This window comes from Numenius arquata, chromosome Z (assembly GCF_964106895.1).
Source record: "Numenius arquata chromosome Z, bNumArq3.hap1.1, whole genome shotgun sequence".
In the NCBI taxonomy this organism is placed as follows: domain Eukaryota; kingdom Metazoa; phylum Chordata; class Aves; order Charadriiformes; family Scolopacidae; genus Numenius; species Numenius arquata.
Genome location: NC_133616.1, coordinates 15,559,588 through 15,701,742, shown reverse-complemented (window position 1 = coordinate 15,701,742; position 142,155 = coordinate 15,559,588). Strand labels below are relative to the sequence as shown.

General features: G+C 42.1%; 3 protein-coding genes across 4 annotated transcripts; 2 read left to right on the top strand and 1 right to left on the bottom strand.

The window, feature by feature from the left end:
• Positions 1-21,764: 21,764 nt before the first annotated feature.
• Positions 21,765-46,605, top strand: PRKAA1 (protein kinase AMP-activated catalytic subunit alpha 1). 2 transcript variants are annotated; one of them, XM_074166935.1, is made up of 9 exons: positions 21,765-22,002; positions 28,014-28,155; positions 31,184-31,277; positions 32,980-33,124; positions 34,968-35,055; positions 35,943-36,167; positions 40,003-40,489; positions 40,903-41,029; positions 43,415-46,605. In XM_074166935.1, exons 1-9 carry the CDS (start codon positions 21,873-21,875, stop codon positions 43,657-43,659), a joined length of 1,683 nt encoding a protein of 560 aa, XP_074023036.1. In that variant the 5' UTR covers positions 21,765-21,872; the 3' UTR covers positions 43,660-46,605. The 2 variants fall into 2 exon arrangements, with proteins under 2 accessions (XP_074023036.1, XP_074023035.1); XM_074166934.1 differs by having other exon boundaries at positions 21,873-22,002; positions 31,184-31,319; positions 43,415-46,589.
• A 1,169-nt stretch (positions 46,606-47,774) lies between these two features.
• TTC33 (tetratricopeptide repeat domain 33) lies at positions 47,775-95,216 on the top strand. The gene is made up of 5 exons (XM_074166933.1): positions 47,775-47,815; positions 48,212-48,440; positions 73,746-73,827; positions 84,069-84,200; positions 92,440-95,216. Exons 2-5 carry the CDS (start codon positions 48,220-48,222, stop codon positions 92,788-92,790), a joined length of 786 nt encoding a protein of 261 aa, XP_074023034.1. The 5' UTR covers positions 47,775-47,815; positions 48,212-48,219; the 3' UTR covers positions 92,791-95,216.
• A 5,593-nt stretch (positions 95,217-100,809) lies between these two features.
• PTGER4 (prostaglandin E receptor 4) lies at positions 100,810-109,693 on the bottom strand. The gene is made up of 2 exons (XM_074166731.1): positions 108,863-109,693; positions 100,810-101,403 (listed from the first exon to the last, which is right to left on the bottom strand). Exons 1-2 carry the CDS (start codon positions 109,691-109,693, stop codon positions 100,810-100,812), a joined length of 1,425 nt encoding a protein of 474 aa, XP_074022832.1.
• Between the last annotated feature and the right edge of the window lie 32,462 nt (positions 109,694-142,155).

Genomic DNA, 142,155 nt, shown 5'->3' with positions numbered 1-142,155 from the left:
AGGAACCACCAGCAGAGAGGCTTGTGCCTCTGCTCCTGCGTGGACCTGAGCCTCGCCCCATCTCCTGCCCCTGTTCCTCTCACCCGCAGAGTGACAGGACCCACAGTGGGTGCACCCCGTCCCTTGAGTCCCTTGGTGGATGAGAAGCTCAACCTGAGCTGTCTGATGTGCGCTGCCAGCCCTAGAAATCCAACCGCATCCCGGGCTGCATCAAAAGAAGCGTGGCCAGCAGGTTGAGGGAGGTGATTGTACCCCTCTACTGCGCTCTGGGTGGGACCCCACGTGGAGCACTGCGTCCAGCTCTGGAGTCCTCAGCACGGGAAGGACACGGACCTGTTGGAAGGGGACCAGCGGAGGGCCACGAAGCTAATGAGAGGGCTGGAAGCACCTCTCCTATGAGGACAGGCTGAGAGAGTTGGGGTTGTTGAGCCTGGAGAAGAGAAGGCTCCAGGGAGAACTTGTAGCATCCTTCCAGTACCTGAACCGGGCCTGCAGGAGAGATGGGGAGGGACTCTTTATTTGGGTGAGCGTAGCGCTAGGACGATGGGTAAGGGTTTGAAACGGAAAGAGGGTAGATTTAGATTAGAGATGAGGGAGGAATTCCTTACTGGGAGGGTGGTGAGACACTTGAAGAGGTTGCCCAGGGAAGCTGTGGAAGCCCCATCCGTGGAAGCGTTCCAGGCCAGGCTGGATGGGCCTTTGAGCAACCTGGTCTAGCGGAAGGTGCACGCGCCGTTGGCAGGAGGCTTGGGACTCGATGATCTTTTTGTTTATGTTTTTGGTTGTTTTTTTATTTTTTGATTCTAATTAGATCTAGGGGCCGGGATCTCTTTGGGAACCGGCCTGAGTCCCAGCTGCTGGCCTGGCTGTGGTTCGGCCGGCCCCTGGGGCACGCTCCCAGTGTCACCGATGGCGGGGTGGCTTCTTGTGGGGCTGGGAGGTGTCCTCAGGCCTGTCGGCCCTCCTCTTTGGGGCTCGCCGGGGTCTCCCGGGTGAGCGTTGGGTGCCCCGGCTGCGAGTGGAGGGCCCGGGCGCAGCCTCCTCTGGGTCCTCCTGCAGCTCTTCTCGCTCCTCGTGGGTGGGAACGGAGGCGCTGGGGGTGTTACCAGGACCCCCTTGAAGGTCTGGTCTCGGGGCAGGAGAGCCCTCTTGGGAGGCAGCAGGGCTGGGAGCATCCTCGGGGCTGCCCTCCTGCCTCCTGGGCAGCACGGGCGTCCTGCAGGCCCATGCGATGTCGCGCCTCCCCACTGCACCGGCGCACGATGGTCTCGACAAGCTGGTGGACAAAGCTCCTCGTGCGCCTTGCCCAGGGAGGTCCGCAGCAGCGGGATGAGAGCCTCCTCCTCCAGCCCAAAGTAGCGCAGGCTGGAGACGACGAGCCTCTGCGCTGCTGCTGCTTCTGGGCATCCTCCAAGAGCTGCCCCAGCTCCTGCTGCAGCCAGGGCAGCAGGGGCTGGAGGACAGTGGGGTAGAGGCGGAAGATGGATGCCCAGACGGAGGCGTGGAAGCCGCCCACCGGAGCCGTGGGCAGGGACCTCGCCAGCTGGCGGCTGTGGTGCTGCACGCTGATGGAGGCTCTGCACCGCGGCCTGGTGTCCAGGAGCTCTTCCTCTCAGCCGGACGACGACTGGTGGGGCTGCAGGTGGTGGGATGACGTGCTCCTCAAAGCTGTCGTCCCGCCCGCACCGAGTGCAAGATGGAAGTCACCCTCCTCTTGCAGAGGGGGCACTCGGGCTTGCTCTCGGGGCCCACCGCACGATGCACCGGTAGCAGAACCGGTGGAGGCATGGCAGGACGTAGCTGGCCTCCTGCCAGCTGTCCAGGCATATTGGACAGCGGTCCTCCAGCTCGGTGGCCATGCTCTCCAGGTGCTGCGGTGGGCTGGGGGGAGCTGGGGATGCTGAGCCGCTCCCTCTCCCAGGTGCTGCAGCAGCGGCTGTCCCGCTAGAGAAGGAAGAGAGGCCAGAGTCATGCGCACGCCCGGGGAGGGATGCAAGAAATGTCCAGGTCCCTCCAGAAGGAAGGGCGCCAGCCGCCCAGGGTGAGGTTGCCCTGCCCAGCTCACCTCTGCTGCTGCGAGCGTGCCTCCTGGCTGCCCCGGCTGCCTGAACCTGGCAGGGCCGGGGAAAATCCTCCAATGGCTCTGGGGTCGCGCACGGAGAGTCGCAGTGAAGAACTCCCCGAGCACGACCTCAGCACCAGCAACAGCCTCGCTCAAGACTCCAACCTCGCCTACTCGCTCGGCTGGCTGTCCGCGCACGAGACGGCTGGCTGAGACTGGGCGCCCGGACACAAGCAGCGAGGGACGCCTGGTCACAATCCATCGCTGGGAGACGTCACAGTCCACCGCTTGGAGACGTCGCAGTCCAGCCCTCGGTGACATCAGACCCAAGGCTCGCTGATGTCGCCGTCGGTTGCTCGGGGACATCGCAACGGGCCATGCTTGCTCGCCGTCCGTGCACATAGTTCCAGCATCGCTACAAGCCTCCGTTGCTCCATCTCTTCTCTTGTGTTCGGCATCTGGTGTTTCACAGCAGCCACCGAGGCCTCGGCCATGTCTTCCTGGGGCCCCATCGGGTCTCTCTGGCCCTGCCTGACATCTCCAGCCACATGTGGCAAGAGGGTGCGTTCCATAACAACCTTGTACTGCGCTTGGAGGCTGCAGGACAAAGTCCCACGGGCTCTCCCCACAGCCCGGCATGGCTGGCCAGCCCTCTGGGCTGCCCTGCTTCCTCCCACGGCGGTCACGGCAGCACTTGTCTTCCTCCCGGGCACCTTGTCCTACCCGGAGGCGAATCCAAGCGTACAGCCGCCTCCAACGCCAAGCCTGGGTTGTCCATTTTCCCAAGGGGCACGCACCACAACCGCCCCATGGAGTCAGCACAGGAGGGGGTTCCTTTCCACAAGGGCTTTTGTGTTCAGTTCCTGACTGCCCTTTGGCCCGGCTGCTCCTGGTCTAAGTGAAGCATCAGATACTTTGGTGTCCCACATCTCTTTCCTCGGTGCCGCTCTCCACCCTCTCTTCCCCCAGTTTGTACCCATAACCAGGATTACCCTGTCCCAGGTGCAGAATCCTGCCCTTGGGCTGGTTGAATTCCATACAGCTGGTGACTGCCCAGCTCTCTAGTCTATCCCGATAGAATCACAGAATGACAGAACCATTTAGGTTGGAAAAGACCATACTCAGCCTCCATTTTCAGCACAGGAACCACAGCAGAGAGGCTTGTGCCTCTGCTCCTGCGTGGACCTGAGCCTCGCCCCATCTCCTGCCCCTGTTCCTCTCCCCGCAGAGTGACAGGACCCACAGTGGGTGCACCCCGTCCCTTGAGTCCCTTGGTGGATGAGAAGCTCAACCTGAGCTGTCGATGTGCGCTGCCAGCCCAGAAATCCAACCGCATCCCGGGCTGCATCAAAAGAAGCGTGGCCAGCAGGTTGAGGGAGGTGATTGTACCCCTCTACTGCGCTCTGGTGGGACCCCACGTGGAGCACTGCGTCCAGCTCTGGAGTCCTCAGCACGGGAAGGACACGGACCTGTTGGAAGGGGACCAGCGGAGGGCCACGAAGCTAATGAGAGGGCTGGAGCACCTCTCCTATGAGGACAGGCTGAGAGAGTTGGGGTTGTTGAGCCTGGAGAAGAGAAGGCTCCAGGGAGAACTTGTAGCATCCTTCCAGTACCTGAACCGGGCCTGCAGGAGAGATGGGGAGGGACTCTTTATTTGGGGAGCGTAGCGCTAGGACGATGGGTAAGGGTTTGAAACGGAAAGAGGGTAGATTTAGATTAGAGATGAGGGAGGAATTCCTTACTGGGAGGGTGGTGAGACACTTGAAGAGGTTGCCCAGGGAAGCTGTGGAAGCCCCATCCGTGGAAGGGTTCCAGGCCAGGCTGGATGGGCCTTTGAGCAACCTGGTCTAGCGGAAGGTGCACGCGCCCGTGGCAGGAGGCTTGGGACTCGATGATCTTTTTGTTTATGTTTTTGGTTGTTTTTTTTATTTTTTGATTCTAATTAGATCTAGGGGGCCGGGATCTCTTTGGGAACCGGCCTGAGTCCCAGCTGCTGGCCTGGCTGTGGTTCGGCCGGCCCCTGGGGCACGCTCCCAGTGTCACCGATGGCGGGGTGGCTTCTTGTGGGGCTGGGAGGTGTCCTCAGGCCTGTCGGCCCTCCTCTTTGGGGCTCGCCGGGGTCTCCCGGGTGAGCGTTGGGTGCCCCGGCTGCGAGTGGAGGGCCCGGGCGCAGCCTCCTCTGGGTCCTCCTGCAGCTCTTCTCGCTCCTCGTGGGTGGGAACGGAGGCGCTGGGGGTGTTACCAGGACCCCCTTGAAGGGCTGGTCTCGGGGCAGGAGAGCCCTCTTGGGAGGCAGCAGGGCTGGGAGCATCCTCGGGGCTGCCCTCCTGCTCCTGGGCAGCACGGGCGTCCTGCAGGCCCATGCGATGTCGCGCCTCCCCACTGCACCGGCGCACGATGGTCTCGACAAGCTGGTGGACAAAGCTCCTCGTGCGCCTGCCCAGGGAGGTCCGCAGCAGCGGGATGAGAGCCTCCTCCTCCAGCCCAAAGTAGCGCAGGCTGGAGACGACGAGCCTCTGCGCTGCTGCTGCTTCCTGGGCATCCTCCAAGAGCTGCCCCAGCTCCTGCTGCAGCCAGGGCAGCAGGGGCTGGAGGACAGTGGGGTAGAGGCGGAAGATGGATGCCCAGACGGAGGCGTGGAAGCCGCCCACCGGAGCCGTGGGCAGGGACCTCGCAGCTGGCGGCTGTGGTGCTGCACGCTGATGGAGGCTCTGCACCGCGGCCTGGTGTCCAGGAGCTCTTCCTCTCAGCCGGACGACGACTGGTGGGGCTGCAGGTGGTGGGATGACGTGCTCCTCAAAGCTGTCGTCCGCCCGCACCGAGTGCAAGATGGAAGTCACCCTCCTCTTGCAGAGGGGGCACTCGGGCTTGCTCTCGGCCCACCGCACGATGCACCGGTAGCAGAACCGGTGGAGGCATGGCAGGACGTAGCTGGCCTCCTGCCAGCTGTCCAGGCATATTGGACAGCGGTCCTCCAGCTCGGTGGCCATGCTCTCCAGGTGCTGCGGTGGGCTGGGGGGAGCTGGGGATGCTGAGCCGCTCCCTCTCCCAGGTGCTGCAGCAGCGGCTGTCCCGCTAGAGAAGGAAGAGAGGCCAGAGTCATGCGCACGCCCGGGGAGGGATGCAAGAAATGTCCAGGTCCCTCCAGAAGGAAGGGCGCCAGCCGCCCAGGGTGAGGTTGCCCTGCCCAGCTCACCTCTGCTGCTGCGAGCGTGCCTCCTGGCTGCCCCGGCTGCCTGAACCTGGCAGGGCCGGGGAAAATCCTCCAATGGCTCTGGGGTCGCGCACGGAGAGTCGCAGTGAAGAACTCCCCGAGCACGACCTCAGCACCAGCAACAGCCTCGCTCAAGACTCCAACCTCGCCTACTCGCTCGGCTGGCGTCCGCGCACGAGACGGCTGGCTGAGACTGGGCGCCCGGACACAAGCAGCGAGGGACGCCTGGTCACAATCCATCGCTGGGAGACGTCACAGTCCACCGCTTGGAGACGTCGCAGTCCAGCCCTCGGTGACATCAGAACCCAAGGCTCGCTGATGTCGCCGTCGGTTGCTCGGGGACATCGCAACGGGCCATGCTTGCTCGCCGTCCGTGCACATAGTTCCAGCATCGCTACAAGCCTCCGTTGCTCCATCTCTTCTCTTGTGTTCGGCATCGGTGTTTCACAGCAGCCACCGAGGCCTCGGCCATGTCTTCCTGGGGCCCCATCGGGTCTCTCTGGCCCTGCCTGACATCTCCAGCCACATGTGGCAAGAGGGTGCGTTCCATAACACCTTGTACTGCGCTTGGAGGCTGCAGGACAAAGTCCCACGGGCTCTCCCCACAGCCCGGCATGGCTGGCCAGCCCTCTGGGCTGCCCTGCTTCCTCCCACGGCGGGTCACGGGCAGCACTTGTCTTCCTCCCGGGCACCTTGTCCTACCCGGAGGCGAATCCAAGCGTACAGCCGCCTCCAACGCCAAGCCTGGGTTGTCCATTTTCCCAAGGGGCACGCACCACAACCGCCCCATGGAGTCAGCACAGGAGGGGGTTCCTTTCCACAAGGGCTTTTGTGTTCAGTTCCTGACTGCCCTTTGGCCCGGCTGCTCCTGGTCTAAGTGAAGCATCAGATACTTTGGTGTCCCACATCTCTTTCCTCGGTGCCGCTCTCCACCCTCTCTTCCCCCAGTTTGTACCCATAACCAGGATTACCCTGTCCCAGGTGCAGAATCCTGCCCTTGGGCTGGTTGAATTCCATACAGCTGGTGACTGCCCAGCTCTCTAGTCTATCCCGATAGAATCACAGAATGACAGAACCATTTAGGTTGGAAAAGACCATACTCAGCCTCCATTTTCAGCACAGGAACCACAGCAGAGAGGCTTGTGCCTCTGCTCCTGCGTGGACCTGAGCCTCGCCCCATCTCCTGCCCCTGTTCCTCTCCCCGCAGAGTGACAGGACCCACAGTGGGTGCACCCCGTCCCTTGAGTCCCTTGGTGGATGAGAAGCTCAACCTGAGCTGTCGATGTGCGCTGCCAGCCCAGAAATCCAACCGCATCCCGGGCTGCATCAAAAGAAGCGTGGCCAGCAGGTTGAGGGAGGTGATTGTACCCCTCTACTGCGCTCTGGTGGGACCCCACGTGGAGCACTGCGTCCAGCTCTGGAGTCCTCAGCACGGGAAGGACACGGACCTGTTGGAAGGGGACCAGCGGAGGGCCACGAAGCTAATGAGAGGGCTGGAGCACCTCTCCTATGAGGACAGGCTGAGAGAGTTGGGGTTGTTGAGCCTGGAGAAGAGAAGGCTCCAGGGAGAACTTGTAGCATCCTTCCAGTACCTGAACCGGGCCTGCAGGAGAGATGGGGAGGGACTCTTTATTTGGGGAGCGTAGCGCTAGGACGATGGGTAAGGGTTTGAAACGGAAAGAGGGTAGATTTAGATTAGAGATGAGGGAGGAATTCCTTACTGGGAGGGTGGTGAGACACTTGAAGAGGTTGCCCAGGGAAGCTGTGGAAGCCCCATCCGTGGAAGGGTTCCAGGCCAGGCTGGATGGGCCTTTGAGCAACCTGGTCTAGCGGAAGGTGCACGCGCCCGTGGCAGGAGGCTTGGGACTCGATGATCTTTTTGTTTATGTTTTTGGTTGTTTTTTTTATTTTTTGATTCTAATTAGATCTAGGGGGCCGGGATCTCTTTGGGAACCGGCCTGAGTCCCAGCTGCTGGCCTGGCTGTGGTTCGGCCGGCCCCTGGGGCACGCTCCCAGTGTCACCGATGGCGGGGTGGCTTCTTGTGGGGCTGGGAGGTGTCCTCAGGCCTGTCGGCCCTCCTCTTTGGGGCTCGCCGGGGTCTCCCGGGTGAGCGTTGGGTGCCCCGGCTGCGAGTGGAGGGCCCGGGCGCAGCCTCCTCTGGGTCCTCCTGCAGCTCTTCTCGCTCCTCGTGGGTGGGAACGGAGGCGCTGGGGGTGTTACCAGGACCCCCTTGAAGGGCTGGTCTCGGGGCAGGAGAGCCCTCTTGGGAGGCAGCAGGGCTGGGAGCATCCTCGGGGCTGCCCTCCTGCTCCTGGGCAGCACGGGCGTCCTGCAGGCCCATGCGATGTCGCGCCTCCCCACTGCACCGGCGCACGATGGTCTCGACAAGCTGGTGGACAAAGCTCCTCGTGCGCCTGCCCAGGGAGGTCCGCAGCAGCGGGATGAGAGCCTCCTCCTCCAGCCCAAAGTAGCGCAGGCTGGAGACGACGAGCCTCTGCGCTGCTGCTGCTTCCTGGGCATCCTCCAAGAGCTGCCCCAGCTCCTGCTGCAGCCAGGGCAGCAGGGGCTGGAGGACAGTGGGGTAGAGGCGGAAGATGGATGCCCAGACGGAGGCGTGGAAGCCGCCCACCGGAGCCGTGGGCAGGGACCTCGCAGCTGGCGGCTGTGGTGCTGCACGCTGATGGAGGCTCTGCACCGCGGCCTGGTGTCCAGGAGCTCTTCCTCTCAGCCGGACGACGACTGGTGGGGCTGCAGGTGGTGGGATGACGTGCTCCTCAAAGCTGTCGTCCGCCCGCACCGAGTGCAAGATGGAAGTCACCCTCCTCTTGCAGAGGGGGCACTCGGGCTTGCTCTCGGCCCACCGCACGATGCACCGGTAGCAGAACCGGTGGAGGCATGGCAGGACGTAGCTGGCCTCCTGCCAGCTGTCCAGGCATATTGGACAGCGGTCCTCCAGCTCGGTGGCCATGCTCTCCAGGTGCTGCGGTGGGCTGGGGGGAGCTGGGGATGCTGAGCCGCTCCCTCTCCCAGGTGCTGCAGCAGCGGCTGTCCCGCTAGAGAAGGAAGAGAGGCCAGAGTCATGCGCACGCCCGGGGAGGGATGCAAGAAATGTCCAGGTCCCTCCAGAAGGAAGGGCGCCAGCCGCCCAGGGTGAGGTTGCCCTGCCCAGCTCACCTCTGCTGCTGCGAGCGTGCCTCCTGGCTGCCCCGGCTGCCTGAACCTGGCAGGGCCGGGGAAAATCCTCCAATGGCTCTGGGGTCGCGCACGGAGAGTCGCAGTGAAGAACTCCCCGAGCACGACCTCAGCACCAGCAACAGCCTCGCTCAAGACTCCAACCTCGCCTACTCGCTCGGCTGGCGTCCGCGCACGAGACGGCTGGCTGAGACTGGGCGCCCGGACACAAGCAGCGAGGGACGCCTGGTCACAATCCATCGCTGGGAGACGTCACAGTCCACCGCTTGGAGACGTCGCAGTCCAGCCCTCGGTGACATCAGAACCCAAGGCTCGCTGATGTCGCCGTCGGTTGCTCGGGGACATCGCAACGGGCCATGCTTGCTCGCCGTCCGTGCACATAGTTCCAGCATCGCTACAAGCCTCCGTTGCTCCATCTCTTCTCTTGTGTTCGGCATCGGTGTTTCACAGCAGCCACCGAGGCCTCGGCCATGTCTTCCTGGGGCCCCATCGGGTCTCTCTGGCCCTGCCTGACATCTCCAGCCACATGTGGCAAGAGGGTGCGTTCCATAACACCTTGTACTGCGCTTGGAGGCTGCAGGACAAAGTCCCACGGGCTCTCCCCACAGCCCGGCATGGCTGGCCAGCCCTCTGGGCTGCCCTGCTTCCTCCCACGGCGGGTCACGGGCAGCACTTGTCTTCCTCCCGGGCACCTTGTCCTACCCGGAGGCGAATCCAAGCGTACAGCCGCCTCCAACGCCAAGCCTGGGTTGTCCATTTTCCCAAGGGGCACGCACCACAACCGCCCCATGGAGTCAGCACAGGAGGGGGTTCCTTTCCACAAGGGCTTTTGTGTTCAGTTCCTGACTGCCCTTTGGCCCGGCTGCTCCTGGTCTAAGTGAAGCATCAGATACTTTGGTGTCCCACATCTCTTTCCTCGGTGCCGCTCTCCACCCTCTCTTCCCCCAGTTTGTACCCATAACCAGGATTACCCTGTCCCAGGTGCAGAATCCTGCCCTTGGGCTGGTTGAATTCCATACAGCTGGTGACTGCCCAGCTCTCTAGTCTATCCCGATAGAATCACAGAATGACAGAACCATTTAGGTTGGAAAAGACCATACTCAGCCTCCATTTTCAGCACAGGAACCACAGCAGAGAGGCTTGTGCCTCTGCTCCTGCGTGGACCTGAGCCTCGCCCCATCTCCTGCCCCTGTTCCTCTCCCCGCAGAGTGACAGGACCCACAGTGGGTGCACCCCGTCCCTTGAGTCCCTTGGTGGATGAGAAGCTCAACCTGAGCTGTCGATGTGCGCTGCCAGCCCAGAAATCCAACCGCATCCCGGGCTGCATCAAAAGAAGCGTGGCCAGCAGGTTGAGGGAGGTGATTGTACCCCTCTACTGCGCTCTGGTGGGACCCCACGTGGAGCACTGCGTCCAGCTCTGGAGTCCTCAGCACGGGAAGGACACGGACCTGTTGGAAGGGGACCAGCGGAGGGCCACGAAGCTAATGAGAGGGCTGGAGCACCTCTCCTATGAGGACAGGCTGAGAGAGTTGGGGTTGTTGAGCCTGGAGAAGAGAAGGCTCCAGGGAGAACTTGTAGCATCCTTCCAGTACCTGAACCGGGCCTGCAGGAGAGATGGGGAGGGACTCTTTATTTGGGGAGCGTAGCGCTAGGACGATGGGTAAGGGTTTGAAACGGAAAGAGGGTAGATTTAGATTAGAGATGAGGGAGGAATTCCTTACTGGGAGGGTGGTGAGACACTTGAAGAGGTTGCCCAGGGAAGCTGTGGAAGCCCCATCCGTGGAAGCGTTCCAGGCCAGGCTGGATGGGCCTTTGAGCAACCTGGTCTAGCGGAAGGTGCACGCGCCCGTGGCAGGAGGCTTGGGACTCGATGATCTTTTTGTTTATGTTTTTGGTTGTTTTTTTTATTTTTTGATTCTAATTAGATCTAGGGGGCCGGGATCTCTTTGGGAACCGGCCTGAGTCCCAGCTGCTGGCCTGGCTGTGGTTCGGCCGGCCCCTGGGGCACGCTCCCAGTGTCACCGATGGCGGGGTGGCTTCTTGTGGGGCTGGGAGGTGTCCTCAGGCCTGTCGGCCCTCCTCTTTGGGGCTCGCCGGGGTCTCCCGGGTGAGCGTTGGGTGCCCCGGCTGCGAGTGGAGGGCCCGGGCGCAGCCTCCTCTGGGTCCTCCTGCAGCTCTTCTCGCTCCTCGTGGGTGGGAACGGAGGCGCTGGGGGTGTTACCAGGACCCCCTTGAAGGGCTGGTCTCGGGGCAGGAGAGCCCTCTTGGGAGGCAGCAGGGCTGGGAGCATCCTCGGGGCTGCCCTCCTGCTCCTGGGCAGCACGGGCGTCCTGCAGGCCCATGCGATGTCGCGCCTCCCCACTGCACCGGCGCACGATGGTCTCGACAAGCTGGTGGACAAAGCTCCTCGTGCGCCTGCCCAGGGAGGTCCGCAGCAGCGGGATGAGAGCCTCCTCCTCCAGCCCAAAGTAGCGCAGGCTGGAGACGACGAGCCTCTGCGCTGCTGCTGCTTCCTGGGCATCCTCCAAGAGCTGCCCCAGCTCCTGCTGCAGCCAGGGCAGCAGGGGCTGGAGGACAGTGGGGTAGAGGCGGAAGATGGATGCCCAGACGGAGGCGTGGAAGCCGCCCACCGGAGCCGTGGGCAGGGACCTCGCAGCTGGCGGCTGTGGTGCTGCACGCTGATGGAGGCTCTGCACCGCGGCCTGGTGTCCAGGAGCTCTTCCTCTCAGCCGGACGACGACTGGTGGGGCTGCAGGTGGTGGGATGACGTGCTCCTCAAAGCTGTCGTCCGCCCGCACCGAGTGCAAGATGGAAGTCACCCTCCTCTTGCAGAGGGGGCACTCGGGCTTGCTCTCGGCCCACCGCACGATGCACCGGTAGCAGAACCGGTGGAGGCATGGCAGGACGTAGCTGGCCTCCTGCCAGCTGTCCAGGCATATTGGACAGCGGTCCTCCAGCTCGGTGGCCATGCTCTCCAGGTGCTGCGGTGGGCTGGGGGGAGCTGGGGATGCTGAGCCGCTCCCTCTCCCAGGTGCTGCAGCAGCGGCTGTCCCGCTAGAGAAGGAAGAGAGGCCAGAGTCATGCGCACGCCCGGGGAGGGATGCAAGAAATGTCCAGGTCCCTCCAGAAGGAAGGGCGCCAGCCGCCCAGGGTGAGGTTGCCCTGCCCAGCTCACCTCTGCTGCTGCGAGCGTGCCTCCTGGCTGCCCCGGCTGCCTGAACCTGGCAGGGCCGGGGAAAATCCTCCAATGGCTCTGGGGTCGCGCACGGAGAGTCGCAGTGAAGAACTCCCCGAGCACGACCTCAGCACCAGCAACAGCCTCGCTCAAGACTCCAACCTCGCCTACTCGCTCGGCTGGCGTCCGCGCACGAGACGGCTGGCTGAGACTGGGCGCCCGGACACAAGCAGCGAGGGACGCCTGGTCACAATCCATCGCTGGGAGACGTCACAGTCCACCGCTTGGAGATGTCGCAGTCCAGCCCTCGGTGACATCAGAACCCAAGGCTCGCTGATGTCGCCGTCGGTTGCTCGGGGACATCGCAACGGGCCATGCTTGCTCGCCGTCCGTGCACATAGTTCCAGCATCGCTACAAGCCTCCGTTGCTCCATCTCTTCTCTTGTGTTCGGCATCGGTGTTTCACAGCAGCCACCGAGGCCTCGGCCATGTCTTCCTGGGGCCCCATCGGGTCTCTCTGGCCCTGCCTGACATCTCCAGCCACATGTGGCAAGAGGGTCCGTTCCATAACACCTTGTACTGCGCTTGGAGGCTGCAGGACAAAGTCCCACAGGCTCTCCCCACAGCCCGGCATGGCTGGCCAGCCCTCTGGGCTGCCCTGCTTCCTCCCACGGCGGGTCACGGGCAGCACTTGTCTTCCTCCCGGGCACCTTGTCCTACCCGGAGGCGAATCCAAGCGTACGGCCGCCTCCAACGCCAAGCCTGGGTTGTCCATTTTCCCAAGGGGCACGCACCACAACCGCCCCGTGGAGTCAGCACAGGAGGGGGTTCCTTTCCACAAGGGCTTTTGTGTTCAGTTCCTGACTGCCCTTTGGCCCGGCTGCTCCTGGTCTAAGTGAAGCATCAGACACTTTGGTGTCCCAGATCTCTTTCCTCGGTGCCGCTCTCCACCCTCTCTTCCCCCAATTTGTACCCATAACCAGGATTACCCTGTCCCAGGTGCAGAATCCTGCCCTTGGGCTGGTTGAATTCCATACAGCTGGTGACTGCCCAGCTCTCTAGTCTATCCCGATAGAATCACAGAATGACAGAACCATTTAGGTTGGAAAAGACCATACTCAGCCTCCATTTTCAGCACAGGAACCACAGCAGAGAGGCTTGTGCCTCTGCTCCTGCGTGGACCTGAGCCTCGCCCCATCTCCTGCCCCTGTTCCTCTCCCCGCAGAGCGACAGGACCCACAGTGGGTGCACCCCGTCCCTTGAGTCCCTTGGTGGATGAGAAGCTCAACCTGAGCTGTCGATGTGCGCTGCCAGCCCAGAAATCCAACCGCATCCCGGGCTGCATCAAAAGAAGCGTGGCCAGCAGGTTGAGGGAGGTGATTGTACCCCTCTACTGCGCTCTGGTGGGACCCCACGTGGAGCACTGCGTCCAGCTCTGGAGTCCTCAGCACGGGAAGGACACGGACCTGTTGGAAGGGGACCAGCGGAGGGCCACGAAGCTAATGAGAGGGCTGGAGCACCTCTCCTATGAGGACAGGCTGAGAGAGTTGGGGTTGTTGAGCCTGGAGAAGAGAAGGCTCCAGGGAGAACTTGTAGCATCCTTCCAGTACCTGAACCGGGCCTGCAGGAGAGATGGGGAGGGACTCTTTATTTGGGGAGCGTAGCGCTAGGACGATGGGTAAGGGTTTGAAACGGAAAGAGGGTAGATTTAGATTAGAGATGAGGGAGGAATTCCTTACTGGGAGGGTGGTGAGACACTTGAAGAGGTTGCCCAGGGAAGCTGTGGAAGCCCCATCCGTGGAAGGGTTCCAGGCCAGGCTGGATGGGCCTTTGAGCAACCTGGTCTAGCGGAAGGTGCACGCGCCCGTGGCAGGAGGCTTGGGACTCGATGATCTTTTTGTTTATGTTTTTGGTTGTTTTTTTTATTTTTTGATTCTAATTAGATCTAGGGGGCCGGGATCTCTTTGGGAACCGGCCTGAGTCCCAGCTGCTGGCCTGGCTGTGGTTCGGCCGGCCCCTGGGGCACGCTCCCAGTGTCACCGATGGCGGGGTGGCTTCTTGTGGGGCTGGGAGGTGTCCTCAGGCCTGTCGGCCCTCCTCTTTGGGGCTCGCCGGGGTCTCCCGGGTGAGCGTTGGGTGCCCCGGCTGCGAGTGGAGGGCCCGGGCGCAGCCTCCTCTGGGTCCTCCTGCAGCTCTTCTCGCTCCTCGTGGGTGGGAACGGAGGCGCTGGGGGTGTTACCAGGACCCCCTTGAAGGGCTGGTCTCGGGGCAGGAGAGCCCTCTTGGGAGGCAGCAGGGCTGGGAGCATCCTCGGGGCTGCCCTCCTGCTCCTGGGCAGCACGGGCGTCCTGCAGGCCCATGCGATGTCGCGCCTCCCCACTGCACCGGCGCACGATGGTCTCGACAAGCTGGTGGACAAAGCTCCTCGTGCGCCTGCCCAGGGAGGTCCACAGCAGCGGGATGAGAGCCTCCTCCTCCAGCCCAAAGTAGCGCAGGCTGGAGACGATGAGCCTCTGCGCTGCTGCTGCTTCCTGGGCATCCTCCAAGAGCTGCCCCAGCTCCTGCTGCAGCCAGGGCAGCAGGGGCTGGAGGACAGTGGGGTAGAGGCGGAAGATGGATGCCCAGACGGAGGCGTGGAAGCCGCCCACCGGAGCCGTGGGCAGGGACCTCGCAGCTGGCGGCTGTGGTGCTGCACGCTGATGGAGGCTCTGCACCGCGGCCTGGTGTCCAGGAGCTCTTCCTCTCAGCCGGACGACGACTGGTGGGGCTGCAGGTGGTGGGATGACGTGCTCCTCAAAGCTGTCGTCCGCCCGCACCGAGTGCAAGATGGAAGTCACCCTCCTCTTGCAGAGGGGGCACTCGGGCTTGCTCTCGGCCCACCGCACGATGCACCGGTAGCAGAACCGGTGGAGGCATGGCAGGACGTAGCTGGCCTCCTGCCAGCTGTCCAGGCATATTGGACAGCGGTCCTCCAGCTCGGTGGCCATGCTCTCCAGGTGCTGCGGTGGGCTGGGGGGAGCTGGGGATGCTGAGCCGCTCCCTCTCCCAGGTGCTGCAGCAGCGGCTGTCCCGCTAGAGAAGGAAGAGAGGCCAGAGTCATGCGCACGCCCGGGGAGGGATGCAAGAAATGTCCAGGTCCCTCCAGAAGGAAGGGCGCCAGCCGCCCAGGGTGAGGTTGCCCTGCCCAGCTCACCTCTGCTGCTGCGAGCGTGCCTCCTGGCTGCCCCGGCTGCCTGAACCTGGCAGGGCCGGGGAAAATCCTCCAATGGCTCTGGGGTCGCGCACGGAGAGTCGCAGTGAAGAACTCCCCGAGCACGACCTCAGCACCAGCGACAGCCTCGCTCAAGACTCCAACCTCGCCTACTCGCTCGGCTGGCGTCCGCGCACGAGACGGCTGGCTGAGACTGGGCACCCGGACACAAGCAGCGAGGGACGCCTGGTCACAATCCATCGCTGGGAGACGTCACAGTCCACCGCTTGGAGACGTCGCAGTCCAGCCCTCGGTGACATCAGAACCCAAGGCTCGCTGATGTCGCCGTCGGTTGCTCGGGGACATCGCAACGGGCCATGCTTGCTCGCCGTCCGTGCACATAGTTCCAGCATCGCTACAAGCCTCCATTGCTCCATCTCTTCTCTTGTGTTCGGCATCGGTGTTTCACAGCAGCCACCGAGGCCTCGGCCATGTCTTTCTGGGGCCCCATCGGGTCTCTCTGGCCCTGCCTGACATCTCCAGCCACATGTGGCAAGAGGGTCCGTTCCATAACACCTTGTGCTGCGCTTGGAGGCTGCAGGACAAAGTCCCACAGGCTCTCCCCACAGCCCGGCATGGCTGGCCAGCCCTCTGGGCTGCCCTGCTTCCTCCCACGGCGGGTCACGGGCAGCACTTGTCTTCCTCCCGGGCACCTTGTCCTACCCGGAGGCGAATCCAAGCGTACAGCCGCCTCCAACGCCAAGCCTGGGTTGTCCATTTTCCCAAGGGGCACACACCACAGCCGCCCCATGGAGTCAGCACAGGAGGGGGTTCCTTTCCACAAGGGCTTTTGTGTTCAGTTCCTGACTGCCCTTTGGCCCGGCTGCTCCTGGTCTAAGTGAAGCATCAGATACTTTGGTGTCCCAGATCTCTTTCCTCGGTGCCGCTCTCCACACTCTCTTTGCTCTGGACAACCTTCTTGGGGAAGGCCTGGCCAGCCTCTGGAAGCTGGATCCACAGGTAGGGAGGATGGACGGTGCTGGCAGGGATGACTCTGCCCACCAGCCTGGGGGCTGCACACCTGCGGGCTGGCAAGGGACCTGGGCCAGGCAGCCATCTTCTGTCCTGGCCTGAAGGGCACTGCAACACTTCCCGACCGGGAGACTCCTGACCCAGCTGATGCTTGGGAGGGAAAAGTCTCCACCTTCTTGCCAAAGCCTGCTCTGATGGCCCACGGCAGGTAGAGACACTGGGGCTCTTTGGCGCTGTGTCCCCCCATCGCCCTGCAGACTCCCACAGGGGGAGGCTGGGCCCCATCCAGCCCCAGCCCAGCCCAAGGGGTGTCAGGAACTGTAGACAAAAACCCCTCTGGAAAGATGACCCCCTCCTTTGCTGGCTCCACAGTGGAGGTGTGGTGCGGCCACCTCTGAAAAAGGGATTACCCAAGCTTGAACACAAATTCTATCAGCAAAAGCTGAGTGTGACGTATTAAAGAGAATGTTTTAAGAATATTGATATATCAAGAACAATGTGTCAAGAGCCTCCTCGGTGTCTCAAACTGATGACTTGGGACAAATATCCCGTATATTCTTCCTAGCTTTTGCAGCTGTTATTAGACCTAGGCTAGGTAATATCTCTTCAGGTATCAGTCATGTGTTTGATAGAAAGTTATTGAGGTTCATGGCACTATTTTCTGACTGTAGAAAACTCTTTCCTTGTAGGAGAGTATGATTTTGGGAAACAATATTGGTTAAAATTGTATACGGAAGACCTCAGAGATACAGGAGAATGGGCTTGGAGACGTGCTAATCTTTTCACCAGTGTATTGCATAGTATACCTTTAGCACACAGTAGACTTGAGTAGGTTCAAGATCTGTTCTTCCTCCCAAATATAGGAATAAATTAATGAAAACAGAGAAATAATTTGCATTTAAAGGAACTTAATAATACAAGGGGAAATTAACAGAAATGTTCTGTCTCAAAATATGATTCTGAAGAAAATTTACAAAAACCATTTAGGCAACAGTCAGCTCATTTTTTTTTTTTTTCAATTCTGTCTGTTAAAAACAGAGGCATGCTTAGTGCGAATAAACAAAGAGAAAGAGTGGTTTTAAAGTAGTCTATGATCTTTCACTAAAGAATGTGATGAGGAGGTTGTCAGAAAGTAAGCCAGCTTAAAAGACACAGGGAGTAATTCCTCGTCTGCCTTGTTCTTGTAGCTATGTTGAGAGGCACAAGAGCTGTCCTTTATGTCAGCGATAGATTTTTTGTGGTATAAAGGAAAGTCTCGGGTTGTAAAATTTTCAGTTTCCAGGTCTGTGGCAGTCACGCTGTTTCTTCCTCTGCACTCTTCATCCAGTGAACAACTTTGGGCTGATCACAGCATGTGAACACACATGTTACATTACTCTGAGTTGCACTGTGGGCCAAAAGAGCTCAGTCTTTGAACATGATTCTTGCAAGCAAAAGATGAGGACAGAAGCACTGCTGCTGATTAGTATTGTAAAGCTTCTACCATTCGCTCTTACAGGGAGGAGAAGTTCAAGGAGCTGTGGTAGGCTCATATGTATTGTACATACGCATCAGGTATCAACACATTGTTATCTTACTCAAAGGCTGAACAAAGTCTTGGCCTAGGTTATGCTTGATTTGAGTCAGCATGGAAGACTTTACATATTGTAAGTTTTATGCTTTTTTTTGTTTTTTAAATTAAAAAAATCAACTTAATGCTCAAGGTATTACACAGAACTTTGAGTAAAACTGAATTCAGTGGGATAAGCAGAGAAGTCCACACACAAATGAACGAACCATTCTGGTAATACTCGCCCTTGTGTAATTTTACAGTTGTTAGCACCCACTAACACAGGTGTTGTGATTTGTCTGATTTACCCAGAAGTGCTCCATATGAATTGAGATATTTCATTAAAGTGCTCGTTTAGCGACTCAAACAGGAAAACCTCAGTCAAACAATAAATTATATTAAAGGCAACGCGACAAACTATTTCTTGTTGTTTTCTTGTACTTGGCAACAGATCTGGCCTGGTTTGTGTAAAGCAGTGCAACAGCGAACTACTCTGTTCCAGTACTTCTCAAGGGAATAGCTGTCAGACATTTAGCTCCTTCTTTAAAGTACAAATTCCTTGTTGTTAACAGCTGTTTATTGGTTACAATCACAAATGCAATGTTATTTGGGATTTCTGAAACAGGGGGAGCAATGCGCAACGTTCAGTTAAAGCAGCGGAAATATGTGTCCAAGAACATACAATCAGAAATCCAAGAATAGCAATCAGAAATACAATGCAACTGATAAAAACTGAGAAAGAGACAAGTATTTGAAGTCATAAAAAAAATCAGTGGAAGTCACGATATCAGGTAAAAAAAAATATTCTTTCCAACTTTATTTCTTCTGGTAGAAGTTTATTTGGATATTCTTTATTTTTACAAGTGTTTGGAGAGATAAAATAGAAAAACGTGGTAGCTTTTTATGGTGATAAGGACAGATGTTATTTCAAACTTTGGCTTTCCATTACTATATGATAGTCTGTAGGTACCTCTATGCTTCCTTATTTTCCACAGTGATCAAAGCAGTGAAGCCAATGTAAAACTGTGCATGTCCATTTCAACACATTATTATGAACATTGTCATCTGAATCCATGCAGTTAAAGATCAGCAAGACGTGCAAGGCATAGCATGCACAGCAAGCAGCAATCCGCGTGTTGTTTCGCTCTCACACTGCTTTAATTAGTGCTTGGCAATCTGGGTATCAAACAGTGTGTCTGTGCAGACTGCATACCGCTCAGGAAGTGATTCACTGAGTTCTGGTAGACATTCGCACTACTACTTGCAGAAATGACCCTGCATACACTGCCTTTCCTGCGTTGTTACACATTAACCTTTCCACAAAGCCATAGATAGGATCTTATACAAAATTTAGGCTTTTAGACATTTCAGAGTAGTGCTGAAATTCTTAAGGCATTAGTCACAGCCCCTGGTTTGGAGTGTTAGTGCCTCCTGCTAAGTACTCGTACAGACATACTTCAGCTTTACCCTTCTTCTGCACTAGACTTAACCCTGCCAGTATACAATAGTCCAAGGAAAGCAGGAGCACCCACTCTCCAGTTGGTGGGGCCAGATGTGCCTGAATATTACATCACCTTGTGTTGTAAATATAAGTATTTTACAGAAAGATGAAGGGAGAAAAAGAAATGAGGGGAGAGGGTGGAAGCAAAACTCAAACCTGAGTTCCCACCTGAATGCAATAACGTACTTTCCCAAAAGATCAATAACTGAAGAAAAAAGTGTTAGTGGTCTCAGCTTGTATGTTGTTTTTACTAACAATAAGTGCTAACGTGGGATAAAGCCCATGCAGCCTTTTGTGTGCCTTGCCACATCTGTGACACAGACTAGGGCCTATAAGATTCCAACCTCTCTTTAGAGTTTGAAATGTAATTGATCACTGGAGTCCTGCTCAGGTACACGAACAAGAACTATTTTCAGATATTTTATTGCACAGGGGCATTCTTACTGTATATTCCCCATATATCCTAGAAATACCGGTAGAGTATTTGAGGCTTTTTGCTGGCTCAAGTAGCTGCAGATGGTCCCAGGTATCGTTTGGTTCAAACGCATCCTACTGAGCAGCGTTGAACTCCTAGAACTGAACTTTTGTTTTTATTTACATGTTTGGCTTTGTATTTCTGTGGCTTCTGCCAGCTGGTTTTGGTTCTCTCTTTTGTGGTTCGTTCTGTGGCACCACTGAAGGCTTCTCAGATGCGAACCGACCTTCTACAGAAAACATTTTCAATAAAGCAATGTCTGGCCCTGATGCTGGTTATTCTGCTGTGACAGGGATATGGGAGGCAGAGTGCTGGTGGATACAATGCACTACAAAGTGAAAAGTTGGTGAGTTTATGTTAGTCAATGTCAAATGTTTTTTTACTGTTAGCATTTTTAAATTTTATTTTAGAACTGAAATTCAGGGCATTTAAAAGCCTGGCGCTTTTACACAATAATGCAGGCTTACTGAGGAACACTAGTACTTACTTTTCCCGCATTACATACCATCTTTTAACGTCATTACATTTATATTAAAGCTTTATACTGGTCAATTAGTGCAGGTTGAAATCTCCTCACATTTTTGAGTCAAAGATGATCCTTGTGAAAATGTTTGAAATTAACATTCTAAATTACTCAAATAGTAATTATGTATTATTTTTACTTTCCTTGACTATTTTACCATTTAAAATGTTTTTTATTTCATGTCATTCAAATTTTAACAGGGTAAATATTATAAGTATTCCCTACATTGTTTACCAGCCTATGTTTTGACACTGGCTGAACAAATTACTTGATTTTATCAAAATTTTGAAAAGAAATCTTTATATTTCCTATGAAATATTCCGGAATCTTTCTTCCATAGTAATGAATAGATGAGTTTTAATGTTTTAGCCCATTAAGGCAGGGGAATGTTTTAAAATAAAAAGATTTTCCATGGACCAGAATTTCTGCTTTCCAACTTGCTGTTAAATTAGTGACTGTACCATAAGTAATACTGAATGCTTTCTGAATCAGACTTAGGACTGTTACTAGAAAAAATTGTTTAACTTCCTGATGTCTGCAGATTGAAATATCTTTATATTGTTTCTGTAATGTATTTATCAATTTGCAAACATGTTCAGGAGCTGTGCTTAGGGTAGGCAAGAGAAAACATTTTATTTGGTATTATTCACTTAGTGTGGAGAAATGGGGAAAGGTGGTGAAGGGATGGGAGTTGCCCGTAACCTTCCTCTTGAGTCAATGATCTCTCCATGCAAGAATGCCCATCCAGTTGCCACTCCTCCAGGTTTATCTGTTTCTTTGGAGGTAGGGTTGGAAAGTGAATAAAAAATAATCCAGTTATAGTCAACAATAAATGAATGTGGTCTTTGGTATGTACAAAATACACAATGCACAAATGGAAGGAAAGCATTCCATGCAATGTGAATGAATGAGCTGTGGGACGACAAGCTGGAGGACAGGTTATCTGGTCAAGGCTGTAGGAGCTAGGAGGGTCCTACTTCTCTTTGTATTCCCATAACAGGCTGTGGATTTGGACCAGGGAAGAGGAAGAGAGAAGGAGGGGGGAAAACCAACAGACTTAATTTACAAGGTTGATTGGAAATACTTCAGGGGTATACTTTTTTGAGGGCATCTGGTTTCTGCCATAGGGCCCCAACACTCATTTTTTAGTAGACTGGATCTCCTGGCAGCTTATGCTCCTGAATCACTATAATGAAGGGCTGGTGTTTGCTTATGCCAGAGCCAGGGAAGGAAGCAGACACACGGTGACACCAGCTCGCTTCATCTTGAACCGTCACGGACCCCTCTCCGCTGCTGAGCTGGGCCGGTTCGGAAGCACAGTATGGTCCCGGCGCCAACCGGGTTTGCTGGCCACCAGCCCCCGATGCAGACCCCCCGGCCACCTCTGCGCAAGACCGCCATTCCTTCATTTTACAGTGCGTGTACTTTCCTGGTCTCCTCGCTCTGGCGCCAGAAGGGACAGGCCCCGCCGCGGCGGCGCTGCCAGTCGGCAAGGCGGGAAAGCTTCGGCTTCCAGCCGAGGCCCCTCCAGCACCACCGGCCGCGCCGGGCCGGGCCCAACCCAGCTCGCCCCGCCTCTCACCCCGCCGGGCCCAGCCCGGCCCCTCGCACGACGCCGGCGCTGGGGGAAAGCGCCACCGCCGCTAAGGACTGAGGCCTGCGGCCGCCTTCTCCCCCGGTGCCCACTGTACCCCCTCTGCTCCTCGCGCGGGCGTGTGTAAAAGCCCTCCCTCCCCCTCACGCCGCTCCACAGCCTTCGGGAGTCTATTTCATCCTCCCGCGCCGCCGCTGGGCCGGCCCTGCTCTTCCCCCACTTCCCGCACTGCAATGGTTCGTCCCGGGGAGGGCGGGAAGGCGGTACAGCGCGGCGTTCGCTTCCGGGTTTTGGTGCGGGCGGGCGCTGTGTGGTTGCTCCTCCCCTGCCGTCGCAGCGGCCCGGCCCGGCGCGGGCGGGCGCTATGCGCAGGCTCGGCCCTTGGCTCAAGATGGCGGCGGCGGATAAACAGAAGCACGAGCACGGGCGGGTGAAGATCGGGCACTACATCCTGGGCGACACGCTGGGGGTCGGCACCTTCGGCAAAGTCAAGGGTGAGCGGCGGGGAACGGGACTGGGGACTGGGGAGCGGGGCGGCACGGCCCAGCAAGGCGGGCGGAGGAGCGGGGTCCCTGCTGCCGCCGGCGGTGGTCACCTCAGGGCGGCTGGGACTGGGCAGCGGCCGAGGCCTGGCCGGAGGGGAGCGTGTGGGGTCCACGGGGTCGGCCCCGCTCCGCCTCCCTCCCTGGGGGCTGCGGCGGGACGAGCTTCGCCGGGGGGCGGCGGTGGGGAATCGGACGGCGGGGTGGGGGCCGAGGGCCGTGCGGTGGGCGGCTGGGACCTGTGGGGACGGGGGTTGTGCGGGGCAAGCTGGCGGGGGTGGGACCGGCGGCCCGGCAGCGGGGAGAAGCGGCTTCCTCTTCTGTATTTACGGAAGTAGTTGCCGGAGACAAATGATGCTGCGTTTATTTAAAACAGCGCTGGATGTGTAAGGAATGGAGGCAGGCTTAGTTCTTGGGCTGCCTGTACATTGCATTTTGCTGCACAAATACTAGCTCTTGATGGCCTTATAAGGCAGGCAAGATTTCTCCTTCTGCAAAGGGAGAAATAAGCATAAAAATACGAGTAGGGGATTATTGGATTAGCTGACAGCACAGCTGACACGCAGGCATGGAAAGGCTGCGCTAGATCTAGTTGACCAGAGGTTATCAAAGTGTTGTTTTTTTTTTCAGCTCAGACTTTAAAAACTTTTCCCAGTAGGGGTGCAGATGACATGCTGCAAATTGGAAGCCTAGAAGATATAAAAAAGAAATTAAGGGCCCTTTTGATGCAGCCCAGCACAGGTGGCAAAGAACTGTGCGTTAGCCTACACTGTTCCTGCTGCAGTGTTCGTGAGAATTGCTCGAATGTTGGGGGTATGCGAATTGAAAACATTGTTTCACAAATGAGTTACTTGTACTCAGCTTGTATTCTTAATAAAGTGGTTTTTTATGGCTAACCTAATGGGTTGCGCATAATTATAACCAGTAAAAAACACAGCTTATCCTGTTGTATCTAATGTGCTAACTGGCTTTTAACATGATACCTTTTTTCAGTGTAGATGTTCCTATTGCGTCTTCTCTGCACACACTCTTTCAGCTGTTGGCATGTTCTGAGGAAATTACTGATGTATAGAAAGTAGGAGTATACTTGTGTCTAGAAATATCTAGGAAAGCAGCAGAAAATATTTTAACAGTAGAGCCCTTTGAATCTCCTTTTTTCAAGGCAGGCTTATGAAGTGAACCCCCCAGACACTTAGAGCAATGACTGGCAGCTGGAATACCATTCCTTTCCTTGGGAGCTTAGCACCTCCTTAAATAGGGAGGAAATGTTTTTTGTTGTTTGTTTTTGCCCAGTGCACTGCACAAAGCTAAGGTTGCCATACGCATAAATGTTCTAGTATGCTCTTAAATTTCAGAGAGTGCTGTTGCACTACTGCTGCAGTTCTTACCTGTATTGGCAAATTGTGTCTGAAATTAAAACCTTGAAAGATGGTCAATTTGTGGAGATACTGTTATAATTTTAATATGTTATTGAACATCACTCCTACTAATATTTCATGAAGTACAGTTAGCTTGAAACACTTGATTGGAAAAAATACTTGCCAGTTTACTGTTAGAAAATAATTACATTGTTTGATTGATGTTAGGTGTTCTTTTAGGTTGCTTCGTGACTATTGATTACATGAAGAGTATACACATGCATCTGTGAACATATTTTGTGTTAAGGATGGGGGAGAAATCACCTTGTGGTGAAATGCAGCATCATTCTGCATGATGAATACCTTCCTTAAGAGGTTTGGGAATTTATTTAAGATCTGGAAGCCAGTGTTAGTGTTCATCTTCCCATATACAAATTGTTTTAAGGTCTGTTTTTTTTTTTTTTTTTTTTTTTTGTCCCTAGGTGATGTACTGTGTTAGTTTTGTGTTGTTTTAGTTGTACTTAATAAAGGACATATTTTATCTACAATGCACTGGTTTTCCTTCTGAGCACACTTTTTTAATACCAGGTCTGTGATTGTTTTCCTGTAATCCTCATAATTTTCCTTCTCTGGTGACTCTGATATGGTTTCATCAATTGACAATAAAGGGATAAAACTGCAATAAATGTGTTCCATTTTTTAAATTCAGCTAGGGTTTTCCTTATGTTCATGTGATATAGGGGGTCTTGAAAGTGCATCTTTAATTTTAACAGTGGTGGAAGCCCGAAAAGATTTAACTGGGAAACCGTTGCTTTACTTAGATACCTTAACAGGACACCTTTAACAATCACTATCAGATGAATTCACCCTGGTGCTGTTACTGGTGTCATGTTTTTTCAGTTTAACTGTTTGTCTGGCTGTACTAGCCTGGGTTAACTACTGACTGACTCAATTCACTTGACTGTGCCTCAGATGGAGAGTCACAGAGGAGATGGATGTTTCTAGCCAGTATCTAGGCAAAGCTAAAATGCCACAGAAGCCCAATGCTGTGGGGTAGAAGAGAGTACTGAACCTAAATCAGTTACGTCAGACACTTTCTTATTTAAACTTTACCAGCATCTATGCCTATTTTTTTGTCAATTTTTTAAATGTGAAAAATCAAAAACCACAAAAAGTAAAACAAAACACTGCCGACATTTCCTGTTGAAACCAAATGCAAACTTTTATTTCCAGGTATTTTTGAAAATAAAGTTAGTTATAAATAAAACGAAGATTAGTCAGGCTTGCAGTGATTTGTACTGACAAAATGAAGGATACTTCTTAGGTTGTAGATATACAATAATTGTTCCAGTCTATAGAACTGGGTTAAAAACCCTCATCTATATAGACTGAAAAATTGATGTAAATAGGTCTTCTTGATCATGGCAATGATGAGAGACCTGGAAATGGACAGTGAAGAACAGTTTGCTAGCTAAGTTGTTTAGCAGTGTGCCTTTGTGCAGCATGAACTCATGGGCGTTTTTTTTTTTTTTGTTAGTGAAAACATTTGTTTAGCTCATACTTTTGAAGGCCGCTTTCCTCTAAGCCTCGGGTTGGCTTTTTGGCCTGTTGCAGAAATGTTTCATTAAACACAACATACGCTTGTTCAGCTTTTTTCTACAAACTTCATGACTGGTGTCTGTATTTCATAAGAATGTTGTGGTTACTCTGGATTGCCTTGTAACCAGTTTTCCAATTTGAAGACGTGCTGAACTTGAGTTTAGAGACTTTTGATCCTGCACTTCAACAATTGAAAGAAGTCACTGCTGCTTTGAGACTCTGTGTCACTATCTTGCAAGTCTTGGTGCTATGCATAGCCATAGTGAAGCTTGAAGGCAATTGGTATTATTGGAGAATAAAGAAGTATTGGGAAGAATTAAATCTGTAAAGCAAACTTCTTTTAGCAGTGATTCTTTTGAAGGACTGGTATCTGAGGATTATCGCGATAACATAAATTTTGATTACTTCTAATTTGTGAACTTTCCCTTTTATAAGTAAACCTTCTATCAAGAGGTAATACAAAGTAGCTTTTGGAAAGGTAATGTTTGCTACTTACTTTTCTACATTATCTTACCATCTGAAGTCTTGCTTTCAGTTCTGTCTTGATGCCAAATTCAAAAGTAGTCAGCAGTCTGTTACCAGTTAGTGTCTGCTCTTTTACTGATAACAGATACCTTGAACCATGTCCAAGAAAAGTTTTATTTGATGAAGTAGATAGTTATTGGAAACTCGTATCTTAAAAAACCTAGGCTTGTTATAATCTTAAATTGAATTTAAAAAGGGAGGCAAAAATTACTGAAGAAAATAGCAATTCAATTTTAAATGTTTTAAGTGAACAGCCTTTTGGGGATCTTTTTGCATCCTCACAAAACCACAGTATGTTTTCATTACAATAATTTATTCAAAGTTGGCAAACAGAGTTGAAGAAGCAGAAAATCTTGTTTTCTCCCAGTCAATGAATAAAATCAAGGCTTGAGGCACACAATCCTGAAGGCTGTGACAGCTAGAATTGGTTTCAGTCAACTGCAAATGTTACTGTTTAATTACTTTGAATGAAAAGTGTGTTTTGAAATACTCTCCTATGTGCCTTGCATATGGAACAGAGATTGTTGTAGCTAATAAATTACTTTCTAATGTTTTTTTCCACATTCTAATGAAATTCCAGTTTTCGTCTAAGCTAGACTGACAAATGAAATGAAACAAATTCACTGATAAATGAGACTTTATAACAAAATGCATGTCAGAACTGAATTTCTACACTAAGGTGTAGAATTGCTCAAATATATATGTTACTTACTAAATGAACCACCTTAAGTGTACTTTGTAAAGCAAAGGAAGATGTAAATTCATATGTCTACCGGATTTTTTGGTTAGTTTCCAAGAAGCTGTTTCTTACTAACAAAAATTCGTGTTAAATTTTAACTTACTGAAAAAAGATTTTTACAAATACTTCTGGCTTACGTCGGTTCACGTTATTGATACGCAAAGACATCGTAATTCAAAAGGAATAGTTGCTTTTCTGATGTTTTATGTTAATGATTCATTACCCCTGAGGGTTTGAGCATAGGTGATACAATTTATTGGGTTCTTTTAAAACTTCAGTCACATTTGAACTGAAGAAAACAAAGGGGATGTGATTGCTTTAATTGTAGATCTGGTTGAAAGCAAATAATTATCATAGTTCAGATGATGTTACAGTTCTAGGCGATTTCCTAGGAATGTTTTGTGGATTGTCTAAGAACTTGTGATGGATGTGGGCTTTGTCCTGTGTTCCTCAGCAGTGCAGGTGTGTCTGTCCAGTGTTTTGGTTATTGTGGCCATTTTCAGGTCATGGCTCCTCTTAATGAGGGGAATATGTTTCTTCACTTTGCAGTGGGTACAAAAGGCATCTCACCACTGCATTGTGGTGGTTCAGGGTCTTGGGTAATCCACTACTTAGTTACTTCCCTACAGGAGTTTAGAGAAATTGCTTTTTTATAAAACTTGAAACCTGGAGCTTAGTTAAATTCTCAAGTGATTTGAGGCACCCAGATGAGTGAGTAATGCATTGAGCACAGGGCAGTGTCCGTTCAAGCGGACAAGGGTGAACCATGTAGGTTACCTTCAAAAGGTAGAAATCAGGGTGGCAAATGAAAGTGATGTAGTTATGATCAGTGCATGCAGAAACCAATGCAGATAGCGAAGCGGTGTAGTGGGAGAGATAGTTACCTTCTGTGGTTTATCTGTGATCCAAGTTTAAGAAAAACATCCTTAGCAACTTTGTTGTGCCTACTTCCAATAGCACCTGCAAAATTAAGGACTTGAAGAGGGGTAACTGTCTAGAGAATATTTTACACTTTTTGAGTTCCCCTGACGGAAGAAAAATGAAACTCTCCTAGAAGTAGGAAAGAAAGTGAGGAATGCATGAGGTTGCATTTCTCATAGTTACTACTGGATTTTTTCTGGGCATTTCCTGTAGCTTTTGCAGCTTATTTTATATAATAAAGCTGGTGTTTACTGCACAGACTGTGGAGCTTATTTAGGGTAATGATTATTTTCTAATATAATTACTATTTTTCAAGTAAACTGATCAGGTACTCTTAGTGGTAATTCAGAGTAATTGCTGAAACAAGCTTCGTGAGGGAAGGATAGCAGTGATTTCTTTAGTAAGAGCGATCCTTGCAGATAAAGTAGAATTGCTGCAGGAGAACACATTTGAGTGGGTTACGAAGTGAGCCAAAAGCTTGGAGGGTCTCACACAGGGAGAGAAAATGGTCTCCCAAATTAGCAATGGTGACAGTGCTTCAGATATGCTTTGTTTGTTTGCAATAGTGCAAAAACTTAGTCATCGTGCAAGACTTCTGAGGGTTAGGTTTAAGGTTTTTCTTACGTAGCTCATTCATCTTCTAATGACAGAATTGTGGGAGGGCAGAAAAAATAATGTGCCACCTGTTTTTCAGCATCCCCAAAAATAATGGGATTATATGGAATCTTAACTTGTATTTCTTGGCTACAGTCAAAATGGGCAAATTAATGTCTTTATGGAGCATTGAAAACACTGACTAAATACTTCCTTGTTCCTTGCAGTTGGCAAACATGAGTTAACTGGACATAAAGTTGCAGTGAAGATCCTGAATCGACAGAAGATTCGCAGCCTTGATGTTGTAGGAAAGATCCGCAGGGAGATTCAGAACCTCAAACTCTTCAGGCATCCTCATATAATTAAGCTGTAAGTTTTGCTTGCTATAATCAAACATATTTAAGTAGTCTCTTTTTGCTCTCTTTGATCTGAAACATGTTTAAAGGGCAATACTGCTAGCAGTATCTTGTCAGGAAAGTAACCAAGCGTGGAACCATTTTCAGTGTCCTCTGTAATGGATTTTCACAAAACTGATCATCTCTGCAGGCCAGAGAGCTACCATTAGCTCTTTACTTACAAATTCTTTGGACGTAAAAGATAATGGCACGATAAGATATTTGTAGGAGCATCCATCTCTGTGTTTAGCTGCTGTTTCAGTTTTCTTTTTCTGGTTATATTTGATGGGTATTTTCTGCTTAGAAAATGAGTTACTAAGAACAAGATTGTAAAGGGCATTTATGTCGTAAGTTTATGGTGTTTTCTTATTCAACATAAGGCTTTAGTGATTTGCTGGTCAGTGGTCTACGGTTTTCCAATGCAGATGGCACTCGGAAAGATTTTTCTGAATTAAGCATGTGCAGTTTGTTAAATAACATAAATAAAAGAATTCTTAAATGTAGCTGCTTGTATAAATGTGGTATTTTCAGTGTGACTGTTTACCTCTGTTAGCTGATCAATAGTTCATCAGTGGAGTACAGAGTACAATTAAATATGTCCCAGAGTATCTTCCTCATCTGTGGTCTGAGGAAATAAATTATAAATGCCATTGATTTTTTTTTTTAACTTTCAATTCCTGTAAAATTAACCTGCACCTCTGCAGCATGGGTGACTTTCACTGTCTTAATCATAGTGTTGGTGTTAGGACAAGACTGCCAATGAAAAAAAACTAAGATCCTGCTGCCACTGACAGATGCCATCCTTATACACTCCCTTTAATTTGGCAACAGCTGTTACACTGAAGCTGAATTGGATTGTGTAAGGTCAACTCACTAACTTCTTCAGTGGGTTAGCTTTCAGGAGACTATTGAGCTGATTTGGCTGCAAAATTGCTAGTGCTGCCAGTTAGAGTTCATAAATGAGTCCAAAGGACATACGTGTAGCCAAAACAAAATAGGAAGTGTCAGTGTACCAAGTGAGAAATGGGGGTGGAACAGAAGTGTGTACTTGTTGTGTTGCTAAATTGTGAAGTCAGCTTAACAAGTTTCTGCTAACACTTTTTTTCTTGGGGAGTTCTGGGGGGAGTTGTTTTCTTTTTTTCTCCTGTATGTGGAGAGAAGGGACAAGATTTAGGAGATGATAGAAAAAATGATGATCCCCAGCTTTTAATTTGGTAAGCCTGCATTTCTAAAGCAGAAGGGTTATTAGCCAATGTGTGAATAGGATTTGAGATATAATTGATAATGTTGTGCAGGTAGACTTGCTGGTACCTTAGGATTATGCTGCTCGTACTGTTAGGAAATGGACTGGGGAACTGCTAGGTAGTAGCTTAAGTTATTTGGGATAAAGGTATACAGATTTCTTCAGTTTAATATTACAAATTAGACAATGTCTAATTTCGAACGTTGCTGTGCTTTATGAAAAATTTCATACATGGCTTTAGTAGCATATACAATGTTAAGCCTGTTGCAATAAGACTGACTTTCTATACCATGCTTTAAATAAAAACCTTTTGGAGCATCTCCTCTTTTAGTTTTTGACGATTAGCAATAGAATGCATCTTGTTTCCTACATAAAATTGCCTATTTTTCCATTCTGGTCATTTATGCTGTGTGGTTTGATAACCTTATTTATATTAGAGGTATGTCACTATTCCATAACCTCCTTTTCCATAAGAAAAATGTGCTGACTATAGAGAAGCATGGCTGTAACTTTTGGATTAAAAGGATTAAAATACTATTTCTGCAGTAACGTCTTAGCTATGGCTTTAGAATGTTGTTGTTAAAATACATGAGGTACTTTCTACCAAGGTATTGGAGAAAAAATTGGTAAAGGTGAAGCATCTTGGACTATAAGATTTTATATAACTAGCTTTGAAGATCTCATGTTGGTAATTGCCTCAGAAGGGTTTTGAGGTTATTGAAACGTTACAGTGTAATACTAAGCTGTTAAAATAGGTACTCAGACATATGTGCACACACATTCAGCTGGATAGTCTGAACTCATTGCTGTCTATGTAGTTTAATAATGGTAACTTTCCTCAGTAAGCTGTAGAACATGTGTTTTCCCCTTTGTCTTCGAATTATTATTTGAAGAACATAGCAGTTCTGAAGTGTATATATGAATTCATTTATTTCTTACAATTTGGATATTTGCATGCTTAAGTGTAGTACCTTGAGACATTTATTTCACCCAATTGCTACCTCTTGTCCTCTCAATATAACATCTGAATTTTGGCTGCAGTGTTACTAGTTTTCATTTCTTCTTCCATTAAAAGTCGATCACTTCTGAGTGCTGTAAGGGGAAACAATTTTAGGTAAGGATATGTAGAACAAAATCATAATCTCGTAAGCGGGAAGTTTGTCCATAAACTACTTACTTTGAAACTTCAAAGGTTTGTGGTTTTTTTTGAAACTCAATTGAAGTAGAATGATAAAAATATAATAACCAGAGTGCCAGTATTCTTAAATACTGATGACGAATTTAGGTCTCTTTGTAAAAGACGATATTAATGATTATTAACAACATTTTTTTTTCTAGTCTTGAAGTATACTTTATGGTAAGTCAGGTTTTCTGCATGTTATGGTTGAAAAGCGTGTATTTTTGAGACAATAGCAAAGTCCTTTTCCACAATAGCAAAGTCCATTCTCACTGCACCAAGCTGTCTGCAAGGCAGCACTGTGAATAGTTCAAATTATTTCTATGAAATTAAGCTTAGTCCTCTGAAATTACAAAAACTGATATTGCTGGTGGGGAAAACAGATTTCCTCCTAGTATTAGCAGTGATGGCATTACATAGTGAAAGGAGACGAAATAGCTTCTGAAACAGACTGTCATTGCAGAAGCTATAAACTGGCTGGTAAATATTTTAAAGTATACTTCTATCTGATTTTTGTTTTAACTAAATATAACTAGCATCTTTTACTGAATGTGTAGACTAACAGATACCTTCCCTTATCAGGTACCAGGTCATCAGTACACCAACTGACATCTTCATGGTGATGGAATATGTTTCAGGAGGAGAACTGTTTGATTATATCTGTAAAAATGGAAGGGTAAGAAGTAGTCCAACTCTACAAATCAATGACTTGCATTCTGTTATTACTTTTGCAATGTTCCCGTGACACCTGACACTGTGGGGACAGACAGGTTCTTTTTGGGGATCCTTGGCAGAATGAGGTAATTAAAGCTTTTATTTTCTTAACAGGATATTATGATTAGTGTAGCACAGAGCTTACGATTCGAGTGGTACAGGATTTCTGCAAGCAGAATCAATGTAGTACAACTGATAAGTAGTGTGAAACAGAATTTATTATACAATTTATGATTTCTATTCACCTAGACCCTCAGCAGATTAGGTCAAATGTTACATGGTTTCCTCTGTCAATATAACATTCACAATCGAGACTCGAAAATTGTATGAAAGAACACGAGTTGCTCACTCTGTCCTGGGAGGAAGCAGAGGACAGTGGAAGCATCCCTGGCCATGGAGGGTTACAGGTCTCGCTGTCCAGTCATGGTTCTGGTCCAGGTTCCCACTTAGGACTTGTAATTGCTTGGTTTCACAGACAGTGCTCTGGGTGCTGTTACGCTTCCCTGTTCTGTGAGGGGTCATCAACACCACCTGGCTGGCTGGGTGGCTGGGACCTTCAAGGCTGGTAAGGGAAGGGGTGATCAGCCTGGCACCCAGGAACCTGGAGGCCAGTAGGGAGGGGAAGAATAAATCTTTGTCTACTTGGTTCACAGGACCTTCAGAGCTGATAATGAGGGAAAGGGAACAAATACCTGACTCTTTCAGTCACAGAATGGCTGCTTTCCTCATAAAATGGTGTTAGCTATGCTACGGGCTGGGGCCAGGGGGTACTGGTCGCACCCTGTTAAATGAAGGTTTGTTTTTATGCATTCAGCATTAATTTTGCTGTTTGTACTTAAAATATACTGTGACTACATCTTGTTCTGAAAGTAAAAATGGTTATATGTTAACAGGTTTCAGATCTTCACGTATGACTTTGTCATAGCATTTTTCTTCTCCACTGATAGCTTAACTTACAATTAACTGGAACAACATCAATGGATATGTACGCAGCTGGAGTAGCTGAAAATTACTTCTTCAGTGTAACCCATTATTGGAAAGCTACTGTTGTGCCCTTATTACCCTCTTCTACTAGTAGAACGGTTTCTGTGAAAGCTCTGAAGTCGCTTTTGACAAACCATCTAGATAGCCAGTATACTTTAAGTTAGTTAGAACAAACTTTGGCATGGATTAGGACATGTTAGTAGGAAATCCCAACTAAGCCTTCTGTTTAGGGCTGGCTGCTAGTAGCATAAATAGCATCTAGAATTTATCGCTTCTGTGCTGTGTGTCAGCAGCTTTTGTCAACTTAAGTCTTATGCTGTGCTTAACTGTCAAGGTTCATTGATATTTCAGTTATGCAAAGTTAATGTTTGGGTGCTAATGTTTCTGCTTACTGAGTGTGTAACATCTGTCTAACCAATTTCAAAAGAGTGCTTGAGAAATTTCAGTGACTTTCTTAGTTGCTGGGTATGTCTTGTTTTATTCATTTTAGAGTTTACATCATTTTGTTTCTACTAGAGCTATGAAGCTTTCTGCTACAAGTTCTGATAATCTGTTGTATAGAGTATCAAAACTGTAAGTGATAACTTTAAGTCATGCGAAAATCGGCTTTAATTCATATAAATGAAAAACAAGTTATCTTCCTCTGCCTCATAATTGTTTAAAACCTTTGTCTGTCTTAGCTTGATGAGAAGGAAAGCAGACGTCTGTTCCAGCAAATCCTTTCTGGCGTGGACTACTGTCACAGGCATATGGTAGTACATAGAGATCTGAAGCCTGAGAATGTGCTGCTTGATGCACATATGAATGCCAAGATAGCTGACTTTGGTAAGCATTGCTATTTCATATCTGATTGCATTTCTGGTATTATTTAGATCCTGTTAATTACTATGGGAAATATTTAATAAAATGTGTATACTTGAATATCCTGGTGATGGAACAGAATACAAGAACATCAAGAGTATGAACGTAAAGCAAAATTATGTTCTTCCACATATATAAAACTTGTTTTCCTCTCGGTCTTTCAAGTATTTTCTGTGACTTGGTGAAATTGTGAACTGATTTGTTTGGTTTTGCTTAAGGATATTTTCTTTGAAATGCTGAACAGACTTAGTTCCTGACCTTTCTGCTTCAAAATTCATTCCTATTGCCTGCTTCACCATCTGTAAAATGTAAATGCTTAGCTCTCTTGGAAATACAATGCCAGGGCAGTTCATCATGTTGAAGACCCACATTGCTATAGTAAAATACACTAGTCCTCTTATTAAACTACTCTAGTTCACTTTAAGAACTGCAAAGATGTGACTGAAGAAAAATATAATTAAAGCATAAAAAAAGTAAAATAAGAACAGTTAATCTTGCAAGCTCCTGTGCTTCTGCTATATACCTGCCTGACTAATCAGAAAGCTTAATTGTTTATACTAGGTGTTTGTGACACAGCTGCTGAGAAGACTGGCAGCTAGTTCTTGGAACTATCTAAATCAGAAAATCAGGAATCACTAAATAAGCATAGTAAGGTATCCCTGCTGCTGTATCGTCATGATGTATCTCTTGTAGATGTAGTGGGTAATCCCTACCCTTGTAAAGGACTTTGAGGTCTCTGAAAGGTGCTAAGTAACGCTGAGTACTCTAAGGATATTTTAAAAGTATGGTGTTCAAGTGTGTGGGCACTGGGAATTGTATTGATTTCTTGTGTTTAATTTATTGAGTGTAGAAAATGTTTTGGGTGAAATGGCTTATGCGGTGAAGAAATGAAATACAGTAACTTACAAAAATATCTTCCTGTAACTTAAAAATCAGCAAAGCTGTAGCTGTTGATCTTGACTAGTGTATTAAACAAAAGCTTAATAAAAGCTTTTGTGTATTAGAATATGAAAGCTAGCCAAGCTGTACTCTTTCATCTTCTCCTTCCCCCTATAAAAGAGCATAATTCATTTTCTGAGACTGAGTTCTCTGGCTAATGGTAGTCTTGGTCATGCAGCCTCCACTGAGGGAAGTAGAAGGTATTTTCCACAGCTTTTCTAGAAGTGGTAGTTCTTTAGTGATAGTAGACTGTACTGAGGATTGGTGAATGAAGATGGCCTAGTTCTAAAGTACACTTTAATTACTGACAGAATATCTAAAATCAAACTGCTGAACTGCGGTGATTCAGGGACCAGCTGAGCAATGTAAGTGTCTAAATTGTGAAGTCACGTGTACTTGTCAGTTCCCTTACTCTGTATAACCTCTTACAGAGTTTTAGACAATTCTGTGGTAGAATCTTCCACTTTGGCATTTAGAAGCAAATGTGGTTTTTCAGACTTTCTTGTTAATGACCAAAATCCTATCTTGTTATGCTGCTGTATCTCCCTTAAAGCAACTTTGTTCTCTTATCATTAATATATCATCTAAATTGGACTGAATTTTGTCTTGCAATGGATATGTTCTCAAACATTTCTAGGTTGTATGCAATAGTGGATCAATGTTACTCAAATTTCCAGTAAACTAAATGGAGGATTATGTGGAATGCTTATATAAAAAAATTAGTAATTTGAAACAATGTTATTTATTTACTAAGGTAAACTTGTTAATTTTCTAATTCGAATTATTAGTGATTTGTTCTAGGTGGTATATGCAGTGTGAAATAATTTTGCTCCCTGAATTTTTAGTAGTTACTCTTATACACTTTCAGGTCTGTCAAATATGATGTCAGATGGAGAATTTTTGAGAACAAGCTGTGGTTCCCCTAACTATGCTGCACCAGAAGTAATTTCAGGAAGGTAGTTTCTTTTATATTGGATACATGTGTGCGTGTACTTCAGTCATTTTGCTGCTTGCTTCTAAAGGCTGCAAAACCAGTGCACTGGGCAAGCTTTATGCTGAGAAACTGTGGGCTGAACTTTTATTTGTCTTGATAATTTTTCATGAGTGTTTAAGGCTTCTACGAACTAGCTTTGAATAGTTCCTGTAAGGTAGAGGTGATGTATAATGCCCCAAATCCGGTGTGTACAGAGTGCCTGAATTGGTTTTAAGATCTCACTTACAGCTCAGATCTTGGAAGTAGAGGTACAGATAGAAATACAGGTGAAGTCTGCTGTGAAGTTGAGTAGCAGTGAAATATCTATTGCAGAGTAGATACTTGATATGAAGGTAAATTCCCCTTTTTTTTGGACTCAGTGATTGTCAAACCTGCTGCTTTCAGCTACCTACCCTAATGTTACCTCTTGCTCATTGGAGGCCAAATGTATTCTTTGCTACTGCCTGAATAAAACATACAACAACTCCATATAATCTTTGCAGCCTCACAGATTTAGGGGATAGATGACTTCGCACAAATTCTGCTAAACCAGTGGTAACAATGTATAACATGGACTTTCTTAGTGGTAGGTGCGAGTTTCTTTGAGTGTGCCTTTGTCTTAAATTGCGTTTGTTGATTATTGTTATACAATAGAGAGGAAAACTACATAGTTGTGGCCTATTATATATTTGAAGGGGAAGGACAGTAAAGTTTAAGGGAGGCATGGAATAGAACTGAAATGTTATAGTAGTTGCAGATTAGTTGTCCCAAGTTCATACGACTTTATTGTGATACAATGTCAGAAAGTAGTGGGAAAAAGTGTTTTAAAATGTATTAAACACAGATCACTAATACTTAACTTTTTCCCAGATTATATGCAGGTCCAGAGGTAGATATTTGGAGCAGTGGGGTTATTCTCTATGCGTTGTTGTGTGGAACGCTTCCATTTGATGATGATCACGTGCCAACACTTTTTAAGAAGATATGTGATGGTATCTTTTATACCCCTCAGTACCTGAATCCGTCTGTAATTAGTCTTTTGAAGCACATGCTGCAAGTGGATCCAATGAAGAGAGCAACAATCAGAGACATAAGGTAAAACTAACTGATGTCTGATCACAGGGTGATGGAATGATAATCTCAGTGCACAGAACAAAGAAACCATCCATACAGCTTGTCCATATTCACAGAATCACAGAATATTTTTGGTTGGATGGGACCTTTGAGATCGAGTCCAACCAACAAAAAAAAAAAAACAAAAAACCACCAAAACCAACCAAACAAAAACCTACCAAAAAATCCCAGAACACCAAACACCAAAATGCCCACAACCACACACCACCCCACCCACAAACAGACACAAATGTCTGTAGACACTAGTCTACAGACACAATGTTCTATAGACTGAGATGAAAAATTCAACTTCTGATGGTTTTGCTTTAGCCCTGATGGTTCTGATCGCTGGTGGCTGTAGAAGTATCTACTGGAGGTCATGGAAAACCAATTATATAGTACATATAGAAATTCTGAGAAACTCTAGGTTTACAACTGCTATAGCAAAGATGTTTACCTGCAGAATGGTTTTCATATTTCTCAGAGTCTGAAACAACGTTTGTTAAGACCATGAATATTCCACAGGCAAGATAGCACTTCGTAGCTTCAAAACCCTGGCATGAATTTGTGTATGGGTGATAAGTGATGAGTGATATGAGAAGGTGACTGTTTTGACAAATGTGCAGGGGGTTGAGTAAAAAAGAAAAAAATTGTTAGCTAATAGAGCTGTACTTCATGCAGCAGCTTAGGTTTTCCTGGTTCCTTTGTAAGAAACTCTAAGGAGAGATCTTTGATATACTACCTTAGTGAAAATGCTGCTTCTTTTAGTGTTGGAAATTAGGAAGGTGGCAATGTTCATGTTCTTTCAGTAGAACAAAAAACATGCTGCACTTATCCGTTGCTACTTTATTACAATGGGAAGTACTTCCTTGCAGAGATCAAAGCACTGTGAGAACTAAGCATTGTAAAACTTGAATGGGTAGGAACTTAACTTATCTCAGCTATGTTAAATAAGTCTGGAAGAAAAGTGGTGTGAAAAAGATGTAGAAAAATATTGGTTACAGAGCATGGATGGATTTTGAGTCCTCTGCAATTCTGTCCAGTTAGCCATAGCACAGGTCATGCCACAATTTAAAGGACAAACTGAGTTTAATTGAATACCTTAATTCTTTGGGGTGGGGGTGGTGGTACATGCAAGGGGAGAGGCCCACCACAATGAATAGTAACATTCTTAGAATATTCTCTTAGAATATTCTTCTAGGATCAATCATCCAGCTAGGTCTGTGCTTTGTAGTGTTATAGGAGGAGCTTCTTTTTTACTTCCAAATTAACTGGTTGCTTCTGATGAAAATTTATTTTGCTCAACATGTTTGTGCAGAGGCACGTTCTTAGGTTCACACTGACTAGACCTTGGTCCACGCTGCTGGTTTTGGTTGGGATAGAGTTAAATACCTTCACAGTAGTTTGTAATGGATTTGTACTGGAAATGGTGTTGATAACACATGGATGTCTTAGTTACTGTTGAGCAGTGCTTACACGGTGTCAAGGCCTTTTCTGCTCCTCACACAGCCCTGCCAGTTAGGTAGGTTGGAGGCACACAAGAAGTTGGGAGGAAACAGCTGGGACAACTGCCCCCAGCTGACCAAAGGATATTCCATCCATATGATGCCATGCTCAGCAATAAAACTGGGAGGGTGGTTGGTGGGTTTGGGCTGCTGCTCGGGGACTGTCTAGGCATCAGTTAGTTGGTGGTGAGCAATTGTTTTCATTTGCGTAGTTTGTCTGTCTTAGGTTTTATTTTCCTCTCTTTGTGTGTGTTTGTTTTTTTACCCCTTACAATTTTTTTTAAAAAAAGATTCTTTCTAATTATTAAACCCAGGCCCCATGGTAATGTGGTTGTGGGTGGCAAGGCATGTAGGAGAATATGGACAGGTATCTAGAAGGTTTGTCACCTCAAATGGTGTGAGACTTCAATCCTGAATGAGTGTGGGATCCTGATGAAGTGATAGGATGTTTGGAAAAAAAAAAAATAAATGCCCTGGCTATTCCAGAGAGGCACAACTTGTCACACTGTGCTGGGGCCTGACCTGCACCTACTGAAAACTGCTCAATACTATCCAGCACCCTCCAAGGAGAAGAGAGGGTCTCTGGATCTGAAAGCAGACACTGTGGCTAAGTCAAAGACCCAGCCTTCAACTGTATCGGTTGCCCCTATAATTAAAAAGAAACAAAGCAGAAGTCAACTCATTTAATAAGGGATGAAGAAGCTTCTCCTAAGAGGGAGCAGGAGAGAGAATCAGAAGAGGCAGCCTGTTCTGCAGCACAGCAGTCACCAGAAGAGGAGGAGGAAGGGACTGAAATCATAAATGAAACAGAAACCACTTGATCCGTATCCCGAAGTAAGCTATGCATACCTATGTAAGGTATGCAGAAAGATTTCAGCTGTCAGCCAGGTGAGCAAATTCTCAGCTGGTTACTCTGGTACTGTGATATTGGGGCAAATAGTCAGGAGATAGAGGATAAGGAAGCCTGGCAGCTGGGATCCCTTACTAGGGGTATGGCCATTGACAAAGGGGTTGTAAAAGGGGCAGGAGTCCTCAAGTCTTTGGAGGTGGCTTCTGTTGAGTGTGATGGGCAGGTGTCCCTTCAAGGAAGATCTTGCAAATTCGCTAAGCAAATAGACCACCATGGAGGGAGGTATCCAGTATCTGAGGGAATTAGCTGTGGTGGAGGTGATCTACAGCAATCTGGATGACAACCAGGTCCAAAGACCTGGATGAAATCTGGTACACTTGGTCCATGTGGCGAAACTTTGTATGAAGTGCACTGATAGCATATACCAACATCCTGGAGATAACGAGCTGGATGTATGTGGAGGCACCGGCTGTGGATGGATTGGCCATCCAACTCTGAGAATTCAAAGAGAATCTCTCTTCCTATGAGCCTGCTTCTCAGCTGTGGAAAAAAAGTCACAAATTAGTCTCTCCCTTTCACCCTTCTGATTCTCCCAGCCATCCCACCAGGAGGAGTGAGTCAGAGGCTCTGTGGTGCTTAGTTGCCGGCTGGGCTTAAACAATGACATCCATAGAACTGCTCTTAAACCTGTAGCAAGTCTTCATGCTATAGGTGAGAATACTTTCAAAATTAATATCATGCCATACCTTTTGGCTATTTAAGGAGCTTATTCTAGGCACAGAAGACAACTATTTTTTTTTTTTTTTGCATGATTGGGCAATGTAAGTATTTGGTTCCTTCTATATCTTTCCTTTTCCCTCTTATACCAGCCCATGGATACAGTAGTAAAGAGATATGGACTGATGCTTTAAGTCTTGAAGAGACTGGGGGTGTTCTGAACCAAAAAATGATAGGCAGCTTGTTTGGGATGGAGTGCATGTGAATTTAGTGTTCAAAAATCTGTGTCTAAACATCTACCAGAAAGTTATTCAGCATCAACATTTCTTAATTTTATTATGTGGTGTTATATGTTTATTTTGGCAGGGACAACTCAAGTGGATAGTATAAGAATTTCAGTTTAAAAACATCTCAAAACTAGGATAGTGGCAGTAAAAATATACCATTTATACAAAAGAAGGTGATTGAGTTATACAGAGAAATTTTTGGAGCTCAGGTAGTCGAAAAACTTACAGGAAAGAGGATTTTTTTTCACTCTCCTGAAAAAGGTCTAGCAAAATCTTGTGAAGGTGGTGATTACTTTCCTTTAGGTATTATTTTATTGCCTATGCTGCACAGAAGGGGACTTGGACTGACAACTGTGATTCTTTTTGTACAGACTAAAAATAATTTTATTTTTAAAAAATTAAAAAAGGTTTGCTTTACATATGTATACTTAGAGACTTTTTTTCATTTTTGAATCTAGGGAGCATGAATGGTTTAAGCAGGACCTTCCGAAATACTTGTTTCCTGAAGACCCATCATATAGCTCTACCATGATTGATGATGAAGCCTTAAAAGAAGTGTGTGAGAAGTTTGAATGCACTGAAGAGGAAGTGCTAAGCTGTCTATACAGCCGAAATCATCAGGACCCTTTAGCGGTTGCTTATCACCTCATTATAGATAATAGAAGAATAATGAATGAGGCCAAAGACTTCTACTTGGCTACAAGCCCACCGGATTCGTTTCTTGATGATCACCATCTGTCTCGCCCTCATCCTGAAAGAGTGCCATTTTTAGTAGCTGAAGCGCCACGTCCTCGCCATACTCTTGATGAGCTGAATCCACAGAAGTCAAAACACCAAGGTGTAAGAAGAGCCAAGTGGCACTTGGGAATACGGAGTCAGAGCCGACCAAATGATATCATGGCTGAAGTTTGTCGAGCAATTAAACAACTGGATTATGAATGGAAGGTAAAAGAATAAAGGGTCTTTACAGCAGACAACAATAATTTTTTGTTTCACCTGTGTTCTGCATAGCCCGGAAGTCTGAAACCGTGTTGTCCTGTGCTAGAAAATAATCTCATGTGCCTGTGCTGACTGCTTGTGCTTGCTATGGAGGAGGTGTTTTGGGGTAGGCTATTCATGCTGACAGGAAAAAAACTCCTGCTGACATATCTAACTTTTCTGTTGGGACTGTAGGAATGTTTTTCTGTCGGGGTGGGGGTCTAACCACGCAAGAAAAACAAAGCCCCCGCAAAACAAACCCTAAAACTCCTAACAGTTAAGCCTGAAATCACTTAATACCAGAGAGCTGAAATGATAAAAGCAATATGCACTGCTTCTCAAGCAGTTCTGGTAACTAACTCAAATCTCTTTTGTACTAGGTTGTAAATCCATACTATCTGCGTGTTCGAAGGAAGAATCCAGTGACAAGTGCATATTCCAAAATGAGTCTACAGCTGTATCAGGTGGACAGCAGGACATACTTACTGGACTTCCGTAGCATTGATGGTATGTGAAGACTTGCATAAGTTAATGGAGTTATACAGCAAATTAATTCTAAAAGCAAACGTCTTAGTTTACTTGTTTAGAAGTGAAGTAAGTGTTGCCTTGTATTAGCTTAAGCCAATCTAGATCTCTATTAGTGTGTGTTTATTCCTTCATGGTCTGGCATTTCTATGATCAGATGTTTAGCTGCTTCATCCTTTTAATTAATAGCTTTTTAGCTGTATCCACTGCTCCATTTTGTGTCTGCACCAGCACTAATATCACTAGCAAAAGGGAACAGGGCTGTGAGAGGTAAGGTTTGGATTAACCTAAACTGCCTTTGGACTCTCACCCCCAAATTTAAACATCAGTTTAGATCTGAAGTAAGCATGTGAATAACATTCCCTAGTGAAGATAAAGCTTGGTATGTAGGCATTTAAATTTGACTTGGACTGTACATTGCTGTACTGTGTTTGGATGAGATGGAGTTAATTTTCTTCACAGCAGCCTATAAGGTGCTGTGTTTTGGATCTTTGACAGAAATAGCGTTGATAACACACCAGTGTTCTGGCTGTTGGTGAGCAATACTTGCATAGTATCTAGTTGTTCTTTTTCCCCGCTCCGTCATACGCAATGAGCAGGCTGGGGATGAACAAGAAGTTGGGAGAGGATGTAACCTGCAGAGCTGAGCCAGATTGATCAAAGGGTATACCATGCCATATAATGTTATGCTTAGCAAAGAAACTGAGGGGATGGAGGCTTGGGAGGGTAGTCTTTAGTCTGGCTGGGCATCAGTCTGCTTTGGAGAGGTGGTCAGTGGTTGCCTTTGCATCACTTTTTTTTCTTTTTTTCTTCCTCCTTCTTATTAAACTGTGTTTATTTCTATCCATGAGTTTTTGCACTTTTGCCCTTCCAGTTTTCTTCCCCACTGTGCTGAGGTATTAGCTGCCAGGCAGAGCCAACCCACTAATTCTGGCAGTGGACAATATTTGAGACAGGAGTTGTATGCTTGCAGTAACTGAACTGCAGTAACATTGTTCTAAGCTGTAGAAAGATGTATTTATAGTGACAGTAACACAGGATACAAATCCCGGCTGCTGGCCTTCCTGAAAATGAATGGAGGAGCCAATAGAGACTGGCCACAAAGCTTGCTCATTGGCATAGCAGGCTAAAGCAGAACTGCCTGCAGCCAATGGTGTAGATGATATGCCTAGGGGAAAACATGTGGCATGGATGGTAAAAGGATTTATTGGAGTGTGGCTGGATTACAGTATAGGGTGACTAAGGCTGTATGTGTCCCATGACAGTTTTAATTTGATCTGACTTGGCAGTGCAGTTCTTGCCTGGTTCCTTCCGACGATACAGGTCCTTGCTAGGATCTGGTGGTACTTGATACAGGGGACTAATCACGTTCCTGTACTGACCTGCTGCAATACAGGACAAATGCCATCCCTGTGGGACAGGAGATGGCTGCTTAGAGCCAGGCAGCTGGGGAAGGGCAGACTGCTGTGCTTCTGGTTTCAACTGTTGAGGATTGGCATGGATTTGCCATCACTTCCAACAGCACAGCTGATTTGACTTTACTTTTTCTTCACCACGGTTAACTGTTCCCTGTTCCTCTTACCAAACTGTAATTTAAAGTAGCTTTGATGTGAAAAGGCAGTCTCTCCTGTGTTCACTTATTTCTCCTGGAAATAGACTTTCTGCTGCCAGATGAGAGTCAAACTAATGTTCAGTACTTAAAGTAAGAACAGAGATACTTCCGCAGAACATTACTTCTAAGATGAAAGTATTTCCTCCTCATACAGAAAGTAAACTTAACCTACTGCAGCCCAAATGTACAACATACTACAGGGAGAAACTTCCAAAAGCAAAGGACACATTAATGTAGAAGGTAGCAATTCACGTATTAATGAATTATAGTAAAACCACAAATAATAAAGTATAAATAACCAGATATAAAGAAAACAAAAATAGAATACAACTGAAGTAGACGCTAGCAGAAAGCATCTACAAAGTGTTTGAACTCTTACTGGACTTAACCTTAGGATGCTATTCTGTTTGTGTTTTAAATAACCTAAATTGAACTATTAGCTGCTGAAATTTTATTAATGAAAAATATGGTGAGTGCTGATGTAAATCAGATCTAAACATTTCTGGAGCACTGTTCACAGTATAGGAATAATTTGCAAAAGGACACTGGCTTCTGTGTTACTGTATGTATAAGCTTTTATTTTCTATCAAATATATACAGTTTGCAAAAGCTGTTTATGTATTGGTCAAGATTTTTTAAAAAAAAAAAAAAAAACGAGATTTAGAAGTGTGAGAAGGGGAAGATGTTTGCTGTTCTGTAACTAACAGATTTGATACTGATACCTAATTGTCCTCCTTTCTCCCCTTGCCTCCCAGATGAAATTACTGAAGCAAAGTCTGGGACTGCGACTCCACAGAGATCAGGTTCTGTGAGCAACTATAGATCCTGTCAGAAAGATTCAGATGCTGATGCGCAAGGAAAATCTGCAGATACATCCCTTACCTCATCAGTGAGCTCTTCGCTTGAGTCTTCTACGGCTGACCTAACTCCAAGGCCAGGGAGTCATACAATAGAATTTTTTGAGATGTGTGCAAATCTTATTAAAATACTTGCACAATAATTTTGAAGATGGGCTTATTTCTTTTATAGCAATAAGCATGCCTAAATCATAGTCAGATGCTTCCAATTATAATCAAGTTAAATTAACTAAGGCACTGAAAAAGCTAGCCACAGAATGAAATTTGCACAGGGATTGAAATGATTATGGGCAGTTAAAGTATATTATTTTGAAGCTGGAGTGAATTCTGATTGTCTGCTGTCCAATAGCGTAATACAGGTACAGGAAATTGCATGCCCATGGGGCAGTGTTCATCACACTTTACATTGAGTGCACATTAGGCTGCATGTAACATTTAAATTAGATGGACCTTCATGGTTGGTTTGTTGTGTGTTTTTTTTTTTTTTTTACTGGTAATACATCTGATGCACTGTAAGTAAATGTATATTTACTACTTCAGTGACCTAAGTGTGACCAGCTGGTCACCTTCTACAGCTGTGCATCAGTTGGTCAGAAGGATCAACCTCATCTAACAGTAATGTGTTAAAACTGTTAGATTTTAACTGTTCTTTCCCCTTATTTGATACAAAATAGTTCAATGTGTTACAATCTACTCCTTTTAACAACTGATAAATTTGATTAAATGCATGCAAATCCAACCAGCTGGAAATGTGTGTGGGTGCTCTGTAATGCACTAGGGTGGAATTCTGTGGGCCAAGTAGAACAACTGAGTCCACAACAACGGTGAGAGGCTTAATGCTGGGGAAACTTGGCACCCCGTGGGCTGAAACAAAGCGTAGTTCTCTGAAGCAGAACTGTCAGCAAGCTCCTGATCTGTGCATTTACCTTAGCATGGTTCAGCACAGCAGCTTCCCACTGCTACTGCAGGCTGAGAACTCTTCTCCTTGGGAACATCAGTGTGTAGTTAAGAGCAGAGCCAATAAGGGCTGTTGCATGCTATTCCAGAATCTAAAATTGACAGCTTTTTAATGTATATATTAATTCTTTGATGCAGCTGTTTATCACATTGTAATTTAGCATATACTATATAGAATTCAATTTGCAGTTGAAACTACATATTGTGAAATTAAATAGTCCAACATTTCAGTTGAACATTGAAAACTGATCATGGCAACTTGAGTGCTAATAATCCAAAAGTTTTCAACAGTAAATTGCAATTACCAATAACATAAATCCTCCTGCATTTTTGGTTTTTGCAATGTTTCAGGAAGAAAATTGAACCTTAGATGTTAAAATCACAGCTTGTACTTGCACAAAAACACTTAGTCTCTTGTAAATTGGATATCATTAGCCACAGTTTCATTTTCATCTAGCTCTAATAGACATGAACAGTAAACTGTGTCATGAAATGTTTAATTTTGCAATCAAGAATTAATGTTCTCTTCAAAATAAACTTCATTGCCTACTCAGTTTCAAAAGTTACTCTCCCGGGGAGACACTGGAAATCAAGTCATTGCTATGAACAGTGAAACCCGGGCTCTTAAAATGGATGGGGATTCTTGCCAGTGACTGAGATTTCATCCACGGAAAACTGCTAGCTACAGATATAAGAACAGTTCAATCCAGGACAACTGGCTTCAGTCCAGAAATTCATCTGTTACAAACATGCACAGAATCTGGAGAAACATAAAGCTGCTTTAAGCCCCGGAACTGTTGTACCTGCCTTCTGAACTGGGCAGTGGTGTGGTCTGTCTGGTGTGTGGGTACAAGTTACAACTTCAGTTCTTTATCCTCGAGTGTCACACACGGTCCCTGTAATGCAAGGTTGTATTACTGCATCTGAAAGTGGAAAGTTTTCCTTAAATAAATCTTTGGGTTTAAATGCCTGAGACTGAGATGTCAACATGAGGGACCAGCTGCAAATCCTACTTTTAAGTCCTGTTTTTAGTCTTGTAAGAATTGGTTCTGATGTTACTGAATAAATCGGTGTGTTCATTTTTGTTACCATTTACTTTGAAATTGTTAAATATTGCACTTGTACAAATAACAAACGCACAGATTTTTTTAATTTTAGTAATTCCTCATCTGGAATTGGTTTGGGATCACTCTTGCATATGTTAAACTAAATATTTATAAATGGTATCTGCTCCTTGTAATGCTGACCACAAATGCAAGGTGTCAAGGCGCAACTAGCTTTTAGTTTCTATATACTTTTTTGGCCCTCTTATGCATCAAAAGAACCATGATTTTTCCTTTGTCTTGCTATTGGGAGGTTAAAGTAGGTTTCTGGCAGAAGTACTACTACACTTGTACTTTTAAATAAAGTAAATTTTATTGGTATGATAAATCAGTTTTGATGGCCAGAAGTTTTCTGATTTGAACTGAGGTATTTATAGGGGGTGGGGGAAGGAGAGAGGGGGACACTGACAACCTAGTTGCACCCGGAGCAGTTGTCTGTCGCGTGACTTTCCTATGCTTTGTAGATCTTGCTGTTGAAACTGCTCTCTTCACGTGTTCCTGCTGCTCTCGCAGGCCTGTTTCTAGTCTCGCAGGAGACTAGCCAGTGGGCTGTGAAATAACTTCCCTGAAGAGGGCTGCCAGGGTTTTAAGGAGGCAGCTTATGCAAATACACAAATTGGTCAAGTCTGTTATTCTCTGTTCCCAAGCTTACTCCTGTTGGAGTATGTTGAATTACCTGGCCTTTGTATTGTAACTTTTTCAAAAAACATGGACGAACCCAATTGTCCATGTAGAATATAACGCACTAGGTAATTGATAAAAATTCGTCTTGGTGGTGCAATACTAAAAAAAAAAGCAATGTTTGTCTTGATATGAGTGTTTAATACGAACTTGGAAATAAATTTTATTTTACCAGTTGATTACCATTGTAAGATAACAAAGTCCTGTTCCTTAACAAAGATGTGCCTACTTTCTCTGTTTATTTCTTCTGACAAAGCTGAATGATGAAAACGCTTGTTTGTAACTGTATTAACTTTTTAAACATTCAAAACTTAAAACTAAGTAAACATGAAATACTGAACCATCTTGTTTGAATCTCTGTGTGCGCTGTCTTCTAGCGTTGTGTATGTTAAAAATTAACCGAGGGTTAAGTTAATGGCCGTTAACACTTGTTTTTAAAACAGTGGCAATTACTATTTTAGAATAAGGAGCAATGTGACAACAGCTTCCCACAGAATTCCCGGCTGGGCTGCTGGCGGTGCCCAGCTGTCACTGGCTGTTTTCCTTGAGATCCTGTGAACCCTTTTGCTGTAAAAAAAAAAAAAAAAAACCCCAACAAAAAAACAACCTGGAATTTGAGATGGAAGGAACGCTGGATACTTGGTGTCGAGGTCCCTACCCTGCCCTGCGGTGACTCGCCTTCTCTCTCTTCCCCTGCACCGCCGTGGATGTGTCTCGGTGTCTGAGTTGGGAGCAGTTTTAAACCCCGTAGCCTGTCTTTTCCTTCCCTTTAGGAGATAAACCCCTTCTTTCCAGCCTGGCTGTTTTTCCTGGCAGTGTTTCCTGTCCCCACAGTGGGGCGGTTGGAGCTGTGGGTGGCACAGAGGTGCCAGTCCCGCCTTCCATCGCTGTTGTCCCCGAAGTCGTGGCATCGCTTACCCGCTGTGCGAGCCAGTAAGTAACACACGGAGTCGGGGTGTTCGCTATTTGTTAGCAGTTCTGTGCAGAAATGGGTGCTATCTCTGCAAAGCTAGCACGCACAGCACTCATAGAGTCATCCATTTATACGTTGTAAATTAGCATAGTTAACATATTGGCTGTCTATCAACTTTTTACTGGTGCTTATCGTGTTCCTCATCTTGAAGCCGATGGGTGTGAAATGCCCTCGTCTCTGATTGAAAGTCCAGTGTCTGATTTGGATGCGCAGTGGGTGAGGGCCCTCAAGCGCAGGCGGCGTCCGCGCTTCTAGAGGGTGCTTTTCAGCCCGTAATTAGCCAAGCGCAGCTAAAGGGCACATTTTTAGCTGATTCGTGCGGTATAGCCAAGTTCCTTGGGCCATTAGCCCGCTGAAGTTCCTGTTTTTAGGTCTGTTTGTTCCTTTTAATCCAATGGTTTTGCCAAGACCCGCTCACCCCGGTGATTTACAGCGCTACCTTCCTCCCACCCCGCCTCCGCCCCTCGGCTCCCACAAGCGGTACTACCGGCCGCCGCTTCCGCTTCCCCTTCCCTGCCGCCCCGCCCTTCCGCTTCCTGCCGGCGGGAGTTCGAGGGGGCGGCGCGGCCTGCAGGACCGCCGCAGGTACCGCTCCCCGGCCCGGGGCTCCCACCGCGGGGGGCGGCGGTGGGGCCTCTCCCTGCCGCCTCCCCGCCGGTGGCGCTGGGCCGAGCCCCGGCCCCGGGGACGACACCCGGCTCCGCCGCCAGCGGCCGGGCCGAAGGCGTTTGGGCCCGCGGGGCCGGCGGGGCTCGCAGCGCTGTGGGGCAGTGGCCAGGCCCGAGGGGCCTCTCTCGCCGTGGACCCAGTCGCCTGACAGATATCCCTGGTGGAGCCCGTGGGCAGAGTCTGTGCGGGGGAGGGGCACTGGGTTACATAGTGTTGGTCTGGAATCAGGATGAGAAGAGGTGCATTTTTTTTTTCCCGCTGTGTACTTAAAAGCTAAATTTCCTAACAGTTTTTTTTTTTTTTTCTCTCCAGTTCTCCAAATGGCTTCTTTTGGGTGGAAGAGAAAGATCGGCGAGAAAGTTTCAAAAGCTACTTCCCAGCAATTTGAAGCAGAAGCGGCGGATGACAAGGACCTGGCTGATGATGATGATGCAAACTGGGTGCATGCAACTAAGCGAAGAAAGGAAATTCTCTTAGAAGACTGTGTAAAGAAGAGTAAGGAGCTGAAGGACGAAGGTGCAAGCTTGGCTGAAAATAGAAGGTACTAATGTTATCTTCTTCATTGAGTGAATAAGTGCTAAGTGATATTTTAATGCCTTCTCTAACCACTAGGTAACTTGTTAGCGTTCACGTGCGTTCACATTTTTCCTATTTGAAAAACTGATCACTCCTTTCATTCTACCTTTACTATCTGGTATTAAATGTGTTTTTTCCTTTGGTGGTGTTGGCAGCTGTGAAATGAGGTCTGTATTACATCTTATTTTTGTGTGTTGACATAACAAAAAAGTGGTGGAAGGAGAGAGATAGAAACTGATTGGATCTAAAAGTTGAAAGGGTGGATAAGATACAGTGAGATAAGCCGCACTGTAAGCAATGCTTTAGCTACTCTGGTAGCTTTCTAGTCTCTTCTAAATGTGTCTGTTCTCTTATTAGGTGTAAGCTTATTTCCACTTGTACGGTGCCTAGGCAAATACTGCAGAGCAGCTAACACGCTGTTAATAAGTCTAATGCTTTTGGAAGGTCAGGTTCAGGTGGCTGCTCTGAAAATGTTCTGGTACCCATACTGAGTCTTGAGAGTTCAGCAATTTTGGAATGATACTGCAAAGATGGCTCCGTTGTCCTATTATATTTCAAGCAGAAAGTACCCTTGGAGTTAAGGGAGGGCTAGAAGAGGGAAAGAGGGACTATAAATTACATACTGACTGTGTAATTTGGGTGGATCATCTTTGGAGGGGGGAAAAAATAGTTCCAAGAATAGTACCCTTAAAATTTTCAGGATGCTTAACATCTAAATCTGTATCCTGACTTTACTTGAATGAGCATCTCAGCTTTATTCATTGCCCCAGATCAGAGATAACATTATTGTCCTGGTAGAAACAATTCGGTAATAAGTCAGTATGTGCTCCTGTGCTGCTAAATTTTTTGTGTTAAGAAATTTCATCCTAAAAAAGGGTTCCCTGGGCAATATGGAGGAGAGAAAAACTTGAAAGTTTAAAGTAGGCAAGCTTATATATGATAATAAACAAATTATGTGTGTGGTCTGGTTTAATTTAAAAAATTATAAATAAAAAATGTCTTTGAGAAAAGGGCTTCTGTTCAAATATTTAAATACAGTTTCCTTTCTTTACTGTTCACTCGAATGGTGACACTGTTCAGGGGGGCAGTGATTCACTTATGTACATCGTTTTGTGTTGCTGAGTTCTGTAATTCCTGAATAAAATTCTGAAGCCTTTTAAAATTGATTTTAATTTAAACCAAATTAAGTTAAATCAGTTTTAAGCATGCTGTCGTTGTATTAATCAATACCTTTAATGCAGTAGCTGATAAGTCAGATACATTAATATTAATACTTGAAAACACATAATACACAAATTAACAGTCTTATTAACATCTTTGGTTTTAACGCTGGAAATAAATCATACAGTGGTCTATGGAAAGGCAAGGCTATCCTTTTCAAGATATAGAGACTGTGTTTTTAAGTTTGAGAAAACGAGTATTTCTAAATGTTTTCATTCTACATATGGTAATTACTAATATCTACTGTACTTACATATATTAAACAGAGATTGATTTTTATTTCTGTCTTTCTGTTCTACCTTTGTCTTTCTTGTATTTTGCATTAGTTGTTATATATCTTTTCTCTGGATTTTGGTGTTCTTTTTTGATTATTTGTTTTTGTGTAAAGTGTGATAAATCTCTTGAACAGCAGCAAATAATCTGTTGTATACCTGGTTTAGGGCAGGGAGATACAGACTGCTGCCTACTTATTTTGAGCCGCAGGTAATTTTTTGGTGCCTGTAATATCTTAAGTTGGTCATAGAGATTGAGCTTTCCTTTATCTGTCAGTTAGAAAACAATACAAAGGCTTCACCCTTCACCAAAGGCACCCCGGTAAGTATCAACAGAAGTGGTTTTTGTGAATTTAATGAGAGTTATATCTCATCAGAAGCGCTTATAAGAGCTACCGAGAAACACTGAATGGCTTATAACAGGTATGAGAAATAAGTAACAAGAAATTAAAGTGCAGCTTTTGGGAGGCTTATCACACTCCTTCATGTTAACGTTTATATCTGAGGCCTGACAGAAGCTCTAGCTTGGAACTGTAGTTTCTGTCGGTTACTCCAGCATACTCTGTAGAGTTAGGGCAGTGATGGTAGTACGGTGCTGTCAGGATACATCACTTTCAGGCAGATCTTTCTCTTAAAAAAATCCCACAACACATTTCACATATATTAGAGGCTAAACTCACAGTGGGGGGGCTTTTATTACTTTAACAGGTGGAATAGTTGACATCCCATTAAAGGCACCTTGAGGGTGCAGACTGAAAAGGAATGTTTATTCTCTCTGGTGGAAATTGGTTGCTGTAATTGTGTTTCAGATTTACATGGTTTGTTTCTGGAGTATACGTTTGTACAGCATAAGCAGACTCACATAAATAATTACTTAATGTAGATTGTTTCCTGAAACATCGAAGCATAATAATTAAAGTTTTGAGTTGGATTGTGTAGCATTTATGTAATAGGATGGTTATCTCCTCCATTGAAGAATCTCAGAAGAAAAGCAAATACTGAGCACTAGAGGGTAACTAAGGTGGTATCTGAGCTGGTGTTACTTGTGGAGTGGAGAAAAGAAAGGGATGCTGAAAGAAAACAGATTTGGGAAGAAGCAAGAGGCTAAATAAAGGGAAGAATGGCAAGTAGAAAGTTAACCTTCACTTTTTATGGAAAAGAGGCTCCAAGGTAACGTGCATGGCAAAATCAACATCCTGATTCAGTTCATCAGTCAGTGGTGAAAGGTGAGTTTTGTAAGCTGATCCACTATTGCTTAGCTAGAATAGCGATTACCCCCTTTATGCCTTGCTAGTCCGTTATCTTATTTTTTTGGTAAGGGAAGACAGTGACGGTGTTACACTCTCACTGTGGGTTTGTTCGTCTCTGGGTATGCAGGAAGTCCCTCTCTGTGGGAGAGTGAGGTGGGATTGACTTGTGGTTGTAAAGCGAGTCTCAGTGCTTCTTGGAGGGATTCAGTAGTGGGCTTCCTGGGGGTCAGGATTTGCACGGACTGCTTTCTTTGCCCTCTGGCAAACTCGGCAGTGGCATGGGTGAACTGGTTTGGAGGCAGCAGCCCTGCATGGGTTTTCAGCTTTTGTGGGAGCTGCTTGAGGAGTATTTGTACCTGCTGTACTGCGTGTGCGTGAACCCATTAAGCCGAGACTGAGGCAAAGAAGAAAAATGGTGCTAAAGATAACTGTTTCTGATCCACGTTTTAGTCTTTTTGTGGGATGGGAAGAAAGATGAGGAGACTACCAGAAACATGTGTTGAATTAGGTTAATTATCCCAGTGGGTCTGTTCGTGGCTTAGGAAATTCTGACCTAGAAACTTGATCAATAGGCAGTTGTGCAGGTGACTTGTGAGTCAGTGAGCTCACTGTGGGAATAGAAACAAAAGGAAGGTATGTGGAAGAAGTGGCATATTTGTGTAGTCTTTTCATGTGTGGGAAGGAGCAATTAAACAAACATGAAAACTTACACGTGGTCTTTTGGGAAAAGGAATATTGTCTGTTGGTGGAATGAATGGAGAATATTCCAGAGCAGAAATTGGTTTTGCTTATATGAAACTTATAATGCTGGTGTTTTATCTGTCTTGAGACACCAGTATGGATGTGGCCATATACACTGGAATTAAAACAAACAAAAACCCCAAAAAACCCACCAGCTCTTCCCCTGACAAAAACCCCCAACCATAATCCAGGCTAGATTTTTTGTGTTGGTAGTCTGATACTGTTTTAAATGCAGCACAGTCCAAAAGGATAAAAGTTCTTGTGCTCAGCCTCAGTGTTTTGAACACAACAGTTTGCAATTACAGTGTATTTTGACTGGTAGGTAGGTAGTCTTTGGCTGTGGACACAACCTTAAGAACAGATTTAGGCAAGATAAAACAATGAAGTTAATGTCCTCAAACATATAGCATGTAGAGACCTAACAGTAAGGAGAAGAAGAACGTCCATCAAGCTAGTATCTTCAGTGTAATTGAGTTGCTTATTTATATAGATGGCTCTGCAATCCAATTCCTTGTGCTGTTTTCAAGCTACAAGTATTTTTGTAGCTGGTCCAGTAGGTGGAGGCAGAGTTCTTCTCAACATACCCCGAATATGTGCAAAAAATGCTCATCTAAATACTTCATTTTCTTTTGCAAGGAGAAACTGCTGGGTTTAAATTCTTCTTGATTTGCATTTATTTTTTCAATTTTGCTACGTAAAAGTTAATACTACTTTACCTTCTGATGGTGTTTATTTACTATTCCATATTGCACTAAAAAAAATCTCCATCTGTGAAGGTGGTACTGATTGGGAAGATCATGTTTTTGATTGGAGCACTCTTAAGTTTTGACTGAGTATAGAGATTCATCTGTGTAAAATAAATAGTTGATAGTTGTCACTTGATGTGTAAATTTGACTGATAATAAGGTTTTACTCTTTCTTTCCTTCAGTTTTTGCAGCAGCAAGTTAAATAAGGAAAAGTCAACGTGCTATGAGCAGACTGGATAATAAGTCAATTTTCATGGAACTCTTCTAGAGGAATTAATTTTTGATAACAATTTAATTTTCTAAACTCAAAAAAAAAAAATTATCTTCTGTGAAGTGCTATTTATTCCACTTTTTAGTAGTTGAGACTTTTTTCCCCTCATGCTAATATGCCAACAGCAATTCAACATGTGTAGTTTATGATTCCTTAACTATATAAGCTGTAATTGAGTTTTGTCTTTCTCACTAGACACTGTTAGATGTCAGTGGCAGATGGTGAGAGGCACATTCCTTTAAATAAAAAGTCTGTTTAGCGTAGTGGTAAGTTAAGTGTTTTCAAAAAAATAATATATTTAACATATGAGCAGAAGGGTAATCCTTTTTCTAAATAAAGTTGGAAAGCCTTTCTGTCTTCTTCTTACAACATTTGTATTTGTTCAATTTACTCACGTCTTTCAGGTTTAGAGGATGATAAACTCTTGCTTGCTAATGAGTTAGGAAAGTGCTAAAGTAATAACATTGCTTTCAGATTATCTTGATAATTCATTTTGATGCAACTAACATGGTAAATGGCAAAGATCATTGTGTCAGAATTGCCTTTCAGTCCCTAATACTGATGTTACTTACATAATACAGGGTTAATAAAAAGGTTTCTTAGAAGATCCAAGAGCTATCTTTTGCAGAAACATTTCAGCAGTTTAATAGGCAGAGTTACCTGATGGAGTAGCCTGGGAGAAGTGGGGTATGTTAGAGAGAAGAGGGCTTCAGGAGAGCTGGTTGCGTTCTTTTCAAGTTATCTCCTCCAAGCTCAAGGGTGGCTCATCCTGATGAGGAGGAAATTGGGAAAAGTCAGGGACCTCCTGACAAAATCCAAGCATAAAATGGAAAAATACAAGAGGTGAGAGCAGGGTCACGTGACCCAGGATGACTATAGAGACCCTGTCTGATTATGCAGGGAGGGTGTTAGGAACGATAAAGCCCATCTGGAGTTGAATCTGCTGAGGGATGGGAAGGACAACGAGAGGAGCTTCTATAGGCATATCAGCAGCAAAAGGAAGACTGGGAAAAGTATGGGTCCTCTGCTGAATTGGGTAGAGAATCTAGTGACAAAGGATGGAGAACAGGCTGATGTACTCAATGTTGTCTTTGCCTTTGTCTTTACTGATAAGGCTTGTCTTCAGGAACCCCAGGCCCATGAGACCAGAGGCAAAGTCTGAAGCAAGGAAGACTTACCCTTGGTGGAGAGGAGGATTAGACTAGGAAATTTAGATAAACCTGACATATACAAGTTCGTGGGACCTGATGGGATGCATCCATGAGTGCTGGTGTCATGACAACTGGGGGTGGTTCCTGAAGGCTGCTAGAAAGTAAACTGCTTAACTTCATGAAGGGTAGGAAGGAGAATTTAGTGACTTACAGGCCTGTCAACCTCAAATCTGCCCCCGGGAAGGTGATGGAGCAAATAATTCTGGAAACCATTTGGAAACACAGGAATTACAGGAAGGTTATTGAGAGTAGGTGGCATCGATTGGCAAAGGGGAAATCGTGCTTGGCCAGCCTGGTAGATGACAGATTGACCAGAGGATGGTGTGGGCTTGCCATCTGTGTTGATACTCAGAATCCGGCTGGACAATAACCTGAACAACCTGCTTTAGCTGACCCTGCTTTGAGCATGGTGTTTGGACTAGGTGATCTCCAGAGGTCCGTTCTAATCTTGGCCATTCTTTAATTATATCCCGTTAAAAATACAGATGCACCCGTGGTGGGCGGTCTTTGCTCCAGCTTCTTCCCATCTCTGTCTGTTAACTGACCTCATTTGAAGCAAAGATGTGTTTTAGAAGTTAAAAATTTAAAAGGATTGACTCAGCAGATAATCTGGGAATCTACAAATTTATCTTTGATTTCTCGCTCCTAGAATAGGAGCTGTTTGGCTACTGATATATTGCATCAGGAATGTTGACTTCCATAAGAGTGATCTGAAAGCCTAACAAAGTTGGTTTTTGTAATTAAGTGTAGGGAAAATCTGGAAAATGCTTACGATGAAACTAGGAGAATGTAGTAAGTAGTCGCTCCTACTGTTCCTTGTAGGCTGAAAATAACTGGTATCTGTCTTGGACATAATTTGCATACCAGGAAAAATTAGCCATTCCATGTAGTGTTTACCTCATTTCAGAGTGAATGACCAATACCAGTCAAATAAATATGGAAATTTTTAACCTCAGTAATTGTTAGCTCTGATTAGGTTGAGTGTTTTCTGAGGTCAAAATGGAAAAATACGGAGAAAATAGGTAGGTTTATCACTCTAAGTGAAACTGTATAGTACAAATAGGGGCTTGATTAAAATGGTCATGACTTCTCATCAAAATACCTGATCACTTTTTAACGTTTTTCAATGTTTAGCATTACTGCCTATTGTGTGTATACATAATAAACTTACTGGCTGTTAGCTTCCTTGAGAATGCCTTACACGTGATACGCTCACTAAAATAAGGCTAAGGGTGTGTAAACTGTGACTCTTGAGTGCAGAACACATGAGCTGAAACAGAAAACATGCTCTGAACAAGCATGGACTTACCTCCGTTTTTGGGGAAAAGCACATGTTGCAGCTTCTCTCTTACTAGTCAGAACATATGGTTTGTTTTGCAGGCCTCAGCCTTCCTACAGAATAATAATTAAAAAAAAGTACAGAGAGTGTTTCAGAGCGTTTAACACCCTCCTGTAAACTGCCATGTGAAGTAACATGGTAATTTTCTCTTTAAGTTAGTTTTTATTGCTAGCTTTATTGTTTTTCCTCACTTACTGTTAGAGTTGTTTCCTGGTGATGTCTTCTCTCATTGAGGAGGAAGTTTCTTGTAGAATGTTAGATTTAAGAAGTTCTTTTTGTATAAATTGCCATTTATCTTTTATTTAGCTATTTTCCTTTTGTTCTGGCAAACATTATTTTCCAGCAACTGGTTATTATTTGGCAAAGCAGGAGTTCAGTTTTGAAACCGTTACTAATTTAGTGCAGATTTTTCTGAGCGTGTACAAGAATTGTAGATTATTTAAACTGTACGCAGAGTTTGAATAATATCAAACTTTATATAATATCTTTTTGTTAGAATTATTGTTACTTGAGGATATTGAATTGTTACATTGTGGTATCCATCTGCATTTGAATGTGTGCATATTTATGTAGTTATGCATTTGTAAATAGAAACAGAAGGAATATTCATGGAACAACTCTAGACTGTGGAACCATTTACACATACGCATACATATTTATATTGTCCTTAAGTAGAAAATGTAATTTAATTGAAGCCTGTATATCATCCTCTATAACTTTAGGCCAAAAATAGAATAGTTTGGGATGGAACAGACATTTGAAGGTTACCTAGTCCAAGCCCCCTGCAATGAGTAGGGGCATCTACAACTAGATCAGGTTTCTCAGAGCCCTGTCCAACCTGACTCTGAATGTTTCCAGGGATGGGGCATCTACCACCTCTCTGGGCAACCTGTGCCAGTGTTTCACCACCCTCATTATAGAAACATTCTTCCTTGTATCTATTCTGAATCTACCTTCTTTTACTTTAAAACCATTACCCCTTGTCCTATTGCAACAGCCCCTGCTAAAAAAATCTGTCCCTATCTTTCTTAAAAGTTCCCTTTAAGTACTGAAATGCTACAGTAAGGTCTCCCGGAGCCTTCTCTTTTCCAGGCTGAACAACCCCACCTCTCTCTGCCTGTCTTCATAGGAGAGATGCTCCAGTGCTCCATTTTTGTGGCCCTCTGCTGGACCTGTTCCAACATGTCCATGTCTCTCCTGTGCTGAGGACTCCAGAGCTGGATGCAGTACTCCAGGTGGGGTCTCGCTGAAGCGGAGTAGAGGCGGAGAATCACCTCCCTTGACTTGCTGGCCACGCTTCTTTTGATGCAGCCCAGGATGCGGTTGGTTTTCTGGGCTGCCAGAGCACATTGCCAGCTCATGTCCACCTTTTCATCCACTTTTTGATCCACCTTTTCATCCACTAGCAGCCCCAAATCCTTCTCAATAGGGCAGCTCTCAATCCCTTCATCCTGCAGCCTGTATCAATACTGGGGGTTGCCCCAACCCAAGTGGACAAAATTGCACTTGGTCTTGTTGAACTTCATGAGGTTCACTTCTCAAGCTCTTCCGGGTCCCTCTGGATGGCATCCGGTGCCTCAGCTGTGTCAATTGCCCTACTCATTTTGGTGTTGTCTGCAAACTTGCTGAGGGTGCACTCAATCCCAGTATGTCATGATGAAGGTATCAAACAGTACCGCTCCAAATATGGACCCCTGAGGGACGCCACTTGTCACCAATCTCCATCTGGATATTAAGCCATTGACCACCACTCTCTGTGTGCAAGCATCCAACTATTCCTCATCCACCGAACAGTCCACCCGTCAAATCCATATCTCTCCAATTTAGAGAGAAGGATGTTTTGTGGGACTGAGTTAAAGGCCTTAGAGAAGTGCAGCTAGATGACATCCATAGCTGTTCCCTTGTCCACTGATGGTGTCACTCCATCAGGGAAGGCCGATAGGTTGATTAGGCAGGATTTGCCCTTGGTGAGGGCATGCTGGCTGTCAAGATGTGAATCTGTTTGTTCAAGGTCTCTTCACAATGAAAGAAGAAGGAGATATTAGCATAATTCAGCTCATTTAAGAGCTTAAATTGCAATTGGCAGGCTCCTGTTGTTCACTGATAACTCTCTAGATAGGTTATGCAGGTACTGGGACCTTGCTGAACGGGGTGGCTGAGGACAAGCCGTGAGAGTGCTGGCTGGCCACAGCCCTGGCAGGGGCTGCTCTGTAAGACATAGAGTAACGCTGCCCAGGAACGTTGCCTGACTCTGTGACTCTGCTGCTGCTGTCGCAGCCCACGAGAGGCTACAGGGTGACAAGAGTCTTTGTGTAGATGCTTGAGGCCACGTACCTGAACTGAGGTGGGATGGATACCCGTTTGGAGAACAGGGATGGCTTGTGTGTTATCTGTCTTTGGGTTTAAGTTTAGAGGGTCAGCTCCTTCTATGCATGAAGTATAATTTGCAGAACTTCCTGAGTAAAAAGCTATTGTATTCACTGGACATGTGCTATGTAGTGTTTTTTTCAAATGAATGCTTTGAAAAATGCGTCTGTTTACTTAAAAATACTCTAATATTTAAATATCTAGGTTATGTTACTGGAATTGAAGGTGTGTGAAAGAAAATGGGTTCTTAGGTAAAGATTTCATCAGTATATATAAATTTTTATTTATATTTTAATATCTCTATGTAGAGGAGTCATGCCTGACATTTACTTTCTTCTTCTAATGCATGTGAAGTTACTGGAAAATAATGTATACTTGCCTCTGATTTTTATATTTAATTTAAAAAAAAATCGGATTTTCTTCTTAGTAATTAGTAGGGCAGGAATCGGTAGTTTCTGAATTTTTACATTGCTAGCTGCTTCTGTTTAATTCTTAGCACTTTTCCCAGGCAGCTTTTGTTTATGACCAACAGAATATTTGCATCTAATCCCAGAAAAAATGCATAGTACTACTTAAGAACCTGTAAGGAACTGCATAACATAATGGTCTGTAAATAAATAATATAAAAATATAAATATTGTTGTTTTATTACTTTTATTTTTGTTACTTATGACAATGTTTTACATTTAAGTTTTATCACTCATCATAGCTGTGCTTTTACAATTAATTAAAAATGTGAAAGCATATGTGCTGGCATATTTCTAGCCTTGTAAATTATACACATGTGCACAGCAGAGTGCACCTGGTGCATTTTCATTTCCTCTAAGTGTTGTGTTGAGATTAAGTGCTCCACTGCGAGTTTCTCTCGCAATTGGCTTGTTTGTTTTCAGAGCTGATCCCTGAAACTGTCTTCATTCCTCTTCTCTTGCTGCCTGTTACTGTTATAAACTGCCTGGGACAGGGACCAGCTTTTAACGTAGTAGACATGGTGGCAGCTAAACCAGCACTATTGCCATCCTGCAGAAACCGGTTTCTGCTGGCAGGTCTGTACTGGTAGATGGTGGCTAGAGGTAGATGGAAATACTTTAATGCAAAAGTTAAACTGTCTACAAGTTAAAGAACATTTTTCTGACTTGAGATCAGGGAAGCTGCAGGGAAAAAAATAAAGTGGTTCCCTAATTTAATACCTTTGTCCAGTTGCTCCTAAACAAAGCCTAGTTATTGTTGCTGATGAAGATAATATTTCCCTCCACACCCTTTGTTTTAACCGTCTTTATGATTCATGGAATTTAATTTTGAAACAGTAATTCGGTATTCCTTGCATGATCTTCATTGAACATGATGTGCACCTGTTGTCCATATCTTCTAAAATTAAAATGTACTGAAGTTAAGGGGTGATCATAATTGCTCATCAGCATTTGTTTCAGGAGTTTTCTAAGGAAGTAGGATATAGCAATGTGTTTTGTTACAAAGATCTTGGTTTATATACATATATCAATTTGTTTTCTTGTTCCCTAAATGGCGTTCGTCCACATTTTATGACATATCATGAAAGTACACTTAAAATGGAAAGAATGCTTGGCAGTAAAGGCTCAGAATAAAAACCCTTTAGGAACAATGTCTTGATCAGTCAGGTCTTTTGAAGGGTTAGTTTAAATAGTGAGTGAGGGAAATAAAGAGCAGTACATTCTCCTTTTTCTTCGTGGAAATATTTGATGTTATAGGACTGCTAATTGTTTAAAAGTTGATTTCACAACATAATGTACTACCATAAGAAATAGTACTTGTAGGGTCTTGTGGACTACCATGTGGTCATCAAATTAATAAAAATTTAATTTATTGTGGATCTTAACTTTCTCTACTGCTTTTTGTTATGTTCATTTATTTATGTGGGAGTTAACTATTTAGTCATTTTGTAGAAAATTGCGAAATTATGTCAGGGCTGAGTTAATTGAAAGTATGGTATGCATGCTACCTACCTAGCTTTGGCTGTCAAGTCAAAGGCTGCAGTTCCATCACTGGTTAAGCCGATTTCAGTCGGGGTCAATGTGACCCAACTCTCCTGGCGTTTCATTTCCACCCCTTTGCAGTGGTCCCATTTGTTTGCTTTACCCTGGAGGGAGACAGCTTGGAGTACCAGTTCATCACAGGATTGGAGAAGAAGCCAGCTGAAAAACAGCCTCTTTCTGGTTGCTGGTTCTGATCTGGTTCACAAATGCTTTTGCCAAAATAGGCAGGAAAATGGGCATTTGAATAAGTGGCCAAACAGCAAGGGAAGTGGAGACAAGTTCTTTTATTTATGTGGTATTGTCATCTAGTTGTTGCCTGTGTGTTATTGTTACTGTATTGCACCGATAATTTGAAATGGATGTCTGTGAATGTGTTTCCATATGCAGGCCAGACATTTCAGTTTTTACACTTTGAAAATGCTCATCTCCTTGAGAATGAGTCTAATTCTTCTCTCGCTTTATCACTGGACCTTGAACAAATTACTCTTACTCAGCTCATAAGGGACTGTGCTGTGTTACATGCAGAGCAGTGGCTTTCTCTAGTTTTAGCAGTACATAACTGAAATGCACTTTTTTTTTTTTTATGGGCGGTAGGTGCCAAGAGAGTCATTACACAACAAAATTGTTAATATATCACCAAATACTTCTGGTAAGCCGTGTGACATGTATGAAACAGGGCGGACTTTGTACGTTTTTCTTACTGCGATCATTTGTGTGACAAGTGCAGTGCTTTCATTCCAATCTCAACAGAAGAATCACAGTATTTTTAATATCCTGTTCAATTTTGTAATACAGTGTTTAATTGCCATAAGTCAAAGGTTTTAGACAAAGAACCATACTTTTCTACCTCTGGATGGTGCCTGTTACACTAATACCACATAGCAACAGAGATAATGCATCCCTTCCCTCTTCCGTGCTTTCTGAAAAACAATCATAGAAATTTTGTTTCCGTGAAGAACTGAAATTTGCTATTTTGAAGCCAGTTTGAACTGATAATTTTTACAGGCTGCCATTCTTAGCGTGTATTGGACATGTTTTCTTGCCAGTGTCTGGAGTTTTACTGGCTCTAGCAACCAAATGGCAAATCTTAAAAAACATTGTTTTGCGTTTGACCTGTCAGCTGGTAATAGAAATCTACTATAATAGACTGTGACTTAAGCTTTTTGTCTTCTGCAAAAATTAAGAAATGGAAGTTAGGACAAAATACAGTTCATAGCTGTAGATTTTTCTTTTTTTTTTTAAAATAGGTTCTTTGGATGAGAGATGTTGGCAATGAATAATGGGTTGTATTCAGCTGGCTCCACAATCCTATTTTATTGTTAAAAATGGAAGATGCCTGTTAAATATGTTAGATGGCATAGACTTACTGAAAGGAGTTCTGCAGCCTAGACTTCTCTGTAGGAAGTTGTATTTGCCTGGAAGCTTTAATACAAGCTTTTCTCTTCCTGGCAATTGGCTCTTGTGAGGATGATAAATTCACCCTCAGCGGATTTGGATGTTGACATAGATGTTTTTAATTGTCTTTAATCTAGTCTGTCAGTGAAACTCTTCTGTTTGTCAGAAGGTTAACCCTTCCTGAGAAGGTTGTACTCACGCACAACTTATTTTCCTGGACATGTTATTTGAAGTATTGCATGCTCTAAAATAGAATTGTAGTTTAGTGAAGTATTTCAGCTTTCAGTCTTCAAAGAGCATTTCTGATTTGAATTTGATTAATATCTATTAAGACTTCAAAAAGGACTTATATAAGGACTTATTAAAGAAAACGTTTGTAAAAAGCATTCTGAGGAGTAGGATCACATGTTAAGATCGAAACAAAAATTTTCCAATATAGAAAATAAGTTTTGTTTTAGTTAGCCCTTGCTAGACGATCTTTCTCTCACTGTCAAATTGAAAAATCTGTTTGTAGGGCTTTCTCTATGAAGGTGGTAGGAAGCTATTTGCTAAAGATTCCATTTTTTTAATAATGTATTGTTTCGTGACTATCGCAATGTTTGTCTTGTGTACTAAAGTAAGGACTGTGAAGTTCTGCCACATCCAAACATATGCTCGAGATGTTAAAGTTTAGCTATCATGTGAAACCATTACAATAGAGCAGTATCATTGTGGCCTCAATAAAGCTGTCCTCTTGGTGTTCCTGTGACCAAAAGTAGAATTACTGGGGAGCTGCTTGGTGTTTTAAAACAGAGTAAGTCATAACCTGAATTAGACTGTTGACTTGATTTAAGAAGCAAAGCTTTTATACTGGTGCAAAGCAGGGGCAATAAAGTACATCTGAGGTGAGGAGAGTGCAGAGCGACTTTTGAAAATTCACTTGGAATGACTCTACAACTTTATATTAAGACATTTGTATTTGCCTTTCAAAAATGTGGCAGAATTCCAATACTTCTGTATTGTGGGTGGAATTTAATGAATGAGGTTTCAGAAATTACTTATTTTAGTAGCCGATTTCTTTTGTGGGATTCAAAGTGAGAAAGGAATTCCAAGCAATACTGGAAAAAAATTTAGAAGTGTTTGTTGATATACAGAATGAGAAAAAAGAATACTAAAATTAGAATAATAAATATTAAAATGTCCTAATTAATTTACAGAATAAATTGCTGTCATAAAGCCTCAGGAAATTTTATGTAAATTACTAGTATAAACAACTATTATAGGGAGCATTGCATAAGTATGGGAGAAATCTTTAACCTGGCTTTTTTTTTTTCTGGGCAATTTATAGTTTTTGAATGTATTATAACTGATTATGAGGGTGCCGAAGTTACTTAGTTTTTGTCATCACATTCTGATATTAAATTGAGATGGAGAGAGAGAGAAGTTTTAAATATTGAGTAAAGCTGAAAAAAAACCCGCCAAGGTGAGTATGTTTCATTGACACCCTTAGAGTTTGTAGATGGTAGCTTTTGTTAAATCCTGGAAGAGGATTTGTAGAGAGTTAATAAGGCTTTTGCAAGTCAGACTTAATTATGTTTAGCTAACCAGTGGGATCAACCTGATGTTTAAAGAAAGAAGATAGTAAGGCATATACATTAAAGGGCTTATTTTTACAGTTAATTGAGATGTGGATCCTGTCTCCAGATGTTACATTGAAGCTATCAAATTCTGATTGCTTCCCTTTTCTTTTTCTTTTAATTTTCTCCAGAACAAGGGATCTTCCAGTTCACAGATGCATTACAGCTGTGTGCATTATTGCAACAAACTAGTGTCTGTTGTCCTATTTCCTTGCCTGAAATTGTGTTGTAAATCTATGGGTACTTTAATGGAAAGGGAGTCCTTCCAGAACTCAAAATATTCTTTGTAGGTGTTCCCTGCTAGGTAAAGTGTAGGATTAGAGTCATAAAAGAAGAGGAAGAATTGATTTTAGAAGTTAGGATTCAGAAGCATAGGATGCTGTGGACTGAATAGCTTAAGTATTCCTGTGCATCAGTTAATGTACATTAAAAAATCTGAAATATTAATCATCTGGTGAATCTTCATTGTTTTATTTTGCATCTCATGCTGTGCTATGGGAGAAATTGGAGGAGATAGTTCAAACAGTTCTTGCTGTCACTGTCTTTCGATAGGCACTATTAGGTGTATGGCAGCAAAATCACCCTGCCAACACAGATCATCAGTCTGAGTCTACTGGGATCTTGCAAGGTTGGTTATCAGTAGGAACACAGCAGTGTTGTCAGTGACTGACTAGCTCTGTCATGGAAACAGGAGCACAGACATGCCTCATCAGTCCCTTTACAGAACATTTTTGCCTAGTGTCACTGAGACTTGCCGCTCCTTGTCTCCGCAGAGCTGGTAGTGAGAGTTCCCGCTCTTCTTGCCACTTTTATGTGTATGATTTGCATGGGATTTACAAGTGTCTGATACATTCCTTTAGTCCTCGATGGTGATACCTGGTCTCTGTACAATCTCTGTATGTGTGTATTATGCCCTTGTAGGTCGATGGTACTGTTTATTACACATCTGTGTTTTCCTTGTTTCAGAAGACTTGGTGGTTTTTGCTGACTAGTATTTGCATTGGTACTTTATAGTCATTTTACATCAATACTTTGTAATTGTTTCAGCTATGTGGGGAGGTTTGTAGGGTAACTGCCTACTTATTGTTACTTTAATGAAAAATGAATTAAAATTGCCCTTTAAGTCTCAAAATGCCAAAAAGAATTACGTGTTTCCTCTGTCTTTCTGGGGTTTTTTTGTATAATTTCTGTCATTATTACTCTGTGATGTTGCTATCAGTAAATATTATAAAGAGACCAGAAGTAGTATAGGGAAAGAAAATGAAGGGGAATTACATTATTCAGAACAGATTACAAGAGCTTGTCAACTAGATGGAATGGAACTGCTCAGAATAGAAAGTGAGCAGACTATTGTTTTTTGTGTATCACCTCTCCAGAAATGTTTTGACCTTTGAGCCCTACCCTACCTTTGAGCATCATATTTTGGCAATAAGCCATTTTGGGAAAGATAGAGAAATACTGGTATCTAAATCCCAGAAACTTTTTGGTGCTTTTTTGGATGCAGCTGACAGCTTTTGACTTCTGGCCCTATTTCTATGACTGATTTCTGGGAACCAGTAGGATCATAACATGAAGTAAGAGAGACAGAGCTGTCAGCCATCTGTGGACAAGTAATTAAAAAGTTAAAAGGATTAAATGCCCACTCAACTAGGAAGAAAACAGATGGTACTAGCTCTACTATTATGTTTCTAAAGACTAGCTGAACAAATAATTCTCAAGACTGGAATCTGACCTCAAAATTGCTTCAAATAAGGCATAACTTCTACATTTTTACTTCCTGCTGTGTTGAGAGGAACTACTGTTGAAACTGTTTTGAGGAGATGAGGCTTTGTCTTTAAAACTTAATTTCAACAATAAAAATACATTACTTCACTGTGAATACTTAAAATATTACAACTATTGCAATATCTGATACTTGATTTATATTAATTTGCAGCTTTTGTTTACGATACTAAAATAGTGAATGGATTTTACTGAAACTATACAGTTACTTCTCTTTTTAAACTTTTAAGCGTATGATGGTCTGTTCTTATTACTTAAATAATGAAATGGCAGGTTCAGAAGTAATAAAACTTGTATTCCTGTTCTTGATTTGAATTTCTATGTGGAAACCTCAGTTCTGCTCCTATTTGTCAGTGTTCATTTTGTCTTCCTACAGAGCTCTCGCCCGTAAAATGACAGTTAATACCCGATTTTAATTACGTTGCATTAAATTGCAAGACTGAGATTTAACAAAGTACTCCACGTGTTTATAGATGGTTGCAAAGCAGCTTCTAGACCCAGTTGTCATCTTACCTGACACTAATATTGACCATGAAAGCATTTGAAAATGTAGTATTTTTTTTATAGTTACGTGTATATAATATATACTTATTCTTTTTAATAATAAAGAATTTATTCCCTTTCCCTTAAATGAATACAATAGTTGTACTAAATGCTCTCTTCTGTGAGAACATTTCTCAGTGGTGTGGAAGGTCTTCGCAATTTCTGTTCTTAAGCAGTCTAATACGAGTTACAGGATATATATATTTAGCCATTACTTCCTCTGTGTATTAACACTGCCTTTCTAAATAGAAAATGGTTGTTCTATGTTTTTAAGACAAACAGGTATGTTATATGTTTTGCAACTACAGATACTGGAGAAACACAGGTAGAAGGCTTGTCTATCTGTAAAGAAGTTCTCAAATATTGTGCACTGTCTGGTGAATTCAGGTCTTTCATGTTGCATTTTTACACACCTCTCTATGTTTTAGTTTGTAATTACTTGACAGTTACATGTTAATAGAGTGCAGGAAGTAGCTTATTTCTTTTGACTCCTCCTTAAAGTCAAACATTTATCTGTGCTTTAGTTTTTAACCTTTACATGGTAAAAATATAAATATTTCTCCCTGTAGTCTATCTTTTAGTATTTCTGTAGTTAATCAGGTATGCAGTTGGAGACAGTAGGTTCTTGTGGTTTTCATGGCAAAACTAAACCAGCAAAAGCACCACTTAATTAAAGGAAACATAATAAATTCTTCCAATTCTGTTCCTCCACTCTGAATAATATCCTGGTGTCTAAGTGAACAGCTTGTAGAGAAAACTTCTGTTAACCATTCTCACTTAAAAATTAACACTACAAAGTTCTCAATATGACGAGAAATAATTAAAATTAGCCTGAAGTTTTCAGACAACATTACAGTTATTTTGACTCTTTTGAGCATTTTTGTAGGATCATTTGCAAAGTTAAGGAAATCTCTGTTATTAGCAGTGTATTTTTTTTGAGCTTCTGACGGTCTTCATGATGTAATCTAATTGCACGTAAGTAGATTCCTCTGTGTTATATAAGTTGTATATCAGATCCATGTTTTCAGGGAAAAAATATGAAGTAGCAGTGCCAGGTCTAGGGAGATTCTACAGCAAGGCTAGAAACAAAACTGTAGAGCTCCCAGTTTCTAGAATTTTGCGTGTGATTGGTGTGTTTAACTAAGGTTTCATTTGGTAGTAAGGAACCTGTTTGGATTTTTCCTGAATATAAAGATTATTTTTTTTTTAAGAAAAATATGTGCTTGGGTCTTTCTTCAACCAGAGTTTCTCAATCAACTGTACAATTCTGTATGAGTCATAGCTGAAGTAATTATTTCATGTTTGAAGAATAAACACAACCGTATGCACATACACGCTTTCCAAAGCTCTCCTGGAGGACAAAGCCCTGAAGTCACGCCCACTGGTAGCACCAGTGTACAAGGCACAGGAACGAAAGTGATCTTCAATTAGCAGCAAGAGGATTGATTGGTACACAAATGTGTTGCATTAGTCTTGAATATTTTCTTGTCTCCTTTCAGATAAGTGCAGTATCTGAGTGCAGTGGACCATGAATTAGTGGTTCACCAGATTGTAAAGAAAGGTGTAAAATAAGTCAAAGGCAGCAGGGCCCTCAGCTTACAATCCAATATAAAATGTGTTTGTGAAAGACATCTTATGGCAGACTGTCACGTGTAGGCACTGTTCACTCCCTATTGTTATCTAGTACTTTGTTGCATTAACTCCTCTGTCATTTGTCATTAAAATTTACTGCAGTATATTCCATTCCTGGGTCTCAATAAAATAATAGTGAAGTAGTGGTGAGTGATTATATGTGAGGAAATTAAACGTTATTCCCATGTGAGAGAGGTTGTCTCTGTCAGAGACCGTACCAGAATTCTGTTTTTGTGGCTTCCACTTCTGGGTATTAATAACAAGATCATCTTTCTCCAGTATTGGATTTCATACCCTTTTTTTGGCAAAGGCAGTTTCAAAACTGTATTTGCCCAATGGATGCAATGATAAAAAGTGTCCATATTTGTATATGTGACTGAAATAAAAATTGGGGAAATGGTGAGTGGAGCTTACGTTAAAAGCTTGATCTTGTAGTTTAGTGTCATGATAGGTGGTAGTTGCTTTTGGTGTGTGATTAAATGGTATTTCCCATCTGTTCTTCTGTGGAAGTTTTTCAGTGAGATAAGTCTCTGAAATATTTGTGTAGCTATTTATTTTTGTGGCATATTCAACTGACTGACTTGTAACAGCACTTTGTATTTGCTGGAAATAGGAAAAGATTCAGCTGTATAAATCAGTCTTATTTTCACTATATGCACTGCTAGTGTCCGGGTGTCAACAGCCTGATATTGAGGGGTCTGATACGTGCAAGAATAATAGCACAGATGACTGTTTATGCTTTGAAGTGATCTGCTTTAGCTATATGCGTGCTGTTTTACCCCATGGTCAATTCAATGTCATTTACCTACTTAAAGGCGGTTACAGCAAGTTTGTTTGTGTTTCTCTTCCCTTTACTGCGGGGCAGGAACATGTATATGGTCAGGTGCCACTGAAGAATTGTCATGCACCTCCTTATCTGTGGTGATTAGTGTGGCTATACCTAAATTAGACTGTTAAATGAAAATGTTTTATTGGAAGTTTTAGTAGACAGTAAAGCAGTTGGTTTTCATTTTCTCCCTGCGTGATCAGGAGTAACATATGAGACTTTATTTACCACTATAATAGCTGTGCTTTTAAGCTGCAGTAATGATTCATCACTAGTGTCAGAATTGTCTGCAACAAAAATAAAATAAATAAATTGTGGAGTTCCCAAGACTTCAAACATTTACTATTGTACATTTACTATTTTACTTCAGGTGTTTAAAGACCTACCAATCTTGTGAAGGTTACCAGTGAGGTTAAACGTGCTGTATGGCACTAACTATGGAGAAGATTCTTCTGTGCACACTTAAGCAAACAATTTCCTTTTGCCTGGTCCTACACACGGATCGTCTCTAGATGCTTCTGTAAAGTGCTGTAAACCTCCCTCCACACCCCTACGTAAAAATGTAGCTGGGTTAGGGCTGCTGAACTTAGTAAACACAAAAAAGATGTTACATTCATTCTCCTTTATTCTTTTTAGTTTCCTCCTTCATCTGTTCTTTGAATCTGTTCTCCCACAGTCCCACCCAGCATCATCTCCCAACTTAAAAAGGGAAGTCTATTCCTGTAATCAACTTCTGCTTTGCTTTTCATTTCGCTTTTGTTTTTATGTATTCTGTATAATTACTGATTAGTGTTCTTTTTCTGTAGCTTCCACCAGAGTCTGAATTTGACCCTACACTAGATTAAAATTGTTCTAGCTGGTGTTTCTGGTGACCACAAACCATTCAGATGTATCCTCTTTGATATGATAAGAGTATTTGACAATCCGCTGTATTCTTTTTGAAACATTGATTTCCTCTTCCCTTCCTTAGCTCTCTCTGTTTTCCCCATTCTCCTGCAGCATCTGATTGTAGGAGTGTCCCTCCAAGTCTCTAGGAATTCCCAGGAGTTATATTGCCTTATCCATTCTCCTGACATCATGCTCTGCCTCTGTCCTGCAGGCCTGTCTCATTTTATCTGAGTCTGATGCCATCTCATCTCCTCAGTATATCTTCCTCCAGATATTTGCAGTGTCACTCTGAGCCCTGTCCCAATCTGTTCCTGAAGCATCAACTGTGGCAAGCCCTTTGGAGTAAAGCTACAGGTCTCCAGATCCTGCATGATCTGCAGTGGTGGTTTTTAGCATTATATATATATATATGTGTGTGTGTGTGTGTGTGTATGATTCAAAAACTGATCTCTGAGTAACTTGAACAGGGTTTGGTGATTTTGGGGGTTTTTTGGGGGGTTTTGTTTGTTTGGTGGTTTTGTTTGTTTGTTTGTTTCATTTGTTTTGTGTTTGTTGTTTTTTGTTGTTGTTTTTTTTTTTTTAACCAGAAGTCTCCAATTAAATATTTTTTTGTGGAAATATAAATTTGTTTTAATGATTTTGTTAAAGAGTTCAAGAGATCCTGTTTTCCCAGAAGTGGTGTTGAAAAAGTGGAGTGTAAGCATGAGATGTTTGTTTCAAAAGTTTAGCAAGCTGTAGTAAAATGTGCCAAGTCTGTATAGCTCCCAGATGGTCAGTAGCACGTCTGAAGAGTACAGTTTCAGTACCTTAGGGGAGCTATGGGATTTCATATGCTGTTAAATAAAAATTGGCAAGATCCATCAAGTAGTCTACAATGAAGCCATCCCAGATGTATCCAGTTCTTAATAATTTATTCATTTTTATGGCATTGCAATAAAGAAGATACAATTATAATTAAGTTCTGGTTATAATTATATGATTTTTTTTTTGTAGTGTGGTGTACTATTTTACTGAGATCACTGTGGGTAGATAAAATTAAGTATACTGTATCTCTATGGGAGTTGGACTAGATGATCTCCAGAGGTCCCTTCCAACCCCATATCATTCTGTGATTCTATTCTCACATAAATAGTAATTCTGTACTTCAAAGTATGATAGTCTTTACTTGAAATGCTTTAGATTACTGCAGTTTAGATACTTAGTTACAGTATACAGATTAGGACTTTACTTTTGCTGGAAATACTAATTTGATAGTCTATAAAATTGAGATATGCTTATTGTTAATATTCTGTGACTTCTTTACTGCTGCGTTAGATAAGTTTTTATAGTAATCCCAGACATCTAAAAATTAATGAGTCTATTTATTGTAAGATCATATTTTACTTAAGTTTTATTTTCATTTAGCCAAGAGATAATCATATTTCCTCTTGAATCATGTATCACTGAGGTTGCTGATGCCTTAATGTCATATAATCCTAAGGAACCTTAGGAGATTTCCTACTCCAGCTCCTGTTCAAAGCAAGGTCAACTAGAGCAAGTTGCTCGGGATGTTGTCCAGTTGAGATTTGGATGTCTCCAACGATGGAGTTATGTTTAAAAAGAATTTCCTGTGTGTCAGTTTGTGCCTATTGCTTCTTGTCCTGTCACTGGGCACAACTGAGAAGAGTCTGGTTCTTTACTGCCTGCCACCCTTGCAAATTGGGTATTTTTACACTTTGATAAGGTTGCCTTTGAGCCGTCTCTTCTCCATGCTGCATAGTCCCATCACTCTCAACCTCTCCTTAGATAACAGATGCTCCAAGCTGTTAATCTCTGTGGCCCATTGCTGGACTCACTCCAGTGTGTCCATGTTTCTGTCATACTGGGCAGCCCAGAACTGGACCCAGCACTCCAGATGTGGTCTCATCAGAGCTGAGGTAGACCTGCTGGTGATGATAAGGTAGACCAAGAGGCTGTTGGGCTTCTTTCCCGGAAGAGCACATTGCTGGCTCGTATTCAACTTCTTGTCCCCCACTGCCTCCAGGTCTTTTATCTGCAAAGCTGCTTTCCAGTCAGTAGGCCCCCAGCCAACTGGTGCTTAGGATTAATCTCCACTTTGATAAATGTCAGGTGTTTCTGAAGAAAGTTTATAGCATCACCACCAGTTAATGGATCTGTGATTTTTGATTCTCATTCTTGTTTCTGAGATGCTATTTTTGATACAATTTATTTTAGTTTTTGAAGTCCTAAGTTTCAGATCCCTTTTTCTGAAGGGACATAAGTTGTCGGACACATGTTGCTTTGCATCAGCTGTGCCGTAGCATGTGTTCTGAACATGTGTGCTTGCTTTCTGTATCGGGTATATGGCAAAAAGTTCAGGTGAGACCTCAGTGGAAAAACATGCTATGATTTGTTAATATATTTTTATCAGCCGTGACATGGCAGTGTTTGCAGCTCAGCTGATCCATACAAGCTTGTTACCTGCTAGTCACTCAACTGTATGTGAGATTATTTACTTTGTAAGGAAAAAATGGGAATAGCAAATGGAATGCTCATTAAAGTTGGGTTGATTAAACCCAAAGCAAATGTCATATTTATATTGAAGTTTTCCTTTTCAAAACTAGTTCTCCCTCCTAATGATGGTAAGGGTACAGTGGTAAGCGTACAGTTCAGCTCAAAAAGAGATACTGAGAGACACTAAAATGATTTATTTTTTAATTATTTATTTTACAACACTACTCCTGTGCTAGCTCACTTCTTATTTCAGCCAAGGTTTATAGTTTTCGTAAAACATTTACTGGAACATTGACTTTATAACTGTATCATATCGCCAGGCAACTTTTTCGGTAAGGTGTTTGATTTTTAATACAATATATAATCTTCTCCTGTAAAAAAATGAGGTAGAAAATTCTTTGATTAATGGACTATCTTTATAGAAAGTAATTTTTTCCCAAATTTGCATTACTAGAGCAAGCAACACAGCTCAGTTTCTCTTAATAAGAATGGTGTCCTTAGTTTTTCCTGCAACAGGAATGGAAACATCTTTTTTCCTGAGTATTTAAAAGAATAGAACAGTCATGTTTTATCAGACTTTCCTCTTAAGGAAATATATGCACTGAAAAGATCAATATTTCACAGCCATGTGGTTATCTCCACACTGTAAACTGGTAGTCAGCAGTCAGTCTCTTTGAGCAGGTGGTTCAGCATGTACGTGCAGACAAATCTTCCTTCTCCAGCCCTTCTCTGTGGTATTCTCGATCCGGGGAAGCGATGCCGACATTCTGCCGTTGTTCCTCTTGGATCACGCTTTCTGAGGCTCACAGGCAGAGTCGAGTAACTCACTGTTCATACAAACAACCTGTGTAGCACGGCATTTCTGTGAATGGACAACCTCTTTTCCCTTTATTCATCTTTACTCTGTTGGCAGACTGTTGACGAATCGGCAGCAAAACCCAGCAGGATTTGGGGGAATATTTGCTTGTACTCAGCGCTCCCATCAGAGGTAGTGTGTTCTTGCTATGAGTTTTTGTCCCATTCAGATTGACACTTTGATCATCGATGTTCCCTCCGTAGAAGTAAAAACGAAGATCTCCGAAATGCAGCTTTTATCTTGTCTCTTTCTATTTGCAGAATGCCAGTGCTGTTCCTCCTTTTCTGGTTACTGATGTTACTGTATTTGCTCTGTTTTCCAAAATCGTCTTTTTCTAAACTTTTTTGCTGCACTCACCATACTGTGGCTTGCTGCATACCCAGGACACTGCGTAACTGGGCTGAGGACGTCCCTTACTCATGTAGGTTTTATTGTGCTAGGTCTCGAACAACAGTGTGATCTTCTACTAAAAAGGTAGTTCTTGCTAAATGATAGCTTAGAGCTTCTGCTGACATACATAGAAAATGCGGTGATGTTTCCCTTAGTGTGAAGTCCTGACCATGGGGAATGAACTGAGATTACAAATGCACAACTGGTGGTTAAACCTTGAGAAAATGTGAAAATTTATTGAAACATCCTTTGCTTAGCACTCGAATTAAACAACATACTTATCAGTGTCATTTGCAAACTAATGATGCCTGAATCATAATGAGGGTTTGACTTCAGTTGCATTGCTTTTCCAGTCTATTCTTCTATTCCCAATTGGTTCAGAACATTCAGAAGTCTTCATGTGACTGCTCTGCAAAACCTGGAGGCATAATACAAGCCAGAGGACTGAAAAATGGGGAAGGGAAAGGGAAGTAAGAATGGGGAGTATGAGAAGATAAAACCTGTTTCCATATGAAGCGCATGGGAAAATTACTTTAGTTTTATCTATACTATATTAAAATTTTAGTGTGTGTATCGATCAAGAGTAACTGCTTTCATACCTTTGTAGTGAAATTAATATAAATATAAGACTTCCTACACAGTTTCTGTAACAAAGGTGGATATGGAAACAGATTCAAAGGAGTTGTGGCACCCCACAGACTCGTTATTGTCAATCTGAGGCCAGTTTTAGGGCCAGAAGCCTGCACTCCTGTAACTGTGTCTTATGGTGCTGTTAGCAGTTCCTCAGTATGGTTCAAAACCCTGGTATGCATTTGTCCAAGTTCTACCTCTTTGTTCAAGACAGAGACCTACTTTTTATTGGTGTTGTTTGGTCAACTCTTCTGCAAGATATTATGAAGGTACTGTATACCTTCCCAAAGTTGAGTGATTTCAGCATATCTGTTTACTTTCAGCTTCTTTCTTATATACCAAAGTTACTCGGATGTCCTTGAGATCTTACAGTACAGAAATGCAGGAAAGTAACTCTTACGTTTCAGCCTTTTTAGGCTGAAAAGAAATTTTCAGTTATGACTGTAGCAAGGCATGTTGGGCTGAGATTATATTTCTTTATGCCTGACTAAGGATGATTTTGACAATGAGGGGATTGGACTCAGTTCAAGTTTTTAGTTGATGCTTGGCTGTAGGTTTCCTCTGTTGATGTGTAAATTCACTTGAGGCCGGTCGTACTTGGCATCCATTTGGTCAGAAGAACAAATAGCCAGTTCGTGAAAACAGTTCAGCATGTCTTTCAGGGAAGTGGTAGAAAAATCATTAATGCTAATGAGATGCCATGGCACTTTATTTAGGACAACGTCAGGATATAAATAGAAATATCCAGTATCTTTAAATATAGTGAGACGGTAATTTTGTTTTAACTACAGGTACCGAGAAGCTATTCACAAGTGGGATGAAGCACTTCAATTAACTCCAGAGGATGCTACACTTTATGAGATGAAATCACAGGTAAAGCATTAAAATTACTTATCAGTTTAGAAATTAAAAAAGCAAACATTGTGCTTGTGAATAGATAAGTGCAACACTGTGTAGTTATGTGTTTAAACTACAGCACAATTTAGGTTTTTCATTTTTCCCAACACAACAGGGTATCTTTTAATAGAGATTAAAGTAATCCTGTTATCCCAGAAAATCACAATAAACAACATATTTGTTAAGACATGAATTAGGATGTAACGACGTGGAAAAAGCAACTGAAATATTAAAAAATTATATTGAGAGGATCAAGGAGAGCCTTACTGTGGTAAATTAGCCAATATGACTATTAAAAATCTGCCTGCTCTTACTAAAGATTTGGCTTAGTACTATTAACTTTAAACAGGGATACTGTACAAAAAAGATATGCTCCAATCTGTTTTCATATTAAGTGTTACACAGATAAATTAGTCTTGGAAAAGACCATTAAACAATGTATACTTAAGATGTCAGTTTCATCTGAGCCTTTATTTTAAAGCTGTTTTGAGGAAAAGGGGTTGCAGCAATCAATGCCTCACTAAAGTTATGAGATCAGCTTGTAATTACTATGTGTCTTTGCGTGGCTTAGATGGCAAAAGTGCCAGAATCCATTATTTTGTTTGGATTGGAAAACTTTTGTCTCCATCTCTTCAGATTTTAATTTGGATTGAGGATGAGAACAAGAAATGGATGGCTTCTTTCAACCAGCTGAACAGATTAGAATGGGAAAATTTTTTTTAGGAAGGCAGCTACTCAAAATATGGCTGAAAAATACGTTGTTTGAAGTTTGGAGAAAGGAAAAGAGAAAGTAAAATCATGGTACTTCAGTGAATGTGTTGCGTAGCTTTTAGGAATCTTGCTGTATTGTTTAGTTTTAAAATCTTTGTTGTTACTTTAATTCTTTTCTTGTATAAAGAATAAAACACCACCACCCCCCTGCAAAAAAAACCTCTACAAAACCAAACACAAAACAACCCCCCCAAAGTCCCCTGCTTTTTTTTTTCCCGGATGCTATCACATCTCTTCCTCACAGCCATGTTGTCTGTGAAGTGAAGAAAATTTGATTCTTCAAAAGAATTCATTGAATAATCATAGACTTATTTCAATACAGTGATGCTGAAGGAGGCTTTTGTTTTACATAGCTGCAGAAGGCTTAGATCTTACTTGATTTTGCATTTAGTTTGAGAAATACTTTAAATGTTTTTTTGTAAATTGTTGCTGTAAATACTTTTCTTCCTGATTTATTTTGGGAGAAGTGCATTGTTGGATTGCTTTGTCAACATGTCATATGTATATAAGGGATCCAGATAGACTGTCTTAGAAAAAATTTGGTGAGGGATGTGTGAATATTTATTTGTGTTTGGATGCCTTTACATCAATGCTAGTTTAAATGGAAAAAAAAAAAAAGCACCTCTCCTATGAGGACAGGCTGAGAGAGCTGGGGTTGTTCAGCCTGGAGAAAGGAAGGCTCCGGGGAGACCTTAGAGCGGCCTTCCACTATCTGAAGGGAGCCTACAGGAGAGCTGGGGAGGGACTCTTTGCAAGGGCGTATAGTGATAGCATGAGGGGTAACAGCTTCAAACTGAAAGAAGGTAGGTTTAGATTAGACTTCAGGAAGAAATTCTTTACTGTGAGGGTGGTGAGGCACTGGAACAGGTTGCCCAGGAAAGTTGTGGATGCCCCATCCCTGGAAGATTTCCAGGCCAGGCTGGATGGGGCTTTGAGCAACCTGGGCTAGTGGGAGGTGTCCCTGCCCATGGCAAGGGGCATTGGAACTCGATGATTTTTAAGTTCCTTCCAGCCCAAACTATTCCATGATCTTCCTAGCCCTATAGTATCCTGACAACTTCCAAAAACGGGTGGCTGGGAAAGAGTCATACAAATACTACAAGCATGTCGCAGTACTTCCTCCATTAGACTTTTCCCAGCCTCCTGCAAGTTTTGGCCCTGTGTTTAGAAGTGCTTGAGAGATTTTTCTTCAACAAGTTTCTCTCATTGCTTTCTGCTCTCATGTAAATTTTTAGCATCTCCAGAGTTTTGTCCCAAGGACCTCCGAATCTTAATGCACTATTGGAAGAAACAGAATAATATAATTCTACTTTAATTAGCAGCTTTAGAGGTTTCTGTAAAGGTTTTTAACTTATGTATCTATTCATTTATAAGTTTAATTTTTAAATCCACTGATAAATGTTTTAAGATGTGAAAATGGTATAGGTCCTATAATTTTTTTTTTTTTTTTTTTTTACTGTGGTATATATATTGAACTTCTAGGTTGGAAGGAAATGGTTCATTTCTGTGATCCTGGCTCCTTAACACAGGACGTTTTGGAAGTAGCCTTTATTTTGCAATTAGAATTACTTCTTTTTGACTTAAAGTCAAGAGAAAGCTGCTGAAAAGGATGGTTATGCTCAGTGGGACAAATTAGTGAGTAGCTCTCTTGTAACAGTTCTTCACTATGGTCTTATGTGAATGCAGGAATTAAGCTAGCTCTCCAGAAGTACTCTATTTAATTGAAATTATCCTAAAATTAAATATTTTTACAGTGGAAATAACAGGAGAACAGGGTTAGCTTACCAGGATCCGAACCGTGATGCAGAGAGTTATGCAAACGGATTCTTACTACAAAATCCTTCCATCAGTGCTCCGGCTGCAATACCTGGTACTGAGGGATGCTTGCTTACCTGGCACCCCAGCCCCTGTGTTTCAGCTAGATGGCAAAGGTGAGTTGGAGGAATAAGGCACACGGCTTTCCTGCTGACCAGGGGAACCCGAGAAACCAGCTGTGTGCCACTGATTCGTCTTGTCAAATGTCTTGATTTGTTTAATGACACCATTGGAGGGTAATGAAGGCTGAAAGAAGAGAGAAACCCAGGCCTTTGCTTCCTGTCTGGAAGAGGAGAGCAGTTGTGCTGTTTCTCTTTGGCTTAACTTTCTGATATTGCATAACACTTCTGTTACACTGTGAATGAGAACATGTGAAAAGTCTAGGTACAAAATATGCATGTATAAAATTATTTCCTGGATCTTTTTAACACAGCCTCTAATATTTAAATGGGTGACATCTCTTTAGTACATGCAAGTAATTATTACAGATGTTTTTTGCAGTATGACTTATGCTTACTGGAAGCTGATTAGTATAATGTGTAATTTGATACCTTCCTACTTTTAAAGGCACTAATGTGAGCTGTAAAAATCCATTTTTGCCAAAATAGGAATATGTAGTTCATTCCAAAAATATTGTGGTTAATATTTGAATGATACTGTCTTAGAGCTGACTGTATTATTCCAGTCCAGCATACCAGCACAAATACTGCAACTGTTATAGTGTAGCTAAATGAGAAAGTTTTGGTTGCTCCAGATTTGGAAGAACTGTACACCAACTCCAGCAAGGGCTTGACCAGCATTGGGTTTGTGACAATCTGCCTGTCTTGGTATGCGAGTCACATATTAGAGGAGGTGATTCATGTTAAGAACAACTTTGTGCGATATGCAAAGATTCTTTATGGTCTATACTAATTTTTTTTTTCAGTGAGGAAAATTCTTCTCATGAAGTAACTTCTTTTGAGAACTAACATTGCATGGAGTGTCTTGCACGGGGCTGAATTTCTGTATACCCTGTTACATTTATTAAGATAATCTTGTGTTGGGTTGTATAGCAGCTTCCCAGTTCGTTAGTATACCCTTTCTCAGCAGCAAACTTAACATTTTAAATACCCTGTTGCTTAATATGCAGCTGAGATAAATATGCTAATGACACAGTGGGAATCTGTAAATATTTATGGTAAGTTCTTAAAGATTGGTATTTTAACAGATGTAGGACAAATGTCTTTCAGTATTTCTGAAGAGTGGAAATAGTGTTTAAAGTTCCCAGTTGTCAATGACACTTGCAGGAAGCATGTTTCCAGGAAAACATACGGGAATTGTGGAATTGCTCAACTGCTTCAAAATTAATGAGGCGTTTTTCTGTTGTTCTCAGCTACTCTTTGATCCATTTAAAAACAGATTATGATGATGTATGGAGAGGTTAGGGGTGCACTTAAATGGTTCTTTGCATGCAAGATATTTCAGTGTATATATTTGATATACAAGTATATATTATATATATGATAGAAATTACTAGCTTGAACTGCTCCCCCATTGCAGGAACAGTGACTAGCAAGTAAATGTTTATGCAAGAAGTTCATTTCTGTGATTTTGTTTCAAAAAAACCAAACAACAAACCCTGTAAGAAAGCAACAACCAGCCTAGTGTTGATTCTAGTGCTGGATAAGTAGCATTGTAAGTAAATTCAAAGGAGTGTTTGAAGACTGCCTGTATTAATGCAGCCACTCAGACTGCTTGAAATTCATTATGGGCTAAGTTTCTCAGACATCGACTGGATTATTTTATTGCTGCTTTGAATTACAAAGGTGGAGGAACAGGCTTCGAGAAGTTCTTTGAATTTGGGTCTGAAGGTTTGTGTGCTGAACCATGTAGGACTCTTTCTTGGGTGAAGAGGGGTATCAAAGGACTTATTACATTGATATATATAACAAAATCTGGGGCATCAGGCACGCTGCTATTCTGCACCACTCCTGAGAACTTAGCTCGTTCATGTTGCTCATCCACTGGTACTTCCACCTAAGAGCTCAGATGACATTGTCAAACACATGGTGCAACTATGACAGGATTCCTGTAGTACACAATACAATTGTTTATAGGTGTTTATAGAAACAAGTAGATACAAATGTAAACAAACAGGTTTATCTCCATTTAATAACTTTTTGGATGGTTGTTGTCAGCTGTCTGAGGATCTAGTTTCTGTGGAACCCTGCATCCTGTTTCTCAATTTGCATTCATTAAACAGGACCGGGATTTCAGATGTATGTCTCTCTCTTTTATATATATTTTTTTTTAATAGTCCAGACCCCATCATAGTCTTATCATACTCATATTCAAATCATTCCGTTTCCCTATCTTGAACTCAGTGAAGAAATAGTATCAACTTCCACCCATCCCTCTTCCTGCTTAAGAAAGGATAAGGTTCCAAAGACATAACCAAACTGACAATCCCAAGTTTAGGTTATAAAAAATCACCTACTAATTGTTGGTAATATTTAAATGTTTGTTTGTTTGTTTGTTTTTAAGTGGGATGTAATATCAAGAGTTTACCGTCAAAACATTGATATAAACTCCGGACAGCTATATGGCAAAAAGCATTGCCATGTGGTACAGCAGTAATTGCTTTACAGCATGGATAAACGCAAAATGCTTATGAGTAGGAAGAATTTTATTCATCAGTGTTTTGAAATGCGTTTCTGGATAGAAGAAGGAATTGGGTCAGTTTCACTGGACTTGGAATGTATCTATACCTAGTGATTCAGCTTCAAGCCAGTAAGCTCATCTAAAACCAGGACTTAGTCAGATTCATAACACTTCCAAAATATTGTGGGTAGGACAGGATGGGTCATTCTCCTGCCTGGATTTTTAATACTTGGTCAGTCTCCTGATGGTAGTTGCTATGTTTAATTGGGTTTTTTGCCACTGAGTTCTTCTAATTCTTCTCATCTGTCTCTTTTTTTAAAAAAAAGAAATCAAAACAAAGCAAAACAAACTAGATCTATTAATTTAAGTCATTGTAGTGACATGGATGTTCATTGTTTTAATGCGTATGATAATGGTAAGTCTATGTTAGAATAAATTAAGTTCTGAAAATCTACCTACTGAACATCTTTGTAAGAAATTTCGCTGTAGTCATTTTTTGTATCTGTATGCATGAGAGTCTTGTGATGCTTTTTCTGTTTTGTAAGATTTTTTTTCTATTTGTTTGATTAGTTTTAAGAGTGCTTTCTAATGAAGTGTTATCATTATAATTGGAAAATAAATCAAATATGCAATGAGATTGCTTAACTGTGAACCTTGAGTGCCATCCTACTAATGAAGTTTACAAAAGAAATTTCATCTGAGAAGTTCATTTGAGAGCAACAGGAAAGGAATAGAATCTTAGCGTGTCAGCTCTTAACCAAACACACACATCCTCTCCTTTACCTTAAATGATTCTGGCAAAATAGCCCTTTTCTGTCATAGCTTGCTTCAGAATAGATTAAAGATGTATTTTGCTGGTAGGATTGTGTCTTTTATGAGGGTTTTCCCCAGCATAATTTTAATATCTTCGTGCTCTCAAATGCAAGGTAATATTTGTCCATTTTTCTGTATGTGTGGCCATCTAAAGACATAGGTTGATGCTAAAACATTGAGGAAGAGTAATTTAAATGGACTTTTCAGTGATACATAATTCATCTGTGAAGCATCATTTTATTTGTCTAGTCATTGAAAAATATCCAAATGCAGCTGAATTAGTTTCTCTAAAAAGTAAGCATTGCTTAAAAAAGAAATGTTACATGTGAGTATGCTACTTTATTATAATGGTTTGTGACTTTTTTAGAATAACGCTTGATTGTTCCTGCTTTTACTAGTAACCTGAATGTTTTGCAGGAAGTACCTAGCAGAGGGTGATAATGATCTTTGCTGTCAAAAAAAACCCGCACCAAAACACATTGAAATTAATGTGAATGTAACTTGAATGAAAAGAAATTGCACAGAGTTAACTGATGAAGTAACGTAATTGGTTGCAGGTCTGGATTGATGCTGATGGTGTCTTGCAGTTCAGAGTCAACTGTACTGAAGTAGTCCATAAAGGATTAAAAGAGGGTCAAGAGTTTGTTGTATAAAGTACAACAGAGCTCCCAACAAGAAACACTGCACAGAGTTCACTTTACTCTTTTGAAGAGAACATGCTTATTTTGGAGGGAGCCTTTGGGGGTGTATTCTGTTTATTCTGTTTTCTACAGAATAACTATGTCAAAACAGTGACTGAATTTAAATGTCTTAGGTTTAAACAGACTTACAAAGAAAATAAATGACTGTGACAATGCAATAAAATTGAGCAAAGGGAAGGGTAGCTGCAAGCATTCTGCTCAGATTGGGCGTAGGGACTGCTGCTGGCTTCCAGGTACATGTTTCATTCACGCCTTTGAATAAAGAGGTAATACTTTCCTGCTCAGCCCAAGTATTTCAAGCATATGGGCAGAAATAAGGAAGACGTAGGGGCATCTTTGTAAGAAGCAGAAAAATAGACCATTGTGTTGAAGCCATGTTAGAGCAAATAAGAGTAAGTTATTCAAAAGGAGGTAAATAAAAGGAAACAGACAATATCGATTCTTACAATGAGAGTAGAAAATCAAGTTGTATACGGTAGAAAGTGAGAGCAAGACTTTGAACAAGACATTGATTGTCTAACTTTTTATTAAGTCAAATGGACTTTGGTCCACTGTGGTGTGATACGTAGGGATCAAGAAAACCGACAGTAAAGAGAACGTAACAAAGACAATAAAATACAGTTTTGCAGGTAGCAAAATAACCTTGCTTTTTTACAAGGCATAAGTGTAGACTAAATTTACAAGAAGGAAGAGAAAATTAAAGATGATACTTTTGTGGTAATAGAAGCACTGCAGATAAATGGAAGTACGATGATTTGGGAAGGAGTCAAGGAGTTCAGCTCTAGATATATTTAAACTAGCGATGAGTTATGCAAGAAGATCTGAAATGCAGTGAAAGTATTTCAGAGTAGCTGCATCCTTGAAAATAAGCCTCACATCTTGCATTGCCATGCAGAATTCGGGATTATTATTCTATATTATTCAAGTATGTATAAGTACCAAAGTATATGTTGTGCAGGAAGTGCTGTCTGTGGAATTAGCAGTATGATTGTGAGTTTTTGTTAGACGGATACATTAAGCTAGTTCAGGATGAGAAATCCATGTTTTGACGAAGGCCACCAGTATAGTTGCCATGATCTACTACCTGCCTTCCCCCTTTTTGGACACACCCTGTCTAGGGGGCACGTGTGTGAGGAATGACAATAATCCTGTAGGTCCTTACCGTACTAGTGGGGTGGATACCACGCTAGAATGTGTGTCACGGGGGGATGGTGCGTGACGTGACTGCATGTTGAGCAAGTGGCAGCGAGTTGTATGACTAAAGGGGCTACAGCACACGTGGTTCCTGTCTGGCTTTGACTTCTCCGTGTGGGCTGCCCCTGTAAAAGGACTTAATGCCTCTTGTCAAAGCTGTGCAGAAGGAAACTTTATGCTGGCAGTGGTTTTTATTCTTTTTTCACCATGACTTTCCAGATGTAGAATAACTGAGTGTTTGCTGGTTCAGTTTTCAATGATATGATCACAGACAGAGTAACCCAAGGTAAGGCTGCACACATTCAGGTCTGACTTTGTATGTTTGTTTTGACCATCTCTTCACCTGAAAACAAAGTGTAGGAAAACAGTGAGCAGTAATAAGTTTATTTTTTTATAATGACTGACAAGTATAGCTTGGTCATTTTTTTAATAGCTGAGAAAAGCACCTGTGCTGGATAAAATGCATATACATTCCAGTATGTGTTTATTTGAATGTACATTGAGAAACTGATGCTGTAGTTACCGGCAGCACAATAATTACCACCGTGACTTGGAAGAGCATTTTTAAAGCAGCTGTCTAAATTAGGACACACAATGGTTAAAAATAAAAGAAAATGGAATAATTTTCTTTTATTAGTGAAGTCACAGTTCAGTAAGCAAAGCAATAAATTCATTAAAAGCTGCAAAAGATTTCTTAAATACTTTCATAGATGTTTGGGAATTGTGTTGCAGTAGAAAGTACTGGTAGGAAATGCAGAATGCTCAGGATACATTAAAATGTTCAGGTGAGTGTCTACTTGGATTTGTTTTCTTTTATGAGAAAAAACATTAAGAGATAAATGTAAAAGCTACTTGACGTGCAGAATCGCTTAATGTTGGTAGGGTATATACCTATCTACCTCTAACAGTTTGATTCAGTTCACAGATCTGCTGCAGATAAGAGAAACTGCACAGAAAACCACAGTAAACTGAAAGTTTTGGAAAAATACATAGAACTGTTGGGAAAAAACAAAAAAAACAAAAAAAACCAAAAAATGACATGACATACAACTGTGGGTTGTTCTTTAAAGATTTTTAGGTACTTCTGAATTTCAGTGTACAGTCTATTAAATTAAATTAGAGAGAATTAAAGAGAAACCATAGGACCAGTCTTTAGAAAAAAAATACTCTTATTAAAATAGCAAGAGTATGGATCCAAAGGGTTTATTGGCAGCTATGCTTCCTGCATTTCTTGGGTACAGAGATTGTAGTAAAGATTTTTTTTTTTTTTTTTACACTGTACTCATCCCAGTGCTTTGTAAGTATTTTATATTAATAAATACTCAATATAATTGCATTTGAATCCTGAATCCACACTCATATTTATCTATTTAATATATCATAGAACAGTAAGGTTAAGTAAATGCTTTTTGTGCTGCAGCAGTAGTCTAATATGTTCTAATATTATTCATCATGCTTGTGGGTCATTTTGGATGAAAGTGGTTTCCCACACATGAGTCTTACTCTTGTGGTTGTCATTCTCATCATGCTGTAGGAATGCAGTTGTCATTTGTTTCTTACACTGGTATCTATCACCACAGCATGTGGGTGTTTGAAATCATGATCTCAGAGTGATGCAGGTCTTCAGGTAATGTGCCAATCTCATGGTGGTCTTGGAAAAATACAGCAAGGTATTGAGGTTTGAGCCATGTTATGTATTGTTAAGTATGAATTGTAGGCTTAGTTATGGAGATTCAGTGCAAGGAATAGAATACTATGGTGACAGGCTGACACTAAGCTGTAGTGCTGAGTAAAAGAGATTTCCACATTCGGAAACCACTTTTTTTTTTTTTTTTTTTTTTTTTAATGTAGGTGACTTCATGTCTAAGCTAGGTTTTGCTATTGCGGAAAGCTACTCTCCAAATACAGTAGTAATTGTTCAGGGCTGTTTTCATGTTGAATTACTGGGATTGTTTCTATAATTATATCATGCACACTGCTACTGAATTTGTTCAGGACTGAATAGAAGTCCTCTATTAAAAAGAAAAAATATAACCCAGGAATTTTTCAGCAATACTTGCTTATGTATTGTATTGTTTTAATTTCTCTCCATGGGCTATGGAATGATTCTGGGTGACTTTCTGTGATTAGGCAACTAATCTATAAACTAGAAAAAACTAGGTGAAATGAACCTGTCCTTAGTTATTGAAATAATGGTGTTTGCCTGGGTAATCCCAGAAAACTTAAATCTGCTTTCAGTTTTGCTTATCCCTGTTCCTCTTATTTTTCTTTCTTCTGTCATAGGTCCTGATGTCCTTGCATGAAATGTTCCCAGCAGTGCATGCAGCAGAAATGGCTGTCCAGAGAAACCCACGTTCCTGGGATGCCTGGCAGACTTTGGGACGTGCCCAGCTTGGATTGGGGGAGATAGCACTGGTAGGAAAATGGACATTGATAAGCTAAACTTGTAAACTACATCCTCTGAATGTGTGAGAGAATGAAAGTACAGAAATACCAAGATAATTGAATATCCTTATGTAACCTGAAAGTAAGCAAGGGAAAAGGTTGTTGTTATTTATCTCCAGTATTCCCTCCACTTTGTTGTTTTTCAGAAATGCTTCCTGTGCAGCTTTGTTGCTGGTCTTCTGGAAGACCTGCCTAGCTTAAAGCCTTTTGTGTTATATACTATATTTATGTGGTGGCTTTTTGCAGTGTAATAATTATGTTGACATAACTGCACATACTACATTCTGGGTACTGTACTGCTACAGAGAAACTCGCCACAGTTCAAAGATGAGGTACTGTGAAGTCCCAGTTGATATTCAGGCTCAGTTTCATACATGCCTGTTAATAAAATTCTATTACTTTGTTTTCTCTATTTCCTACACTTCTGCTTCAGGTGCAGCAAATCATGTGTGCTTAGTCTTGCTCCTTCACCCCAAATGGAGACTGAACCTGCTCCTTTTCTTAATAAGACAGCAAAAAGGCTGGGAAGCTCTGCAGCAGCTGGAGTACATCCTTTCTCTAGCTGCAGCTGTATGCCACGGTGCTGTCTTGGATACACGATGTGATGCAAAGGGAGACTCTTCCCTCTGCCTATAGCCTATACCATTGTAAATAATGTAACATATATAGTATAAAAGTTTTCTGCTAGTTAGTCTGGAAACATACCGAGTGAACTTTTAAATTCAGACATGTTTATAAAAGTCCATTAGAAAAGTAATTAATTGTGAGCTCTTAAAATAAAAACAGTATCTTTTTTTTTTTTCCTATTTCTGATAGAAGTAGCTGCATGCTGGTTCAATACAAATTATTTTGTTGTTAATCCAGTGTGTTTTTGCAAAGTTACAATGTTTGGACCGAAAATTTTCAAGAACAAAAAAATACACTATGATTTTTTGAGGGATGCTAACAGATCATGCAAGCCCAGTTTCTTTTTAAAATGTAGTAAGGAACAGAATTAAAAAAACAAACAAACAAAACAACAAAAAAAACCCAAACCACCAAGTGATAAGAATAATTTAAGAGAAACGCTGTGTGTTACATATGTGTAGTGTGCTACCTTATGTAGATGCAATATCATAATATGAAATATTTAATATAAATCCATGCATATATGCATCACATCACATAATAGATGACATTTCATTGCTTTTGCAGTGTAGAAGATAAGAGTAGATGGTGTGTCCTGTCTGGATCTACATTATATTAATTTTGTTTTACTCCAAGTAGCAGTTCAGGCGCTTTCTTGGAGTGCGTAGTCAAGCTTAATCAGAAAGGGATCTAGTTTCTGTAGTCTGAGACTATTCCACGATTCAAACCAAAGCATTTTAGGTGGGAACAATCAGAGATTTGCATCAGAGCACATTATTCGCCTGAAACAAAACACTACTATATGTGCTACTGTAATTGTTATACTGACCTTACAGTCTGTGAAGAGGGAGGGAGGAGGGGTTATCACCAGGTAGTTTCCCCTCTGAATGTTTTTGTCTGTCTCTAAGCAGGGAGCTCAGGGGTGGGAAAGCTCCTGGTGGTGCCTCCAGTGCTTCAATACTGGTCGTTTCTGCTTTTTTGCCTTTCTGTCTTTGAGGCATATTGTTCCCATTTACAAAGAACTTGGGGGGTTAATCTAAAATGCACATAATTTTCATTATTTATTTCTGAACCAAGCAATTTTTAAGGAATCTTAAAAGGTTAAGATTGGAGGGGGTCTTAAAATGCTAAATGATTTCATAATTATTGAACCTGTAGAGGCTTCTTGACCAGATGATCTAAGTCATAATTATGCTTTTTCCATTACCCTTTCATTACCATGATTTTCTAATTTTTCACTGCATTATATTTTTTGCAAAGAAAAGCTAATAAAGTGTAAGTGTCAGGGCTTTTTAGTCATGTCTGAGATTTGCGAATTACTACCCTTCTCAGGAGTAGCTTCTTCTGTTTCTTTGTTTCATTTCTCCTCCACCAATGTCTGTTTTCACTACCCACATCCTGCCAAATGGTCTGTTGTAAATATTTTTTTTACTTCACAGTGAATGATGCATTTTTTCATTTGAAAAACTAATTTACTGTGTTTTAATTTCAAGTTTCCCAGACCTAAAATACAGCTTTGAAACAAATGTAATTTCTACTATGAGCTGCGAAATCTGTTAATTTATTGCAAACAAAGATAGATGTTTTGGTTTGGTTTTGTCAAACTTGTGACAGAAAGGGTGAGATAAATTAACCTCTTTTTATTTAGCTTTTACAAAGGCTGTTTGCTTTTTTTTCTGAATTTACTACATAGGGTAATTCAACAGTAATACTTAAATGTGAGGAGGCAGAACTTTATTTCTGTAAAGGCAGAAATTCCTTAAATTCTACAAATTGATTTGCAGTAGTACACCTGAGTAAACTTTGCAATGTGAATGTAGAAACTGTAGAAATGTAATCAGGCTTGCAATATTTCTCTCCTATAATTATAAATATTTGTTATTACAAATGATGCTTACTGCATTGGTGATGACAACTCAAGCAGTAACAATTTCATATCAATATCTTCATTAGAGCAGTTCTTCCCATGAGACAGAGTGAGGCCCATGCTTTCATTAAACAAAAAACCAAAACAAAAGTACCATTTAAAAAAAAAAAAAAAGAAAAAGACCAGCTGAAAGTGACTGAGTCTTGCACCTTGAAGAAATTCGTAAACCATCAGGACATGGTCTTGGGCAACCAGCTCAGGCTGGCATTTTTTTCATGAGTGAAAATGATTTCTACTCAGAGGTGATTTTTATTTTCAGTCAAGAAAGCGGAAGGTCAAGCAAGTCTCCAAAAGTTAAAATGACCTACATTTCTATCAGGGGTACTCAGTTCTTGCGAGCATTCCCCACTGACTTAGCTGGTGCCTTCTGTTAGTTACTCTTGTCAGATGCTCAGAACTTTTGAGACTTTAACCATGATGAGGAAGTCCATCTTCTTGACATTTAGACTTTGTAATTAAAAGTGTTAGCTAAAACTGATGCAGAGTACAAACTGGGGTTGGGGAGAAAGTCGCTTTACCGTTTTAAAAAAATTCCTTGTAATAATTTTAGCAATATAATTTGGAAATAAGTAAATGTTTTCCATCCTCCAGGACTTTCCTGATTTACAAGTTAAGAGCAGGCATACCACTTCAGGTTTTATTTTCTTGGGCTAAATATGTGAATTTCTAGGATGGGGTAAATTTCTTTTCTTGGTTGTTGTTTCCTCAGCCGTCCTGGATTATGTCCATGCATGTAGTAGAGCCATAGCGTAGAGATCTTTATGGCGAAGGTAGCCTGAAGCAGTGACTTCTGCAGAGCATGCTGTCGTGCCTTGCAGGCATGTTCGCTGAGGTGTAACGGCAGACAGGCAGTGAGTGCTGGGAGGAAGGAGGGCTGGGAAGGAGTGAGTTGGTGCAGAATGAGATCTAGGAAATGGGAGTACCTCACCAAAAGGCAGAGGAAGAAGGAAGTACCTCACTGGGAAGTGAGGAAGAGGCTCCTTGAGGAGAAACTTGAAATAGACAAAGTGGCTGACGGGAAGTTTTCTGAAACTTGAGTCTGTACAGGGATGTGTGTCTGCACCCAAAGAAACTGAGGAGATCTTTTTCTATCAGTTGCCACAGGCTATTAAATTCTCATACCTCCAGGCTCAGGCACGTGTCCTCTGGCCAGTCGCGCCACCCGTCAGGCACTGCGGCCCAGGGAGGACCTGTGCTGAGTCACCCCTGAGAGTGATGCATGCATCTTCATCCACGCTGCGTAAATCTTCTGCAGTGGAGAACCTCCAGCACAGTAGAATTAAGCTAGCGTCATGTCACAGACACCTACCAAATAGGAACAAAGACTTTTTAGGGTTTATAACTTGACCAAATTCCAATAGTTGTAAGGCAGATCACAAAGCAGGTGTGATGTCTTTCACATCTGGGAAATTTGCCTCCTCTATTTCAAGTCTTTTCTCTAAAACATGAGAGCACCAGAACCTTTGAATAAAATTTTTTTATAAATGTAAGAACTGCGAAATACTGATTGTTCACCCCATTCTTGAAGACAGAAGAATTACTTTAGCTGAAATTTCCAGAGAGAAAATTTTTATTGAAAAAAAGAAATAATCTGAAAATTTGTATAGAAAAGTTCAGCCTAACGGTTTATAGTTAAAAAAGATATTTACCATTTAGATTATATCGTACATAATTATTAAAGTAGAGTGAACATATCTGAAATAATTGGATTTATTTTTTTGTTTAAAGCAGAGAATTGTAATGAGATGTCTTTAAATATACTAAAATTTCATGAGTATTTCAATGCTAAAGGTTTCTGTAAAAATTATTTATTTATTGTCATGGTGAGTAGTGCAAGAAATAAAGACTTAAATTCCAATAAAATATTGTAGCATCATAGAATAGTTTAGTTTGGAAGAGACCTTAAGAATCATCTAGTTCCAACCCCCCTGCAATAAGCAGGTTTGCATTCTACTAGATCAGGTTGCTGAAAGCCCTGTCTAATCTGATCGTGAATGTTTCCAGGGATGGGGCATCTACCACCTCTCTAGGCAACCTGTTCCAGTGTCTCACTACCCTCATCATAAAAAAATTCTTCCTTATATCTAGGCTAAATCTGCCCTCTTTTAGTTTAAAACCATTACCCTTTTCCTATTGCAATAGCCCGTGCTAAAAAGTCTGTCCTCATCTTTCTTTTAAGTTCCCTTTAGGTACTGAAAGATCTTAAGATCTCTCCGGAGCCTTCCCTTCTCCAGGCTGAAAAACCCCAACTCTCTCAGCCTGTTCTCGTAGGAGAGGTGCTCCAGTCCTCTGGTCCTCTTTGTGACCCTCCTCTGGTCCCGTTCCAACAGGTCCATGTCCTTCCGGTGCTGAGGACTTCGGAGCTGGATGTGGGGTACTCCAGGTACTCCAGATGGGGTCTACTAGAGCAGAGTAGAGGGGCAGAATCACCTCCCTCAACCTGCTGGCCACGCTTCTTTTGATGCCGCCCAGGATGCAGTTGGCCTTCTGGGCTGCCAGTGCACATCGATAGCTCAGGTTGAGCTTCTCATCCACCAAGGGCCCCAAGTCCTTCTCCTCAGGGCTGTTCTCAATCCATTTTCCTCCCAGCCTGTATTTGTGCCTGGGATTGCTGTGACCCAGGTGCAGGACCTTGCATTTGGCCTGCTTGAACTTCATGAGGTTTGCACTGGCCCACCTCTCCAGCCTGTGTATGTTCCTCTGGATGGCATCCCTTCCCTCCAGCATGTTGACCGTGCCACACAGCTTGGTGTCATTGGCAAACTTGCTGAGGGTGCACTCTATCCCCCTGTCCATGTCTCCAGCAAAGATGCTAAACAGCACTGGTTCCAGTACTTACCCCTGAGGAACGCCACTCATCACTGGTCTCCACTTGGACATTGAGCTGTTGACCGCAACCCTTAGATTGTGGCCATCCAGCCAGTTCCTGATTCACTGAGTGGTCCATCCATCAAATCCATGACTTTCCAATTTAGAGACCAGGATGTCATGTGGGACAGTGTCAAATGCTTTGCATAAGTCCAGGTAAATGACATCTGTTGCTCTCCCCTTATCTACCAATGCTGTGGCAACATCGTAAAAGGCCACCAGATTTTTCAGGTATGACTTGCCCTTTGTGAAGCCGTTTTGACTGTCACCAGTCACCTCCTTATTTTCCACATGCCTTAGCAGAGATTCAAGGAGGATCTGCTCCATGATCTTGGTGGGCACAGAGGTGAGACTGACTGGCCTGTAGCTCCCCGGCTCTTCCTTTTTTCCTTTTTTGAAAATGGGGGTTATGTTTCCCCTTTTCCAGTCAGTGGGAACTTCACCAGACTGCCATGACTTTTCAAATATAGTGGAAAGCAGCTTAGCAACTTCATCCGCCAGCTCCTTCAGCACCTGTGGATGGATTTCATCAGGTCCTATGGACTTACATTCCTTCAGGTGCCTTAGAAGGTTTTGAACTTGTTCTTCTTCTATAGTGGGTGGTTCTTCGTTCTCATAGACCATGGTTTTGCCTGGTCCTTCAATTCAGGAGGTGTGAGGAGAGGGGTTGACAGTGAAGACCGAGGCAAAAAAGTTGTTGAGAACCTCAGCTTTCTCCTTGTCCGTTGTTACCAGTAAAAATCCTGTAGTCCTTACGTGCAGGGTCTCTAATACCACAGCTGCCCATTAAAATGAGGCTAGAAATACCAAGTTTATCTAGTGCCACCACATTTTCCTATAATGCCAGACAGACAGTTGGAAAAGAAGACTTGTATATCCATCAGTGGGAGAATTAAAAGTAGCACTGTTATTTTCTTTTCTTCTGTCATAATATTAATGGCTGTGGAAGCAGTTACACTGGCAATATGAAATTTTATGTGGATGACAATTCTGTATTTTTCAGTATTACATTGCTGCTTTAAAATTAATCCCTCTGATATTTTGCAGCACTTAAATTTTACTTTATTATTGTATTATTATTATTTTATGATTTATTTATAAAACTGTCACATACAGAATCTTTTTTCTAATAGATTTACAAAGATGATCGTTTTATGCTGTATTGTATGAATCATCTAGGCAGCTTCTAAGCTTATTAAATTTGGCCTTGTATTTGATTATTGTATTTAATGTTGCTTATTGTGCATGACCATAACTATATAGACAGGTTTTAATTAGGGGGCCTCTTTCATGGGAAACTTTAAAGCCGATAGTGTTTGTTTATATTTTTGTTTTCAACAGAAATACACAAAAAAAAAAAGAGCATTTAGTGCTTATTTGTAGCTAATCTAGCCCTGGAAGTGAAAAGCTAGCAAAGTTGCTTAAAACAACACTGTTTTGCAAGAATTAAACTGCATTCCTCCTTCTGTTTAAAGTTCAGCATGCTCCTACACTTCAGAGCTGGCTGTGGACCAATAATAAAGTATTATGTTTTTTTTCCTGGAACTGAAAGGCTGCCTATTACAACAGCAGTAATACTGATAGCATAATCAGCATTTCCTAAATCTGATTTGTATCTCCCGTCTGCTGCGTTCACGTCATACAGAGTCCATATATTAATCTGTGCCAGTAGAAGGATGAATTGGCAGCTTCTGCCAATGCAGATGAAATGTCATTTTTCAAATTAATTTGCATGGTGTAAGTATTTATAAATTACAACAGAATATGGAATTTAATGGTATATCTGCAAGCTGCTAGACCTCTTCCCAAATATAACCCAAATCCATATCATCACTGTTTTCCCACCCTACAGGAAGGCTTCTGTATGTCGTTTGGTCATTCAGGTGGCCACTTCCATAACTGACCATGCAGTCATAAAAGTTAAATACACACATGCCTCTGTGTATGTACACATAAGTCTGAGTAGGTAAGGTCAGTCTTGACCTTTTCAGCATTAATGTAACTATAAATACCATACAGTTGTAATTCTTGGTCTAGCATTTTTCCAGTGTTGTACCGATCTCTCCTTACTGCCAATTATCAAATCTGCTCGATTAGATGGTCACCTTTTTTTATATTTAACAACTTCTGTGTTGAGTATTTGTATTTGTGGGACTTTTCCCAATTGAGCTGAAAGACAGGAGAAACAATATCAACTATACTTACTTGTATTAATATTACATCATTTATAAGCTTATTGGAGTTCTTTCTTAGAGCAACTCCAATTTCGGAGTTTGTCTACTTTTGCCTGTTTAGGTAAGTGTGTTTGCAACCACAAACACGTTACAGAAATTGCTTATCACGGGGCTATGATTGCTGTGGTATTAGGTCTGCTTGTGAAATGACTGCATGCTAATTTAAAAGCAGTAACATTAGTGATGCTTCAAATCCCAGTCATCCCTTTTCTGTAGATCTTTAAACCATACCTGTCTGCTTTTGCCTTCCTGTACATCTGATGATAGGAGAAAAGTGGGATAGAAAACCATCAAAACAAAAATTATTTTTGCTTTTACCTTTATATGTATTTTCTAGGTATGTTTTGTGCATGGTAGTTAGGGGTGATACTGCTATTGAACTTATATCTGAGGGAGGATTGTTCTACTAAAAACAGACTGGAGTGAGTTCACTTTTGTCTTTGCTTGAATGATGTATGTCATTATTTTTTGTTGTTGTTGTTTTTAATTTCTATGATGAAATATGTAGGCTTTAAAGTTTCTAATCCTTGTTTCTTCCCTGTTCTGTTTATAGGCAATCCGAAGTTTCCAGGTGTCCTTACACATCTTTCCAATGAACCCTGAAGTATGGAAAGAGGACCTTTCCTGGGCAAGAAAACTGCATGAACAGCAGAAGGCAACAAAGACTGAGGCAGCGCAAGCACTGGTAAACGAAAAAGAGCTTGCGCAAGAATCGATCCCAGACTATGACTTTGAAAGTGATGAAATTGTGGCAGTCTGTGCTGCCATCGCAGAGAAGGAGAAGGCTCTTTCAGCAGCTAAAACAGTAGTGATTGTGTCTGCTTCAGGCACGGTGGAGACTGTTACTGAGAAGGAGAATTGTCCTACAACTCCTGATGAAACCCTTTTCATCAGAGCCCGATAGGGCAGCTGTAGGGATTGCCACAGTTTTAAGAACTGGTGTTATTTATTGTATTGGGCTTGCTTTGGTTTTGTTTTATAAGCAGTGGGAGGGCCTACAAAATTTGAAGAATTGGAAGTTACTTTTCCTTTGTGAATTGAAAATGCAATGACCAGAGTTGTTGTTCCATCCATATTTTTGGAGAAGAAAGCTAAGAGTTGATTCTAAAAATTCTTATGCACAAATGTAATGTTAAAATGTGTAACTACGTTCTAACAACTGCTTTCATCTTTATGTATTTCATATTTTCACAAGTTAATGTACATTTTCCCAGTAATTAATAAGCTTTTGTTTGCACTGTAAAAGTTTTTTTTTTTTAATCTATTTCAATCCTTATTCAGTAACATTATTTATCTTCTAGTTAAAGTGTGAACAGTTGTCTGTTATCAGAAGTCTTTGTTTTCATCAAGATTACTTTTTCTATGAGGAAGTTTCCTGTAAAGCAGAGATGGATTATTATTTTGCTTCTGTGTGTGTGCTAGATCTGGTATCTGATTTGAGTCAAATGAAATCAGTAGAAAGCTGTATGTTGCTTTCACAGGTGAAGGGGTTAAACACTTTCTGATTAGATGAAAGGAAATGCTAAACCAAACACCCCTGAATGCTTAGTTATTACTAAATGTTTCACCAGAAGAAAGAACATTCAGCTGAGACTGAAACTGGCCTGTCCTTATCTTGAGTGTTGTGCTACAGTCATCACCAGAAGTCAAATGGTGGGAGTTGGAGATAGGTGTATCTTCAGTGTTTTATGTTTAGCCTTTTCTCTTCTAGTAAGGTTAATCTGATAAAGGGAGTCAATTTGTTTTTGCTAATTCTTATGACCTGCCATTTAAAATATGCTTTTAGTGGACCAGTTTTTCAGGACAGCATTGCCTGAGTCTCCCTTTTTATCTTTTTTGGATTTTGGATGCTGTGGCGGATATTCACATTGCGTTAACTTGGGAGTAGGAGATTTGTTGAAGGTTCATCTTTCTTTAGGGGAAGGTGGCTGTTAGCCCTCACACGGGCAGTTCAGTGAAATGAAGTCAGGCTGTTTCTTTGGTGTGCTCTGTACTGAGACTGCTCTCTTTTCACTGTCTTGGAGATGCAGTAGAGATGGTCACCTCCTAACTGGACTGGAAAAAATGGTCAGCTGAGGAATTCCTGGAGAATTCAGGATTTGGAACACATCATTTCTACTTGATTTTGGTGACATTTTGAATTATGAAAACATTTGAATAATAGTTTTGTAAACAAGTGAAACCTTTTGAAATCAGTCATCTTCGTTTTTCTTATCTATTTTCAAAATAACAATTTTAAAAGAAAATGTTGCTCGAGAAGTGTAGTGATTTTTGCAATATAAAGTGTATTGTAGAAAAATTATCTCAGATCATACTTTCAGTTGAATATCTGTATTTAGGAGGGCACTTATAGTCTTTGTAGAAATTAATTATCCCTTTCAAAAAGATAATTGCAGTGTTGTACTTACTAAGTTTTGATTAATTTTTTCAAGATTCTTCCTGAATTTATTTTTGTATGTATGTGAATTTTTAGATCTGTGCTTGCATGGATACACAGAAAAAAATTTACATTTTTAACATCTCCTGAGTATTCAAAGTAACTATAATTACAGTGACTAAAATATATTAAGAAATACAAAACATTCCCCCACTATATGTACATTTTCATTCAATTCAGAAATCTTAAATGCTTACTGAATAGGCATTTGGTTAAGATATGGCTGTTTAAATTGTCCTAGCTGAGGAATTTCTTAATCTTGTTTTTCCTAACAACAAATACAATCTATTCAGCCATAGGAAGAGTTAGTATGAGAAGGATTTAAACAGATTTCTTCAAAGAAGCAAGGTTCTCTGGCTAGAGGAAATGTGGGAGAAGCTGTAAGGTATGTTATCATTTTGAAGCAGCTCAGCTATAATCCAACACACCTTATCTTTCTCTGTGCTTTATTCTTGCGCCAGTGTAACACATTTACTCATACAGGAAGGGCTGCCTCCCTCCTGTCAGAGGGCCGTGTTATCACAGAATCTGTTTCCACTGAAATGATTCACAGAATTCCTATTGACTGCTGGGCCAAGCGAGTGGAGGGGTGTGCAGCTACACCATCAGGCAGAACGGCTGTGCCAGGTTTGAGGGGTGGTTGTTTCCATCCCGGCTACAAAACGTGTTCTCCTTCTGATTAGATCGGGTTATGAATTCTAGGTATTGTGGGGACTGTAGTGTCCTGTAGAGCACTGTAGAGGAGGTAAGTTTTCGTGACTGTTATCCTCAAACTGGGAAGAAGTTCAAATATTGATGGTTTCGACATTGGGTTTTGTACAGCATGCCATGTTTTGCATGTATGGGATTTTTTTTTTGGATCTCTGAATAAAATACTGACTTCTGTGCTGCTTAGTGATGCGTGTTTGTTCTTCTGGTTATAACAAGAATAAGGGTTACCGTTGACCATTTTAGAATGTTACTCATTTAACCAGTTGGCTGCTTCTGTTTCTGCTGAGCATGGTAATGTGCTATATTAAAAAACAAACAAACAAACAAAAAAAAGACATCTCGGGCAAAATGTTTAATAGAAGGTGGTGCTCAGTGCTTTTAAACCTCTCAGAGGTATCCAAATGAGAAACCTGAAGGAGAAAACCTTTGTTATCAAAAATAGGATATCTATGAAGCACAGTCCCACTTTGCCAGCAGGAATTTATTTTTATTGTTCTTCATCATCGCTAGTGTAGTAGCTTCCATGTGTTTGCCTTCCATATGAATCATATATTAAAATGCTGAAGAGTTGCAATGACATTAATGAGGAAATCCCAACAACAACAACAGTAGGTTAGGTGGATTACTTTTGCTTCATTTAAAATCTACAATTACACATTTAAATATAATTTTTCCCTTTGAATCCCTTTGTATGCAGTGGAAAGAAATACACAGCCTCAGAGAGCCATTCATATGCCTTGTGTTAGATATGTATCTTAGAGCGAGTTGAATCAGCCTCCCAAGGTGCCTAATTATTTCCATTGACTACAAAGGAACCTGAAGGTGACTGACTGGCAGTTAACTTCAAATGCTGAACCAGGGCAGATGAGTGCCACACTGATAGGTGGAGATAAGTATCTTAAAAAAACTAAACATAGATTATACTGAGAGAGAATAAGTCCTTTCTGACAATACTAGAGGGTAAAAAAAGTATGGATTAGACAATAGTGACTCTAATTTGATAATACCATAAGAGATTGGATTCTAAAAGTAGTTATGGAGGGGGAAAAAAGCAAATGTAACAGTCTGTTCCACTATTCTAGTTCCTGAAAGTTGACTTTGAGTATCTGGTGTTGTTGGGGATCAAGATGAGAGAGGTAGCGTTGGAAACTTACTGGCCATACAAGGTAAGCGCTCCTCAGATCCTCAACCCAAGGGGAAGGAGGTAAAAACTAATGTTGAGGGCAGGTGCTCTCTTAGTTTATTTTGAGGCCATATAATAGCTATAAAACTATAATTAGGGTAGCTAGGGCTGGGGCACAGGAGAGCAGAAGCATGTGGGCTTGGTTTATTAGCAGGTTGCAGACAGCCTGTGTTTATTGGAGATCAGTATCACGTTAACATCCTGTTCTCAAATGGACTGGAGTCCTTGGCCTATGGTATCTCCAGAGAGGGCTACTCTGTAAGTGGGAGGAGTTTATGAGGATAGATGATTGCTGCATCCTGCCAAATGTGCTGGCCTGGTTTTGAGGGCTGATTTTCTAAAAGCTGCAACTCTAGGAGCTCCAAGGATTGTAGAGGGTGAATGATCAAAGGGAAAGACTAGAGGTGGGGAATGAGTTGACTATTTGGGTTCAGGAAATAGGTGATTTAGACTTCAGTTGGTTTCCAGACCCGGTAAAGATGGCAGGTCTAGAACAAGGCCTAGGAGTGGAAAGATCTGGTATTTAGTAGCTCTAACAGTAAATTTGCCTGAAGTATAATCATGTCATGGAATGGTTTGGGTTGGAAGGGACCCTTAAGGACCATCAAGTTCCACAGCTTCCATGGGCAACCTCTTCCAGGGTCTCACCACCCTCACAGTAAAGAATTTCTTCCTAGTATCTAATCTAAATCTGCCCTCTTCCAGTTTAAAACCATTACTCCTTGTCCTATCACAACATGACGCTGTAAAAAGTCCCTCTCCAGCTTTCTTGTAGGCCCCCTTTAGGTAATGGAAGACCACTATAAGGTCTTCCTGCAGCCTTCTCTTCTCCGGGCTGAACAACCCCAACTCTCTCAGCCTGTCCTCACAGGAGAGGTGCTCCAGCCCTCTGATATCTTCATTGCCCTCTGCTGGACTTGCTTCAACAGGTCCATGTCCTTATGTTGGGGACTCCACAGCCAGATGCAGTACTGCAGGTAGGGTCTCACCAGAGCAGAGTAGAGGGGCAGAATCACCTCCTTCGACCTGCTGGCCACACTTCTTTTGATGCAGCCCAGGATGCGGTTGGGTTTCTGTGCTGGCAGTGCACATTGCCAGCCCATGTTGAGCTTCTCATCCTCTAGCGCTCCCAAGTCCTTCTCCTCAGGGCTGTTCTCAATCCATTCTCCTCCCAGCCTGTATTTGTGCCTGGGATTGCTGTGACCCAGGTGCAGGACCTTGCATTTGGCCTGCTTGAACTTCATGAGGTTTGCACTGGCCCACCTCTCCAGCCTGTGTATGTTCCTCTGGATGGCATCCCTTCCCTCCAGCATGTTGACCGTGCCACACAGCTTGGTGTCATTGGCAAACTTGCTGAGGGTGCACTCTATCCCACTGTCCATGTCTCTGACAAAGATGCTAAACAGCACTGGTCCCAGTACTTACCCCTGAGGAACGCCACTCATCACTGGTCTCCACTTGGACATTGAGCCGTTGACTGCAACTCTTCAAGTGCGACCATCCAGGCAATTCCTGGTGGTCTGGGACATGTAAGCAGGACAGATTGTTGGAAGTGAGGGAGTGGGACTGCCAGTCCTAAGACTAGAAGGATGCAGTCAGGTAGCTGCAATTTTGGTATGAGAAATTTTTGAATGGCAAATTAGTGTGTTTTCTGTGAACACAGAGGACTGGGGAAGGTGGATACAGGTGCGGGAGACAGGATCTCTGGGCGCCAGGAGTGGAAGGGAGCTATTAGATGTGAGAACATGTGGAAACTACTCATGATACCTAGCAGGAAAACAACCTTTTCTTTTACCTTCCCTGTGACAAACTAATCTCCAAAAGGTTGTAGCTTTATTTTACGAGACTCATTATGCTCAGGGAGGCTGAGGAAGACAATTCAGTAATGTGTTTGTGGTCAGCGTGGAGGAGGGTGCTAAAGCTGAGCGGGGCTGTCAGGCAAGTGAGGGACAGCTAATAATAGTCTGTCACCCTCAACAGGGGAACACTTGCCCAGTCCTTTTCGCCCTGCTATCCCTGAACTCCCGTCTGTGTGTCGGCAGCAGGGATGCTCCCATTCCGCCTTCGTGCACTGCCATGGGGTTGTGGCAGGCAATGCCCAGAATTGCTCGGGAGAACCCTGGAGCTCATCACTGGGAGAGTTAGTGGTGACAATGTTGTGTGCTGTGAGTCCAGTCCACTGCTGACACACCAGCGATGCTGTGGGCAGGAGAAACACCCTGGGCTTACAGTATGTGTTTGCTAAGGGAAGCTAGCAGGTCAGCTATTTAAGATGGTCTATTCTTCCTTAAAGCTCTTCCAGACTGCTTCTCATCAGTAATGATGAGAAATAATAATAATAAAAAGAATAATTATAAAAGAATAAATAAAATAAAAACAATTTAAAATAGTAATAACAAGCCCCTGCTTATTTCAGTACTTATACACTGTAGATCATTGTGTCATTGCTTGTGACAATGGTTGTATCTGCAGGTGACAGTCCCACCTTCCCACCCCACCGGGTACGATTTCCTGTCACGGGAGCTACAATGAGTGTATTCTATTTGTTGGTCACTAGTAAGCAACAGACCACAGTTAAGTGGTTTAATTGCAAAGAATTCAGGCAGATCTTTATCTGTAGCTGCAGCAGGAACTTGAGTAATACCGCTCTCCAGCTTGACTGGTGGATAAGCAGCTACTGCTGCGAGTATTTGTGTAGAGACTTCACTTTCTACATGTATCAAGGCAAATAAGCTCAACCGCTCCCCTGTTAAAGGAAAATAATGGAGCAGGCCTGAGGTTTAATTGAGTGTAGTTTTTTATTTTTGTTTGTTTGTTTGCTTGCATGAAAAACTGTCATGGTTCTATGTTGGTGCTCTTGGGGACATTTTTGAAGATGGCTGCCTTTTGCTGACGGCACTCATTCTGTGATGTTTTGGAAACTTAGAGAACAAAGTATGTTTTGACAGCAGCTGAGCACAAAGCGTTCCAAGATGGGAGGCTTGTTAAGGTAAGGAGTTGGCAGTGAATGGCAGACTCATACAAACTTTTAAGATCAAGCAGAACATTTCCATTTAATCATGATCTCCAAAATTACTTTGGTCAGTACAACTGCTTAAACATACCAACATAAGGCTCAAGATTACAATAAAGCATTTCACATGAAAACACTTCAAGCAGCATAACATGCTTAGTATTTGACAAAACATCCTCCAAATATCTGTACAGAATTACTTTGATAAACAGTGTTTCTGGAACAAGATCTAACCCTTACAACATAAAACACAAAACTCCTTTTTGTCAGTGCTTAACAGCTGGCTTTGGTGATGTGTTTGCCACTAAAACTCTAGGAACAAATGATTATCAAGGGCTGCAAGACCAGGATATGTTTCTATATAACCTATACTTTTAAATGAAGATTCTGCTTCCATGGTTTTGTACATTTATTTGATGGAGTATCAGATTACACAGTCATAAAATTCTATTTACTATTTAAAGTAAAATGATAAATGTTATGAAAAAAATACCTTTATTACATCAGTGATGCTTTAACTAAAGTGAATATTAGAGACTATTAACCAGGGGATGAAAGTTTTAGGCCCTGATATTGAAAGCACTTCTATATGTCCTTAACTCTATATGTAAGGAGTCTCCCTGGCAGCAGAGGGACTACTCTGATGGGCGATGTTAGGTGTGTGCCTAAGTGTGTGCAGAATGTGGGCCAAAGTACTCGGAGAGGCACAGATGTGTTACACAGAGAAACATTCTCAGCACATAAATAACACCTGGCTTTTTAGTATGTACATATACTGAAAAGGAATATTCTTAACTGAAAGGATGCGTTTTCTTATTCTATCTAAATAGCGCAAATATTCCCATTTCACTCAGAAAGTGCTTATGTATTCTCAGCTAGAGAATTACCTCATCAGCTGTGAATCTAGTATGGACAATAAATCTAGATCAAGAATGTCTTATCAGCAGGAAATACTGGGGGAAGAGAAGGCTGGCAATCGTTTCTATATACCTTGTATTAATAAAAAACCTTCTCATAGAGAAGAATAGACTTTTAAATATTTTCAGTCCTGATATATATACAATGGTAAAAATTCACATTTTCATGCTTTAGTGAGACACTTTAAAATCCTGCCCCAGGCTGCTCTCAGAGTAGCTGCGTCCAGTTCCTAGCAGCTGCTTCACGTTCAGGTCTGATATCAGAAGCTAAAACTCTTGGTAGCTGAGCAACCATGGGGCAAGAAAACACAGTTCTACCAGATTTGGAAAAGGAAAGAAAGAAAAAAGAGAAGTGATGGGTCTTTCTATTTTTAGAGGCACAGTAGCTGCCCTGTGTCCCAAACAAGACAAAGCAGTTCACGTCTCCAGTCCCATTAGACCTGCCTTGTACCACTTCTGATGGCAAGGCCCGAGCACAGTGTCTGTTCCAAACAGTCCTCAGTAGTCTGAAAGAAACATACCCATCACACGGCAAGAGAAAAATAGCCCTTTGGAGCACAGCTGAACCCCTCTCCCCTCAAATAGGCCAAACACCTATCTATTGCACCAGTTTTTCCAATATAGCAGGAAGTATCCCCAGGGTTGATGCCTTTCACGGCTATCTATATACACTTTTCTGACAAATTCAATGTCTCTGTGGGAAAGGTGACCTGGAGAGGGCTGCCCTTGGATGTAGAGCTGGCCCCGCCACCAGACCTGATCTCATTCACCAGGAAGACACTCTCAGAGTCCTGCCCCTGCGAAGAGTCCGAGGTCTCCGAGCTACGCAGTGTCCTTACAGAGGTGGTGTCAGACTGGGCCAGGCTGGCACCGGGACCTGGAAGCAGCACACGGCCCCCGACGCTGCTTTCGCTCAACTCCGGCGGATACAGCAGCGTTTGGGAGGTGCTGCTGATCTCCCTCAGCTCACGGGAGATGAAGGAGGGCGACTGACTTGACATGGCAGAGGAGGTCCTGCGGCCATCCACGCAGTTGAAATTGCCCCCCGAGTGCTGCCTCCGAGCCCCTCCAATGCGGCAGAAGAGGCATTTGATCTTCTCGATGGCTTTGCTGAGGACAGTCTTGCGGAGGAGGATGTAGACCCACGGGTCCAAAATGGGGTTCACTGAGGCAATGCGGATGGCTTGCAGGTCAGGGTTCTGCCTCACATCCTTCACTGATTCCGGCCGGTACAGCTGATTCACGAAGACACGGACCTGCCCGAGGAGATGGGAGAAGAGAATGACACAATTATACAATTTTGTCAGGAAATCAAAGCTTACATTTCGAAGCAGAGATTTAGATTTGCTACTGCAAGCTACGACAAGAGAAGAGGCTAGCAAAGCCAGGCATCTCAGATTGGCACCTGTGAGTTTATTTTTGGAAACAGCAAAAAAGTCAGAGTCTGCTGCAAACTGCCTTTGCTACAGGCAGGAAAGGAATGGCTCTTTCTCTCTCCTTCTGCTCATAATTAATCCTTGAACCTCCAACTTTAGGCTGATATTTTTAAAAACTTCCTTTTTCTTGATAGAAGCCGGGAACAAGGATATAGACCTGTAACCTGCTTCCTCGGTATACCTCAAGTCTTACGCTACCTGCAAAGAGATAATCTGGCTCCACTGCAGAGAGCTAGCCCATCAGTTTCTCTAGCAGAGGTCTACTAATCGTTTATTTAGAAACAAACTGAAACACAGATTATAATTCAACACGCTAGACTCCAGAAACAAGCCCAGAGCTGCCGATTCCCAAGTTTAGAAATACATTTTGCTGGCACCTGCCCTTACTGGAATTGTTTGTATGCCCTCAACTGTTTGCTTGCTGCAGTATGTTGAGCAGTCTCAAATAGCTGTTCTCCATTTTAGCAAGACCTATGGATTAGGTTCAATTATAGGAAAGCCACTGAAAAGAACTGATCATGGAAAATGCTGTTTTCTTCAGATTCCTTAAGGCAGATCAAAAGAAATCCCTTAATTATCTTATCTGATACAATAAAAATAAAGCAGCAAAATTAGGTTTTTAAAATCTCATCCTTGACTCCTGAAATGAATCAGGTCTTGCCTAGCTAGGAGGTTACAGACAAGGAATCAGACGAGCATTTAAATAAATGAGCCAAACTACAACAGCCCTCTTAAGTCATTTTTATTAGAAGTTCTGCATATGAAGCGGAAGCGTGGTGAAAAATTTCATGATTTTGTTTGGAGAAATTTTCCTGCAGCAGGGCAATGTGGTGGCATTTGGTTTGTCAGAATCCAGAGATAGAGTGTGCTCCAAAGTTATCAACTAAGTATGTTTAAAATAATGGAGAGTCCCTCCTTGGAAGTACTATGCACATAGTCCCTCTCAAACCAACTGCCAAATCAATGATAGCCTGCATTTTCTTTCTCAGTACTTTTCTCTAGGTTTATTGGTAACAAAACCTGCCCGCAAAATTCAAAATGTGGGAAAATCTTGAATTTATACAGCAATATAATGATCTGAATTTTATCCTGTTACTCTCCTAATGATTTCTAGTACTGCAGATGTCGTTTTGATAACTAATTGACTTTATTTTTCTGTTAAGCCAAACATGCAATTCAAGTACTTCAAAGAGTATTCCTACGCATATTGAACATATTTTTATGGACTTTTCTTTTTTTAAGCTTTGCTTGCTTTGATTTTTTTCACTATTTATTTTATATTAACCTCCTATCCAATATCCATCACGACATGATTCCATGTATCACTGGCTGAGAGAAGACCAGCCCCTCCAGAGGCCAGAAGTTTTAAATACCTACAGTTTGGCTGGAATTCATTGATGATCCCTTAAAAATGCCCTCAATTAAAATCTCTTGCCTATTGCTTGGGGCGGGGGTGTGTGTGGGGGTGCCTCGTGGAAGCCAGCCTCATTGTACTCGGCGACACCTTCCCTGAGCGCACCACTAGGTGGCACGGGTGTCCCACGGATAGCGCCCCAGGGACGCGTGTCCCACCGACGGGTGTCCCGCGGTCCTGCCCCAGAGCCAGGCTGCCAGCAGCTCTGCCACCTGCCCTGCCCGGAGCTGCATCCCACGGGAGGCCAGCCAGTGTGGAAACGGGCAACCGCGGGCTAACCTGGCGGGCGGGGAGCAGTTTTGTGGCCCAATTGATCAGCTTGTGCCAGTAAAGCTGCCGCTGGCGACACCGGCGCTGAAGCCGCAAGGCAGCAGTCGGGATTCCTGAACCTGGAGGGCTGAAAAATAAGTTAACACAACGTTTTTTGGTGTCCTCTAAAAATCTGTTCGTCAAATACCTAGTTGGCCATTTGTGTGAGATTTTTTTTTTTTTTTTTTTTCCGCTCCAGAATGATAAGACGTCAAATGTATAAACAGACAAAGGTCAAACTTCCACGGGGGATTTAACCCTTGCCATAACGACGTTTCTTTCCACGTGGTCCTTTTCTTTTTCTGTACCAAGATTTCCTTACGCAGGGGAATACAACCCAAAAGTGTGTAAAAGCCGATCTATGTATCTGACCAGCTGATTGTTGGGCAGGTAGGGGCCCTGAGAGCCGGGCGTCCAAAGGACAGTGTTGTGGGAGTGGAAGCCTTCCAGCAGCTTGTACAACTAAACGCCGTCATTGCCGGGAAGATCAGAGAGGTGTGACAGGGAGGGGTGTTTGCTGATAAATTCATCCAGATCACAGAACCAGAAGGCACACTTTGAAGACAGTTGAACAAGTACAGAGTCCAACTTTGGAGACCTGAGTTGTTTTTTGGTTTTTTGGGGGGTTTGTTTTGGTTTGGTGGGTTTTTCTTGTTTATTTGTTTGTTTTTGTTTTTTTTTTTAAACTTGTACATATAGTTACACATCAGTGATTTAATACTGGGATTGTTCTTTTGATAAGCAGCATATGAAATTGAAGTACCTATTTCACCTTTCTCTGTCTACCTGGTAGGCTTTATGGAAAGACAAAAATGTCTTTAAGTGCTGACTCTGTGGCTGAAAACGACAAGCACTAATTGCACAGTGCAGCTTGCTTTATGTAATCTCTCTCTGTTTTATTTTGTTTTGACAGACATATGGCCCGTATAGGTTAATTAGATGTATTTAGTGAAAAGTTTGGACTGTACAAAACTGTTTCTACTTCCCAGAAAGGTGCCATGTCTTTTATTAGAAGCCCCTCAAAGAATATCAAATGCATTTATCAATTCAGACCTATTGCTGGGACTACATCTTAATTACAATAAAGTAAAAACAAATCTGTGTTGGAATGTCAGTTTTAACATTTCTTTACATACTTACGAAACAGCATTTACTAATGTATCAACTACAAGAACAGCAAGAGATATATCTGTTTTGGCTACAAGTCTTCTGTTGCAGGAGGCAGGTAGCATGATAAAGGAAATTGCTTTGCACCTTCTAAGTAAGTGCAGAGTAAGTGGAATCCTCCCCTAAATTAGCTAATCTGATGCCTGAATTGGTGCAATTGGAAATCTTAATTAAAGAATGCACCAAACTAGAATAATTCAAATCTCAAAAGAATGAGTTTTGCATGTTAGCTTTGTAGCCATGGAATTCAGGCAACCTATCTTAAAAGTACTAGCAGTTTGTTTGCAATTGTGTTAAGAAGCCCATAGCTCCAAGGTACGCTGAGCTTATGCTCGAGTGACAGGCACTTGCAGGATTAGAGTCCTGTGTGCTGTTTGCTGCTTTTCCTTTTTACTAACTACAGATGCAAATCATGATTTCTAATCCTATGAAGTACTATAAAGTGACTTGTATAGTTACAGTCACCCTGGTAATTGTCTTCATAGCTTCTACCTGCCCTCAAAATCTCCCCACATACTGATAGGATAAATTTAAAAACCGTATGGCAACAAGCAGGAACAAGTTTTTCAGCTCTACAAGCCGATAACCTTTGCCCTTCAAGGGCTTGGTGTCTGCTCGGTGTCTACTCCATTTCTCAAAAATCACTTCTGTGACCTTGCTGTTGGCTGTGGACAGTCCTGATATTTAAAGTCAAAACCAACCAAGTCAAAAGAAAATCCAATCTTTTATATCAATTAAATATTACGTTAGAAACTCCTGATTATTTCATGCAATCAACCACATGTACACCCTGAAACACTGTATTTTATTTTCCACTTCACCATAACTTAACAACAATGTTCAGTGCTCAGGACCAGGAAAAGATCACGCACTTAAAAATTGTAAGAGTATCTGACAGCCTGTTGGAGTGAATTACAGACTTTGAGCAGTGTGCGCCTACTTACTCTTGAAAGAGTTTAGGGGTTTTATTAAGGGCCAGATAATAATTTCTACTCTATTCTTGACAAAATCTCTGCTCATATAACTTACTCCCTACTTTTAACTCTATCCAATTCTACTTTCTAAAAACTCACAATATTTTAAAAGATGAGATAACCAGTGTGGAGTACAGCCAAGACTCAGCACACAATTTACATATTTTCCTTATTTCATTTTTGAACTATTGTCAGAAGATTCTTCATGCCTTTCACATCTCTTTCTGTGCATTGAGACATCAGGTTATATAAAAAGTTTGCTTTCACTTAATGTTTTTCATTCAACTTTTCTTTCCTTGATAAATTTGATCAGCCTTCAGTTCTGTCAAGTTCATTCAGTGTTTTGCACAATCCCCCTTAATTTTGTTATAGCACTTGTTGTCACTGTAAAATTTTGCTGATTTTATGAATAAATCATTACGACACTAAACAATCCTACTTGTAAACCGAGTGCTGGAGCATCTCATTATTAAAAGCTGCTGTTCTCTGTTAGAGCTTACTGTTCTTTAACCACTTCTTAAACCAAGACAAGCCTTTTCCTATTATTTCAGGGCTACTTAATATTTTAAAACTTGAAAAATTTTTGTTAAACCCAAATAAATGTAGCCTGCTGGATTGCCTGTGTCTGCTATTTTATTATGTTGTGAATGTGTTCATTCTAAAAAGTTAGAGGTTTATATCCCTCTCTCAGAAGACGCTTTTCTTTGACTTAAGTGATGGTTTATTCAGCTGAAATCTTAGTAGGAAGTCAGCCCATCAGAAAACTTCAGTCATGAAGCACTCTCTGAGCCTGCTTCAGTCATCTGGATCATATCGTCACCACCACCTTAGCACTTGCATGCCCTTGGTGACTGCCAGGCTGTCCTGTTATAGATGAGCTTCTCGGTGAGAACCCCCTAAAACTCCTCTGAGTCATGAAAATGTACGTCTAAATTAGTTATTTACCTGTCTCTGCTAGTGACTATTTCTAGGGATTTATAGCATAAAGGCGGTGCTTCTTTGAGTTTGTATCTCGCTTCTCAGCCTCAGCCCATATGCAACCATAGGGCTTAGTACAGTGGCAAACACAGCAGTGCATCATGGCACCATGAAGCATATGTGGCTATAGCTTATTCCTGCAGGGAGGAGGCAAATAACTTACAAGAGCTACTTAACAGTGAAGAAATTTAACCACACTGGACACTGTGATGATGTGTATATATGTGGTTGTGTTTTGTTTTCAAAGAAAGCTTCCTTTTTTTCTTAGTCATCCATCGAAGTGAAATGACAGTGTCTTACCTCATGTTAGGTATAGAAAATACGTACTGCTTTAGCAGGGAAAAGCTAACTTATGCGAACACTGTGCCTTTATAAGTAGTGAAATCAAGGTCTGAGAGAGCTACACAACTTTAATCTGCACCTTCACATACCTTTGGCTATATACAAGTTTTTCACTAGTTACTGTTTAAATAATAAACCTTTTGCCCCACCCAGGTTCATTAATTTTAACTGTCAAGAATCAGGTTCCCTTTCTGGTAACCCCTCCCTCTTGTTTTTTCCTTTTTTTTTTTTTTTTCTCCTAATATTCTGTAAAAGACTGCGTAGCTTCAAAAGGATATGAACAACTTCATTTTACATTCAGGCTTCTCAGCCTTCCTCTAGCTGCTCCTCCACGGGATAAGGTTTGGCTTTTTTCTGAAACTGCTGAAGCCTATCAGCTCATACCCTGTATCTTGTTACGACACTGTATTTAATTCCCAGAACACATTCTCTGCATTCACCAGCCTCTCTTTTGAAAATGCAATATTGTTCTGTTGTGAAATATCTGTTATAATACTAAATTAATCAAATTAAGTACTGTCAACCCACGGTACTGTCAGGGTTTTGGCCACCCCATGACCTGGTGCCTACTGGTGCAGCAAGTCAGCTTACCCCTGTGGATTCTGCAGCTGGACTGCATGGCAGGTGGTGTGGGGTTCCTCCATCTGAGGTACATGCAGCTCCCGGAGACACCCTGCGTGCAGCTCAGCAGCACCTCTCGACATCCTTCAGATGTACAGCAATGAACACACGGCACCATGCTCGGTAGTGTCCCAGCACAACGCAAAATGACAGCACCGAAGGACAGGAGACGTCCTTCGGGGACAGCCGGGGCGCTGGTGCTCCAGCACAGCCACACTTCACTGGCTCCTGTTTATGTCAGTAATGTGGCAAAACTGGCCCGACCCTTGCGATTGCAGCTCCTCTGAAGCAGGGGGATGGACTCACCGACCTCTCGAGTCCTATTCACACATACTTCTCTAAACTTCCTTACTGTGGTACTCAGTATTTGTTTCGCATCCCCAGCTGGCCAGCTGTATTTCACACACACGGTAGCCCCGCCATGACAGAGGGATGACCCTATTGACAATAAAACGCCTTAAAACAATCCTTCTAAAACCACTTTCTGTCTGACAACCACTGCTTGGTTCCCTACGCCGCGTTTTGGAAGGTGGCGAATAAGGCAAGCCAGCTATTTGCTTAATGTCTCTGAGGCAGAAGAGGAGGGAAGTTCGCCAAGTTTTATTACGGTGGGTGGCAGACAAGAACTGAGCCACCAGCTGGTGTTTCTTGGGGTTTTTTTTTTGGTCTTCCTTGCAGATAAGATGGAGGAATAGAAATAAGTAGATCCTGCATGTTCAATTCAATTACAATAATTGGATCAGCTGTTTCAGAAAATTAGCAAATGGTTAGTGGTAATGTTGTCTGACATTTTGGTATGATCTCTAGGTTTACGTGGGCCAGATTCCTCCAACTCTCATTTAACTGAGCATTACACCAACGGGTGGTTCCACTGCGTTCACTCCTCCCACAGCAGGGAGCTGCCGGAGGGATGCCTGTGGGGGATCTACCACAGGGATGGTGGGTGAATCCCTCAGGAGGGGAAGCTCGGCTCAGGTTTTGGGTGTGAAGCACTCTGCGTGTTGCTGGTGCCAAGTGAACAGAGCCCTCTGCTCCTTCCACACATCAAGGACGGCTGTGCCCTTCAGCAACAGCGTGCACATTTTTAAAACACAATAAACATCCAGAAATGCAGGCCAGACCCAAACCTCACTCATCACAAATTAATTTTGGAAGTGAACTTTAAAGTGCCTTTAGCTCTCAGTAAGATTTTTGCTGTGTGGATTACAGTTGAACAGCAGAAAAGTTATTAAGAATTCTTGGTGCTGTATTTTAACCAATCAAAGGAGCCCAGGACTTGGGATAAGCATATTTCTTTTCTTGTAAACATAAATCAACACAACTTTCATCATGCAGGTATGCTAAAAGCCTTTAAGTTATTGTAACAGTTTGTAGCACCAGCTAAATAGGAGTCCGTCCTACAAGCAGAGAATAGGAGGCGGAAAGACTCAGCAGTGCGGGTGATGGAAAAGAAGGGTTGCACAACATTACTCACCACCAGAGGAATGGAGCAGATGACCACCACCAGGGAAGTGGCAATGAGCAGAATAACCATCTGGATCTCTGCTCCAGCCATCCGACGGAAGCTCCGGCGTCTGCGAAAGTCAGATAAACGGCTGGAGGTGGTGTCTGTCCCCAAGGATGTGCGCCGCATGAACTGGCGGTGCATGCGAATTAGGGCCACGCACACCAGGATGTTGCAGATCACGGTGACCATGATCAGGAAAGAGCTGAAGCCAGCGTACATGTAGGAATACGCTGCATGGGTGGCCTCCTTTGTTTGCCAGTCTATGAAACACCAAGTGTAGGGGTACTGCAAGGTAGATTTGCCGAGCCCCATGCTGGGGAGGGCGCAGAACAGCACGTTGGAAGCGTAGATGGCAAAGAGCGTGAGCCCTGCCAGCTTCTTGTCTACATAATGGTTGTAGAAATAGGCATGGTTGATGGCCAGGTACCTTTCTATAGACATGGCACAGATAATGCTGAGGCCAGAGAGTCCAAAGAAGAGGAGGATGAAGGAGCTGTACTCACACAGCGCCGGTCCTCCTGGCCAGCGGTTCTGCAGGTAAGTGGCAATAGTGACCGGACTCACCAGGCAGGTCCCCAAGAGATCGGTGACTGCCAGCCCGCAGACCAGCGTGTAGAAGGTGGTCTCCTTCTGCTCCTTCCTGGACTTGCAGAGCACCACGATGGCTATGAGGTTGCCCACCACGCCAAAGATGAACATGACAGTGGGGATGGTGGGGGGCTTCCCGCCCTCGGCCCCACTGGCCGTCCCGTTGGCAGAGCCGTTCGCAGGTGGCATGATGGTGGGGTCGAAGGACATGATGCCCACGCTGCTGCTGGGGAGCCAAGAGCAGGTCCGAAAAGGAACGGCAGAGCAAGGGAGGCGAGGGGCGCAAAAATAAAAATCAAAATGAGGGAAAATTAAAAAAAAAAAAAAAAAAGTTAAAAAATAAAAGTAAAAAAAAAAAAAAAGTGGTGTGTTTTAGTTAGAAAAGAAAAAGGGGAAAAAATGGTCCTAGAAGGGAGCCGAAGCGTGGTGCCGTCCGGCAGCGGCAGCCGGCGGCGCCGAGCCCGCCTCTCCCCGCGCAGACCGCGGCGCTCCGCCGCCCAGCCCGGGGGGGATCGGGACGGCCCGAGCGCGGAGCGGAACCCGGCGGAGCGGAGCCCAGCCCAGCCTCGCCTCACCTCACCGCCTCTCGCACCGACGGCGGGGAGGGCTGAGCGCGGCGCTGGGGCGGCCCTGGGCGGGCGGGCGGCGACGGCTCCAGGTGCGGCGGGGGGCGGCGCGGAAAGGTGCCGGAGCGCGGTGGCCGCCGCTCATCCCTCTCCCGCCGGGCCGGCGGTGCGGTGCGGGGCGCCGACTCTCCTCTCACTGCCGCCCCGCCGCGCTCCCGCCGAGTTTCGCCGCGGAGGGCGGGGGCGGCCGGGGCAGCTCCCGCCGCTCCTCCCCGCCCTCTCGCCCCATTGGGCCGCGCCGCGGAGGGCAGGTTGAGCGGGGCCGGGCGCGGGCGACGCCGCCCGGGGCTGCCGGCGGGGCGAGGCGGGGCGGCCGTTGGCGGCGGCCGCTGGGGGGGATGTGGGTGTGTGTGAGGGGACGGCGGGTGCCGGCAGGGCCGGGGGCACCTGCTCGCTTGGCCGTGTCCGGGAGGCCCCTCGGGCCGCCCCTCGGTTGTGAGGGGTGGCAGGGAGGGCTCCTCGCACCTTCCCCTAAAGGGCAGCTCTCCCTGAGGAGGCGCCATGTTCCAGGGCGGGGGGCCTGGACGGGGGGCCCGGGCCCCACAGGGGTTGAGGTCCTGTCACCTCCACGTCCCAGGGAAGGAAGGGAGCCCTTCGCCGGCTGCTGGTTGGCGAGTGGCGGCCCCCGTCTCTCTGCAGCTGGGAGAGTCGGCGGCTGGGCCGTCTGTCACAAAGATAAGCGCGGGTGCAGCCAGGTGACACCACAGTGCAGCCCCGGGTCCTTTTGCATCGAGCAAACATGACCTCTGTGGAATAGAAGATCTCCTGATGTACTGCCTGTATCAGGCCTCTGTTAGTGCAGTTATCAAACACAGGAAGGGTGTATGAACGTTTGAGGGAAGTGTTTATATGTTTGTTTCAAGAACTTGTTTTGTCTTGACTGTTGCATGGTTGCATTATGCTTGCAAAGCCTCGAGGTCGTGGTTCGGTCTTCAGCTGGGCTGATGGAGGGACTGCAGTCGCTTTTATGCGATGCCTGTGTGGCAGCTTTCTCCCCAGCGGTGGTGGTGGTGGAGTCCCTAGACCAGAAACGTCCACAAAAACTTACCGCCACAACGGGTACACGCATGGGTGTTTCTGCTGGAGGGGAAAGTCCTAGTGATCCATGCTAGTGCTGTTGGGTCAGGGGTGAAGCTTCTCACCGTCATTCTGGATCAGGCACCCAGACCCAGTGGTCTTAACACCCTTTCTCGTACATTTGGTGACATCAGTTGCTACACAGAACACAGAACGTGTTCCCTGAAGCATGACATTTGTATCCTTACAAGAACCTCTTGTCTGTCATAAAGGCAAAATGTATTATAAAAGCCTGATTGATTGTCAGTGCTACTGTCTTTCCCCCCTCTCTTTTTATAAGCCTGTGAAAGTGATGCTTGTGGACATACTAGCTTTCAGTAAAGTCATGGTAATATCATGGCATACTGACAGCAAAAGTACTGAAAGGCCAAAATATATGAGAAACAAAAAGTGTGTACTGTGGGAAAGAGAACAAAGAGTTTCAGTTTTCAATGCTATGGGAACAGACATGAAAAGAAAAATCGATTTTGTATTTGACCAACTTTTTGGTGTTGTTATCTAACTGCTTTGAAAACTAAAATGCAGTTTTAGGAAAAATTGTTGGTTTTGAAATAACACATACAAAGATAAATGATAGTAGTGGTGGCAGTCTGGTCTGCTCACAGAAAATAAACAGAACTTCTTTTTTTTTATGTCTTGCCAGTATTGACAGCTCTGTACCTTTTACAAAATTGGAAAATCATTCTGTCAGAAGCACAGAGCTACACGTGGGAGTACAGGTTGCTCAATTAGGTTTGCCTAATGGTGAGAAGCAAATTATAAGCACTTCAAAATACTTTCAAAAGAAAGCACAGCACAAAGGCTGCTTTTTCATCTCTTAAACAGTTTTCCAGCTGTTCCTGGAAAGCTGACCCAGGTACAGAGCAGGTGCTGGATTCAGGTGGTGTAATTGTACGTGCTTTCTTGATAGTCCTTCTTTCCTACACTGAGAGTTTGGTGCTCTGATGTTAAGAGGCCATAATGTGGGAGTAAGTTAACACAGGTGCAGCAGTCATTTCTAGAATGGGAAAAGAATTACCTTGCTTCCCTGAAGTGGTGCAAAGGGTTTTAATGACTAAGGGCAGAGGAAATGGTTTGTGTTTCTTTGTTGCTGCTTTTTTTCCACTTTTTTTCCTATCCACAGATCCAGTCTTATGAGGTATTTTGACCCTCTCATAAAAGACTGTGTTTTAGGATGATCAGAGTTGGAAGGGACCTTAAAGATCATCTGGTTCCAACCCCACTGCCATGGGCAGGGACACCTCCCACTAGACCAGGTTGCTCGAAGTCCCATCCAGCCTGGCCTTGAACACTTCCAGGGATGGGGCATCGACACAACCTGTTCCACACGCAACCTGTTCCAGTGCCTCACCACCCTCACAGTAAAGAATCTTTTAGATTTCTAATCTAAATCTCCCGTCTTCCAATTTAAAACCATTACCCCTTGTCCTGTCACTACATCTCCTGACAAAGAGTCCCTCTCCAGCTCTCCTGTAGGCTCCCTTCAGATGTTGGAAGGCTGCTATGACGTCTCCTCGGAGCCTTCTCTTCTCCAGGCTGAACAACCCCAGCTCTCTCAGTCTTCAGAAGCCTCGATCTATAGTAGAGGGTGCTCAGATCCTCTGTGGGTACATGTACATGTGTGTGTATGTGAAGGACTGAAAGCTGTTTTTCATTCTGCATGTTCTGCCTCATAATGGATACATCCAAAGAACTAATTAAAAATGCAGGAAAGTCAGGAAAATCAATGAAGAAACAACAGAAGTATAGTGTCGTGTGCAAAGATAGTAAGGTCAGTTTTGTGAAATAGTTCTTTAATTAGAGAATATGATAGAAATCAGTTACTGAATTGTGGGAGAGGTTGCGTGTAAGCTTACTGTATCTACCCATTTTTTAAAACTTTAGAGTCACCAGAAAAATTCAGGAACTTCCGGGAGTTTCCCTTTAAGCTAATGGTTCTGATATCTAAAACTCCTACTCAAAATGAAAAGCGTAATCACACAAAAGCCTTAGCCTTCAGAGCAAAGAGGAGACTTAAAGTGGAAATGAAATACTGAAGAAATTCCACTTGCAACATGAGTAGTCATGCTGTCGTAGCAGCAAAGCCCCACGTTGTAGCATTGAGTAACCACCAAAGAACTTCTGTTTGTGCGGAAACCATTTAGGGGAGAAGTCAAAATATCACAAAGAGAAAATGAAAGCTTTGGATCATGTATGGAACCATGTACAGAAAAAAGCCCAGTTTGTTTAAAAAGTAGTAGATTAGAGAACACCGACACTCAAAAAGTTTATCCTAAACTTTGACTTGCCTCAGAGTAAACTTCTTCTGACTTTAATTCTGTTACAACTTTTAGAAGATTAATACTGAAATACATGAGTCAACTACTATAGCTTGATTAGTTGAGCTGTTAGCTAGATGTGGTTATATTTCTATCTCGGTGAAAGATTTAAATACTTGACTTTTTTTTTCTTCTTCCATAGTGTGGTAAGAGGCTCCTATTTATTCAGCATGTCTCACCTGCCACATGATATTCCTTATAAAGGTCCTTTAGCCAGGTGATAGTTCCAAAACCTTACCTGTGTTCCTCAGGGCCAGCTGGAATATAGACAAATTAATTGCGCAGAGGTCTCCCTGCTGTATGTAACTGAGATTTTAACACCAAAATGCCCATGTGGGCATGTGAATTGATGGGTGTTTTCTGGAGGTGCTTCTATGAACTCAGCTTTCAGGAAAAAAATAACTATTACACTAAACTCTATATGCCAAAATAAAATCATTATTAATAGACAATGGAAATACACTGAACAAAATGTTACTTAGTAGTCTTTAATTAATCATTAGAAAAGAAAAAATATACAAGGAGTAAGTTGAAAAATGTTTAAAAGGAAGGGGGGAATTCTGTAATGTCATATGAATAGAACTAGCCTTTTAAGTGTGTAGAAGATTTTATATTTTAAAGTGTGTGATATTTTCCTGCCCACATATTTTCCTATAAAATCATCATAGATAGTAGCTTTATTAAATTTATTTTAGGAGTTCTGGTTATTACTAGTATGACTAGCAGTATTACTAGTCCTTCTGGCACATTTCCGTTGTACCTGATAAAACATCTTGATGAATGGGGGATTTCCCTGGGCGGGGAAATTCTCTGGGGAGCAAGAGCAGGCGCCCCCCTGCCCTTCTCCTTGTGTGATGACTCGCTAGGAGAGAGCTGGAAACTGCCACTGCCGGTGGATCTGAAGGTGCACTGGCATGAGAGGCACCTCGGCACTCCAGTAGGACACTATCCTGCCAAAAAACACAGCTCTATAATTTACTCCACAGTCACGTGTTCTGTATTAGTCAATCATGCTACTGAAGTTTGGGGTATTTTTCCTGTTTAAATGATGCTGTTAATCTTTATAGCACACTGAATGACGTTTTCCTTTGTAATAACATTTGTCACTGCAGCAGTATATAGTTCTATTTTATCAGTTATGAAGTCTGCATTAACCGTTAAAATGCTTTTATTTTTTTCAACCCATTTCTTTGGAGCTGTATAGATTAGAAGAACTTCTTCCTCAACTGTTGCTTATACTGTTTTTTCTGGGTTTGTTTTTTTTTTTTTTTTTTTTTTTTTTTTTTGTTGTTTTTTAAACTTTGGCAGTTCTTACTTGCCTTTTAGAGGCCAGCATCATAAAAGGGAATTTCATAGAAGAGCACTAATAATTAGCTGTCAAAACATTTTCTTACTTTAGAGCCCTTAAAATAATTTTTGTCTAATTCAGGTCTTAGCAGATAAATTATAAGTCGACAGCTAAGTCAGACACTATGCAGAAAAAAATCTTACCAACTAAATTCCTGTTGGGCACAAACTGTGGCACCTTCACTGTAGTAAATTAGTATCTTTTTAGAACACATGCTGGATAGGTTTTACAGGGATCGTTAGAATATACTTTGTAAATATTAGTAATTGGAAATTTTGGTATTGTTTTAGCTTTCTGCAGTTGGCTGTGTGTGGTGGTTCATTTTGTTGTGATGAGGTACAGTAATTGACGGCTGTGGTGGAAGCAGAAATAACCGAGCTTTGCACAGGAAGTAGTTATCTGGCAGGTCCTATTCAAGCCTAGCTGTTCTGCAGATTTTCTGTGAGAGATCTGAATACTCTTTCCATGCATTCTGACTGTAATTCTGTGATGGTATCTGTGTGCCAGAAATTTCAACAAAGCGACAGGCTGTCTTCTGTTTCTTTTTTGAGGTGTGATAACGAGCCCTGGGAATGTGTTAAACAACCGTATTCCACAGCTTTGAAGAAAGAACAGAGCTGTGCATTTCCGTTGGAAAGTTGAAACTTTTATCAGGTGTTAAAAGCTGTGTACCAACGGCACCTGTGATTTTTGCAACCAGATTAACAGTCACAGAAGTGGCTTAACTCATGATAGGGTTTTGTAGCATTCCTTACTTTGTTATCATACTTGACTTTGGCTTTTTTTTCAGCACCTCCTTGTAAAAGAAACTGGTGCTTCTCAGGAAAATATACTACCTCTGGACAAACTGTGTTCTCTGTTTCTGTCCTGGTGAAGCACGTCAAGAAGACTGCGAGTAATTTTGAGGTGAAATATGTTTTCTTCTGTGGAGGTACCTGGACAATCTTTGGAAAGTGGGGCAGAATCCTTTATAGTATATGATGAGGCTGTATGCTACCTCTGCAGCATGAAGGCTGGCTCAGGCATGTGATTTGAGGCTAGATGTGAGCTATGATCAGCTGAAAGTTTAATAGAAGTTTCTTCTTGTACCATCCTGCCCACTATGAGGCTGGGCGTGAAAGTGTTTCCAGCTGTCAGGATGGATTAACAATTAGTAGCGCAATGCCATGGCTCTTTCATTGCCTAGTGGAAGAATTCTGCTAATAAATCCCGAGGCTAGGCTCTTTGGGGAAAATTTTTCCTTTTTATAAAGGAAAATTATTCAGAAAGTTTTTTGTACACTATGTAACTACTGTATGTAATCAAATCTTGCACAGGGTGAATTATATCACATTAAGCTTTGAATTCTGAAGGATTCCAGGATGAGGCAAAATAATACAAATGAACAAGCTACTTGATACTATGTGTGAATCAGCACCTTGGTTCTTAGAAAAATGTACTTAAGCTCATAGGAAAAAGGCTAATTTTGTGGGAAAGATTAATGTATAAAGTGAGTCAGTTATCTTTCACTATGAGGATACTGGCTGCAAAATCTTTGAAATAAAACCCAGCTTTACTAAGCCTGCAGCAAATGACAAACTGTATTTGCAGCTGAATGCTTTTAAGAAGGTCTGCAATAAGTTTTTAAGGAAATGTTTTCTTGCCTGTAAATTCTCTGTTATTCCAGCAGAGGGTAGTTTATCCTCTAGGAAGCTAGGTGTGTTGAAGGAATGATCAGGAAAGGTGACTTAATGATTCCCATTTCCTTTTATTTGCGATAGGGCAATAAAAATTAACTTCAACAGACTGACCTCATCAGATTAACAACTGCTGAAACATACTGTTAGGCTACGGTATGTTCTTAGGCTGGAACTGGAAAAGGCAGCCAAATTCAACAGTAGTCCTATTTCTGTCCCGCCACCAAGCGCTTCATTTGCCCTTTAAGAATTAGTGCAGTTTGCTTTTGCTGAGAACAGTTGCATTATCAGCCCGATGCTTAAGAGCTACTTGACTTTCACTTGTTAGCTAGTAAAGTAGATTCAACATGAAACATTTTTTTATGCCGAATGCATAGAATCACTTCAGCTTGTTTATGGTTGCTTAAAAACTCTTTGAGATATGGACTGATGCAATTGTGCCTGGTTTTAGCTCTTTCCTCTAGGGCAAGGGTATCTTAGCTGTGGTAGTGAGACACGAACCGCTTAAAGCCTGGTAAAAATTTTGGAATGGTGCTTCTGGTGGTGGTATCTCTCACCCTTCTTTCTACCCTGTCCCCACTGCTACAGCAGCCTATGTTAAGGAGAATACACATTTGTGGGTTGTCGTGATAGTACCCGCTTGCATCTGCTTTCTGCTATATTGCGTGGTGACTAGGAGGATACTCTATCTAGAGTTTTCCTCTTCCCTGATACTTTATTTTAAATCAGTCATCAGGGAGCAGTCCTGCCAGTAAGCATCTGTGGCTGTCACTCCTGAAGTAGAGCAGAAGCTCTTCTGATCTGAGAGCATGAGGGAGTGCAGTGACCACTGACTCTTGGAAAGGGTAACAGGAGGAATGTGAGGATCCACAGCTGTTCTGTTGCCATGGTTCAATGAAGCCCTGAGAATTTGTTTCTGTTCAAAGCAGCATTTCAGCAACTCGTGGATACTGGCCTTTTTACCTGCTTTCTAGAAAGACTAGTTTGGCCTACTGATTGTGGAAAGAAAAGGGAGGACTCTGAGAGCCCCACGAGGAAAAGTAAGTGTGGGTCTGTACTTCAGGCTGCTTTGGACCTCTGTGGATCTTGCAGCTGGTACATGAAATTTTCAACACAGCCATTGAAAAACCACCTAACTGGATAGTAAATAATGTAACAGCAACTAATATTTATCATTTTATTCTTCTTAGGTAGAAGCCTAATATAATCAGTATGATGCTGCATATTTTAATTTTGAGCATCTGTATCAGTTGCTCTGAAAAAAGAAAAAAGCAGTACTCCTTTAAGAAACCTGTGAATATGCTTAGTGTCAATCAAGCATATTGACACTATGGTGTTACTGTGTTGGTGTTCTGATCTTGGTGTTACTGTCACTCAGAGTTTTTCCCTGTGGTGTACGGGGGACTTCTTTTTTTCTTTTTTCTATTCTTTTTTTAAATAAATGTCTGAGTCAGATAGGTCTCTAAGTCAAATCTAGCTGTATCCCTCTGTGTTACAACCCCCCATTTTCTAATTTTGAATTTGCTTTCTATTTATTGGGAAAAAACCCAACCAGAGTATATCAGGGATTAATAATGTATCTAAATTCTTTATTTTGGAGCAATAGGAGTATAGTCAATTACTTTGATTCCATTTTAAACCCCGTATTCTGCACGCTCAAAGGATTGCAGGAAAGCTCTTACATGTATCGGTAGAAGATTTATGTCATGCTCTCCACCGATTATTCAAGAAGCCTAGACAATTAATCTCTTCCAGGCCTGAGTACCAATCCAAGATTGCTGTTGTTTAAACACCAGACAGACAAAAGAAGGTGGAAAAACCCGGGACAGTTTTTCCGAAGTCACACAAAAGGTTAGTGCCAGAATTGTTACTTGCCCGTCCCTTGCAATCTCAGTTGACTCTGTTGCCTTCCAAAGTGAAAATAGCTTTGTCTAGAAGAGACATTTATAGTTGATTTAATGTTTTTAGCTCGAACTTTATACTGTTTCACTTGTAAGCAGTTTGCAAAGGACTAATGTCTGCTTAATTGAGACTGTATGTGTTCACAATTAATATACTTTAAACAGGCATAAGTAAACTTTGAACCACTGCATTCTGTAGTAAACAGTTCACCCTTTATTACAGGTATGTATTAGCTTAGTAACATTTTTTAGCAGTTTATAAGTGAATCTTCATACGGATGTCTAGTATTTAAATATCCTATCCATTATTATAGCATCTGGCTGTGGTAGAATAGCAGACTGGAACAAAAATTAACTCCATTGTCTTTAGAAATGTAGATAGATAATAGTTTCAAATACTATACAAATTGAATTCTTGATGCTGTTTTCTTCACCAGCTGAAGAGCCTCTCACTGTCAGGAAGGCATTCAGTATGTTTGACATTAAGGGTGGGGGAATGTTTGTGTAATTATAAATGTTAGACTTGCAAACACGCCTTTTGATTGCAACAGCCTGAACTTCCACATGTCAACAGGAATCGTAACTTTTCACAAGATAAACCTCAGTTTATGTACCTTGGCATTGTTGCTGCTCTTTTCTATATAATTTCACTATGTATATCACTAAATTATAGCTGAATTGTACATGTGTGCACGTTTCAGATGAGACATTTAGATAATGTAAGTATTCTTGACTAAACATTCAGTTGCTACAGCTACTGTATGCAGCTGTAACAGTTTTGGTATTGTGATGAAAGCTCAAATCGCACTAAGTATGAGTAATTACCTGTGATCATACAGGCTTGTGATATCTTGTGCAGTGCTGCTGAGCCTGGTATTAATTTTAGAAAGGTTGTTGGTTGCTGGGGTCTGAACGTTTTCAAGGAACTCGACATGATTTTTTCCTAGTTATGTAGCATGAAAAAACTTAAGTGCTCTACAGTGTCTCTGCAGTGCTTCACAGTTGGGTTTTTTTGTTGTTGTTGTGTTTATTTTATTTTATTTAAGAACTTGAGAATGGATCTAGGAACTGGAGTAGCTGCAGTCCTTCACCATGTCATGTGAAGGATTGCACTTTATGACTATTTGTTTTAGTACAGTAAATGCAGTGTCCATGCGCTACCCATCCTTTCTTAGATAAACTGACTTTCACGTGGAAGACGTGTTATCTAATCCTGGAAATGATTGGGCAGTTCTCAGAAAAATGCTAACTCAGGATGTATTAAGTTTTGTACCAAGTATTTCTGTGATATGGGAGACTCCTTGAGATGTGCTGTCAAGAAAGAAAAAGGAAAACAATGCAAAGGAGCAGTGTGTTGTGTTGGATTATAATGGCCTATGGAAATCTCAAAGGTTTATGCCATCTTGTTTGGAATTTCTTCCTGCATGTCTATCTGTAATATGCTTATTGCAGTAATGCTTCAACCACACCTACCCGAACAGGTGCAAGTATAGCAGTGTTGTGGGACACCCTCTCTGACATCTCAGATCTGGAAGGAATGTGTGTGATGTATCACTCAGTTCATGGACATGTATGCCGTGTGGACTGCATTCCTGCATAATGTCCTGATGCATATTAATTAGACAAGCAAGATACTCATGTGATGTAAATCAGATAGTTTCTTGGAAATGTACTGATTCATATCACAACTGAGAATCTAACCTAGTATCCCTAATTAGGGGAAATTACAATCTGTGTTACAAATAATCTAAAATAATTTTATATATGTTCAGGGAGAGAGATAAACATAGAATGTTTTATTTTAATGATTAATGGTTAATCATGTTAATTTTATTAGTGTGATGAGAGAAGGCATATTAGTTGTAAGACTGTGGAAAGATGGTAGCTTTCAAGAAGGCAGCTGGCGTGGCACACAAATTGTGGGAAGTTTGGTGATAAGACTGGAAATTACGGAAGAAAGGAACACAACAGGGGCATGTGGAGAAGTAGAGTTGGAGAAGACTTGTTTTGTAGGTGCCCTTCTTTCTCTCTGAACTTCCCTGTTTGTATAGCCAAAAGGTTTTCTTCACTCCATTTCCTTGTGAATTTCTGTTGCGTTACAGTCAGTGGTCTCGGTCTGGGCTGCTCGCTTTTAAACTCTGTTGCCTAGTGTCCACCCAGAATTGTGCTGCTGCCCAAGCCATCAACGTATTTTCCCACTCTGGCAGTGACACATTGCTTCTGGATCTCTTCTCTAATTCACTGGGCGCTACACTCACAAAGAAAAGCTCAAGTTGCAGCAGCTTTGAGCTTTGCAGTGCTTAGGTGCTCAGTGTTAGTGAATTAACACCATTGCCATGCTTAGGCAGCCCCTCTGAAAAGGAGAGTTATATGGTAAATCACAAAAAGCTGAATGGTGAGCTGCTTGGGAGAGATGTTGAAAAGAACTTCAGATGGGGGAGTGCCTTAAGCAGTGTCATTGTCTGGAACTGGGAAACCGTAGTCTCCTTCAGCTCAGGATCCCTTTCCTGAAATTAGCTGTATAGCCTTTTTTGTTCAAAAACTCTTACTGTTGTGTTCCTTACCTGCCACTCCCAACTCATGCTATGCACTAGCTCAGCAGTTAGAAGGCAGCAGGCTTGCGTTTGGTTCCTTTCTCTGCCTGAGGGAGCTCTAATCAGCGTCTCCTATCTTCCAGGAAAGTATCCTGGCTATAAAATACTCTGAGGTGGGATGGCAGCAGTGTCTCCTTTTGAAGGTGTTTTGTTCTGTGTGGAATAATTAAATATTAATTGGGAGTGCAAAAGAAGATCAGTTTACAGATTAGCTCACACATCTGGGAGTAAAGAGAGACAGGTTTTAAGCCCTAGTTCCAGAGAACACTTGTCAGTAGTCTTGCTGTCTGTCTTCAGCTTGGTTTTCTGAGGATGTCCTTGATTAGGGTGTCACAGCTGAGGGAAGCAGAGGAATGTGGAACTATCCATAGATATGAACAGAAGTGAAACTGATTAAGATAGTACTAGACATGTCAGCTATCTTGAGCAATAGGAGCTGAGTGTGCTGATATTCAGGGTTAAGTAGCAGTGATGATGCTGAGTATCTAATTTTAGAATGTAGGCACCAAATCAAGCATCTAAATCCTACCTATAATATGCTTATACAGATCTAACCATGCATGTCAATGCTGAAAATGTAAGGTATTTTTAAAGTCCCATGTAATCTCCCTGCTATCACTGCTTTGATCCTTTTTCTGTTGTATGCATCTCTCGAACCTCTTCGTCTCCTGTTTTCATGGCTTTCCATTTCCATATATGTTGCAACTTATTCTTGCAAGAATCTCTTACTTCCTTTTTGCTTGATTCCATGTCTGAAATTGCTCCTTCAAATACACTACGTCATCTGTCTGTTCAAAGCTGATCATTTTACCTATAGTTTCTGTAGGTTGTTTTTAGCTTTCATCACTTCCTTATTGGAATGCTTTCTGATACCATATTAACCAACTTGACTAATGTATGACAACAGTAGTATCAATATTCTTTCTGCTCGCTTTTTGTTTCCTACAGGAATGAATCAATCTATTTTATCTAATTTTTACCCTAATTTTTGTTGATTTTTGCCTGGATAGTCACTGGCAGCCACCTTTTGAGAGATTAATGGCTCATGCAGTATCTTATACAAATGTATAAAGAGTTAAGTAGTAGAAATGTTCTGTACCAGTCTCATTTTTATCAGTGATCTGAACTCTTCCAACATTTTGGAACTCTGCAGATTATAGGACTCTGTTCTATTTCTTTAGTAATACTTATGACCATCCAGAAAAAAATACAATTTTTTTCAGTTTTAATACTGTGGAATAAGGAACTGTGATGAACACTAATTAGTATTTTCAAGCTGTAATCTGGTATGATTTTAGTTGTAATGTACTAAACATATAGTAGTGACTTCCATCTTAAAAACTGTGGTGGGAATTAAAGTTAACATTTTACTGCAAACCACATTTTTTAGCAGAACCCAGAAATAGTCGAGAAGACGAAACTGGTTATAGTTGTTGACTTTCACTGTTACAAGGCTTTGCTAATAGTGTGCTTGGTAGTACTCTAACAGTGGCTAAGATAACCCCACATAAACCCAGAAATTTCTGTAATAAAATATGTGACTTCTGTACATGTCTAGTATCTAGAAACTGTTAATACAAAAGCTGATGTTGTAGACAACAATTTCTGGATTAGTTCTGATTCAGGAAACTTAAATGCCAGAGGCATCTGTAGTGAACAGTATTTTGAAAAAGTGTGTCTGTTATTGTAGGACCTTACTGGCAGTTCTAAGCATTGTGTTTTGTCTGGGAATAAGAAAAGAATGTGTTAGAGCAATACCTAATCTTTTATAAACTATAAAATTCAGACTAAAGTCCATTATAATAGTAACCAGAAACCTGTTTAGGTGTCTGAAATATCACAGCATGGCAGATTAATGGGTATTTTAGTGATATGGAGAACTGCAGTCTACTATTTTAGTAGACCAGCATGAACTTTTCAAAATACTAGTTGTTTCATCTGAAGCACACAGATATTAATATCAGGCCATCTTAAATAAAATGGATCATCATGACATTTCAAGAGCGCCAGTAGAGGTGGTTTTGACTATATACTTTCCCACTTGATTTAAGAGCATAATATATTTTCATTCAGTCCCACGATACATTATCTAGCCCTTTTATCTGTACAGAGGCAGAGTAAGAAACACTTATTCTTTTAATACTTCTATTAAATGTTTGCAATGTTACTTCATTTTTTTCTCTGTGCTACAGTAAGCCAACAATAGGAAGTATAATGTATGTTTTTTATTCAGACTGATATACTCAGTTATTGCACTCAAGGTATTTAGCATTGCAATGATTTCTGATATCATAATTCAAAATTGAATTAACTGCTTCTATGTTTTTTTATTCCCCATCTCCCAAACTATTTAGTATTAATGAGAAAATCTGATTCTCTTTGTGAGCTTACCAATACAACGTAAAGTGGTTGTGATGCTGGTCTTAGGGGAAAAAGTATGCAGATATGCTTGGAATTGCCGAGTTACTAGCTTCTCTCTAATCTCCCTCTAACTGAGAAGAGGTCAGAGAGTTTTTGGTAGCCAGCCAAAAAGTTGCATCATAAATGTTTTAAAATGACAAATAAAATTCCATTAATTGTGACCTGTTTCTATGAAACTGTAGTGATGCACGTAAGTCAAAACAGATTGAAATCATGCTGTGCTGTTCCTGTCTGGTGTTTTCAGGATATTTATGTTATCAGAGTATTTGCTAACTGTGGTTGAATTGAAGGTATGTTGAAAATGTCACCAGCCATTCTCATGATGAGGTGCACAGCTGGGCTAAAAGTTCCATTATTTCTTTGTCAATTATTTGCCAACATGCTGACAAGCTCTGCGTTAGGGATTTGAATTTTTTCTTTTTTAATCTTAAAACTTTTCATGTGTTCTTCATTTCATTCTTCACTTCTGCTTTTTTAAGCAGCCTCAAATTCGATTTGAACTCTCTGTTTGTTCAGCTGTGTACATGTCTCAGAGAGACATGAACAGTGAGTAAACCTAATATAAAGTAATATGGGATAACAACTACTATAAAGTAATACTGGATAACAACTACAAGCCATGACTCAGAGTTTCTTGTTTAATTTAAAAGATTGATTATTTTTTCACCCATTTTATTATTTTGGGGTGTGTGTTTATAATCCCTGAAACCACCACTTCAGGTTATTCCTGGAAATAATGTTGATGCAATCTGTATAGGGAACTGTGGAGTTAAAACTAATCCAGATCATGTCTCCTGTCTTCAGATCACCAGCCTTAATGCTGTTTCTGAACTCCTGTGGGGCGTGTGTTTTTGAGGGAGATTGCAGAGGGGCATGAAAGAAGAACTGCATCCTAAATTTATGCTTCATTTCCTCCATGTGCTTGAATTTGGCCTGCAGAAGTTTGTTTAGCAGAGTGCTTAGTAGAGGCAGTAGAACTCTTGAGCGCTAATGAGGAACAGAAAGATAAATACACTTCATAATAAATTAATGTTACTATCCACTCAGAACAAATTTTAAGGAGGCAAATGAAAATTAAATATTTATAAATAAAATGAACTGAATTGCAAAACAAATTTCAGTCTTTAAGAGGAAGGGGAAGCCTTCTGAAAGCTAAAACTGCTGTTACAGTAACTGGAAGGCTCAAATATTGCACAAGAGATTTAGACTGACAGCAGATGAACAGTTTAGGGAAATGAACAACTGAGCAGCTCTATTTCCAGTAGACACAATAGACTCAGCAGATTATTTGTGGAGATAATATCCGCAGAATTGGAGGGCTACTAAGGCGTGTAATTTTTTGCCAGTTTTAAGCCTTAATGAACTATATTTCAAAAGCACACTGAAAAATGCTGCTGCTCGTTTTAAGGAAGGAGCTCAGACTTTAGTAGAATTTGTCTTCTCAGTAGGAGTATACTCTTGCTCTTTGCTTTTCAACTTGCTCTTGCTTTGATCTTCAACTTGTTGCTGAGCCTTTGCCGTGATGACTGGATGCTTTCTTTTTGATAAAAATAACTTGCAGTTTAAGAAAAGTTTAACAAAGAAATTACTTGATGTCCTGCTGAAATCTGCATTTCAGAAAGTTTTACCTAGTTTGTTTACACTGATAACTTAAGCTTTAGATTGTTGAAAGGCAGACCTTTGTGTCCATAAAGATTAGATCACAAAAAACTGACTAACATGGAGATTTTCACCCAAATAATGACTCTATGCAGATCTTTATGGATCTATACCTCTCGATTTATACTGTAGGGATTCACAGCAATGATAATGTGTTTAGCTCAGGATGACAGACTGAAGAAGTACCTGAGAGGAAATTCGTTGCTTCTTTTCAGTATGGCCTTTCAATGATGCAATGAAGGAAAGACACATTTTTAAATATCTCCTCTGTTAGGTAGCCTCAGTTTTGCTTTCCAAGAATGTTTCTCTGATAGTCCAGCATTTCCCTCTTTCTCTCTTGAGTCAGAGGAGTACCCATGTCACCATTTCCTTAATAATTATAAGCTCCTCCCATGAGTTTTTGTCCTTTTGCTTCTGAGTAATGCCCTCTCTCTTGCTCTTTTTATTTTGCTTTTCTTTCCTTTTTTTTTCCTTTCTTTCTTTCTTTTTTTTTTTTTTTTTTGTGCCAAAATATCTTCATTTGTCAGGGGCTCCTGTGAACACTGACTCCTCTTGGGTTTGCCTCATGTCTCTGGTATCCCTGATCATCTGGATCTCCTTCTCCTGGACACTGTAAACCAGGAAAAATACCTAGTGCTCTTTGTTTTTCCATTTCCAGGTTTTCAAATACAGATCTGCTCCTATTGCCACACTACTTGGTACTGTAAACATTTTCTAACTATACATTGCTTATTACAGCTTTTGTTTGGAAAAGCAGTACTGCTGTGTTTTTTTATTAAGTTACACCTTCCTGAATGAGACTTGAAGATATGAAAAAGATGGATTGCTAAGATTTTTTTTTGTGCCATGAATTAATTTCTGGCATTAAAATAATGAGGCAGATACTACTGAGAGAACCGGAGAACATACAGTAGTAAACACTCAGTAATCATATTTTTTGGATAGAGTATTTCTTTTACAATCCAGTATAGTTACCAGATTAAGTACGCCACTTGTCTGTAATCAGGGCAATGGACAACATCCTGGAACAGAAGTGAAAGCAACCAAATTGACTAAGGTGGGATTGTCATTTTAATTGCATAATATTGACCATGTGTCAGCAGGAGAGACAAAAAGAAGAGGAGGGATATCAGAGGCTCATGGATGGATGTTACCATGTAAGACTGCCAGCTATTTCAGGGGCTGTATTGCTTTGAGCATGTGAATTGGGAGTAATTCAACTGGGAAAGAGTACAGCTATCTAAAAGAGCAATACGGAGACCCAGGAATAAAACCAGGTTTCAGATATATGTTCTAAGAGGTAATACCAATACCTTATATGTTTGCTGCCAGCTACAGACTTCTTGGGCTGGAGGATGGACAGTGAGGGTAGAGGGCAGGGACTGAAGTCTTCCTATACAGGGCTTCAAGAACTTTGTGCCAGTGTCAAGGTTGATGCACTATGGTCTCGTTGTCTAGTATGCTTGAAGGCCTAAATTTTGTAATTTTTCCTCTGGCAAAGCTACCTGTGTGTCCTTGGCATTAACAAGGCCTTATATACCATGTTTTCTGTATTTTCTCAGCCACCATCATACTGATTTACTCAGACAGACTGTGGTTTTATGGTTCTTGGGAGTTTCTTGATCTTTGCCTCTCTTCAAAGAACAAGAAGACCGGGGAGTATATTGTGAGTCCGTTTGGTAGCACCAGGAATTAGCGCAGTGGAAGCCCAAGAAGATGCACTCTGTAACTCTAGGACACAGAAGTAATTTGGTGTTTGTGTTGCTAAATTGGCTGCTGGGAACAGGTTTCAATAATGTGACACGGGCTGGAGAGGCATGAAAATAGCTCAGAATGCAGCTATAACGATATAAACAATGGGCCTTGCAGCAGTGAGCCACATACCAGTTTATCAGATACATTCATGTATGGAACTGTCCTGTGTATAACTTGGTTTGCACCAAGGCACGCTGACCATTTATAGGAAATCTGGAAAGTCTGACGCTTTCTTCTCAAGCCTTATAAACAGCCTGGGAAGTCTTACAAAAATCATAAGTGATACAGACATGACAGAAATCGAAAATTCTAAAATAAAGTTTTATTTTATATATATTTATGTATCCTCAGTCTTAAAAAAGCGAAGTCTACTCTTTCACCTGAATTATGACAAATTTAATTTGTTTACCATGAAGATGTTTTTTTTCCTGGGGGAACTGTTATTAGGTAGTAATAAGTAGAAGAAGAAGCCATCCTTCCATATTTTTTTTTTAAAGGGAAGAGTTTAACTTTTAAGAACTCTTACATTACCTGAATATTAAATCTCAAAAGATACAGCATAGGAATTGCAAAAATGTATGTGCTAGATTATTCTCAGTACTTTCTGATTTATAACATTTTTTGTTTGCTCCAAAGGTATGGAGTTATTTGTTAAAAATAATCCATGGAGATTGTCTCATTGAGCTTAGAAATCCTGCAGGACCAGCTTTTAGGGTTTTCAAATTTAGGAACTAATAATACTACAAATAATTAAAGTTCTAAAAAAATAAAATCATGGCACAACTCAGCAGGGATTTAGAAATTCTATACAAAAGTCATTAAGTGCTTTTTTTTTTTTCAGCTTTCAGGTTCCATAACTATTAATTCTGTAGAAGCCATCTAAAGTCTTCTTAAATTGTTACTCAGAAACTTTCTAAGGTGGAACTCAGTTGCACATGAAGTTTATGATTTTAGTTTCTGAAATTTTAAAGATGGGCCTAGCTGGCTACACTAATGCAATAAAGGCAAGGCCAAAAGCATCTTACATTTAGAGGCTCACTTTCTTGTTTGCATCTTCACTGGAAAAAAGGTTTGCAAAAACAGTTGAATGGTATGTAATAAAAAAAGCTTGCTCCACAAACACTGTGGGAAAAATCTCATAATGATGCTCTATGGGTTATGGGGAAATTAGAGATATTTAAGCAGGTTTGATATAATTTCATTAGTCTTACAGTGTTGTCTAGGTTTCCTCTGTAATGAAGGGGCAGTCTGGAACTGCCTCCTTTTTTAAGTTAGAGTTTTATCATGATTTAAAATGAAATAGGATGCAGGTTGCCGTTCTCCACATACATTTTTTTTTCTGTAGGTGTTTGTTGACTCACATTGGGTTTTATATTTCTGAAATATTGTTGCCTGGGGTGCTTTCACCTGAATCTGGAGGTTAATTTTCACCTTAATCTGTTTCCTGATCTCAGTGAATGTGAACATACAAAGGCCCGTAGGAATGTGCAGCAGAGGGAGGATGGGGTTTTTCCTTTCAGCAACAGCCTGAGTTTAAGAGTTGATAACTTACTGAAACAATATGCTTTATTCTTAAATGGTAAAATCAAGTGTGATCAGTCCTGCTCTCAAATTCTGTGTTTTAATGCACAGTATTACGGAAGGGAGAACTTGTGGTAGGATACGGGCAGACAATCTCTAAGAAAACAGCATTAATTTAAAAATAAATTTCCATGACATTCCATGACACATCCATAAAAACTTGCTGTTGTTATATAAAGCACAAGATGTTAAAAACAACTGTATAGAAAAATGTTTTAATTCTCTGCTTAGTTTGGGGGTGTGTGTGTTCTTTTTTTTTATTTAGAGTTCTTTGCGAAGGACCAGTTGTGATGTTTCTGTTCTATAGCCAGTTATACAGTAATTCTGGTGGCCTTTCTTGGCTGAAAAATACTGTTCACAGTACAGAGTAGTCATACGGAATATAGTTGGACATGAGCATTTCTTTAAGTTCCCATTGCTTTTAGTGTCCCATCTACAGAGGAATATCACTTTTTGCTTTCAACTTTATTCTATAAACTAACCTTACTAAGTTGCAACAATAAGCTCAGTTTAATAATCTGAAAGCACTATATTTATGGAAATCTGTTTGATTTAATTGTTTATCTTTTCTAATTTGATTTATCTTTTAAAAAATCATGTTGCGCAAACAAAATTATGATTTTATTGTAATTTAAGTTTCCTTGCAGTGAAACTGCAGAGAATGGGTTTGATTCTGCGAACTGCTACCCATGTGAGTAACACCATGAAATTAACAGAAAATTTGTGTCAAACTTCACAGTGAGCCCATAGTCTGTGTCTTAAAAGTATAAATGCTGAATCCAGTACCTTCAGTATTATTGTCTTTGGGTTTAATTGGGAATACGCTACACTAAGTTAGTTCAGATATCTGTAGCTCCTGTTTTTACCTTTAATCTCTTTGAGTTTTTTATTGTTGTTTCCCTGCTGAATTTGGTATCATTTCCCAGCTGCGTACATTTTCTTTAAATTTTTCCCCACCAGCTTTCAGAAATCTGCAAGATATGTGAAGAAAACCAAAGGAAAAGTTGTGGGATTGTTTTCTGCAATATGTTTGTCCAAGAAGAGTTTGCAAACAATCTTTTTTTCAATGGGAAAAATACTTTTTTGATCATAGTAGGAAAGTGACAGTGCCTCAGTCACTGTAACTAAACCAGCATTATACGGTATTCATTTACAAGAAAACCTGGCTTTTTTTTTCTCTGTATGGTAAGGACTATAAAGATACTACTCACTAATCAGTGGCTGGGATTGAGTTTCAGCTTTAGCTTGCAAGCCTATTCCAAGGAACAGAAAAGGAATAGACTGGGGAACTTTTCGTATGGACATGTCTTCTGGCCGGATGTTTTTTTACCATGGAGGTAAACTCTCTGTGTGTGCTTTGGCTCTTGTCTTCAACTGCTCAGTCTGGAGAAACAAAATAAAGGGAAAAAGAGGCTTAAAGAAGTGTGCTTTTGACCTGAAGACAGCTACTATAGAGCTTCCAATTTTCACTGTACTAAAGAACAAAGAGACTTCATTGAAGCACTGGGTAATAAAATGAAATAATGGAAAATGAGTCTGTGAAGTTAAAATAATTGTAGTGATACAATACTCTGAGGACTATGCCAAAGCACAATGGGATGATTTGTTCTTAGTTTTTGTTTCCAGTGTCCTCTGTTATTAAACACATCTTACCAAAACATTATCTCAGTATCAGAAGACAATATTCTTAATGTCTGTCCTACATGTGGTAATACTGATTCAAATCTTTCTTGTCCAGACTCTTAACAAACTTATACTGGCCCTGCAAAAGTCACATTTTCAGCAATTTATCTACAAGACCAGAATTGTTGTTCATCTTGTTCAATATCAGCTGGGACAATTTACCATTGCTATTCAGACTGAATTTATTCATGCATGTGAAGTCACATTGATTCAAATGGGACTAAAATGTGTGTGACTGTTCCGTGGAAGAAAAAAGGAATTTTCTTAGTTTCTTCTTTGATAGCGGAAAATCTGTCTGCTTTATTCTGTGACTTTTTAGAAGGTAAGTTCATCAAATCCCATAGTGAATTACCGTTTTGTGCCTTACAACATCTGTGTGTGTGATCATGGTAAGATAGTTGTTCCAGCGACTGGTATTTTCATCTCAAGATGCAAAAACATTTGTAGTTAAGGAGATGTTTTCTGTCTGCATTATGTCTGTGAAGCTACAACTGTATTTTCAAAGTCTTAGTTTTTGAAATTCTTATCTTCTTGTTTATCTGTGATGTGTTAGCAGCCATTGTCTGTGTTATCTTTCTATTACTGATGACAGGTAGAAATACCTTTACAAAAAATTGTTTGAAAGCCTGGTTTTACAACAGTCAACAGGAGCTACAGCTGTTAACTGTAATGGGACCAAGATTTCGACATCAGCATCCTCTTGGAAGAGGATTCCCACTTAGAACAAAACCATCTTAAAATTCTTCTTCAGAATGAATTTTACTAAAGATCAGCACAAAGGCTTAAGTGGAACATAAAGATAACAGTTTAGTCTGGCTCTGGACCTGAACATTCCAGAGATATATTTCAACCTCTTTAAACTGTATGGCAACATTCTTGATACTTACTTCTCTTGTTTATAAACCATTCTAGCACATGATAAATATGGGAAATGCTGCATAGAAGAAACTATTATTGTTGTTGTTTTAGAGATAAACTATTGAATTTCACCTCTAGCTTAAATTATATGATTAATTTCCATAATTGCCTTTGATGGTCTCAGTTATGATAATGGTATTGGTCATTGATCTCCAATACTGGGTAAATGCCATTTGTGTCTGGTAACATTTTTAGCGATCTCAGAGGTAGAAAAACATACAAATCATTGAACATGTTTATATCTAGGAGGGCTATTTTTTTTTTTTTTTTTTTCATTTTTAATGTGCTAGTTTAGAACCAAGTGGTATTACTAGATTATTGTTTCCCTTGACAGCTGTGTTGCTTCAATTTTTTCTCTTTTAATGGCTTGAACTGGTGAGTGTCCCCATACTAAAAGAGTTAGATGATGCAATAAAGAAGGAGTTAATTTAACTTAAGTAATATGAATGTATTTTTATGGTCCCACTTATTTGTACAACTGCTTTTTATTAGCATTGTTTCATTGTTGTTTCATTTTGTAGAGTTACTATGGAAAGAAGATTGTCGAATAAAGCGCATACAAGCATCAGGTATACAAAATTCGCACTTGACTCAGACAAGTTTGCTGTTTGTTCCATTTTCCTTTTATAGCAAATGTTGCTTGTGAACCAAACAAAAGCATTTGTAGGCTTTGATTCAACAAACACAGCTGGTAGTTTGCATACTTGAAGTCACTTGAGTTCCTTATTATGTTGAAGTAAGCACATGTGAGTTCTGCTGGGTTGAAGCCCTAAAAATATGTCTGAATTTCTCCTCTGTCCCTTCCCCACCTTTGTTATATCACACAATTTCTATAATTCTACATTTTAGGAAGAGCGCTATAGCCCCGCATCTTCCCTCTGATCGCCTCATTCTCAGCAAGAAGTCTTTGCATCAGCCTTCCTGCAAATGTAGTTGAATTTATTCATGCACTGAGGGAAATGTGATTATGGAACTGGAAAACAATGTATAGAGGCATCAGACTAATTAATTCTTAGAATAAGACCTTTTCATCCTTAAAAGTTGGAAAGAACAAAATAAAATCAGAAAATTTTTGGTTTTGTTTTTTAATTAATGATGGGCAGAAAGGTCATATGTCTGTAGAAATCTATATTATGGTCCAAGAAGAAAATTCCCTCTTGCTTAGAGAATGTATTTAAGAGCTATAGATTGTTAAAGAAAGGTTTTTCGCCCAGAAGGTGGATTGGTTTTGAGTATCAACACTTAATGTTCCCAAAATAGCAGAATATCGGACAGGAAATTAATTAAAAATATCACTTACAATATGAAGATGTGTAGAGTCATCTTGGAGTGGGTAGATTTCCTGTGGCCTTTTACATACTAACGGCAATAAAATCAGCACTTTTATTTTCTGTTTATGAAATTAAAGCTCATGCAATTTTTTTTCTATGAGTAAGATTTATGGCTAAATATAGTAAGAAGTACAGACCAAACTGAGTCGTAGCATTCCCTATAGTGAACAGTACTATAATGTGTGGATAGTACCGTTGTCATTAATGGGACTATTCAGTCTCAGGAAGTGTTGTACAGACAGGCTTTGCAATAGTCAGATTGGTTGGAATTTGTTCAAAGGGAGTATTTTAGCACTGATTTCTGGCAAAATTAAACTGTCCCACTCTGAGAGGTATATTACGTAAGTTAAATTTTTTTTCTGTGCTGCTTGTTGTGCTCAGCTGTTTATGTCAGGAAATTTGTGCGTACATATTGGCACTTTCGTCAGAGTTCATTTGGTAGCTGTATGTTCACCCAGCACCTCTACGTACGTAACACAATATTAATTCAAACAGCCTCAAAACTGAAACAAGTTTCTGCATGATCTTTCTCCCTTTTTCCTGGGTGAGCTCAGACCTACTTTCTTGTGTATAGGATCAAAGTGATCTGTTGTTGCATTTGAATACTTTAAATGGTGTGTGTGGCACTGGAATATCAATATTAATCAGTCACCAACATGAATCCATACAATCTGTGTATGGAAGAGCAAACTGTACAGTCCCTCTGGAATGAAGTATTATCCTTTTCATATAGTTTTGGAACTGATGTGTTCAAATCCTTTACGTTACCAGTGTTGTGACATATGAATTAACAATATTTGCTATTTTGTTTTCAAGAAAGCAGTGGGGCATCACTTGTAATGGAGGGTCAAATATTGTTACGACAGAAGCTGATGGTAAGATTTGCGTTGATGTTCGTGGGGCAGGATTGGGCCCTGAACCATCAGAACGTGGTTGTCATTGCACTAAGTAAATCTTTCACCCGTGGTGTCAGCTTTGAACTCGTGCCACACAGCCCTCCAGTAACTGAATTGGCTGATGTTGCTTATGCCTCACCTTGTTCGCTTTACAGAGGACCCACTCATATAGAGCCCTAAGGAGGACTGGAAGTAGGAATGAGATGTTCTCCTAGACAGGAGCTCTGCCTCTTAAACACCTACCCAGCTTTTTTGAATCTAATAGTAAACTGGGTGGATGGATATTTTCCAGCCTTTGGTATTCCAAAATAATACAAAAAATTGAGGACAGTAACATGGAGGGGAGAAACAAGGAGTATGTATTAAAATAGACAATAAGTATACATATCTGAATTAGGGGAATATAAACACTTGCAGAATCCTGAACAAATAAATACTGTTCCTACTAGCTTTTATGGCAAACTTCCTGTTTATTCATTAGGGCTAGGAATTTACCCTGAAACAGAAGTTGAGGTTGAGGTGGAGAGAGAGATTAATTGGCAGTAGCTGTACTTGTCAGCAGTGAAAGTGTAAATGCATTTTCTAATGCACACTATTATCTGGAATATATGGTATGCTGCGGTGTGCTGTGGTAGCACACTGTGTGCCATATGCCTCACCCTTTCATGTTACTCCCTCTCATTTTTAATGACTTGTTCTGTATATTAAGTGTGGAATCTATTCCAACAGTGAGACTGGCACATTCTTTACACAGCTGAATTGACACGTCTGAAGCTGCCTCTGGCTACTGCTTATAGACTGCCTTGCCTTCCTTTCATGGAGAGTATTTTTTGCCTAATTTTAGTCATGCAAATACCGCAGTATGGTGTTGTCGTAAGTCCTTGCGCAGTAGAAAGCGGCAGTCTACCTTCTTCTCCATATATGGCTTTTATGTTGTTGCCATGTACTGGCTCTGATGTCACCTGAATATCACATGCATTTCATTTTGTGTGAACTAAGCACACTAGAGGGGAAGAAAAAGGTTTTCTGCCAGAGAGAAAAATATCTTTCCACTTGGGACTTCTGTAATGACAGTAATGAAAAATAATAATAATGAATTGTATTTTATTTGATGTTTCTCCCATAGTAAAGAAAAAATACCACCAAAACTTTAGAATAACACAGCTCAGATGCTGGTAATCAGGGGCAGGTCTCCAGGAGCTGCTTTGTGCTAGCAAGCAGTATTAGGGCATCTGCCCGGCACTAGAGCTGGGTCTTCTCTGCTGCTGCATTGCTGGAATAGCTGCCACTGTGCTCTGGGACAGGCCAGCTGATCCTTTCCCAGGCAATTCCTGGGCAGGATTTGGGAGCTGGCATCGCTCAACATCCATTCCCAGGTTGTGTCCTCTCTGTTTTGCAGTCTAAGGCACTCAGTCTGGGGCACTTTAATAGCAGAGACCCAATCGGTTGCCATTTCCCCTGTGTCACAAAATGGTCCTGGCCACATTTGCTTTGCCTATATATGCATGTATACACAAACAAACAAACACAGATATATATAGCAGGGGAATCTTAGTCCTTTCAAGAGGAGATTTGCAAAGCTGCATACGCATTTACCAATTTATTTTGAATACCAGTGGGACCTAAAAATGTAATTCCTGTTAGTGTCCCTGAAAGTTGTGCCTAAAAATCTTTTAATCCTTCATACGCACACTTTGAAATCTAAGTTAGTTTTCTAAGTGCCTTTGTTGAGTGTCAAACTATAATCACTCTTAGAGTCACTTTCTGGACTGAGTTCCTGTTTTCCCACCTGTCTATAACATGTTAACTCAGTTTTAAAGCTTGGAAGTGTGCCTCAGCTGAGGCCTGTGCCAGCACTCCTTTGCTGTCGTGCAGATATACTCCATTTTAAACAAAGCATAATGTATTACATTTTCACCTTTAAATAGGTTAGTTGGTGCTATGAGAAGCCTAGAAGGAGCTTCCTTAGCTGCGCTTGACCTCTGTCAGTTGTGTATTCACATCTCTGCCTTAGTAAATCTACTTTTTTTCCCCATTTATCCAGATTTTATAGCTGTGTTCAAGGCATCCTTCTTCCTTCCATGGTCAGCAACTTTACTTTAGCATTCCTGTCATTCTTAACTTCAACTTTGATGAATGAATTTTGATAATCTCTTACAAACTGCTTTTCACTGTTTCTTTTCAGTGGTGGTGTGCCATTTCCTAACAGCTTCTGTCTTATCTGTCTCCATTGCTGATGAACAATGCACTTCACTCCTTGATCTCTCGAAGATGGAGAGAAGGGGCTGGAGTAAGATCAGTGGTTGGTTTAGTTCAGCAAGCTGCAGTCAACTCTAGCCATTGCCAGGTAGCTGAGGAAGTACAAGAAATTGCTTGTAAAGCAGAGGGTAATCTGCTTCCTAGATTTGGCTTACTCCTTATCCCTAATTGGTTTACTGTTCCATCCAAATTTTGTTAGCGCTCTGAAGTTCTTTAATTTATTTTTTTTTAATTGCTTAATAACATTTAGAAAGAAAATGACTGAGTACAAGTACTTGGCTTTAATCACGTTTATGCTTTATACAGATTAATTATGTGTTAGGTGTGAAGTATCTCCTTTTTTTTTTTAATTTATACTGTTTTCATATCAATTAATGACTTTGTTCTTGTGTCATGAGGAAGGGAGAAGGAAAACCTTTATTTGCTTTCTCCATACCACATCATAGTGCACATTTGTCATGGACGGTCTGTTCCTTTCAGAAGCTAAGTCGTTCTTTTTCAGCCTTTCTGTTTATTGTGTACGATGTTTCTATCCCTTTGATCATTTGCATTGCTCTTCTCTGAATCCTGCCTAGTTCTGCAGTATCCTTTTTGCGACTGGGTAATCAGAAGCACATACAGCATTCCAGATGAGACTCCACCACTGATTTATATCACAGCATTACAATGCTTTCTGTATTATTCACCATGCTATTTCTTATCCTCCAAAACATCATGTCTGCTTTTTTACCACAGCTCAGCATTGAGCTGGTCTTTAATGAGTTTTCTACAGTGATACCAGACTATTTTCCTAAGTTCACACAGTTAATTTAGGATGATGAAAGTATGCTCTTCCTTTTTTCTTCTGTCCAATGTGGGTTATTTTGTACATACTAACATCGAGTTTCATTTGCTATTTTGGTGATTACTTTGGTTTCTCTTGTAAACTTCTCACAGTCCTGCCTGGACTTGACCACCCTAAATAACTTTGAAGCACCTGCAGTTTTTTCTTGCTTACTACTCAGCCTTTGTTCCAGTTTTGTTTCAGTTATGCTTAAAAAGAAACAAAAACTTGGTCTTGTACCGGTCAACTTACTTTTTCAGTACAGAAAATTGACTACTTATTCCTGCTCTTTTATTTCTGTGTTTTAGACAATTTTGGTTTATGACAGTACTTACAGCTCACATATTTATTATACTGTTTCTCTGCTGACATTTTCAAAGGGACTTCACTGAAGCCTGTTTTGGGTTTTTTTGGGTTTTTTGTTTTTTTTTTTTAATTAAGGTGCCAACCAGCCCATGCATTCTGTGCTCTATTGATTCGTAACACATGAAATCCTGGCTTCTCAAACTGCTGCTCAATAAATCTACTTCTCTAATTATCACCCCTTTCTCATATTCTTCAGTGGTGAAAAGAGGTCTTGAGTTCTTGCAGTTTAGTAGCAGAGTAACAGGGCAAAGCGTGGTAAATAAGGTGTCATTCGCACTGTTTAACCTATTTTTAAAGACCTCGGATGATGCCTCTCAAGGCATTTGTGTCACACCATACCTTAACCTGTCCTTAGTGTTACAAAGTTTTCCTGAACATTTTAAGGTTTTCCATTTACTTAAACCTAATCACTGCTCCAGAAACTTAAAACAATGGCTCCTTTGCCTATCCATCAAAGACATGGAGGCCAGATGATTCCCTCTTTTTTGCATTATCAGAGTATCTGTAGTTTGGTTTTATATTTTACCTTCACTCTTTCCTTCCTTGGGATAAACATTCTCAATCTTTTTTCAAAGATCATGCTATTTACGTATTTAATTAGTACCATTCCATGCTGTACCATTTCCAATTCATAACTTCTATAAAATGCAGTTCCACAGACTGGATGCAGCTGACACTTTTCCAAAGCTGAGCAGAGCCAAAACGAGGTAGTCACATACAGCTTATCTCAGGAAGGCAGTTTCAAGCATTAAAAAGCAAAACCATCATGAGTGTCAAAGAGCAGGAAAGTCCCAAATCTGCTGTTTTGTTCACTGAGCTTCCAGTATTGATGTTCCCAGATACCTGTCATCAGCTGACATCTTTGAAATGCAATTTGCCTCCTGGGACTTTGCTGATCAGGAATGAAAAGTGTGCTTATTGGGTAGAGGTGCCATGGACAGCCTCAGCAAGTTTGGCTTTATTTACTTTTATTTGGCATTCTATATTATGATGCTGTTAAACATCCCAGCTGCTGTTCTCATTGTAGAAGTATTACTGCAGTATCATCTACGCAGTGTTAAAGAGTCTGTGAGAAGCCTTTGCTAATTGTGTTGATTTTTTAAACAGCTTTCAAGGATGAGATTATGAAAAAGTAAGAGTCTGTTTTTATTTTCTCAGTGGAAAGATTCTTTGTCTTCTTTGTTTGGGAGGTGATGAGGGTAGAGAAGAAAAATCTTGGGCCCATACCTTCACTTGTGTAAATTATCTGCTTAAAATTTTTTCAACTTTTTCATAAATAACTAGACTACAGTTATTGACATGCCTGCTTTTTTTTTTTTTATAGAAATGGAGGAATTATGTGAAAAAATATAGCAATTACTTCACAGATCATACATAATTAAGTTTGAAGAGAAGTGGGAAAATTGTGGTACAGAAAGCTGGTTTTATGTGGTACGTATCAGAAGGAAGGGGATTAGCTTGTGATGTATTTTTGGCTTTGTAATTTTGGAATTCATTCTATTTATTTGAATCAAACAAGCTAAAGCAGTCCTATAATTGAAGTGTGTGGTCTGCAAGTATGGCTACTGTGCTGTCTGTAGAGTGCATTGTGCTTTGACGAAGGAGACAAGGCACAGCAAAGAGGCAGAGTTTGTAGAGTGGTGTGAGAGGAGCTTCGCCCATAGGAAAAGGTTTAATGAATGAAGCAAATAAAGAACACTACTGTGATCCTGAATGATGAGCCACTGTGTGCATTATTGAGCTGTCCAAAGGTGTTCTGCAGATGCATATCAGCCCTTGCCTCGCCAAAGTTGTCAGCTGGCCCACACAGTAAGGATGAAACTAAAAGAATGAGGCTTTGCTGAACTTCCTCTGCTTTTCCTACAGCTCCTAATTTTTTAAATTTTTGAAACAAGGTAAATGGAACTGAACAGTGTTTTGCAGGTGAGAGTGCAGCATTGCTTTCTGCAAGGATTTTATAATATTTCTTTGAACATTCTTGCTTTTTGTTTGCCTTTTGAGACTTCATTACACATTGACCAGCATTCTTAACTAAATGATCATTGGTGAATGACAGTTAACTGAGAAGCAAAAAATGTTCAGATTAGGCCATCTTTGCTTTGAATGGCACAGTCCTGAATTTCATTTGTTACTCCCCATTTCCCTAGCTTAGTAAAGATCCCCTGGTACTTCTCACAGCATTTGATCTTGATTATCTGCAACACTGTTGTGTCATCTGCAGATTTTGCTATTGCATTGCTCATTACTTTTTTTCAAATGACTCATTTTAGTATGGAAGATTGGATGTCCCACTTTCAACTTGGTAATGTATTATTTTTTTTCTATGTGCTTCTTTCACATTCTGTCTGTACCATGCCAGTGTTTTATCAGCTGCTCAGCCTGTATGAAAGCTGCTTCGTCTGACTTGTATAAAGTTTTTCTTAAATGTTACTTACAGAATTAGTACTTTGCTGTCATTTAGATCTTGGCAAGGATTTTAGGATTGCCAGAGGTTAATTAGCCTAGGCTCTTAAGTTTCACCAATTGTTTTTCAGGCATTCTTGTGGAGAGGGGGAGGAGGAGGTATCTGTGTGGAAGTCTTAGGTATGACAACAATTCACACCAGCAAGCCCAACCTGAACTAAGTAGTTCTGATGGTGATAACCACATAACTGTGGTAGTGTGGAGCTGAGCATGCAATGCAATGTATGTCTGGAGAACTTTATAAACCTCAAATGACCATCCAGCTCAATACAGTTCCCTACTCCACTTAGTGTTATTTCCAAGTCAGCCAGTTTCTGTACATAAGCTGTAATCAGTCTTTTAAATGCAGTCTAAATACCATGGAGTGTTTTGATAGCACCATCAGAGGATTTCCATTAGGACAATATGATCAATTTTTTTTTTTTTTTTCCATAACTATGTAGTTATTTTTCAGATGTCTGTATTGCAGTTCTGCCATCTGTTCCATGGGCTTGTGTAGTATGCATAAACTTGGCTAGGTAGTTACTGATTTCCTGCATTTCAACGGCAACTGACGTGCACATGTCTCTGCTCACACCACTTGGATATGAAAAGTCTGAGAATTGTATTACACCCAAAGTATTCCTATTATAGCCTGGATAATATAGGTTAGGTGTCCTCTGCACATGCTACACAGCACATATTTGTTCAATATGATATGCTGTTTATAAATCCATTTGTATTAACATTTACCATCTGTTTTACTTCTTGCATAGTCAGGTGATGTGGCTCTCTGAGAATCAGTGAATTATTTTACCTGGCAGCTTCATCATCCCTGGTTTTCTGTGCATGAGTCTCCACTCCCTTTTCTAAACATATCCTGCTAGTCTTGTTAACTGTAGAATTGATTTTTATCACCTATCAGCTCCTACCAAATATGCATAGATGCTTTTTCAAAGATAAAATTGTCCCACTTTTCACCAGTCTGAACATCTGTGAGTTTTGGCCGTCTATATTTATTTCTCACCCTTAGGACAATGTTTCCTGAAAGGGCACATTAATGCCTAAAGAGCATACTTATACAACAGAGCTTGGCAGGTACACAGGTGATTACTACAATTAAGAAAGGAGGGTTCAGTGCATAATGCACAGGTAAACACATTTAGAAGTAACTGCTCAGCACTGGGTTTAATTTTGTGACCATGCCCCAACCGCTAGCGTTTTGCATAGCTCTGAAATTTCAGTGGCTCTGTGTCAGCTTGCGGTTGCTGAAGACATGACCCAAGGTATTCAATATTTATTTTTCAGGAGATGACTCTGACTTATGGATTCTGCTGGTCTCCTTTTTTTTCTTTCCTGCAACTAGCTTTCAGCAACTAGCCTTGCCTGACTGTTGTCTCAAAACTCACCCCTGTGTACTAAGAGCCCTCTGTAACTGTGGCACAAGACAGTGCTGGGCAAATGTCCTTTAATATACATCTGAGGGCATTGGCTAGGATGTCATTAGCTTAGCAATACCCATGATAACCAGCTTTCTGTGAATTCGAATGTGGCCTTGAAGAGCACCTTGCTAGTGCAGCACACTGCTTGCAGTACTGGAGTTAGTTCATGTGGGGGTATTTCATTTCTTTTTACATGGCATTGCTTTGTCTGTATAAACACACTTATTGTACCTCTCTGCTAAACCTGACTTTAATTCCTAGCTCAGTCTGCACTTCCCAACCTTTATTACTGTCTGTTTCTCTGCCTCTCCTGGAAAAGATCATCCTTTCAAATTCTGTGGAATTGTGGAAGAGGGTTTATGCTGTCATGTGTATTAGCTATTTCATTGTATTTGGACAAAATACATTCAGCTGATAGTATTTTTTAACCAACATATTCCAAGATAGATCTTACTGCAAATGCTTAAGATGAGGATGCCATAAAGTTCAGCTGTATGGTGCAGGAGCAAACTCAAATACAAAATCCATCTCATTACAAAAGTACTCCAAGATTAGAAATATCCATTCAAAAAATCGTATGTTTCAGCAATTACTGTTTCAGCTCCGTGCCTTTTTCCATTATAAGTTCCATGATGATGACCTATGAAAATGCCCTTGCTTTTTTTGGTTTTTGATGACTACAGCTAACACAACACCAATTCAACTCTTGGGCCTATTCCTTTTCTGTTGCACTATTTTGCTCATGTGTCGTCAGCCTGAGTGGATGCTTTTTCTTTTGTTTTATTCTCATTAAGCCAGATGTCCATATTTGTAAGACTAATTTGGAAACATGAGGCAGAATTTCTCACTTATACAAATAGCACCATCTGTTCAGAATGTGGAATGACAAGGTCTGGGGCTGGGGCTGAGCCAACAGTTCAGAAAAAAAAGTTTCTTCCCAGTCAGGAAGATGAATCCTTCCATAGGGAAAAAAAAATCGTGATCTGCTCATTGATATCTGTGCTGACATTTGTTGTGATGCTAGACTACTGGTCATGACATGGTGACCAACAATTCCAGGTAATAGATAATTCAGATTATTTACTAATAACTACAGTAGTAACTGGGGACAGTGTGGAAATAGGGTTGAGAACATATCTGAAGATGGACGTGCCAAACTGGGAGAAACAGCCCTTCTGGAAGCTGTTCAGGTTCGTGAAGAACCAGAAAGGGCAATTTCTGAAATACTGTGGCAATGATACCATCTTCTACAAGTAGTAGTCGCACCAGTGGATAGTGCAGAAGGGCACAAATGGAGGGAGTTGAATATTATTTACATGTGCAGGACCTTATGTTTTTTAAGACACTAAGCCCTTCAAAGCAGCTGGGGTATAATAGTTTTACAGAGTGGCAAAGGGGGTGGTAGTCCCATTTTTTGGCCCATGAGTCATTCTATTTTCAACTATATTACTGCTGGGTTCATATCTCCTCCTTGTTCCAGACATATGTCAGGAACATCCTGTCTCCATATGTCCTGACATAAACTAGACATATTGGTAGTATAAGCTGAATATTCA

Bases quoted from the DNA above. Each gene is read 5' to 3' on its own strand.
- PRKAA1 (XM_074166934.1), top strand. From the start codon at position 21,873: ATGCGCAGGCTCGGCCCTTGGCTCAAGATGGCGGCGGCGGATAAACAG. The intron at 22,003-28,013 runs GTGAGCGGCGGG...TGTTCCTTGCAG, and splicing joins CACCTTCGGCAAAGTCAAGG to TTGGCAAACATGAGTTAACT. The intron at 33,125-34,967 runs GTAAGCATTGCT...ATACACTTTCAG, and splicing joins TGCCAAGATAGCTGACTTTG to GTCTGTCAAATATGATGTCA.
- TTC33 (XM_074166933.1), top strand. From the start codon at position 48,220: ATGGCTTCTTTTGGGTGGAAGAGAAAGATCGGCGAGAAAGTTTCAAAA. The intron at 48,441-73,745 runs GTACTAATGTTA...TTTTAACTACAG, and splicing joins AGCTTGGCTGAAAATAGAAG to GTACCGAGAAGCTATTCACA. The intron at 73,828-84,068 runs GTAAAGCATTAA...CTTCTGTCATAG, and splicing joins TTTATGAGATGAAATCACAG to GTCCTGATGTCCTTGCATGA.
- PTGER4 (XM_074166731.1), bottom strand. From the start codon at position 109,693: ATGTCCTTCGACCCCACCATCATGCCACCTGCGAACGGCTCTGCCAAC. The intron at 101,404-108,862 runs GTGAGTAATGTT...CTCCTCGGGCAG, and splicing joins TCTGCTCCATTCCTCTGGTG to GTCCGTGTCTTCGTGAATCA.